This window comes from Accipiter gentilis, chromosome 3 (assembly GCF_929443795.1).
Source record: "Accipiter gentilis chromosome 3, bAccGen1.1, whole genome shotgun sequence".
Lineage (NCBI taxonomy): Eukaryota > Metazoa > Chordata > Aves > Accipitriformes > Accipitridae > Astur > Astur gentilis.
Window position 1 is genome coordinate 6,846,381 of NC_064882.1, and position 144,179 is coordinate 6,990,559.

General features: G+C 38.5%; 4 protein-coding genes across 6 annotated transcripts; 2 read left to right on the forward strand and 2 right to left on the reverse strand.

Annotated features, from left to right (window-relative positions):
• Window positions 1-2,960: 2,960 nt before the first annotated feature.
• PPID (peptidylprolyl isomerase D) lies at window positions 2,961-20,896 on the forward strand. Its single transcript, XM_049833913.1, has 10 exons — window positions 2,961-3,111; window positions 5,042-5,182; window positions 5,638-5,744; window positions 10,178-10,366; window positions 11,151-11,273; window positions 12,903-13,009; window positions 16,932-17,073; window positions 19,928-20,014; window positions 20,096-20,138; window positions 20,668-20,896. The coding sequence occupies exons 1-10, from the start codon at window positions 3,027-3,029 to the stop codon at window positions 20,754-20,756; spliced, it is 1,113 nt and encodes a 370-aa protein (XP_049689870.1). The 5' UTR covers window positions 2,961-3,026; the 3' UTR covers window positions 20,757-20,896.
• A 139-nt stretch (window positions 20,897-21,035) lies between these two features.
• ETFDH (electron transfer flavoprotein dehydrogenase) lies at window positions 21,036-40,604 on the reverse strand. 2 transcript variants are annotated; one of them, XM_049833693.1, is made up of 13 exons: window positions 40,505-40,604; window positions 38,561-38,707; window positions 37,598-37,827; window positions 36,598-36,679; window positions 36,204-36,322; window positions 35,816-35,893; window positions 33,041-33,187; window positions 31,095-31,235; window positions 28,951-29,094; window positions 24,701-24,869; window positions 22,694-22,876; window positions 22,118-22,339; window positions 21,036-21,853 (listed from the first exon to the last, which is right to left on the reverse strand). In XM_049833693.1, the coding sequence occupies exons 1-13, from the start codon at window positions 40,536-40,538 to the stop codon at window positions 21,690-21,692; spliced, it is 1,860 nt and encodes a 619-aa protein (XP_049689650.1). In that variant the 5' UTR covers window positions 40,539-40,604; the 3' UTR covers window positions 21,036-21,689. The 2 variants fall into 2 exon arrangements, with proteins under 2 accessions (XP_049689650.1, XP_049689658.1); XM_049833701.1 differs by lacking the exon at window positions 40,505-40,604 and adding an exon at window positions 38,282-38,463 and having other exon boundaries at window positions 38,561-38,667.
• Window positions 40,605-40,981: 377 nt separating this feature from the next.
• On the forward strand, window positions 40,982-42,566 carry C3H4orf46 (chromosome 3 C4orf46 homolog). Of its 2 annotated transcripts, none has more exons than XM_049834076.1 (2): window positions 40,982-41,172; window positions 41,276-42,566. In XM_049834076.1, exons 1-2 carry the CDS (start codon window positions 40,999-41,001, stop codon window positions 41,429-41,431), a joined length of 330 nt encoding a protein of 109 aa, XP_049690033.1. In that variant the 5' UTR covers window positions 40,982-40,998; the 3' UTR covers window positions 41,432-42,566. The 2 variants fall into 2 exon arrangements, with proteins under 2 accessions (XP_049690033.1, XP_049690023.1); XM_049834066.1 differs by having other exon boundaries at window positions 41,559-42,566.
• Window positions 42,567-44,106: 1,540 nt separating this feature from the next.
• Window positions 44,107-95,277, reverse strand: RXFP1 (relaxin family peptide receptor 1). Its single transcript, XM_049834112.1, has 18 exons — window positions 95,199-95,277; window positions 75,635-75,790; window positions 62,850-62,954; window positions 61,920-62,025; window positions 60,582-60,653; window positions 58,943-59,014; window positions 57,839-57,910; window positions 56,939-57,010; window positions 56,106-56,180; window positions 55,752-55,823; window positions 54,744-54,815; window positions 53,904-53,975; window positions 52,010-52,081; window positions 49,535-49,606; window positions 49,074-49,303; window positions 47,416-47,826; window positions 46,683-46,901; window positions 44,107-44,656 (listed from the first exon to the last, which is right to left on the reverse strand). The coding sequence occupies exons 1-18, from the start codon at window positions 95,245-95,247 to the stop codon at window positions 44,355-44,357; spliced, it is 2,301 nt and encodes a 766-aa protein (XP_049690069.1). The 5' UTR covers window positions 95,248-95,277; the 3' UTR covers window positions 44,107-44,354.
• Window positions 95,278-144,179: the final 48,902 nt, after the last annotated feature.

A 144,179-nucleotide genomic window follows, 5' to 3' on the forward strand; every position in this document is an offset into this window, starting at 1 on the left:
GACCATATTCTGAAGCTACAGTTCAGTCCATTGAAAACCCTACAAACATACGATTACTTCCATACAAACCAAAATGGCTTTTACTGTCCTTAGACAAGGCAGTTCTGCACAGAGCCAAAGTACTCACCTTCTGGTGGAATAACATGTTTAAGCGTCCATTTTCTTCACAGTGTCAAACACAGATTTAGAGGTGAAAAAAAAAGAGCAAGAAAATAAAACAAAAAGCAAAAAATCCTAGTTTGAATGTGTACATATTTGCCCATCTTACACAATCAGCAACAATTATAAATAATCTTTATTTTACAGTTTATTCTTTTGTGAATGGTATTTGACAGATTATGAAATAAATTTGCTTACTGTGTCTTCCATCAGAGTACAAGACTTAGAATGATATATGCATTTCTATGTATTTATCAGTGATAGTTTCTTTAGTCAGGGAGGCAAGAAGAGGTGAAAATGAACATTTTATAACTGGCTGGACATACAAGATCCACATCTCTTTCTTTGAGTTCAATTAGGCTGGCGTGTCATACTCCAGCAAGTATGATGTATTTCGTGGAGGAGAGACCTATACTTGAAGCCAATGGCTTCAAGTTTTTAGCACCCCCAACACATGTTTATCTAATGATAGTACTCAAACTAATTTTACTGGGTAGCCAAAGCTGTATGTGCAGAAAAATAAATACCTGAATTAAAACATTTAACAGACAATTCAGTTATATAGTGCCTATTTTCAATGTACTGCTTTACAAGTATTTACTATGTAAACTATTGGAAATGTCTAGGTGATAGTTTTGGTGATAGGAATATTTTTAAATTACGTGATCACAAAGCTTTAGAGGATCACAAAGGCATTTTTACTGCTTGAAAACAGATTTTAGAGGACTTTATAAAGTAAGCCTGACTTTGAAAGAGATTATCTATCAATTTAGTGTTTAACTTATTAATTCAAACATAAAATCACTCAGTAAATGCTTGACAGAAGTCACGCTATACATGTTTTTTTTTTACAATCTGTCAATGACTATAAATTAATATGGATAGTAACTATGCTACTGCAGTGCTTGGGAGATATTCATTCAGCTCACATATTTTCCAGAATCTCCTACTGACACTGAGAAAGTTTCTTAATTTCTCTCTTGTTCAGCTCACATCTTCAAATTAGCACAGGGATTGCCTCTTTCTTTCTACCTCTAAAGCACCTTGCGCATAGGGACTTCTGAGCAACTACTGTATTATGAATTACTAATCTAGAATCTAGACTATTCCAGCTTGGCTAGGAAAAAAAACCGCAGGGACTGCATAAGTCTGCTCCTGGAAGAATGAATCACTGCTTCTTCCTGAGAGGAAGCTGCCAACAGCTCTTGCGGGGGACACACACCAACAAAACACACTTTGCTCTGATGCCTGCTAAAGAAATCTCTTCTAGACTGTACTCACTTGGCTAGCAACTGCCTCACTGAGATCACTTCTCCTACAGCGCTGTACCTCACCTATGCTAAGTGTAATAATAAAAATATCTCAGCCAGTGACCACAGCCAGATGCCTGGTGACTTACAGATGACTCAAAGCTTTGGTGGCCTTTGACATTGTGGAGCATGCGAAATCCCTGACACAGCTGCATGACCTGGCTCAGAAAGAGAAATGCCTTAGCGTGGTTCCACTGATTCCTCACTAAGCGTTCCCAGATGGTAGCAGATGGCTTTTCCTTCTGTTAAGGGTTCCCAGATGCAATATGCAACAGCACTCGGTGCTGATCACCTTTTCTATCCAACATCTGTACAGAGGCTGTGGGAATGATCACGATGCAGTATACGGACTGCAGTGTTATTAATATCAATGCTACTTTATCTTTTCATTCAATCTGGGAATTACAACTGCCCTCTGACACATCTAATATTGAGAACATACTGAGAGGAAGATGAAAACCAGCTTGATGAAGCTCAAGTCCAAACATACAAAGATGACATGAATTAGAGGAGAAAGCCTTTGGAGGATGCAATTAATCAAAGAATGAATGGAGAGGTTTCTGGGATAGATTAGAGAAGTCCAAGGAATAGAGAGGCTCATTTTAATCAGCCACATTCCCCGAAGGACAGTAAGTTTGCAGGAGTCAGAGCCCAGCACTCTTCTGCCCCTTCTGCTTTTGCCTCAACATGTACCTTGCCTTCAGGATGCCAGCGAGCACAGGACCTGGCCATGTTGACCATTCATCTGCTTGGGAATTCTGCACCTCCAGCAGCCCCAACAAAGTCTGTTGATGGTATTCACATCCCTTGGTCAACACAAGTGGCTGAAAGATTGCTTGCCACGGAGCAGTTATCATGACAGTCATACTTTGGGAAGAGACACATTTTGTTTTCAGACCTTAAGGAGACTGGAGTTATTCAGCGTTTCTAAACATTTATGTGGCGACTGTCACTTTCGACCATTTGCCCATTTTTCCATGGGTCACAGCTTCTCACAAAGCCCGCATTCCTCTCATAAAACATAAACCCAGGCAAAACCAAAACGCCCTCTCCTCACCCGCCTTTCCAGGCCTTCTGCGTGTGTACATACCCTCAAGAAAGACACATTTTTTTCTTTGCAGACTATCTCCAAGTCATTCACGGCTGCTCGGAGGCAGGACGCAGAGGCAGACCCCTCCTGCCGCCATTTGCGGGACCCCGGCTCCGCCGTGCGGCACCCCGCGCCCCGCCACCACGGGCGGCCTGCCCGCCCGGCCGCCTGCGGCCTCGGGGAGCGCTGCCCGGCCACGCCGGGGGCTCCGAGAGACGCCCGCGACACCCCCTCACCCCCCCCGCGCTGCCCGCCGAGGCGCCCGGCCCGGCCCCGCTCCCTCGGCCCCGCCTGGCAGCGACGGCCCCCGCCGCCACGATCCCGCGGGCAGGTTTCTTCCCCTCCTCGCCGCCGCCCGCCGCCCGCCTCCGCCGGTGGGAGGAGCGGGGAGCGGCCCCGACCCCGCGGCGGCCGGAATCGCGGGCGGCCGAGTAGGCGGAGCCGCCGCGGCAGCGGGGAGCCACGATATGTCGCACCCGTCCCCTCTCGCCCGGCCCAGCAAGCCCTGCAACCCCCGCGCCTTCTTCGATGTGGACGTCGGGGGCGAGCGAGGTGGGGAGGGGGCGGGAAGGGGCCCTGGCGGCGGGGAGCGGGGGCGAGACCCGCGCGGGGGGGGGGGGGGGGCCGGGTCCGGGGCCCCCCTGTGCGGAACGCGCCAGGCCCGGGCCGGGCGGCGGGGAGCGGGCGGCAGCGGCACGGCCCAGACCAGGGCCAGGCCGCGGGGCCGAATGTTCTCGACGGGGAGGGACTGTCGCGCTCCGGTGGCGCCGGGCCGGGCGCTGTCCCCGCCCGGGAGGAGGAGAAACGCGGCCCCGCCGCGAACGGGCCTCCTGTGGGGCGGGGGGGAAGGGGGCCTCCCCGCCGGGCCCTGCGCGCTCCCTCCGAGGTTTTCCCGCCAGAAGGAACAGCCCCGAGGCAAACAGCGAGAAAGGCAACGTGGCTGCATCGGCACCGCGTTCCCCGTGGCTTCTCAGCCGAGGGAAACAACCCGCGGGTGTTGCAGGGGAGCAGGTACCTCTGTACCTCTACGCCGGTCGGGACCCCCTGCGACATGTTGCCTTCACAGCCGCGCCCGGCCGAGCACGGCAGAGCCCTACAGTCCCCGTCGCGCCCGTGGCGGCGCGGCGGCCGGCTCCGGCAGGCGGGCTTCCGCGTGCTGCCGGTGTGCCCACCACCTCAGCCGCCATCACAGCGACGGCCGCCATCACAGCGACCCCCGCCTCGGGCTGCCACTGCTGGCTTCAGGCCGTGCCCACCGCCCGCCATGACTTGGGGAGGTGCTGCAGCATGCCAGGCCTTACCCGGCTCCTGCTGCCGCCGCCGCCGCCGCCGCCGCCGGCCTGGGGCGCGCCGGGCAGTGGTGGTCTGCGGAGGTAAAAGCTGAGGCAAACTGGCGGTCCCGGTTGTTCTCTTGGCATCGACGGTGTTGCCAGAGGTCATTCCAATATCTGGGAAAACGGTCAAAATGGAAATTAGGAAACAGCAACGTGGAAGCTGGGGTAGTAGTTGAAAGCGTAGGTTTTCGAAAGTTGCTTGGGTGAAGACAGATGCTGCCTTTTTGTCAAGATACTGCCTCTCATTTATTCATTCTGCTACTCAAAAGAATAAAAGAAGAAAGTCTGTAAGACGATTTGCCTTTTATTGACTTTCAGCTGTCTAATTTGTTTTCATTCCTGTATTAATTAGAACTAATATATTTACATTTAGCTTCCGGGAGAGCGAAGTTATGTTAACTAATTGACTGTGAGGCTGATGAGAAAGCGGGAGCATCAACTGATGGTGGCTGCTAGGAGTGAGAAATAGCTCTTCGAGAAGCCAGTTTGTTAAAAGATGAGGATTTGACACAGAATCCATTTATCGACTATTACAGGATCTGTTAGCTACTCAGGTTTCAGTTCCGTTAGTTAAAACACGTACTTGTTTGGATTTAATGATTGCTTGTAGCATTTGTAACTGTAAATAGCCATTACTCATATGCGTGTTAAGCATTACAGTGTCGTAGTAAAATTGGGGCTTTAACAGAATGAGGTTTAAGGTCAAATAAAAGTCTCCACAAAACAGTCTTTTTTTAGTTGTATCTTTTTTTGAGTGCACAAGCTACATATGTATGTTAAAATAGACATAAAGTAAGTATGCATGTTAAAATACATAATTTGGCTTTAATATATGTGTGTGTGACTTCCCATGCAGATTTTTGGGCAGAAAACGCATTTGACATTTTTGGTAGCTTTTGGCAGAATCTGTATTCCCCCTGAATTATTCTTAATAGTGGAATTCATTGTTGCTAATAACCTTGCTAAAAACTTAATGTAACTCTGCCAGCGATTGCCGTAGAACAACCACAAAATGTAAATTCAATAGTAATCTAAGTAAAAATAATGGAGTCTGAAACATTAATTTCCTTTGCCCTGTAATGCTCCAGACATCACTGTGCCAAGGACGGGACTTAAAAATACGTCTCATTCTCTCTTTGTCATTTCAGTTGGACGCATTGTCTTTGAATTATTTGCTGACGTTGTACCTAAAACTGCTGAAAATTTCCGTGCATTATGTACAGGAGAGAAGGGAACAGGGCCTACCACTGGAAAACCTCTCCATTATAAAGGATGTCCCTTCCACAGAAGTAAGTTCTATGAAATCCTCTGTTTTCCTGTTGGTGTCAGAAGTCCTCCATTATCAGTATTTGAAATAATGTTAAATAATATTTCAGAGCACTTGTTTAAGAAATAACTTGACTGAAAGTAAGTTTTTGTCTTTTTGATCCTCCTAATGACTAGATGTTCTTACCATGCATTGACAGTAGTAAATTATAAATTTACTAGTAAGTTAGTAATAGTAAAACAAGTGTACTATGAGTTGTGAATAGGTTGAACTGGATTTCAGGTAAAGGATTAAATATCAAGTGATGTCCACTTAACTGAAAAGGAGTACTTAGGGGACACTTCATAGATAAAAGGTGGGTTTTGGTTTTATTTAGGTGCAGGTGCTTGTGACAGGGATTGCTCTTCATCTCTGAATTGTTTTTCTTCATGCCTTTCCTGCCTTGATGCTATATTTTATAATTATTTTCTTTTGCAGTTATTAAGCAGTTTATGGTCCAAGGTGGAGATTTCTCAAACCAAAATGGCACAGGTGGAGAAAGTATATATGGTGAAAAATTTGAAGATGAAAACTTCCATTATAAGGTACTGTATTGAAAATAGTAATTGTATTAAGTTTTTGAAGTTTCAGTTATTTTTCTTTTTCTTCAGATTCAGAATTAGTGCTCTTTAGTCCAATGTATTTTTAAGCAGTGGAAAGAATGCAGCAAAAAAGCCCCAAACTAGTTTGTCCTTAAAGTCTTTGTTGAATACAGAACAAATACATGTATGAATACATATAAAATAAGGTCAACCTCATTAAGACAAAGACAACCATAGTTTAGATTTTCTTTTTAATTGCACAATCAGAAATTAATTTGGAGCAATATTTCAGTTCTCATCAAAGTAGAGATATTATTTTAAAAGAGTGGCAGATTTTGTCACTCGGAAGCATATACAGTATGTTAGCATTAAATGGATTTTATGTTTTGTTTTTTTTTTCCATATACTAATAATATTCATAAGACTAGATGTGAGAAATACCTTTCTTAAGAAGTGGGGAATCCATGGTAGATTGCAGAACTACTCCAAAGAAAAATTTAAAAGAAATCATTTTCCCCACTACAGTTACTTTCAATGATATGAGAAGTAAAAGGCTTTTTACGAATGGCTTTTTTTCACCCAGAATGTTGGAAAATGTGCTGTGAACTAAGCAAGTTTTTCAATATGCAAAGGTCTCGATTTGAGGATGTCATTTTAAGAGATGCTGGTTTTGATGGCAGAAATTCCTCCCTCTCCCATTACTTATTCCCACTCCTGTATCACAGCTCACTATTTCATTACTACCAACCATTAGTGCGGTCCCACAAGCAGTTTTGTCAGCCCAGCTCGGGGAAGAGAGGAGGGAGCAGTGCTGAAAGAGTAGGAAATTCTAAAACCATCTTTGTCCTCAAAATCGGCATCTAGTGACACCAGGAAGACTGCAGGTGCATGTGCTTTAACACACAAGTAGTACGGTTTTTGAACAACAGTTTTTTCAGGATGTGTCCTGTGTCTTTTCTTGTTTCTTTTGCAAAGGCATAACCTTCAAAATGTCCATTACCATTCCTCAGGCTTCTCTGTCATCAAAATCAGTTGATTGCCTCCAGGATCTGTCTTTTGACATAAGATTGAGTTCTTCTTTGTGCTTTTGAAGAAGAAATGTTTGCCTTCTGTATTTATAAATCCTTTTCTTAAGCATTTTAGAAGACTGCTTTTGACCGTACTGTGCAGCAGGTCTGTGTACCTTAAACCTGCAACGTATACAGTATTTGAAGATCTCCAAATTTATGTATTACCTGTACACTGTGACTTACATTTTTGGCTAGCAGACTTAGCTATTCTGGAGAAAAGTGGCAACCATTATAATTGTTCTGAGTGCTCATCTGTGTTCTCAGCTGTACATAAAAGACTGTGTGGCTGGAAAAAGCCCCTGTGCTTGAACTATCAGTAATTGCATCTTGAACCTGGGTGGGAGTACTACTTGGAAACAACATAAATAACGTGTTCTGCAAGTACCCCTTACAACAGCCAAGACACCTGCTGCTGTAGGTGTAACAATTCTCAGCATTGGCATGAACTGTTTTCATATCGTGCTATTATGTGATAGCATATGAATGACTCCTCAACAAGACTGACTAAAAAACTTACAGGCGTTGTTGTCCCATGGTTAAGACAAAGCCCTGACTTCAATTGTGCTTGCCACCAAACAATATTTTAGGAAAAGAAAATACGGCAATCCCTCACTAATCAGGCATCAAAGTCCACGGCCAAGGTCGGAGCAATAACTGGAAATGTAGCTCCAGAATTCATCATAGAGTTAATTATAGTTGTGAGAGATGTTCTCTGAAGTCTGACACTTGCTATGGTGATGCCCATAGCACTTCTGCTTAAAGTTACTCTTCTGCATTGGTCCTTGTCACAGGATCTCTAGCTCCCTGAAGAAGGAGACTTGGTGTCATCGTTCCTTTTTTAGCTGTACTGTCAAATGAGATCTGGAGGTAATTATGAATGGAATGCAAATGATCCCCATTTCTGTACTTCTCTGACTGCTCAGCTCTAACAAAAGTTGTCAGTGTGCCAGGGATGAGTTGAAGAACTCACTTGGATCTTATACAGAGTCTGGGAGCTCAGTTCCCATCATCTGTTGGCCAAGTATGTTAGGATTTTAGTGGGAGTTAAAATGCCTCTACTACATAGAAATTCACTGGATCTTGCACTTAATCTAGCAGTCCTGCAAAGTCTCATCAAACCACTGTCTTGGTCAATGATGAGTTGTTTTTTTGACACTTGAAGACACTGGAGCTACCTCTTTGTTCTTGTGTTGTTTGTATGTTTTCTTGTAAATTGCAATAAACTGCAAGACGTCTGTAGTCAGCTTAACCATGTCAGATCAATCCCACTAGGCTTTTTTTGGTGTTACTTCTCCAGCTAATGGCTGTGCTGTTGTGGAACACCGAACTTACTTAGTCCTCAAGCAGTGTTGTTACCGTGGTATAGTTTTGCAAGCCTTGAATCTGTCAGAGAATCTGTTTTCGTCTGGACTTTTTTACTTGCTTTGTAAGCTTACAAAATGACAAGCAGAAACCATCACGGGAAAGACTACCATAATCTGCAGTGTTCAAAACACTCATGGCAAGAAAATGCATGAGTGACAACAGTTTTGTTTATAAATAGGGACTCTCATCATGAGACTAATGTTGAGACTTGGTCCCAAACGAAATGGGGTTGCATGTTAAGTGTGAAGATCAGAGCCGCCAGACTGCTGTATGTAACTTTCCAACTTGTCCTCCAAGTCTTTACAGACAAAAGGTAAACATCCAACTGTAAAGCAACACCAGAGCTTACTGTTACTTGGCTCTTTGTTTACAAACCATTAGCATTAGTTGTAATTGAAAAAAAAAAAAAAAAAAAAGGTAAGATTTACAGGCCTTATTCTGCCTCTTGTGCAGTGAATCAGTGACCAGCCTCAAATGCTCTCGCAAAAGTCTCCTATGGCAGAACCTTTCTGATTAACTTGTTTGCCAGCAACTACGGTACGAAATGTCAGATGTTTCGTTTGGAGGCTGCACTCCTGCAGGCTTGCTACCAGATGCCTTCTCTTGCTGTGGATCACAGGCTTCTGCTCTGTCATTTGCCATCTCTTGATTCCCAGGATGAGTTTCAGGATTAGAAGAGATAAAGCCAAACTTATTCCAGTAGCTCTCTGTTGGCTGGGTGCAACTTTAGCTCTCGGCTCTGCAACCTTTTCCCAGAGTTCCTGAGCCAAATCCTGGTTGAAAGATTCGGACTCATTGTGCTGTATGACCGGATGAACACCTCGGGCAAGGAGTTCTCCCTACTACCATGAAAATCTAAACACTGCGTGGGAAAACCGTTTTCAAAACAACAGGTTCTTCAAAGTGGTAGAAACTATAAGGGACAAATTGGATGCTTAAATACAGCTGTCTCAGACTGTTGTCTCAAAGTAATCAACCTCCCGTCGAGCTGTGAGGTCTGCTTCACAGCAGTTTCTGCTCCCATCTCCTTTGTGCAGTCATGCTTTTTTTTTCCCCCTCCCATCCTCCTTACAGTATCAAGTTGCTTAGGAATACCACAGCTTGCATGCTTCAGACATGTACCAGTGTCTTGGTATAATATTAAATGGAGTTCCTTGCACTTAATAACCAGATCAGCTTGGGGAGAATAATATCTTAATAGCTGTGTCATGCCAGTTTAACGAGAGATTCACAACACATACAAAAAGTACATTTTTGCAGTACAAGTGAAAATGAAATAATCTGCATGGTGGAGCAATATAATTCCTATTTCAAAGAAGGAAAAAGTACTTATGGCAAACAAAATAAACAGTATCTTCTCATGTTGGGCTGTTTAATAAATTTTTATTAGTTTGTGGCCTGGTAGCATGAGCCAAAATAATTAGATGGTTAAAAATCCCAGCAGAATAAAAACTCTCTCTCTAGGAAAGTGAAGGAGTTAAAAAAAACCCACAACCTTTAAATAATAAAGACCACAGTCCCCTAAAAGCCACAGTTTTTCAACATACTTTCTGTGAGTAGCCTTTATAAAATTAACAATACATACCCATCTTGACAGTGTAACATTAAAGTTGGTTTAAGTGGTGTTTAGCTTTGTTTCTTGAGGCCAGTGGTCTTGAATAATCCAGTGAGGAACTTCACATGTATCTCAGGTGATCTGTCTAAACTCAGCAGCTGTGCAGGGGATTGAGTGTACAGAAACAGACATGTTACAGCACCACATCACAGATGTGGCTCTGCTTGCTAGACTGCTAGGTGGCAAGTAAAGATGCAGAGCTGGGCGTTTGCCCTCTTCAGTCATGATAGGTAAAATTAGTTGCCAACTGTATGTAACTAGTTTACCAAGTTGTCATTATGGCTGTCCTTGCTATATGTATTAATAGGCTTACAGAATCTTATGTGTGGTTTTATAACATCTTTTATATGTTGATTGTGATTTTTTTTTTCCCCCCCGCAATGCAGCATGATAAACCAGGGCTACTAAGTATGGCAAATGCAGGACCCGGTACTAATGGCTCTCAGTTCTTTATTACAACGGTGCCTACTTCTCACCTGGATGGGAAACATGTGGTGTTTGGCCAAGTGATCAAAGGAATGGGTGTAGTTAAAATATTGGAAAACGTTGAAGTAAAAGGAGAAAATCCTGTTAAGGTAAACAAAATCCAAAGCACTTAGGGATAATGTTTATTCTTCCTTATATGATGTATATTCATTTCTTCTAAATGTTTGGTGTAATTTTTAGCACTATTAAATGTTAGCCGGTTATTTTTGCTGACAGTGTTAATTTCCATTTTACTGTCCTTGTTAAAAGGCTTTTGTTCCTTTGCTGTAAATTTCCCCTGCACAAACAATTGATTTATTATTCAACACAGCTGTGAGGGTGGAAGCCTTTATCAGGGTGAAGGTGGAAATGCACAGCTGGAAGTGTAGGATGGGTGATGAAATTAAAAGGTGGAATTCTCAACCCTACCTAAGTGATATGTAATTCTTATGAATTTTATGTCAGAAGTTGTACTTCTGGAAGAGCAATCGGTGTGTAGGTCATGTCAGTTTGTGGTTGTTTGAAAAATTAATACCTCTGTAACTTTAAAAGACTTAGCAATTTAAGAAAGAACCATCTTTTCTAATGTAGTAGAACTTCCATGTCTTGTGTTTTGCTGCAGCTCAGCTTGCTGCCAGTTCCTCTTCCAGCCTCTCCATGTAGTGTGGGTATGGTGTTCTTGGAATGCTGCTCCTCTGAACACAACACTTCTGTGATAAAAGCCTTTTGATGAGGATAGGCTAATGATGTGATGGGTTTCTGAAATCAGTGCACCCAGAGAACAGATGAAAAAGCATTTTTACTGAATTTCAAAGAGCACTCAGAAGTTGTGGCTTTTTTTTGGGGGAAATCGTCATAATAAGCAATATTGCTATTTACACTTTATTTTTTCAGTTGTGCGTCATTGCAGAATGTGGAGAGCTAAAGGAAGGAGATGATTGGGGAATTGTTCCCCAGGATGGATCTGGAGATGTTCATCCAGATTTTCCTGAAGATTCAGATATAGACTTGAAAGACGTAAGTTTTTTTCTTTTAAGGTATTTTACAGAATGCAAGACTTGTAGGTAATCTGAGTTATATGGTGTCTGTGATGATGTTCTCTAAGTGTTTTTTCTTAAGAATCGGTCAAGCTCCTGATTAAATGGTGACATTCAATTTTAGGAAAGAGAATGGTGTATGAGGGGATTGCTATCTCTTTTTTAGTGCTAATTGCAGCTGATTTTTTCCCCAGTAACTAAACCCACATACTTAGAGTTATTACACTTTTTTTTCTGTTCTTTGTTTCTTTTTACTTTTGTTTGTGCTGTAGTGACAAACTGCAATTACTAGAACTCCATCCTGCAGATGACTAACTTAATGTTGTACCTACACACTTTATCTGTGCAACTTTTTAAATATCCACCCTTAAAAAATTTTGCCTTACTTATTAGAAATAATAAAGGATTAACCTTTTTAAAAGATTTCTACTACATCAGAGCTAGTTGTTCTCAATTCCCAGTAGCTGTGTGCTTCTCACATTGTTCAAACTGAAGGAAGACCTGTTGTTGAGTTAGAGAGCAGACTGGTGAAAGCAGCTCTTCTGCAGGTTTTTGCTTTATCATGAAAGTGAAATAGACAAACTGTAAATCAAACAGTGATTTGTGAGAAGGTAAAAAAAGGGGGCTGCACATGTAGATTCCAAATACAGAATTAGAAATAGAATAGTAAAAAAACCATTACAGCTAGAAACCAGGAACTCCTTGTATGTGGCTATTGAGAAGCACTTGAACTTGTGAAAATGTTTTTGGATAGCATTTGCTGTGGTTCAGAACCAAAGTTGGCAGGTGCCTGCCTCCTTTAACTTTATAAACTTGTTCATATAAACTAACTACAGAAACCATGGTGACATTGGTCTCATGTTGTGATCAGTTTTTTTCAAGGTCAGTAATTCTAGTAGGGTAGAAGTGTAAACTGATAGTATTACAAATGACAATATATACAATTGACAGAGCTTAAGACATCTGTGGTATAGACAGCAGTAATTATAAACTGTTTATTGCCACTGGAAAAGTAACTTAACACTTGAAATGTATGCCATTCTGGAAATAGAAATGATGGATTTGATAAAGACAGGCAGTTGTTCTTTTTCTCCTTCAACAGATGTTTTAAGTGTTTTGAGAGAAGGAGAATTGTGTTGATACGACTTCTAGTTTGAGAGCGTGCAGAGTTCAGGTGACTAATACCATTTTGAAAAGCAGAAGACAAAATTTTCGCAGGAAATAAGGCAGTCTTGGTTGAATACTTTGATTGTTAACATGACTTCTTTTCTATGAATAACGGCCAACACCTTTATATATAGCTTTGTGTGGGTAGCAGCATTTAGGGGAAGGAGTTGAACTTCTATGTTGTCTCCGGTATTTTCTCACCCTTTTTACTGTAGAAAACCTGTTAGGAATTTCATCTTTCAGACTATTGTGTGACATAAAGTAGAGAATATTACAGGAGTGGTTTGAAGCTAGTATTTGTCTAAAATCAGAATGTTTTTATTCCGAGATTTTATAATCTTTGAAAGAGGATGGACATGGTATCCTACTGTTAAACATCAAGTAATTCAAGACTTCTTTCATAAGTACATTCATACTTTATATTTTCCATCTATTTTATTAGGTTGACAAGATTGTGGCCATAGCAGAAGACATAAAGAATATAGGAAATACTTTCTTCAAATCGCAAAATTGGGCAATGGCAGCTAAAAAGTATAGTAAAAGTTTACGGTAAGGCTATTGTCATTCAATCAGGTAGTTCCTGTAACCCAAATTAATACTGCTATCAAGCAATGATACGTGCATTTAAAAAGTGCCTGTTGCTGTGCTCTTTCTTTTCTTTTTAAAAAAAGAGCCTTCTGAATCTGGAAAACATCAGGTTGATTTTCATCTACTTATTCACGTAGGTCTTCTGCTCATTGCTAGGTAAGAGCTATAGGCAGGAAGTATTGTTTGGATCTGGCTAAATGCTCCTTTTTTAATACTCTTGCTGTGCTGGTGCATAACTGGGAAGAAAAGCACAATAGTATACAGGGTACTTAATGGACAGGAAAAGAGGGAGATAACTTTTTGTCTGATTTCTAAAAACCAGTAGGTTTAGGAAATGGGTAAGTTCAAGAGAGAGTACCCCCAAATGTGACCTTTATTAATTCATTATTATTTTTTCTGAGGCTCCATACCATCATCTTGACTCCATGTATAATTCAGACTTGCCTTCAAAACCATAGCCTTTCTGCTTTTGTTTCCATACTGCTCCTTTCTTCTTTTCATGCTTTTTGCTTTATGTATACGAGCTTCTAAAAACTTTTTTTTTTTAGTTATACTGACCTTTATCCCTACCTTCTTAATGATCACTAGCAGTAACAATAATGAAAGAAAAAAGAATTCAGGCATGTTTAATGCTTCAACTGAGTTTAACTGACTGGGTTTCAAACAAATGATGTCCTTCTGAAGCATAAAAATGAATGCTTTAGTTACAGATATTAACCCAAGATGCAACATCTCGCCTTCCCTCAAAAAGCCCATGATAGACCAACAGAAGCCTCAAAGTAAATTGGATTTCTATGTAAACCTTTTAGAAATCGTACAGAAAAAAGGCTGGAATGAATCTTTAAGGATCTTTGTGTTGTATCTGTCCATTTCCTACTCCATTCCTACGTAAATATCAGGTATAACTATGCTATCCCTTACAGTTGCTCGTTCTTAAGCACACCCAGTGAAGGCTCTTCCAGTTTGAGTAGACAGCTTTTATTTGGTGTTTATTTGTCCCTGTGGATGGAAAGGATAGTAACTTTCCTAGACTAAAGAAATCTGATCTTCCCAGCTCTTCTTTATAGGTCAAACTTTTGTGGACATGTCCTGTTGTTTTATCTTAAAATCTAATACTTTATGTAGGATGGTATGCTTTAGCTGGCACTTCACCAGAACTGATAGGAATAGAATAGCTCTTATTGGGCTATCTCCCATGTGTTGTGTACAACTCACCTAGCAAACCATCTGGCAATGTTGTTTTTTTCTTTTTACCAACAGTAACCATTATAACCTTCTGTTCTTTTTCTTGTCTTAGAATCATAGAATGGTTTGGGTTGGAAGGGACCTTAAAAATCACCTAGTTCCAACCCCCCTGCCATGGGCAGGGTCACCTTCCACCAGACCAGGTTGCTCAAAGCCCCATCCAACCTGGCGTTGAACACTTCCAGGGATGGGGCATCCACAACTTCTCCGGGCAACCTGTTCCTGTACCTCACCACCCTCACAGTAAAAAAAATTCTTCCTAATATCTAATCTAGATCTACCCTCTTTCAGTTTAAAGCCATTTCCCCTTGTTTGATCACTACATTCCCATGTAAAAAGTCCCTCTCCAGCTTTCCTGTAGGCCCCCTTTACATACTGGAAGGCTGCTGTAAGGTCTCCCTGGAGCCTTCTCTTCTCCAGGCTGAACAACCCCAACTCTCTCAGCCTGTCTGCATAGGAGAGGTTCTCCAGACCCCTGATCATCTTCATGGCCCTCCTCTGGACTCACTCCAACAGGTCCGTGTCCTTCTTATTTTGGGGGCCCCAGAGCTGAACACAGTACTCCAGGTGGGGTCTCACAAGAGCAAAGGGGGAGAATCACGTCCCTCAACCTGCTGGTCATGCTTCTTTTGATGCAGCCCAAGATACGGTTGGCTTTCTGGCCTGCAAACACACATTGCCAGGTCATGCTGAGCTTCTCGTCAACAAACACCCCCAAGTCCTTCTTTGCAGGACTGCTCTCAATCCACTCATCGCCCAGCCTGTATTTGTCCTTGGGATTGCCCTGACCCATGTGCAGGACCTTGCACTTGGTCCTGTTGAACTTCATGAGGTTTACACGGGCCCACCTCTCAAGCCTGTCAAGGTCTCTCTGGATGGCATCCCTTCCCTCCAGCATGTCAACCGCACCACACAGCTTGGTGTCATCAGCAAACTTGCTGAGGGTGCACTTGATCCCACTGCCCATGTCGCCAACAAAGATGTTAAACAGCGCCAGTCCCAATACCAGCCCCTGAGAAACACCACTCGTCACTGGTCTCCACCTGGACATCAAGCCATTGACTGCAACTCTTTGAGCGCAACCATCCAGCCAATTCCTTATCCACCAAGTGGTCCATCTGTCAAATCATGTCTCTCCAATTTAGAGACAAGGATGTCGTGCAGGACAGTGTCAAACACTTTGCACAAGTCCAGGTAGATGATGTCAGTTGCTCTTCCCTTATCCACCAACACTAACCCATCGTAGAAGGCCACCAAATTTGTCAGTCCTGATTTGCCCTTAGAGAAGCCATGCTGGCTGCCACCAGTTACCTCCTTATTTTCCATGTGCCCTAGCATAGTTTCCAGGAGGATCCACTCCATGATGTTGCTGGGGACAGAGGTGAGACTGGCCTGTAGTCTTAATGCTGCTTAACCAGTTTTTTTAAGGTATTTTATATATAAGAATTGACACTTTTTTGTCAAAAAATGTATTGCTTCCTGTTGTCTCCCTTGATAATCATCTTACTGATTTCTTTGACTTGGAAGCTCTAATTTTGTTTCCAGAATGGTCTTTCATGTTTTGGTGTGATTTATAAACATTATAGGTGTATTCTATTTGTTTTGAACATAACAGTTTTGTATTATAACTCTCCCTAGCTTTTTACTCTTTTCTCTCCCTTCTGGTTCTCATCTTTTGCATGATGCCCAGCAAGTGGAAGAATCACTGGGACTATGTCTACTTTATTTTTTAAGTATTGCTTATTTCTGTGATCCAAAGTTGTATACAAACCATTCAGCACTCAAAAGATAGGGCATGCAGAAATTGAACTTACATAGGCACTGATCTGCAACGACTGCATTAATCATGGCGTGCTGAAAATGTGAATACATGCAAACACGTGGGTTTTATTTTTTAAATAAAAACCACAGAGGTTCTGTCAAGTAGGCCATTAAAAGAGTTAGAGCTTTTACATCCACAACAGACCTTTGCCACTTGAAATAAAAAACTGACAGTATTAATACATTGTAAATTAAGAAGAATGAGATACAGTTTGCCTATGAAACAGAGATGCAGTAAATGATGTGGCTTAGTTCTGAAGCAGTGTCAGTTTTGAAGTTCAGGAGAAAAGTCGTAAAGGAAGACTGTGCAAAGGAGGTGAAGTTACTAACGCTCATAAACCACTCTCCTTTACAAAGTAAAGTTAGCTTTAGGGTTCAGCCAGAAATGCCTAAATGAATTAAAATATTACTGAGGGAACTGAAGAAGAGATGAAGCTTCCCATGAACGTGGAAGGTGCAGTGGTGGTGTTGACTTTTGCCACTGATGAGCGACATGTTTTTTGAGAATTAACATTGAGATAAATTCTAATGGTTTCACGCCACCTAGAACAGTGTATTTGTCTAAGAAAAAGAATGCTGTTAGTACAGTGGACTAGGAGTTACAGGAGAACATTCACCAGTGAGTTCATCTTTTTGTCAGGGTAGGTCTTAATATATTTAGTTTAATAAATATTTGTAGTAGTGGAATTGAAGCTGCTTTAAAAATACCAGTTTGGATAGGCCAGTTTGCACATATCTGTGGAAGGATAGCCAAGGGTAGAACAAAATGAAAGTTGCAACACTAATACATGTTCTTTGTAAATCTGGTTTTCTGCAGGTATGTAGAAGCTTCTGAAGCAGTGGCAGAGGAGGCCGACAAACCAAAGTTGAAGACTGTTGCTTTGACTTGTGTTTTGAACATTGGCGCTTGTAAACTAAAACTGTCAGATTGGCAGGGAGCCATTGAAAGTTGTTCAGAGGTAAATTTAATGTTTAGTATTTTGATTAACAATTAGCCTATATAGAAAATGGAGACTGAAACTACAAAGCTTTTTCAAAGAGTCTTCTGACAAGCTTATGATTTGAAAGTAAACGAAGTAGAAGGCTGATTGTGAACTTATTACTACCTTTCCAGTATGTGGCTTTTTAAAAAGATTTTGAAATTGAAATGACTCATTGGGAACAAACAGAAGAGGGCTGTTGCTTACTGCCAGAAAAAATGCATGCTGTCATTGTCAGTTTGGTTTGCAGAGCTGATTTTTATATTACAAAGAGTTAAACTGTCTTCAGTGGAAGAGGAGAGTACTTTTCTCTGGAAGGCTAATATGAGCAAAATGTTTTACTTGCTTTTAGATTTGATGGTCTTGTATTCTATTCATTTAAGTGATTTTTCTAACTGAAGCCTTTTTAGGAAGGCTTAGTGGTGAAATGAAACCAGTGAATAGGAAGAAAGGAGGAAAGAATAAATATGGAAATAATGAAAAATAATAGAAGTAAAGAACAAAAAACCAACAGTGACATAGACATACTGACAGAATTTAGTATATTTGAGGAAACTTTAAATAATTTAGTAAAACTCAGAAACAGAGTAAAGAATGGTCTTATTTGTTAGCAGAGGATCCTGAGCAGCATCTCCTAGGGCTTCATGCTGAAAGCAGGAGTCTCAGCTAATCTGTGTGTCTTTAGAGAGCTGGCTTGCTTTCTAACCTGCTGATGGTGTTACCACAGGGAAGATTTTAATAAACCTATATACAGAATGGACAAATGGGATATGAGGAAAGAAAAAAAATAAGATAACTGTGTAATGTGGTATCTGTCATCTAGAAAATGGTAAAAATTTAAACAGCATTTGTGTTACAGATAGAAATTACTAATCATAATACCTGCCATTGTGGGGAGGGAGAAAAAAACACTTCTTTTTTCTTAAGATTACAGAATTGTTAGATAAAGGCAACTGCATAGCTGTAACAGACTTTTGTAAGGTATTTAGCTTAAGACTCATAACAAGTGTTAAACAGTGTATCACTGTTTTAATCAGAACACCAGTTTCCTAAGATTAACTAGTTAGAGTTCAAGGTAATTGTTAACAAGAAACTATACACTTTCATTTTTTATGATTTCCTAAGGCCAAAAGTGATTTAAATTAACAATCCGTAATACATGCATTATTTGGTGTAAATAAGGAATTACACACGCTGAACCTGTTCAAACAACCTTGCTTTAAAATAGCTGTAAGCACAGTGGTCAAGCTAAAAACAAGGAATGCTACCTATATGTACACAGTGCAGACACCTAATTTTCTAATTCTTGACACAGAAGAGGCTCTAGGCTTTATAGCAGACAGAACAGTTGAGCACCCAGAGTAATACTTCCTTTATATTAACATCCAATACTGCAATGATGTAAAAAAAATCTGGATGCATTGTCTAATGTATATAACTTTTAATTAATAATTTAAAGTTAATAAATGAAATAAAGCCACACATCCGTGCAAAGAGATTTCCTCTAATAACTAAGAAACCATATTATTTAAAGTAATTTAAAAAAAGATACTACAGAACTATCTGCAGTAAGAAAAAAGAACATGATCTTCACAAGTGTCCTGGTTTCGGCTGGGATAGAGTTAATTTTCTTCCTAGTAGCTGGTATAGTGCTGTGTTTTGGGTTCAGTATGAGAAGAATGTTGATAACACACTGATATTTTCAGTTGTTGCTAAGTAGTGTTTAGACTAAAAGTCAAGGATTTTTCCGCTTCTACTGCCCAGCCAGCAAGAAGGCTGGAGGGGCACAAGAAGCTGGGAGGGGACACAGCCAGGGCAGCTGACCCAAACTGGCCAAAGGGGTTTTCCATACTTTGTAGTGTCATGCCCAGTATATAAACTGGGGAGGGTTGGCCTGGGGGGGATCGCTGCTCAGGAACTACCTGGGCATCGGTTGGTGAGTGGTGAGCAATTGCATTGTGCATCATTTGTTTTGTATATTCCAACAATTACTTTATCATTATTGTCATTTTATTATTGTCATTATTAGTTTCTTCCTTTCTGTTCTATTAAACTGTTTTTATCTCAACCCACGAGTTTTACCTTTTTCCTTCCGATTCTCTCCCCCATCCCACTGGGCGGTGTGGGGGAAGTGAGTGAGTGGCTGCGTGGTGCTCAGTTGCTGGCTGGGGTTAAACCATGACAACAGGCAAGAAAACAAAACAGCTAGCTAGTCAAATTAACTGAGGTACTTTGAAAAAATAATTTAAGTAACCAAAGAGTGGAACAATCTCTTTGCCCAGCCACTGTATTTCCTATTTTGATATTGTCACATTAGAGCTGGCATATAAACCTTAGTGAAACCATTCAGCTCAAAAAAGGCATAATAACTGGAACTTGGCCAGGTTCCTGAAGCCTGAGATGGATTGCTTGTATGTATCTTTCTAGCCTACAGTAAAAAAAGCTTTACAGGAAATCTGCTTGTTTTCTTTATGATGCCATTTTTTGGTGTGAAGGAAGAAGCTGCGCTGTGAGACTCAGGGTCAGGATAAGTTGAACTGCAGCAACACCTTTGTCTTGACAGCTGTATATATACACACACACAGGTTCAATTTGACCCATTCTATGCTTGTCCTTCACAAAAGACCACTTCTGGTGCAGTAGTATTAAGACTGATTAGCTAGCTATTCAGTGTGCTACATTATAGCATTCGTTTTTACACAGTTAATGTTTTGACAGCTTACCCTCAAACCAACTGGGGAGATTGTCTGCTAGTGTGAACTGTGCCATTTTCAGAGATGGGAGGCTGTGAAGTATATGAAATGTTAATGTGACAATTTTATTAAATTTACAGGCTCTTAAAATAGATCCAGCAAATACTAAAGCTCTCTACAGACGGGCTCAAGGATGGCAGGGAATAAAAGATCTCGATCAGGCATTGGTAATGATCACAATATTTAATTTTCTTTTTTAAATCTAAACATTTTATCGAACATTAATTTATATTTCTCTTTTATTTAAGGCTGATCTTAAAAAGGCTCATGAAATAGCCCCTGAAGACAAAGGTAAAATAAAGCTGTTTCTTTATAAATTCTTTACTTTTTTTAAGAATGTAACAAACCAGGGCAGTATTCAGTAGGAAATTGTACCAACATGATGCCTCAATGCTGACTTCTAACAGCTTAAATGCTCATGTATTGAGCACAGAGCCCACTGAGGGGGAAAACCTGTTTTTATACAGCAGTGATGCTTCTGTTGCTTATGTAGGTCAACAGCACACCTCTTGAAACATCTCCCTATTTCCCAGGGGTTTTATTAACTTTCTTAATTTCCTGGTCTAATTGGATAAGATTTTTAGCTCATAAATTCTGTGTTGGCACCAGTACTATGCTTGTACACCCTCCTCTACCTGGTTCCTTTACCAGGTGAAACAAAGGGGTTTTTGCTGCTAGTATCTGACCTAATAGATTAAATGCAGTTCTATTAAATGAGGTAACATGGGTAAGTTGCAGCAGTGTGACCTGGTCTTGACATATAGGAGACCTAATGTAAAGAGATTACTATAACTGTATCATGTATTTTCTTTTTAAGCAGCTATCCAGACAGAAACACTCAGAATCAAGCAGAAGATAAAAACCCAAAAGGAGAAAGAGAAGGCAGCTTATGCTAAAATGTTTGCTTGATTTTTTTTCTAAACTTCTAAATCTATGCACTAACTCATGCAAAAGGATAAATGGAGCTGCTTCTTTCATTTGCCCTGTACTGCAGTTTTCAGCATTTACATCTCAAAAGCGTAATAATAAAGAAACTGTTCAAAGGTGAAGTGGTTTTCTTTTTTTTTTTTAAGCTGTACTAATTTGTGTTTTGCAACTCAGGTGTGTTTCTAATGTATCAGTAGTGGTTGTGTAAATCAGTAGTTAGTGCTTCCTAAGCAGCTTGGTTTCACACCAGAACAATTTAGGCAGTTTCTATTAGAGTTTTTATTAGAGCAGGCCTGATTTCTTGTAAGGAATAAAAATGCTGGTAGACATACAATGAAGCTGTAATACTTGGACTTTTTTTTTTTTAAACTGCTTTACACATTGTATTGCAGATGGCTCCCTATTATCACCAGGAAAAAAATTTTAACTGTAAATTTGATGTAAAATGTGTAACACTTAAAAGCAGTGACAATTTTCTAAACTGATGTATTTTCCATACTGCAAGGTAGGATTACATACAGTTAAGTCACTCCAGATAGAGATAGAAAAATACTTTTTTTAAGGGTAGGTACTAAATTCTTCCACCATACCCACAATTCTGGATATGGCTGCTGTTATCACTGAACTTCAGCAATAAATCCAAGATCCAAAGTTTCTTTGTCAGTCCTGAGAAGAACTTTCTTCTGCCTGCCACACAACTCCTGTAAAGAAGTCTTATTTAAATAAGGCCAGGGTTTAACCAGAAGGCACTGACTATCCATTTAATGCAACAGTCTTACCTAAAATTCAGAATGGCATTTAGTCTCAAACTCTTTAACAGTCAAGTCAGTAGCTGTACTTTAATTACACTGCAGCATAAAATACTTCAACTTATTTGTTGGTGATCAGAAGTCACTGAATAGATTTCCTGTCAATTTACATGCCATTGTAAGCTGGTCCTCCTCCACCTTCAGGCACTACCCAGTTAATGTTCTGACTTGGATCTTTAATATCGCAGGTTTTGCAGTGGACACAGTTCTGAGCATTTATCTGCAGCCTTGATCCTTCTCCTGTTTCCAGAGGAATATATTCGTAAACTCCTGCAAAAAGCAAAAGAGAGCTATCACTTCACTGAACTGTTTCCCCCTGCATGTGTTCCACTACTTAACCAGCAACCGCAATGAGGGAAGTATATTGCTAGTGTGATTCAGCTGCCTTCTCCCATGTGTACTAATTATTTCACCATGAAAATACTGTTAATATATTTTAAGACCTGCACTTGAAGTAGTAGGCTAGGTGGACTCTTCCTGAAGTACTTAAGTTTTTCACCTTGCAAAAACAGCTCACACATTTTTATTACTTACCTGCTGGACAAAATCTTTGTTCCGGTCCATCGAATACAGCCAGATTTCTGCTCACAGGGATGCTGTCATCTTTGAGTGTTAAATGAGCAGGCTGGTCATGCTCATGGTTGGTACCACTTAAAGCCACAGATGACAGGAGATCAAAACTGATTTTTCCATCAGGCTTTGGGTATTCAATAGGTGTGCAATCTTTGGCTGGCTTGAGCTGAGCAAAATCTGGTCCTAAATATATTTTTAATAAGTAAGTTTCAGTATAGAATTACTGTAATTTGCAGTTACTCAAAAGAATTTAATTAAGCTATTTTAACTTCCCTTGTCATCAGAATGAAGTATTTTGTAAAAGGTAGCCTTTTTTCATGAGACAAAAAACTATGCTAGGTAGAATAGTATTTTAATGTCTTCATTTACATTATATGCTAGGTAATATGGCAACATCTGCTTCAATGCCTTATCACCGATTTCTTTTCTACACTTTTAAGGCCTCACCACTTGACCAGATGTGCTCTAGCTTCAACCAAGAACAGAAAATACTGACATATATATGTAGTATCTTCTTTCCAGAGATACTGAAATTACCTGGATGTTTCAATGTCCACGGTTCCATTCCTCTCAGTATCCAATAAAATATACCTGTGTAAATCATGCCTCCATACACACCAAGTATGCTATGGCAGGATGGTCGGATGTTTCTAACTGCGTACAGTTCTTTCCAGACCCAAGACTTTTTCAGGTTCTCTTCATATTCTTGCACATCAAGTCCTAAGGCAGTACATTACTTGTTAGGTACCTACAGTACATAAAGACTATCCTTGAAATAAAAAAATAATTGCTGAAAAGGCAATTGGTAGCAATGAAGGCAGCAAAATGATCATTTCAGAACAGTAAGCTAGGAATATATACTAGACAACACATTTCAGCCTCTTGAAGAGATCTGTTTTGTTGGCAGTTATCAGCAGATACCTACTGGTCCTTTGTAGCCTCTATTAAATGACCCACAAGCAGCATTAAATTGCCTCAAACCTCAGCTAAATGTAAAGATGAACTGGCCAGGTGACTATAGTGGCACCTGTATGGGAAAACAGCTACTCACTCATAGAATCTTAAGAATTAACCAGGAGACTTTACCTGTGATCCAAGAGCCAGGTTTGTAATTTTAACGTTGTCAAGGTCAAAAGCTTTTTCTTTACAAGTTATGCAACCACAAACATGCCAGTTTCAGTAACTGACTGTGGCCCAATGAATGATGCAAGTGCTAGAGAACATTTTTTGTCCCTTTGTAATCAGCAAGTTAATGAGATATATTAGACTACAAACTTTTGATTTAAACTCTTTGATTGTGTTCTTTACAGATACTAGACACTGCAGACTTGCCACATGACATCTACTGCAGTGTAGTTAAAGCCAAGTAATTATCGCAGGAAAAAAAATGTTTCTTCAAATGAAAATTTTCTGAGACCTTCCCCTTCACCATTCTCCATTACTACTGTATAGGAATAGATTTTCTAAATATTAAGTTTTAAGCCTTGTCTATACATGAAAACATGCTTCAGTCCATATTTTCTGTCTCACATACAGCTCTGAAAAAAACTCATTACCTATGCACAAAGAAAGTGGACTGTAATATACTACTGTCTTGACAAAAGTGGAAACAGTATATAAAACCTGTCCATAATCAAACAAGAGTGGCACACTACCCAATAAGAGTGTTTATTGTTTCAGATGGCTTCTAAGCATTTTAACCTGCTATACTAGTTGAAGTTTTAATTGTTCAACATACTCTCTGTGGCAAGATGTATTCCATGTTTCAGCTGAACAAGAGCTCACTAGGACTGAATCCACCACTACAGAGAAGAGATTTCTAAAATAATCATGTGGCACCAGGCTATAGTGTCCATCTCCAGAATGACTGAAATTCTAATGGGTTCTCTCTGTACAGTCTTTGTTAACAGATTTAAGGGAACAACCAAGGCTTAAATAAATTGCTACAACACGGTCAGGATCAGGTGATTACTTCAATCTGCTTGCATTACACTTAATAGGAAATGCACATCTCAAACTGAGAAGACTATAAAATTAAAGACAGAAAAAGAGGACTGAAGGAAAAAAGTATCCTAAGAATTAACGGTGAAGAGCAAACTTGAAAAATCTCACCCTGTTTTGCTTACATTTAATCTGTTCCTTTAATTTTTTTCTCTCTAATTCTGCGGTCTTTCAGTAACACTTTTTGAATCATAAGGTGCTAATTTTTAACATATTTGTAGGAAGGAAATGCATACTATTCTTGTTTACTTATACAGGAAGCATGAGCTTACTTTTCAGATGCTTGTTAGAGGCATATTTTTGTTCTATCGGTAGGATCAATACTTAAGAACAACTAAGTAAAACTTTATTAATTTCTTTTTTTCTTAAATCATTTGACCATATAAACAGTAAATAAACAACAGATATCTTTTTAAACCACTACACTCATTTCACAATTTATTTGCATTTCCAACTAATTTGTTCAGACACATTTAGTTACTGCTAAGCTCTTGGTGATTCTAATTGAACACAAAGTTACAAATCAAAGTACAGTGATCTTACCTATTGTCTTTGATTGGAGGTTTTCATTGATTAATTGGCTAAAGATGGCTTCTGAAGCCAACATACCACTCTTCATCGCGGTATGTGTCCCTTTGATCTTAGGAACATTCATGAGTCCAGGACTGCAACCAATTAATAATCCACCTGGGAAGGTGAGTTTGGGTATTGACTGAAGAAGAAACAGAAAGAAAGGTGGTTTGTTTGTTTGTTCTTGTTTTTCAAAGTGAAAATAACAGTCTGGAAATGAAACTGGCATGAGGCTTGAGTGTCCTTTAAATTTTTAGACTTGCATGTGCACTATCTAAAAATACACGAAACTTACTCCGCCTAATCAAGGAATTTTGGCATAGTAAGCAAATAAGAATACAGACATTGTACTGGGGCTGAGTATAAAATAACGACAAGGCAACATTTTCCTTATGTCCTCTCTCCAGTTGCTTCATCTGCAACAAGACTGTGGTAATGTCACCCACCGATACTGTTTTCTTCCTTCAAGGTTAAGTGAATTCTTTTATAAAAAAGACATTTGTGTGTTCCTGTTTTACACACAGCAAGTTGTATGCATCTCATCTCAACAGTTTATTACTGGGTGCTTTTTTCCACAAATCTTTTCTATGAAAATGCACAGTGCCCTCCCCACGCCCCCCGCACAGGTCTCACTTATTTCAGAAGCTGCTCAGCAGCCAACAAATATATTTTTGCTGCAAAATCCTTGTCTTGCTCCCATTCTGTAAGAAGCATAATGTCATTGAGTACAGTCAACTCACAAACCTAAGACAGCCAGATGATTTGCAAATATCAGGTCTATAGTATTAATATACTCTGTTCTATGCCCATATTAACTAAGGAATACCTCAACTATTAAGACAGTTATTCTCACCCTCATCCAATGAGATTAAGATTTTAGACAGGGAACAGCTTCAAAATGCGGATCGACTGCAGCACTTTGAGCAGAAAGCTGTGATCAAATCCTAGGTCTGAAACTGCTGAAGGTAAGTTATGAACGTAGCCTTCCTCCAAAAGTCTTTAGTCCTGAGCAGCGCTTGTGACTCTAGCATCCTGCTTTTGTTAAAGCTGCCTGGAAGAATTCATTTTTTAATTAGCCTAAATAATTTGACCCCAAACAAGTAGTTTTATTTCATGAAAACTATCCAAAAAAATGTATCCCTTGGAATTCAAGACAATCTGAAACAAACATTTTGTTTCTTCTGCTTCTTCAATTGTTACCTATTTACTATTCACTCAGAGCTAGTTACTTTTGAATATTCATATAGTAGCCACTAAAAAAAGTTGTACTATGCGGCATTTCCCCTGTGTTTTGGGCAATTTGTTTAATTATAGACTTAGCGATTTGGTTCATAAGAAAGGTAATTTAGGCTGAAAAGACAACTACAACTTTTAACTTAGTTTTCGGTGACCAGAAGTCATAAATTCAGCTACATAACAGTATTTCAAAGGAATTAAGTATGTAGGATGTCCTCTCTTTTCACAAGACCTTTCGCTGAAAACAGTTATTCTGTCATATCTGTTAGGATGCAATGATGCAGTACTGACATCAGCACAGGAAGATTTCTTGACTGGTTCTTTGAATCACATAGAAAAGTGGTGATCAAGTACTTTTCTTCTGCAACAACTGTTTCACTTAATAGGTATACACTGACCAACAGACTGTCAAAGTACGTACGAGACTAATCATGCAACACAAAAGGTTACACATACTCCAGCTTTGTTAGTAATTCTCATTAGTACTAGGGCACTTGGTGCCTGTTTTCACAAGTCAGTTGAAGGAACACATCATGCCAGTACAGCACAAGCCCCCCCTGTCCCAAGATACAGGGTGAAATCCTTTCAACCTTGAGCAGCTGGAGAAGCCACCACCCTCTTGGCAGCAAAGAGACAAAACAAAGCTGGTTTGGAGGAGGGAAGAAGGGCAGATGCCTGTTCCCTGCAGAGTCCTCCCCACCAGTGGACAGGGAACCCCACATTCTCCTCCCCTCAGCTCAGCGTTGAAAATCTGTTAAGTGAGTCTAATCTTTGACACTTGCACAGGTTATCATTATGAAGGATTTTTTTCCCTGATATATAATATATCCCTAATATACCTTGCTCAACAATAGCAACACTTCTTATGTTTTCCACAACACTCTTAAACCTTTTCAAAGTTTTTGATAAAATGGAGACAAAACAGAGGTTGCATGGGAATTTCTGAAGTGCTTGATTTTGCGATTTTAATAAACAGAAGAAATAACAGCTATGTAGATGTAGTCTATTAAAGTCTGTCCCCTCCTTCCACATATCCCCAAAAGCTATAAAATCAGGGAAACATCCAAGAGCGCGCTTTCTCTCACATACCAACTTAGCATCACTATGTTAAAGACTAAAGAATATGGTCATAAGGTTATCTATAACAGACAAAAAAGCTTAGATTTATGGTAATTTTATACACCTATTTGATGCAATACTGTCACCAAAATGAAAACTGGAGCTACAGAACCACTTACATAAGAAAATATTCCTGGACTCCAGTGATGCAAATGAGTCAGGCTGCTTCAGTTATTAATCAAAGCAACACATGCAAAGAAGAGCTAATCTTAAAAATCTTCCTAAGTGAATCATCAATTAAGCTTTTTTTTTACTGAAAGCATGTATTAAGAAAAAGCCATTTAAAAGTGTGACTTCATGATTAGCTACACAATTCTATCTACATAAAATTAAAAAAACCCAACAAAATAAACGATACTTTTGTTAGGAACACTGCAAAGTAAGCAACATGTTGTTTTAAGTCCAGCAAAGAAGTCCAAAGATTAGGCAGAGATGCGCAAGAGCTGTAGTCCTGTCTGTGTAACTTAACAAAAACAATGTCTGTGTCTTAAAAAATATCGTGTTCCTTCAGCCATATGTTTCAAGCAGTATAAGGAGTATGCAACTGAAGTCACAATCTGGCAACTTCATCAAAGCCAGAAATTCAATAATGACTATCTGTGATAGAGAAACCAGTGCACAGGGTGGAAAGAGAAGCCCCTCTTGTATAAAAGTCTAGATTAAAACATCTTGGTATTTTGTATCTTACCTGTGTCAATAACAGACCAATAAGGGTTTCTCAAATAAGCTAGTAACACAGCTGTGTTACAATGTGATATGACACATTTCCAGAGTGGACAAAGTAATCAACCCACAGATTGAATAAACATGCATCATGTGTGTAATCAAGAAGTTGCTTTGTGAACCCAGGAGTCGGTCTCAGGCACGCACACTGGTGTCAAAGCCTAACTCCCCAAGACTGTGACAAGAGTTACACTGCTGCTGAAATTCTACTTGTATTGCAAAAACTGCACAAAGCCACATTGATACTGAAGAGGTTCAAAAACAAAAGACAAAGTAGTCAGAGGACAGAGTGAATGGCCACACACACAGGCTGCTGATCATGAATGCTCAGGCTAGTTTTAAGCTCCAAACTGAAAGAAGCATCTAGAAGACAGATCTGGGAGTCCAGGACACACAGTCATGTCCTGTGTTTCAAGATTCCCACCTTAGAAGCTAACAGGTTGAAAGGACTTTAGCTGTTGAACAAACTCTAGACTATTTCTCCTGAAAGTTGTTCCAGCCCTTTCAACTGACCTTAAATCTTGACGAATACATTTTTTAAATTTTGCCTTTTGGACTCCTTAAGGGAACAAAATGAACAAGATATTCCATCTCCCAAGAAAGCAGAAATTCAAAGTTGTGCCTGAAAGATACCGAAGGTATCTGTACTTGAGGAGGTGAATACTTTTATCTGCCAAGCTACATAGCAATTTCAGCACCATAACTGACTTCAGGGTCAAGCATTCGAACAAAGTTCCCTCTGCTAGGATAAACAAGTAATTTGGAAAATGCACCCCCCCCAACCCCACAAAAACAGATGAGTGGTGCTACCCTCTCTTCCCCAGTATTCCAGGCACAACAAAGAATTACCTGTTGCTTCTTTGCTGCTGAACACATTGGACTGCAATATAAACTCCACTTTATATTTCATTTAAAAAGTAAAGTGACTATGTCAGAAGATTTTTAGTATGACAGAGCCTAAGTCTAGCAAATCTCAGCAGCCAGTACCCAGCAAGATAACAAGGCTTTTCTGTCCAGCAAAACTTTTGGCTTTATTCAGCTTTATTACAGTTCAGTTGTTTCCCAACAGCATGCAACCCAAATCTACAGCACTAAAAACACGGATATAGAGAACTCAAAGTAAAAAAACTCCATGAAAAAGTTACCTGGAAACCACCTTCATTTAATGCTCTGGCACCATAGGCAATCCTTGTTCCACCCTCCAAAGTAGGCCGTACACTAGGATGGTGCTTCCACCTCTGAAACTCCCTAAATGGATTCAAATAGGGATTTTGATAATCTAAACCAACCTTTAAAAAAAAAAAAAAAAAGAAAGAAAAAAGTGCAACATTATGAAAATAATGTACGGAATTTCAACAAAAGTTTGAAAAGAAAACCATTAGATATTACCACATCAACTCTTTAAATCTATTTTATACTAAACCAACCTCAGGATCTTTCTACTTAAAGAAACTACTGCCAAAAATACATTCTATTAACAGTATAATAGAAGCAAATCTGAGAATTTGCTTCTACAAGACTGTTCTCTGCACTACCTGAAGCCTGAAGCATGTAAAATATTTAATTGCATTGTAACCACCTTCCATCTGTCTCAAAATAAAATAGTGAAATTAAGCATGGTTTAATGGGCAGGATAAACAAGAAAACTTGTTTTAAATTTGTGTTTCAAAACCTCTTTGCCCTAGAAAAGCTGGAAGGAGAGGTAAACAATTATTTCTAGATAGTTATGTCCTTGTGCTCACATATTTTAACCAGTTCTTCACATCATTTAGTGGAGTCAATTATCATTTCCAATTATGTGAGGCACTGTAACAAAGCACAGGGGAGCAATGATGAAAGCAGAAAATGGGGGACAAAAGACTGCCAATTGGCTGGATGCCCAGGATTCTTATCTTATGCATTTGAGAATTTGCCCAAAGATATACTCTGCATTTCCTGTCTTTACTATACTCCTACAAGGACTTTTGTTGCTGAATTTTCTCTTTTGAGAAAGGGATTATTTCTGGTTCCTGTAAGCTTTATTTGAGACAAATAATAAAATGTATCATGAGTCTGCAACAAACAGTACCTTGATTTCTCTGGTAGCTCACTGCTTTCAGAGCACTGCTTGCATCTGCTTTCCTTGCTAGATAAAGTTAATGAGCGGTTTTCAAAATAAGTGCAAGATAATCCTTGAATCAGCTCAGACTGACAGTGTAAAGTTCAAAGACAAAAGAGTGCTTGGATGTTCACACAAAAGTTGATTTTCTCCTATGTGAACTGGAGATAACATGAACATTACTGATTACCATTCTCAGTAAGAATCAAAGCTCTCTACCCTTCTAAAAGCAAACAGAATTTGAATGTCTACTGTCTGTACTTATTAATTCCAATACTGGAAACCTGCACAGGACAAGTATGCATGTCTGAGAAAAGCTAACAATTTTTTTTTCAATGTTTCTTGCAAAACAGTTACACAAAAATACAGTTTTCACCCACACATTCTGGAATCCTTCTGAAATTCAGGAGACCAAAGTGTGACCTCAATCCCATGCTGCTGAAAGTTCAGATTGTGTGCCCGACTCTTACAACGTCTGTGTGTAAAGCACATGCACAGGATAATTAATGCACGCTTCATTTAGGACTGTAGGTGCTAGAGCAACATTTCCTACTTGCTACTTGCATCACCGGCTGGTGGAATGACACAAGACTGTGTCTCTAGTGATCTCAATCCTTCCAATAAAGAGGCAGTAAGAAGAAAAAGCTACCTGTCCAATTCAGAAAGAGAGTTGCTAAAGACGGCAAGGCAAATGGGGTGAAGAATAGTAAGAACATACTGAAGAGCTCAGAAATGGAAGGGATGCTGCTTGTGGAACTGCAGAGTGCTTCCACTTTTTATGTTTCTCTCATAAAATGGAGCTGCACCCAAGCCTGACACGCGAATAAGGAAATGGAATTATACAAAGTGTACATGATTTAGACATTTCTTAACTTGCAAAAATTTTGTGAGCAGAGTTTTGATTAATCATCTCGTTTTGGCTTTACCAAAATTTGTTTGGTTTGCAAAAAAAAATTTATTTGTAAGTTTTCAATTTTGTTCTTAATAAAAGACACTGGATTAAAGATAGATTAATATGACAAATTAGCTTTCCCCAATACAGGCTTAAGCACACTTAAGACTGAGAAAGTACTAAATTTGGTCTGTTGCTATTCTTATGTTTTCATTTTCACATTAAAAGTGAGAAGAAATTGCATAAAAATGAAGACCAAACAACAACAAAAAAGCATGAAAAAAACCAACTTCACTTACCACAAATCCAAGAGCAACTAAAGGTTCACCCTCATTTAAGTGATAAAGAAAGGATCCTCCATATGTATGTCTGTCTAAAGGCCAGCCTACAGTATGTTCTACTCTTCCTGGTTTCCATTTCTTTTTATCAATAGTCCATAACTGAAATGAAGATGACAAAAAAATTACTTTATATTGCAAAGTAATGGCCTTTCAATAATATAATAAAAGACAAACACACAATTAAATATAGAAGAAATTAGTTTACTGCTATGACCAATGCATAAATTCATATGGCAAAATACCAGGTAATAAGTATACTTTTTTTTGGATTACCATTTAAGAATTTCCTAATAACTCTCTTTCTTGAAATGTTGAGCATCAGAAAATGTGACTGAGACTCCAGTACTATACACCAAATTTGCATTCAGCCACAAGATCCTCTGTGTCGGTGACTTAAACAGATACTTCTGCTAAGGAATGCAATGTTTATGTTGACTTTTTTCTTTAAAAAAAAAAAATTTTTCATATGAATCACTGCAATTTCCTCACAAGTTTTTCAAGGTCAAGCTTAACAATATGCCTGAGTTGATCTAAATGTGTGTTGTCAAACAGGTAGTCCTCTCTCTGCTCTCTCCTACACAACTCCAGTGCTCATCTGACCCATGGTGAACTCAGAAGCATCTGCTGGTTTCCACTAGCGAATCAATTTTCTGCTCATTTCACAAAAGTCTCTTCACCATGAAGTTATGCGCCAGATGCAGTCTAATGACAGAAGGGCAGTTGAGCACCATTAGATCAGCTCCAGTATGGAGGGTACATCTATATTAATGTTTCAGTTTAGATTAAGCAGCAGATTTTTGAGCGGGACTCCCGATTCCTCTGACTTACTATACTTTGGTGCACATTGTACAGCAGCCATGGATGGCATGAATTGGATTCCTTTCACATGAAACTAAACTGTAAGACAGGCTTCAGAAGCCCATCTAAAGCATTCCAGTCATGAAAGGACACTCAGTCCATGGGACTAGACCAGAGCTAGTCCAAAGTAAAAATAAACCTGAAACGTGCATAGTATGGATATCAGCTTATCAGCACCAACTATTTCACTTTACAGACCCATTCCTATTGGACTGTGCTATTTGCTAAAGCAGACACAAGACTCATCTGGAAGCAAAGGAACTCTACAGCAAAATCCTGCTTTAACGAGAACTTGGGTATTTGAAATTGTAACTAAGACTATGTCATACAGTTACGGAATCGTTATTCTCTACAGAAGTGTAAACTAATTATTGAACAAATATTCTGTAGCTGGAAGCACATGCTTAAAGTAATAAATAAATGTTATAGTCAAACTCTGAACTTGTTCTAAATACAGCTTTTTTTCATGAGTGATATTTCCTGAGTATAAAATATTTTAAAAAGGAAACCTGATGGCTATCCCAATTTTATAAGCCCAGTGAAGGGATTTTGGGGGGTGGGGAAAGCTCATCCAGAAAGTGTTTCAGAGACCGTGAAGCATTATCTGGAACAGTTCTTTTTTCTTTCTCTCCCTCTCTCTCTAATTAATATACAGAAACCCCATAGAAAGCCTTTCCTCCCCTCCTCAGGTACTAATCCCCCCCAAATTAGGCAGCATGAATCCCTCTCTCATTTAGTAAAAGTACTGAGGACACATTTCACAAATGAACCTAATTTGAAATTAAATTAAGAGATTAATGAGTGGATTTGCCAGTACCTCTAGTTATAACACATGTATGAGAAGAAGCAGCTGAAACAAAACAGTCACGACATTCAGGGAACATCTTCTCTTGATCAGCTTCGGAATAGCAAAGATTCTGAAGTCTGAAAGTGTAACTCAAAATCTATCATTCTAATGTCTTACACAAATTAGCTTGAAAGCAAACAAAAACTACCTTACAGCTTCACAGTATTTTCCTTAATTGTTAAAATTATGCAGGTGATACCTCTTTCAGTCCAATGCCATAGCTCTGGGGTTGACATTTCTCCCTCAGATTGTATTTTTTGTACAGCTGTTTGGCTAGATGTCCATGACAACCTTCAGCAAAGACTGTGACTTTAGCGTGGAGTTCCAAGCCTCTTTCAAAGGTAGCCTGCAAAAGTAGAGCATTTCATCAGCAGTTAGATCTGTGCCACACCAAACTCACAGCAAGAAATTGGAGGGCAATAAAGGGATTTTTCACTACTTTGTGGCACTGCCCAGAACCTACAAACCATTGCAAGCTATGGCTCTAGTCCAGGTGTCTTTTCCACCTAACCATGATGCACCCTGGGCAAATCTTGTAAGGGGATTCCAGTAAAGCAGCACTACAGTGAATTGCCATTCATTACTGAAAAAGAGAATCTTTTCCAGCTCAGAGGATACTTATATCACATCTGCTGATTCATACAGTGCAAAGGAACCCTGACAGAACAAAGAATCTTAATCTATAACTTCACACTTTAATTTTTGCTCATGAAGTCACATTACAATAAAACATTGTGTGGGACCCCCCCCCCCCCCCCCCCCCCCCCAAATCGAGAGGTTAGACAAACATCAGATCAGAAAAACCTGCATCACCCCCAAAAGAACCCACTACATCAGAATAAAGTTACTATAATATTACACTAATCTTGCATGTTAAAACATACAATAAACTAACATTAAGTATCACTATAAAAAAAATTTCTCATAAAAAATTCCAACAAGATTGAGAGTAAGTTAAGGGGAACTGGCATACTTGTGTATGAGCATGTCACCTGCATATGTGAGTGCACTGGACAAGAATATTACTAGATTATATCTGCAATGTAAGGATACAAGATTCTTGCAGGGAAAAAACGCAAAAAGCTTGATTTGAGTCAGAAAGTTTAATGTTGAAAAAGATAATGAAAACAGTTTTGGATGAAGATATCCAGCAGTACCCAATAAAAGCATCTCAAGGTAAGCCAGCACAGGTCCAGGAGCAGCTTATTGCTTTGGTTTTTAATTGTCTCTCAGCTGCCATCTGCTTGTAGCTCACTGGCTGGAAACCTCTGAAAAAGGCTAGCAAGTGAAAACGCTCCCTCTAGTTGGGAATTACCTTTAAACAGGAGTTACAAGATTTTGCCAATTTTCTTGTGTATTCTTTGAATTTCTGATTGTCCACCTGAACATGAATTAATCTTACAAAATACTAAGAGAACTACAGTGACTATACTACTTGATCTAAAGATCAAAAATATGTACTGTCCAAATTATATAAAATAAACTACAACTCCACATTGTAGATATCAGAAATTCATGAATTTGAAACGTTTCAGTAATGTGACAAAGTTGTGTTTCACAGTTAACATCCTTCTCCAGCACCTACACAAGAATTAAAGTGCAACTTTTTAACTATATATTTTCACCATTGGCGTTTTTGTTCGATTGGTGCTGACTGCAAGGTGAAACTCTATTCATTAACCACAGTCTATTTGATTAGGCTCTGTATAAACACATTGAAGATATTCTTGCCTTGAAAGTTACACAAACTACATCTATTTACCTGAACCTTTATACACTGGAGGTAATATCAGCTGACCTAACACAGCTAAAACACTTGAATACTCAAAAAGTTGCAGTAGTAGCACACTGATTATGTACATTAGAAGAAGTTAATAGACACATTCTTCCAGACTACATGGAAAAAAATCTGGCTTTTGAGGATGCTTAAAAAAAAATTTTTAAAAAAATCATAGTTCCTTCCCATTTTAAACCAAAACCAAACCAAACTCCCAATAAATCTTCACTACCACGGCAGGCTGTATGCATTACTTAAGCCTCCTACTGGGGAAATGCATACCTGAAAAGAAGAGCGTGTCTACCTCCTACAGGTGACAGACCATCAATATTATCTTGGAAAAATATATTACTTTTCCCTTCCTCCTCCATTGGCTATATTATTTCAAAACAAGAATGAGTCTTTTCTTCTCATTCCCTGCCTTAAATGGGAAAAATAGCTCACAATTTTATGTGAAAGTAAGTAGCTCCCTGAAACATTATGTAACTAGTAAGAAACTTTATAAAAGAAAGTAAATCTTGAGAAAAAGCTTGTACCCTTAATTTCTGTAGCCAAGTAATTCTGTGTGAAAGTTGTTCTGAGGTGCCATATTCTCCCTAGGTATTGCACAGGGAAGCAACACGCTTACCACTGGTTCTGGATTCCACTAAAAAGCAAAGTCCGACACTTAGGGCAGGGAGTCACCTTCTGGATACAGAAGTGTGACCAACCAGCAAAAAGGTATAAAGATTCAGTGTGTACCTTGCCCCAACAAGATAGACAGACTGTCAACAGATCAACTGCAGTTGTAAATATCAAAGAAAGCAGATCAGCCAGAAGCATACTCTTACACACTACTAGTTACCAGCTAGACAACAGCTTTCTATTTCACCTTCACACCTTTCTTCTAGGAGTTACTAGAATTCTTTCCTTTCCTGATTTCACATATGCCAAAACACCCTTACAATATTTCCTTCAAGTCACCCTCAAACAAACCTCCTTTCTGCGAAGGCTTTTTCTACTAATCCCAGAAGTTTACAGTGTTCTGAACCCAAGACTTTCACAGGTAATTCATCCATTTTACATACAGAGAGGGAAGACGGGTACTGAATTTTACACTTTTTCTTAGGCTACAGCAAGACTACTGATGGCAGTAGAAGCAGTTATATCATAATTTCCATAATTAGACCCCTAGTTATGGGGAAGGTAGCTACTTACTTTAGGTGCTCCATCCTTTTGAATGCCTACATCATTAGTTGCTATCCCTTTCACGCTACCATCTTCGTGAAAAAGAACCTTTGGAAATATTTAAACAAACAAACACAAAGACATTTTAATGATCTGTCATTTCAACCCATTCATAAAAGGTTCTAATGCAGAACTTATAAGCACTATGTCTTTCATTGTCAAACTTGAAGATTACGTATTTATTAACATACTGTATGATCCACTTGCACTTTGCTAAACGGGGGCCAGGGAATTTAGACACTGAAACACAGTTTTCACAATACACATCTGTTAAAAAGAATGTCGTGAATGTACAAATAATTGGGAGTGAAGGGAGTTCCAAAAACCCTTTTCATATACACACTGATGTCATTATTACCTCAGCTGCTGCATAGCCTGGATACACCTCAACACCCAAAGCTTCTGCTTGTTCACCTAGCCAACTCACAAAGTGGCCCAGACGTACTATGTAATTTCCATGATTAACCATTGGAAGTCCTAGACAAAAAAAGACACACACAGATGAAACATAGAACAGTAAGCAAAATAACAGAAGTTGTATATATCAGACACCGTATCTTCTTCTACAACTACTATCTTCACGGTAATGTCATGTGTTATCACAGCCATCATCTACATAGACCCTATCACTGTAAGCTGTCATGTTCTACATATGCTTGCTGTACTACACTGAAATCAAAATTGTTTAATTCATGGAAAAGTTGAAAAAGACACAGAGAAAGATGACTCCCTACCACCTCACTAAACTTTACCTGGAAGAATTGGCACCGGAATTCTATATTTCTTTGTTAAAATTCCAAACTTGTCTTCAGTTACAGGAGTATTAAGTGGAGCCTACATAAAAAAAGAAAACAGAAACAGTACTGAGAGTTATGTTTTTCTAGCCAATCCAACCAAACCAACAAATAAACTAAACAAAATAAATCAAACAATCACACTGGCAGTCAAGCAAAGGTTTAATAAAGCACTTCGGTAGGAAGGTATCACAAGAGAGAAAATAAAATACTTTATGAGGCAGTCATCAGGCAAGAATCAACACAACTACTGAGGTAAAAAAATGCAACAGGGCCTTGCAAATCAATTCTATAGTTTGTACACAGGCTTGTACTACATCAATATTCTAGACCTTTCTAAAGAAGACAGCTCAACTTGCATATTTATCCCAGTAAGGCAAAACAACTAGTCTACAGCCCACTTCTTGGAGCTCCCAGGTGACAGCAGGCAGCTGGCTACAAGCCAGATGGCTGTTATGACAGAGATGGCAACTCATTTCTTGCTATCCTCCCTCCTAAAAGCATCTTAGGCCTCTGTTACACCACCATGTCTGCACAAAAATCAGCGGACTATGCGCCATTTCTTGAGACTATGAAGAACTATTGTACAGAAGCAACAAGTCTGACTTTGCTAAGAATCAACCATCTTACTGCTTGTGCACGGGACCTGGATTCTGCACAAATGCAGTAAGTGCAGTGCATCCCAGGACACACCAGACATATTGCGTATATACAGCAAGACTACTATATGAAAGAGCAAAGGCCACAGCACATCTGCGTAGACACAAAACTTCAGCATTGCTGAACTAGAGGAAACAGGCTAAAAAGAAAGTAGGAGTTTGTTTGTTTTGATAGATCAACATATTTTAAAATGGTATGAAGTACCAATGGTACCAAGGTACTAAAGCATACCAGAATGAATCAGATATGGAGTTCATTACAAGCTAGCAATTAATTTTGTTTATATGCTCATACATACCCCCCGCTCCTTCCAGTCCGGAAAAAGTTCTTGTAAGGACCTTGGCTCAAGACAAGCACCAGACAGCGTATGTGCACCAATCTGAGAAGCCTTTTCCACCAGACAAACACGTATTTCTTTGCTATGCTCAGCGGCTAACTGTTTGAGTCGAATAGCTGCAGAAAGACCTGCAGGGCCTGCTCCAACAATGACAACATCAGCTTCCTCTGCAAATCTTTCCATGTTTACCCCTTTAATAGAAAAAAGATAATAACATAAACCAATCTCCAGCCTCTCTCTCACTAAACCTTACTCTGTGATACTGGCTACTGGGTATCCCAGAAGTATTACTTTGCATAAAAGGAACCTAAATATTCAAGATAATCCCCACTTCAGTACTTGGAAGAGTGCAGAAGAACATTAGCAGCTCAATGTAAAATTAGCTCATTTTAAGTTGTAAGAAGATATACCATAAAAACATATACTCAATCTCTATGCACCATAATTAAGTATCACCTTAGAACGTTGAGCTTAAGAGCCCGGTTGGCTAGCTGTATCAAAGACATTCAGTGAAACTCCAGGTAAGGGAGAAAGAAAACAGACCCTTAGTCAGAACACGTGACTTTATTTCACACTAACTAATCATTGTCTTTTCTCACAAACTCTCATGATAAGAACAACTGAAAAAATCCAACAGATACATACCTGACAAAATTAAAAGTTGTTGTGATAGTCACTAAAGCAAAAGCTGCTTATATATTTTCTTTAAATAACTAGGATCAAGTTTAATCTGATCCCATTTTATAGCACTAAAGACACTCACTGTGAGATAGGAACCACAAAATTTCATTTGGAATATTAGTACTCTATTTAAGAGTACAGAATTTCTGCAAAAAGAAAAAAACAGCAACACATTTCAGTGTCTTTAAAACTGAGCAATAATAACAATAAAGAAGCTTTTAAAGAATGCATTTTTTCGCTTACCTTCCCATCGTTTGTCTTTGTCCCGAGGATGAATTGTATAATGTGTAGTTATCTGGGGTACAGAGGCAGTAGATACACATCTTGTGATATGCAGTGATGGAAGGCACTCTCTCTTTATCAACTTTAGAGCTTGAAAGCACTGACGTGCTGCAAAAATAAGAAACAAATCTGTCAAGTCAGTCATTCCCCAAATTTTTCAACTTTTCAGAGACACAAGTGGCACAACAAATGTGACAGCTCCACCACCCCAAAGGCTAGCTGGTGACGTGAATATGAGAACCATAAACACAGACTTTTAAGTTTTCAAGTTAGGAATGGGCTGTATAATTTTATATCAGGGAAAAAAAAAAAAAAAGAGTAAAGAGCTTCCCCTTTAAGCATTCTTCACATAATACCATTCAATACACTGGCCATTTCTGACAGCTGATGTAGGAGGAAAATGTGTACACAGGTGAAATACATTTTAAGTTCCTACTATTTCATTTTAAACTTCAAAAGATTTATTTCAGACTTCGTTAAAAGTGAGCAAGTAAGTTCATCTCTTTTGACATCTCAACACACGTTGAGACACACAGTCTGGGCTACTGATACTAGACAGTTCGTCTGAAGTAAATGACACGGCCTACAATAAAAGCTCAGACTTAAACCCACGTATACTTTAGCCAAAGCTAGGAACAGTAGATATAGTTAATCTTTACCTTTTCTGCAGATATATTAAATGTTGCAAGAACAAATTAGAATTTCTTTTTAAGCAAATAGACCAAATGTAAGTTTAAAGCGATCAAAATAGGACTCTGTTCAGAAGGGCTATTACACGTTGCATTCTTGTCTAGTCTTCCTCTCTCACAAAAAATATTGCGAAGATGTGGACGATTTGTACTCAGAAAACTAGTATGGTTAGCACCAAAAGTAGTTATAGTTAAAGAGTCTGTGAACTAACGCACCTCGACGGGTATTTTTCCCTCCTTTAAGGATTCCCTTTCTCTAACGTCAGGGGTGAAGGAGAACGTTGTGTTTGAAGTGGAGTATTTCTGCAAAACTACCTAAGTGAAGTCACCAACGTCCTACAACTGAAATGTTTTGTTAAGTGTGGCAGTTGGCAAGGCCAGCGCAAACATCCTCCATTACAAGAACTCTGCACAGCGACATGGTCCTGTACTCTGTACGCAAGGTAGCATTACCTACGTTGGTTTCTTAACAGCAATTTTGTACTTCACCAGCATAACATAAAAGCGATTATCATACCACCTCGTGACTCTTAATTACCCTTTGCCTGCAACCGGGCAGGATCCGAGAACACGCAACGTATTTTTCAAGCATGGTAACAACCGCACCTACGCGCATATACATCAAAACACGACACCTTAGCTTACTTTTCGAGATATTTTTATTTGAGCAGAACTGACGGCGCTAGCGCCGCTCAGAGCTTACGGGCTTGGCGACCGGGTGGGAACGAAACGCTCGCACGAAGCAAGCGAGCCCCAAGCAGAGACTCCGCTCTTCCCTTAACTGCTGCCGGGACGCTGCCTCTGCGAGTTACTTCGTCAGTTTCAAGCGGGTCACAGCTGCTCCCGCTCCCAGACCAACGAAGCGACACTGCGGCCGCGCCACGGCACACGCAAGCCGCGAAGGACGCCGGCAACACTCGGCGCTCCCGCCCCGCACCTCCAGACCGACAGAGGGGCCGCCGGGCCAGGGGGGAGGCCCGGCCGCGCCACCGCCGACCCCAACGGCCCCTCAACGCCCCCCGCCCGCAGGATCCTCCGCCGGCCCCGCTCCCGGCCCCGCGGACCGCCCGGGCGCGCCCCAGCCGCGACCTTTGCTCTCCTTCCGCGCCGCGCCAGCCGCCGGCCCCAGCCCGCCGAGCGGCGGCGGCGGCGGCGGCCGCCCCAGCCCCGTCCCCTCGGGACGGTCAGCCGCCCCCGGAGCGAGCCGGCGCGTTACCTCGGCTGGAGGACGGGCAGCGAGAGAGCAGCATGGCGGCGGCCCGCGACCCCCCTCGGCGCCCTCCCGCCGGCCCTCGGCCACCCCGCGCCTGCGCAAAGTCGGCCGCCGGCGGGAGGGCGCCGGTCCGGTCCGGTCCCGCCCCGCCCCGCCGGCAGGACTACAGCTCCCAGAGCTCCCGGCGGCACGACCCGGCCCAGCTTCCCTCGCGGGGCAACGGCTCCGGCCGGTAGGGATGGACCCCTCCGCCTAACTTCAGAACGGGGGACGCCCGGAGGTAAGCGGGGCGGAGGGCTGAGCGCCCTGCCGGGCGCGGCGGCGGCCCCGGCTGCTGCCGTGAGGCACCGCGGCAGGAAAGACTACGGCTCCCGGCGTGCAGCGCGACGCCCGCGGCCCCGCCCCTCCGCTCCTCACCGGTGCGTGCCGGGATGCCGGGGGCGGAGCTCAGGCGGGATGGGCGGGGCGGCGGGCGGCGTCGCTGAGGGGAGCGGGACATGGCCGAGGCGGGGCCGCTGCCGCCCGCGGCGGTGCCCGAGGCACCGCCCGAGGGTTCGCCCGGCGCCGGGCCCCGGAGGATCCGCGGCGGGAGCCAGGGGTCGCGGCCGCCGGAGCTGCCGCCCGGCGACCCGCGGGAGCTGCTGGAGGAGGTGGAGATGCAGATCGGCGACGTGAGTGCCGGCGCGGCGGGCGGGGGGCGCCTCACGGAGGGCGCCGGGGGCGGGGGGCGCGGACGGGCGTCGGCGAGCCCCAACCTCTCTGCCGTCCCTCCAGGCCGCCTTCTCGCTGGCAAAGATCCTGGAGGCGACGTCGGCCGTGTCGGCCCAGGTGGAGGAGCTCGCCACCAAGTGCTCGGAGAACGCCCGGTTCCTCAGAACATGGCGGGACCTGCTGAGGGAGGGCTACGAGTCCCTGAAGCCCAGCGGCTGACCCTGCCCCCGCGGCGGCTCCGCGGGTCTCGCTGAGCTGCCCGCTTTGTGGCGGACTGGAATGCGGGGTGTTTTTTTAAACGACCTTCTTGGGGGAGTTCACGTGGATTTTTGTTTCCCCTCAGCAGCTCCCCGTGAGCCCGGAGTTCTTTCAGAAATGCCTGATGGTGACTCGTATGGATGTTGTATGTAAGTCACCGAGTAAAATAACTTTGTTTAGGGAATCAGTTCTGACTTTTAGACTCTTCCGTTGCAGTTCAAGCGATCTCATACGTGAAATACTGCCCCCCCACACCCACCCCAGCTTTCTTTTTTCTGGTAACGTGGTGGATGCAACGTTGGTATGTGTGGTAGGTATATCCGGAACTCATTCCTGGTGAGGAAGTGGTGTCCTGCGAGGAGATAGTGTCAGCCCTCCTTTTTAAGAGCCCTCACCAGTGGAAACCCTGCCAACTGCAGAGAAACTCGCTGAACTAACTTCAGTTTTTCTCTATGCACGCTTTTTCTTGGTGTCGGGGATGGGATAATATGGCAAGTTGTGGCTTATTTACAAGCTTTAGGTAAGGCCCGTATCCCAAACCTTACGATTTTTGTAGTATTGCAATACATTTCTGTAAAGCTGCAGATTTTTTTGCAAGATGTTTGATTACTGCACACCATTTTAGACTATCTTTTGTTGTAATAAAGTGCCTTATGATGGATTGTATATCTCTGCATGGTAGAAGTTTAACAGCATTGTTGACTGATAGAATGGATTACTTCAAACTGTAGGTAAAAGCTTCCATCAGTTGGAAAAGAATCTGTGAAATGTATTCTCCCATCCCTCGGGAAGTGCGTTAAGAGCTTTTTTTAGTATTTGGTCCTATTTTATATCTTTGCCTTAAGCAGTTACTAGTTAGTTAGTCTCGAGCTTACAGTTAATAGAACCTTTTGGTCTGGAATATCGCTAACCTGTAGCTGTACTGAAACTCCTGTACCTTTACCAGAGCAATGTGAAAAAAGTAATGCTGAAATGCAGTGGGAGACTGCAGGAGAACATGGTTGTACCATGATTTATTAGTCAGCCTTATTTTTACTGGTAGAAGACTTTTTAAAAGACAAAACTGTAATTTTCTTACCAAAACAATAAAGGTGTTGCAAAAAAAATCTGAAATAATGAATATTCTTACTCTTGTTACTCATAGAAACAAACACAACATTGAATGTATCCACAATCAACTTATGTGAAAAACAGAAGTAATGGTAAGGACAGACATCCTTGTGTATCTCATCCGAAGTAGTTACAGTCATTGAAAAGGCTTGGGCTCCCAGAGGACACAAATTCTATTCAATTGAGTTCTAATTGCTCCAGTTAAAGGCAATCCACGTGGCAGGATTTCACTTAGCTGTTTTTAACCCCACGACCCAAAATATAGCTAAGCAACTTGGAAAAGAAGTCATTCTGTTCAGCAGATAATCTTTTATTTCAATAAAACATACAGTAGTGGAAACAAGATGTTTAACAATCTTCAATTTCAAGATAAACCAAAGTTCTGTAAACAGTTGAAGTGTGAATTACACTTTTTTTGATTCTCCTTCTTATGCTGTTAAGAAGTTAAGTGCAAACATTGGAATTATCTTTTAATTTAATTTTAAGAAGCTTCAAATCACCAATGCAAAAGAAGTATTTCTTCTACCTTGGTGGGCCTCTAGACCGTCAGACTGTGAGTATGGTACTGAAAGAACTAGGAAAGTCATAGTAATTCATAACAGAGAAGATTCTCTTCAGTAAGTATATGCAAAGGAACTGCCTCTAGAGGATTGTTTCAGATGGGATAATTTATTTTTTTTTAATCTTTGTAACACTGGGAAGTAAAATAATGCCCCCCAAAGTGCTGAATGGCTGTGCTCCTTAAATTATTTTAATCGCAATGCATCCAGTCAAATGCACAAGGTGATTGGAACGTAGATGTCAGGGCACCTAGTAAGTCTTCTATTTGGCCGTCTCCCATTATTCTGTGTGCAGAGATAGACATCTCAAGACTGAAATTTGCTGAAGTCTGCAAGCTGTGGAGAGCTACTTATGGGCAGCCCGTTAACAAACAGTGAGGAAAAAAGCAGCATCAAGATGTTGGCGTCCTCAGTCCAGTCTTTTTGGGGAAGGATGCTCTTCCGAAGGGGTGGAACTTCCATCAGCTGTGGCTGGGGATCACTCAGTTGAAGAAAAACTTTTTTTTTTTTCAGTTCCCCACAGTTCTGGTTCTGCCTGAACTAGAATGATCACTACAATTTCAGGGTTGTCTTCACATGAGTGAAATAGTTGGTAAATTTTTAAAAGGAACAACATTTTCACTTGCTTGGCTTTGGCAAATACAATAAACTGGTCTAATTATGAAATTTAAATATTTTTCTTAGGTCTGTTGCTCCCTAAAGCTTTTAAGAGCTGCTGCTGCCTAAATAGAGACAATCAGAAATTTTAAGGAGAAAAAAAAAAATTCTTAATGAGGAAACCAATCAACCCTCAACAAAAAATCAGCTATTGAAATAGGGAATTTAAAAAAAAACAAACACCACTACCACTATCACCCCCCCCCCCCTCCAAAGACAGATTATTTTGAAACATTCTGCTTTCAGGGTGAGATGTTTGAAATTACAATTAATTCTTGTTTCACACTCCTGGCTTCCAGAATTAAAAAAACAAACGACTGACTTCTCATTCTGATCTAGGATGAGTTGTCAAAGTGTCAGGTTCCATTGTGAGATGGTGAAATTATTGTTGTGTCAGTTCTGCCTGCAAACAGACACACTGCTCCCTCTTCTTCCTGCTTTTGTTCGCGTGAGCCCAGGTGTCACACCTCCCCCGTTTTTCCTCATTGCTGTAAAGCAGTAAGCCCACAGATGTGAAGCTAACAGTGCAGATGTCACTGTGAAGTTTCAAAATGCATTTACATGTATGAATTTAGTCTTGTTGACTGTGTAGTCACCGAAGCATCAGAGGAGTCTGTACAAAGTACAGGCTTCGTTGCCTTTGGCGTGATTTCATGCATGGGCCACATCTCTACCCAAATGAATGATGGACCATATGTTTTCTGACTGCCTTTACCTCTTTTGGATCTTCTTTGTCTGTAATTATACCAAACCTGATGAATCATTTCTTTGAAAGGTCGTGTAGTCAAAGTGTAGAGAAGAGGATTCAAAGCACTATTTATTGGCAGTATAAAAATCACCACCCAAGAAGTTATAGTACCTTAGGGAGGGAAAAAGAAAGGAAGCTGTAACATGCATTCCAGCGTTTGTACCCATTAATTAATGCAAGCGCTCAATGCCTATGCAGCACAGCTTCCTGGTGAGAGGGGTAGTCACGTGCTCCTAGGCTGAGTTCATGTCACAACAGGTAACTTCACTTTTTCTTTTCACTGTTACATTTGCACGGCCCTCTTGCCTCCCTCAGTTTCCAGGACTGCCTGCAAAACCTGACATTTTTTACTTTTCCAGTAGTTCCATTTATCCCTCTTTTTAACTTTTTGGTACTGTAACTCCCTATTTGCCCTGGCACGCTTCTTGTTCTGGCTGAGCCCCATTTTCTTGCCCCAAAACTTTTTGTCTTTGCTTTGCTCCCTATCTCTTCCTGTGATCTCTGTTGCCTACCCTGTTCCCATGACTAGTGACATCCAATCCTAATGATGTCCCTGATGTCCTGTCCTCCCACAAAGCAATATCTTCCAGTCCCTCTGTCCCCTCAGAGGCTGGTTTTCTCCTCTCCACCAGGACTTCTCCATTCTTGTATACATCCTCCTTATTTCCTTCTTGCCCTGTTGGTAAGATTTTCCATGTTCACACTGTCTGCCTTTCTGAAGGTTTCCTGTTCTCCTCTCTGTATCATGGTCTGTGTGCATTTTTCCAGGACCCCCTTCTCATCCTTACTGTTTGGGAGGTAAATCAGCTCATTACCTGAAGGGCAGGCGGAGAAGGGACAGGATTAAAGTGCTGAAAGATGTTAGTGGGTGCCCTCTGTTGCATTGTTTGATTTATAAAAGAATTATAGAACTGTTCCAAGCAGTACAAAAAGCTTAATTCACTCTCCCCACCCCCCAGCTTTACGACTTTGTTGCAATATCAATACATTCCTATTGATGCCCATAACATTGTCTACAGTTTTGGAAACAAGCAGAACCTTAGTTCAGAAGCTGTCACAGCGTATCCTCCAAGAAAAAGAAATGCTATCAAATGGCATTTAAAACTTCTGTAAACTTAGACAACTATCTGTTACGTCTTTAATTTTATGAAATGAGTACTGTTTAATCTGGTTTATCTAATGCAGAACATTCATTTGCTGAACCCAAGATCTACTTTTCACAGTATTTTCTTTAAAATTTCTTAGGTAGTTTGATAACTTGACGAAGAAGCATTTTAGAAGATTTAAAATAACTGAAAATATTTGACATAATCAACGTAACTCCCAGACATTTGAAATGTAAGTCAAAACTTTGAAAAGGTGTCTCCCAACACTCCTGGTCAGCACATAAGATAAAATCCTCTGAGCTAAAATGTTTCCTTACCAATGTAGTATTGCGATATGTATCTGTACGTTGAGTCTGAACCTGCTGTTGCTGACGGTACTGTTCGTGTTCACATGTTCTTTCTAACAAGGTTTACAAGCCCTACATAAAGAGGCTATTTTTCAGGCATTTACTGGTATTGCAAAAAGAAGGAAAAAAATAAGGTGCAATTTTTAATCTTTTAGGTTACGCTATTTTTACATGGGAATATATTCGTAGCATAAAGAAGATAAGCAGAGCTTTATATAACTTAATGTTTTGAACTATAAGTACCAGTTTGTAGAAGAAAGTTATTGCAGGATAACAATTATATTGTTAAATCAAGATAGGAAACACTGTATTGTCCTGAGCCACATTTAGGCAACAGAACCAGCAAAAGCCATAAGATGACAAAAGCCAATGCAATTCAGCCTTGGTTTTCAAATATATTTTGTATGTTTTTTAGATATTCTATGGAGACAGACTTGAACAATTTGAATTTTGGGCTTCTTTTGGCTGACTCAAAGGTGACTAATCTTTGATGATTATAGTAATATCGTTCAATTCAGTAGTAAAACTACATACTTCATTATAGTGTGTGTGCATATATAGAGTTATATAACATAGGGTTCATTATAGTAATATAGTTCACTATATTAAATTCTTCTTCTGAAGTAGAAAAAACACTGTTTATACAGACACAGTTGAAACAGCCTCACAAAAGAAAGGACATACCTGGTATTTCTACTTGAAGTAAAGAAAGGAGTTTCAAAATAAAAATGGGTATCCAACATAGTGCATCAGTAAATACAATGAAGAAAAAACGTTTAGCAAGGATCATCTCTTTTTTAATATGATTCCGGATTTCAGTAGCCATAATAGCTGTTTGGTGAACACTGTAGAACATACTCCCGTAGGAAAACACAATGATGATAAAAGCTGCCAAGTTTACACCTGTTTAGGAAGTTAAAATGAGTTATAATTTAACAGCATAATGGTAATTCCAACATCACCTACTTGCAGGCTGGGTAGTAAAGTGTTTCATCTAAACTGTTTGTCCCATAGAATTAAGTGGCCAGAAAATCTGAGTCTGTCTTCACCTGAACACTGAATTTTGGCCTCTGCTCAGGTATTTATTTCATTCATTGACACCTGACAAATGGCTGCCTTCTGATCCAAACTATGTAGTTCTCCTCCGGTCTTACCATTGCTCTACTTTCTGACAAAGTCTGTTCACTCAGGAACTTATTGGTCATTAGTTTCTTTCTGCTTTTTCAGCCCTTCATGCATTTTAAGCTATGTAAGTATCTATCTAATACAGTAAAATATTCAGGCTGGAAAAAGTCTTTAAGTGCTTACTGGAGCATCTAAATACAAGGTGTGAACATCATAGCAAAGCTATCTTATTTGTTTGAAAATTAAGTTCATTTGCAGCTCCAATCATATATAAAGAAGAAACGTAACTTACCTAAAAAAATGGCAACAGAATAAATCTGACTTCCCGAACTTTCTGATTGTTCTGAGTGAAGAGGAAAACAGACGCCGTTGGTGCCATAGTAGTTCCTGAAAAATTCCTTATTGCTCAGTGGAATAAAAGCAACAGCAAATCCAATTATCCAGATAAGAACCAAAATGGAAATTGTCCTGCATTTTCTGGGCTTCAAACACCTAAAAGGATAAACTATGCAGATGTATTTTTCCAAAGTCAGGTAAGTCAACAGTAAGACTGACACCTCTGTAGACAGAATAGCCAGCGATCCCACCAATTGACAATGAATACTGTCCATCCACAACTGAGCGTGCTTGTTGTATTCTCCGCGGTATTTAAGATCGAACGCTCCAATCACAAATAAATATATTCCCATCAGACAGTCAGCACCTGTGGGCACAGCACTTAACATCATTATTTACACATCTGAATTTCCCATTCTCTCTGTGTATGTCTATTGGAAAATAGACATACACACATATATATGAGTACATATTTATAAGTTAGCTAATATATAGATATAAAATCAATATTATAGTTGGAATGCTATTGTGACTTACAATTAAGGTGGTATAATTCAGTTCTATTCCTCCTTTTTTTTTTTTAATTTTCATTTGGGCCGATAGTCTATGTTTCATACTTGTTTCCAACCTGACATTTTGAAGTTCAGGTAAAATTGGTTTGTATGTAGAAAAAGATACGGTTTCATTTACAGAAATATTCTTGCAATCCTTTTTTCATTAGGTCTTATTCCTTTTGGTATTGACATTTGGCTTAAGATAATTTGCATTGAGTAGAGCATCTCTGCTGGATTCAAAGTTTAGTTTTGATTTGTCCACCTTATGCTAGTTCAAAACTGATGTGCATAGTCTTCTAAGACTAGTAAGGGAACAGGAGCTGTCGAGAGAGCTGAAGGGTTCTCGGGTATTTTGGTTAGAAGTTTTGCATAGTATTCAGATCGTTCCTATAGAAACAACAAAGTTTCAAAATCACTGACATGCTGTATTTAGAAATGTTGTAATCATTTTATACACTGTTGACAATTATCTTTCAAAATGGAACTAATTGTATTTGTGAAATAGACTCTCCTGTATTGAGACAAGGTACTCATGATTGTAGTGACTGTACTACCAAATAGTTCATCCATAAACTCATCTTGGTCTTAGGACTATAATAAAAACCTCTAATTCTTAATATTGGGGGGCTAGGAGGGATTGATTTTCTATATTTGCATAAGTAACTTTTTGCTCGTGCAAAAAAAGAATAACTATCTTGAACACAACGTTTACACATGCAAATTGCTGTTTACTCAAAAATGCATGGTAAAATCTAGGTTTATGGGCCTTTGAAAATTTTGGAATTTTATTTCTTCTTGCTGAAGAAAGTGAGAATTTAACACAGTACCTGCAACATTAAAATCAAACATGAAACCTTTGGAATTCATCAGCGCCGAAGGCAGCATTTAATGAGACCTCGTGGTGCATAAGATACAGCATTTTGTATTGTCATTCACAACAGCATGAAAATTCAGTTAATCCAGTGCTGGAAATATATCACTATATTGTAATAACAAATATCATACATGCTATGAGCAGACAAACCCAATATTCTTTTACTTTTACACATGGAGTACTCACAGCAGAGAGACATTATTGAGATGGCGTGCAGCTTATTCTCCGATCTGATGTAAGGCCTCATGCAGATAACAAAAATATTTCCAAAGCAGGTGATGGCAGATACAACCCAGACAAACACTCTTTGTATTATGCTAGCCAGAAGATTCTCAAGGGATGAAATCCCATCAGTATTGGGCTTACAGCTGCGCACATGAGGGGCATATCCACAGTACTGGAATTTCTTAAAATATCTGGTTATAAGAAAGAAAAACAGATAGGAGATGGTTCTAGTTTGGTTACCAGAATATCAAAACTCTCTAGTAACCACTGAGAAAACATATTCTGAAAGAAGAAAAGTTAATTAAAAACTGTCAAAATTTGACAACTGCCCACATGCTGCTTTTCATACACTTTCAGTTATCCAGTATTCTGTAAATTCTAAAATTCAGACCAAAGAAAGCAAGCTGGAATAATCTACTTACATGTGGGAAAGGTTTCTCAAGGGTCTGAACATTCTTCTCTGGATGTTTGCAATTTCAATGCCCTCCAAGCTGCTGTAAACAATATACTCAGTAAAAGGCCATAGAAACTCAGTAGTAAAAGAACAAATTTTATGAGCATTTACTTGTGCTTCTGTGATTATAGGAAATTAGAGATGAACTTTAATTGCATCTAATCTGTCATCCCTTTGAAACTTCAACAGAAAGTCTGCGTAAAAGCTTAAGTGGAATAAAATAAATTGCAGTTAATTCTAATAAACTTGCTGTTCTTCCAAAATCATGAAGAAGGCTCTTATAGTGCTCTCAGCAGTGCAATCTCCAATTATTATGTTGCCCTTCCAAAGTATTGTTCTACTGATGTTCTTTCATCATCTCTGGTAAAATAACAACGTGTTCCAATAGTAATATTTTTACATGTCTCTTCTGTCTTTTATCCCAGGGAGTGCTTTAGTAGACAAAAAACCCACTGCAGGAATTCAGTCTTCATTGTGTCAAGAGCAGCAGAAGCTGGGACACAGATCATGCAAGGAAAAATGCTCGCGTTCTTGTAAGACATAGATGGGATTTTTTTACTTTTTTTTTTTTTTTTTAATATATTGAAAATGGCATTAATATTTCCATGCAGTGCTAGATCAGTAAAGTGTAACTGTGTAAGCTGTTCTTTCAGAACTTCAGTTTCTGTATTCTAGTCCATGCCATCCACTGGTTAGATGTGCAACCGGTCAGAGGTCTTTAGTTCCCTTTGTGGGGAGCCTTATTTGAATTCACAGTTCAATGCTTTGAATGCAATACTCATGTGAGTTCTGAACACATTTAGGCAAAAGTGGAGAAAAGTACCAGTCTTACTGGTTAGTTGCTGTGGGCTGGTGGGCAGTTTTGCTAGGAGACAAGAGAAAAGCCCCCAATATGGAAGTGTGTTAGTTTTGTTTAAGCACTGCAATGAATCTTAGGGTGTGGTTTCCGCAGCTATTCTTACTAATTCAAACTAGCAAAGAGGCAACTGGTGTTCTACAAACTGCTGAGATATACAGTTACCAGTAAATCTATCTCAAGATTTAACAACTTAAAACCATGGAAGGTCATGGTCACTGAATTGCATGACTTCTTTGGTGTTAAATAATGGATAAAGTACATGCTGTAGCCTGACTTTTAGGGAGATAATTAATAATTCTTTTCTGTGCTCAGCAGCTTTTTTTCATGAAAATTTTACGGATTTAGTACTTTCAGGTTGTTAGCCATTTACCAAATTTAGTTTAATTTGGCCACTGGATTCCAAATCACTGCGAGGAAGCTGGACTGATCAACAAAGGCCTGTGCACTGCTGGCTATAGCTCAGGAGTCAAATCATGAACTCCTATTATGCTCCCATCCAAGGAGACATCTCTTTTTGGATCTCCACAACCTGTTGCGACAGGACAAGAGGTAATGGTTTTAAACTAAAAGAGGGTAGATTTAGACTAGATAGAAGGAAGAAATTTTTTACGATGAGGGTGGTAAAACACTGGAACAGTTTGCCCAGAGAGGTGGTAGATGCCTCACCCCTGGAAACATTCCGGGTCAGGCTGGATGGGGCTCTGAGCAACCTGATCTAGTTGAAGATGTCCCTGCTCATTGCAGGGGGGTGGACTAAATGACCTTTAAAGGTCCCTTCCAACCTAAACTATTCTATGATTCTATGATTTTGAAATGATGACTGACAAGAACCAATGCTAGTGCAGACATGCTATTATTGCAGACATGCAGTGGCCTGTGAAGATGTGCTTAAATCTACTGCAGGATAATTTCAAATTTGCAAGATTGTCACTGTACTAGTGACTAGTGACAACTAGTGCAAGATTGCACACTTTTAGGAAGAGATCTGCTGGCAGAATTCAAGCTAGAGCTGCTGTGTTATTGCACCCACAAAGACTCCCCCCTAAACTCTTAAAAAAATTTGTAAAAGTCCCACTTCTGACATGGCAGCTGAATTGTACTTGGTTTATATTGTTCTTTTCATGTTGTTAGCAATAGATTCTATAAGAATGGAAATATGTACCCAAACTTATACCAAATTCATTTATAAGTCCTGTCTTTACATAATGGTACCTGCCCATGGTGCTAATAGCCCCACTGGACCTTTCATGACCCTTAAGCATGTGAACAAATTGTGCAAAGTGAAATGAGGGTTGCATTAATCTTGTTCTGTAATAGCAGAAAAGACAATATCCTTCTCTAAGCTGAATTTTTGGTCTCTTTTTGCTGGAAAAATTTCCATTATGAAACTGGTATTTTCAGGAAGGAAAATTTGGGTATTGCTAGTAATTATTTTCCAGGCTCAAATTGTTGAGGATCATCAGCATAACTATGAACTATTTCAAGGGCAATTTCTTACAAAACGTATTCTGGATCATGTCCTTCTGAAGGAGACATGCATAATCAGAAATAAAATGTAACTAAAATATAAAACTTGATACTTACAGGGATTTGAGTTTAATTAGAAAATCAAACTGGTCTATTTGTATTTTCTTGATGGGGTTGTAAGAAAGGTTCCTGTAAATACAACATAGGCATAAGTAACTCTGTACATCTTCCTTACAGCTTGTTCTAAAAATAAAGTCAAACTACATAACCCATTTGCTTTTCCAGTCCTTTAGGAAGGACTTGTACAAGTGGCAGTTCCAACTGCAGATAGTAACATTCATTTAGTGTTATTCAGCTTGCTAAGCCAGCAGAAAGAGCAGATGCTTCACAGGCATGCTATTGCCACGTACACAACTTCCTCCCCCAACCTGATGCTTAAATTTTTTGACTGTAGAAATATTTAGTTATTAAACTTTTCAGACTTGTCCTTCCAGTAAAAGAACCTAGCTGAACTGCATGCATTTAGAAATAAATTGCAATCGATTTTGCTAGTTGCTAAAATCTATTTTTTCGTTTCATTTGTGTGAGTTCAAGAGACAGAGGCAGTGGAATGTAGAAATAGACATTAGCATTAGATGCTATCGCTCTGTGCAAGAGTGTTTCTAGGTACATCCCCTTTTTTTTCTCCCTATAACTTTTCCTTATGTTTTCTTTTTGATATTGTAACTAAAATGTGCAAATTGAATTAATGCAGCTGACACACTGGGTTGCCCCAGTGTATTGTGATGGATCCCAAGGATGCTGGAAAAGCACAAAAATAAGTTATTCCACATACTACCTCCTCTCCTCCAGAAAGGTCTTCAATTTTGTGACTAGTGCCTCTTTCAGATTATGCGACAAAGATTGGGACTTTCCAGCAGCAGCGTTTGAGAATTTGCCTATATACACATCATGGGAAAAAGACAGACTGTCTGTCTGGTTTTATGCCTTATGGTTTTGTGGAACTCTTTCACAGGAAAAAAGCAGTTGCAAACAAGGAATCTGTATGATGCTCTTACATGTTTATGATCTAGTTTTAGAGCCAAATCCTTATATCACATTAAACATTCCCATCAAATTATTATATATATAATATTATAGCTAGCATAGTTCATTTTGTATATACTAACAAGATCTAGAAAAAGGTAGAATTTGAACTTGCTCTCTTTTGGGACAGAAAAATACACATATTTTATAAAACTCTTTTGGGCAAAATGTTATATAGAATTATTTTGGGGATAAGTATTTTTTAGTGTGCTGGGTTTGGCTGGGATAGAGTTAATTTTCTTCACAGTAGCTGGTATGGGGCTGTGTTTTGGATTTGTGCTGAAAACAGTGTTGATAATGCTGAGATGTTTTAGCTATTGCTGAGCAGTGCTTACACAGAGCCGAGGCCTTTTCTGCTTCTCCCCCCACCCCACCAGCGAGGAGGCTGGGGGGGCACAAGAAGTTGGGAGGGGACACAGCTGGGACAGCTGACCCCAACTGACCCAAGGGATGTCCCAGACCATATGACGTCATGCTCAGCAGATAAAACTGAGGGAAGAAGGAGGAAGGCGAGGACATTCGTAGTGATGGCATTTGTCTTCCCAAGTAAGGGTTACGCGTGATGGATCCCTGCTTTCCTGGAGATGGCTGAACACCTGCCTGCCCATGGGAAGTGGTGAATGAATTCCTTGTTTTGCCTTGCTTGTGTGCGTGGCTTTTGCTTTACCTATTAAACTGTCTTTATCTCAGCCCACGAGTTTCCTCACTTTTACTTTTCTGATTCTCTCCCCCATCCCACTGTGAGGGAGGTGGGTGAGCAGCTGCGTGGGGCTTAGTTGCTGGATGGGGTTGAACCACAACATTTAGACAGAGCTTAAATGACACATACAAACAAAGGTGCTCTTTTCTTTCCCAGTATTCATGGCTGAAAGCATCATATCAAATGAGTAATGTACAGTTATATATAATAATCAAGAATCCTTACAGTTGTGAAAGCTCCTTTAGATCCTTAAATATGTATGGAGGAAGTGATTCAATCTTGTTGCTAGCCAAATCTCTGCAGAAACAGCCACAGGTAGGATACAGTCAGTTCTTACAAGGCTCAGTAATTTTACCAAACAGTTTTGCAATTTCAAGACACGAAGTTTTATTCTGTTTGCAAAATAGGATATTATTTATTATATAGGTTATCAGAAGCTTGGAGTATAAAAGAATGGTGTTAAAACAAAGTGGGAAGCTAGATCCATCATATCTCTCTTTGCCTAGTTAGTTCAAATATGCCATTAGATACATAATTTGTTATTATTTTACTGACATCAAAAAGAAAGTAAAATACCCTTAACTTTGGTTGTAGGAGCTTGGAGAGAAATTAAACACATTGTTTTGTGATGGGAATTCTTTCACATGGGCTAACCAGCACATCTTTCCTTTTGTTCTTCTCTCTGCCTTGCTCCTTATTTTCACTAAACATAAATCTCAATAGCTAGACAGAGGGGTAAAGATCTCAGTCTAACTGAAACTGACAAACTGGTCTAAAAGACAATGAAGGCACACACACACCTAGGCTGTAGTGATTTAAGATTAAATAATATTATTCTGTTCAGGGAACATAACAACCTTGTGAGCAAAACCCACGATATTATTGATACAGAGTATGTATTTTATTGACTATTTCTTCCCTGTTAAATATATAGAAAAAAACCTGAAGATGGGTGCTCTTTCCAGAGCATGTTATATGAAATACAGTTTATGATAAATGACATTTGCAATATAAACTATAAAACTTTGTGACGACTTGTACAAGTAAGAGAAAAAATCTACTCACAATTCATCTAACATCTGGAGAGAAGAAAAGCTGTTTTCATTTAAAGAGCTGATTTGATTTCGTCTCATCACCCTGAAAAAATAAACAAACTTATGTTGCTGCTTCTTGACACCTATTTGGGTTTGGACAAAAGTTTTTATAAACTTCAAAAATTTGGTCTTCTCTGCATCTTCAATTATTTGCCCAATTCTGTTAACATGCTAATCGGATCTAGAAGCTTACCATTTTACCATTTGATAAATAACTTTTGTTGCCTATACATACATGTATTTGTACATATATATACACACAGCCCCCCACTCACCCCCCATCGGAGGCTAGTATAAAGTGACTGAGGACAGGAGGAAGATTAAGTGGGCTAGAAGGCTTGTGACCTAACCGCATCTCAGACACAGGCACATGGCGGTGCAACTTTTCCTTCACCCGTATTTCATCTGCCACTGAGCTTGCTCCTTAAATGAACAACCTGGATTTTAAAAGCAAAGAGAGAGCCAAGAATGTGGGTACTGCACAAGTGTTAAAAATTGAAAGTGACAGCTACCATGGATCCTACTAATCTATCAAAAAGTGGAAGGGATTTTCTGAAGATGGTTACATCGTGACTGAAGTAACTTTGAGGGAAAATTCTAAAATTAGTAAGCCAGCCAACCCATCAGCCAAACTCTTTAAAATGAAGAAAGAAGCTATATATTTTGTATGTTTGCTACTTCCCATTATGAGTTTCTGCCTCTTTTTCCAAGAAAAAAGTTAGAATGAAAATTTTTAAATCTTAATATCAGTCAAAATTGCTTCAGTGAAGTTTAGTTGCATATATCAATGCTGAACTTTGCTATAAATGTAAACAATGGTTATTCTGTATAGTGCTCATTTAAAACCAAGCATTTTAATCTCCTTGAGATCTAAATAACCATGATACTCAGGAAACTTTTATATTAGCTGTAATGAATCACTTGACTGCTCAGCACAAGCATCTCTCACTCGGACCAGCTAGCATATCCTATTACTTACAGTACAGTTAGAGTGTTGCAGGAGATGAAAGTGACATTTCTTACATGATGGATATGGTTGCCTTCAAGGTCTCTGGGATATAAAAACAAAACATCAATCACTGAAAATAAATTCAGGCAGTTGTTCTAAGGTAATTAAAGAAAAATACTACCAGAACTTCATGACTGCACAGAAGAGAGTCGGAACCAGACATGTAATATTTCTGCATTCTTAATTGATGACTTCAGGTCATCAACCCTGCAGTGACCCAGCAGGCACTCTGTAAGATCCAGCACCCCATTAGAAAAAGTGGCGTGGAAGTGCCACACAAAGACAACCAAATAATATTTTTCTAGTGAAATAAGGTAGACTTACAGCCAGTTTAGTCTTGGCATATATTGGCACAGAGGTTTATCAGGCAAATGAGCAAGAGAATTATTCATCATCTCTCTGAAAAAAAGAAATAGTATAGCTGGCTATATTTGCAAAAAATTACATTATAGAGAAAAATCATGTCTCTTACTTTTGTACTTTTGAAAAAAAGGCAGTCAAAGCTTGATTCATTTCTCATAGTCTTGAAGGTAGTATTATTTTCTTAAACTTCTGCATATTTTCCCTGCGGCATTCTGCGGAGCAGTATTCTATCTTTAACTTGTTAATTACCAGGTAAAGGAAAGATGTTCGCTTCACTACTATTTAAATAAAACCTAGCAAGTTAATACAAATATGTTGACTATTCACTCATAACACGTAACTTCTATGGATGATGGAGGAAGGGGGATATGAAGGGAGGTTTCCCTTCAGGATGCAGGGGAAGAGGGTCCCTCATCTTTGGGGCTGGAGAGAGCAGCGGCAGGTTATAGACAGGGTCTCAGGGTGGGAGGCAGGGCTGTGCCAGGGGGCAGGAGCTATGGGACCCCCGCCTCCTGCACTGCAGCTCTGGAGAGCAACTGGAATCCATTGCTGCAGCTGCCACATCCTTGCCCTCTCAGTGACATTGTCTTTTTACCATTTTTTTCACCCATCTCCCTACACTTTTCCAGATACTGCATGTCTGCTGCTGCGAAAATCCTCCTACTCCAGCACATTTTGCCTGGGAGTAAGAAAAAGCTACAGGTGTACTGCCAGCACTCTGTGATTTTTATATATACCTGCCCTTTCTGTTCTGTTCTTTTAAATAACACTTTTGGTTCTTATTCCATACTTACAGGAGAATAAGTGATTTGAGTCCATAAAATGTTAATGGGGAGATCCGATTTATCCTATTATTTTCAATTATCCTATAAATTACAGCAAAGCATGTATCAGATTGATAATTGACTGCAGTCTTAAATTGAACAGATGATAAAAAGTAACAGAGTTTTAAGTGGATAGCTCCAAATGTACATTCAAACTACTTTAAAAAATAACGTATTACTCCTTAGCAGGTCAGGGTATTCACTGAATTAATTTCCTTTAAGAAGTATTTAATTTAAAAAAAAAATAATCTTAGAGAAAGTAATTACTTTCAATTAGAAAAAAGTGTTTTCCTGTGAGTTTTTAAAATTATTTGATCAAGACACTTTGAATGGATTCTCTGTGAAAACAGAGCAGCACTACGTTACAGTGTTCCATGGTGATCCAACAGTTCCAAACACACAGAAAAATGTTAGGCATGTTATTATTTGCTTATTTTTAATAAATTTACTGAGTCAAAATAGTATTTCATTTTCATCTGTCTGAAAAGCAGTAATAAACCAATATGTCAGATTGACAGTCATTTTGTCTGGGACATTTCAAGCACTATTTACAGAGAAAGACTTGCCCCCCAAATTATCTTTCTACTGTATCTGAGTTATTTCATGTAATAATTTGTAACAAGCAATTACCAATAAATATTAGTTAGTATTGTAAAAGTCATCAGTCATTGGAGCCATTTAGGCCCAAGAACTAATTTCTGCTCTCACCAAAGTCAATTGGATTTTTACCTTGCACAGTGTAACAGGAGTTCCTTAGTTATCTAGTATAAAGTACTGCTATGCACAAAAATGAAAGCAATCCAAATATTTCTTTGTCTTGCTTTAATTATTCCTTGAGAAGATGAACATACAAATAAGAAAACAACATACAGCCATTCAAGTCTGTGGAGATCTTCAAAGACACCAGGCTTCAAACTGGTTATCTTGTTGTTACTCAGGTATCTAAACCAAGACCAACCAAAGATAAATGAATGGAATGATTAATTAGCATCAGATGCATGAAAATTAGTTTTAAGATTTTTCTTTTCCCCTTAATTTATCAGAATACTGGTAAAATTTTTCATAATTATTATTTTTGATTATGGTAATTTTCATGCCCTTCTTTGAGACTCCCTCTAAAGAGGACTTTCAGACCAATTATGTAGAACATTTTGTCTTATCTATAAAAAACCACAGCAAAATAAATATTTTCACTGTGTCATATTTTAGGCCCTTCCCAGTTTCCTTCTGTGGAGTGATTTGTTCCATGAATGTTCCCAGGATCCTGTTCAATCTTTGCTAAGGATGTTAGTCATAAATGTAGATACTAGAATCATGGAAAAAGAAAGGCTGAGAAATGAAGGGGAAGGGGTACTATAAATGGTCTGGGAAGGTAATAACAGCAGCTGTAATAACAGATAATCGACCACACTCATGGGACGGAAAAATAGGAGGTACAACATTTTAAATTTTTCCTTTTAAAAACACTGCAGAAACAAAAAACTGAACTGAACAATGCAATTTATGTGATGTCTCTCACTGAGCACTTCCCTTAAAAAAAGCTGCTGCAGAATAAAGAAAAAAGTGTTCTTTTCATTACCCGATACTGGTTACTTTGGTTTTGCTCCTGTAAACCAAAATACAACATTAAAGTTTTCTTCCATCACAAGGTCTCGCTTTTGGTTTACTCATTTTTCATTCTCTCTGACTTTCTGCAGGGTAACTACCATACTGTCTCATTCTTCCATTCTGAGGTTCTGAGGAACAGGAGTGAAGTATGGAGCCCACTTGTATTTTCAAAGCATTGTCCGGTGCGATAAACCTGCACAGATACCTCTTAATCTATCTTTGCTTTCTCAATCCAATCGTTGAATTAAGGTTTTGGACCATTCTGCAACTTCCTAACACTGAATCAAATAAGGGAGAAACATCCATAGCAACTCTCAGAGCTCTTCCCACTGCTTTTTACTTCAATATTCAAAAAGCAATACTTACAGTTTTGTCAAGTTGTATAAACCTTTGAAAGCACGTTCAGATACAGATCTGATTTTATTATTCTGAAGATACCTTAGAAGATAAAAAAGCAACAATTCATTCTCTAAGCACCCAAAGTCAAAGCAAACATAAATAACCAATTAAAATTTATCAACTAAACTGAATGCATGTGTGATACTTGAAAAGAAGCTATCCTACTTGTTACACCTTAAATTTGATGATAACCATTTCACAGCTATAGCTGCAAAGACTTTAAAGGTGTTTTAAAAGACCCTCCCCCCCCCCCCCCCCCCCCCCCCCGAATTACAAAATTCCTTCAAAGGGATGCTTGGTTTGCCTGAGATGAACAATGAAGTGTGTTTTTGCAACCTCCTGTTTTAGGTCCTAACTTTACAGTTTAGCCAGAACCCTGCTACAAGCAAAATTTTGCATGGCAAATGTAAACTTAAAATGTGTTTTTGAATTTTCTGTTTATAGTGTCAGAGAATTTTCAAAATGCTGCATTTTTAAGATAATATAATAAAAACATAAAACGAATCTTACTAATCTTCTACAAGCTAAATAATACTAGTTTCTTCCTCCTCTTTATCTACTTTGATGAAATAATGAGTTATAAAATATTATTAAAGGCAAATATTAAATCCTTTCCAAATATTTTTAAAACATTATAGTGTTATTGTCTGAGTAATATTTAAATATAAATCCTTTTAATTAAATTACAGTTAATAAAACATCCAGATGTATTTCTGTTAAAAAAGCAATAAGAAATCTGACATTGGCTTTTACAAAACGGGTTTGAGTCAAACGCTGCTTAGGAGCTTTCTGAAAATGTACCTTTCGATCAGAAAGGTGTGAAATTAATATTAGAAACAAATGTTTTGTACAGATAGATATGGGTTTATTTCTTTTAATGAAAACTTTTAAGACTTTAAGGTCATAATGGTATTTAACTTTGTGAACACAAGATGGTGCTGCAGTACAGCACAGTTTCCATAAAAGTTACACTCCAGTAAGTTTTCTAGGTGACATAGGAACCCTGCTCTAGACTTTTGCATTTAAATCTTAATTTCACTAATTCTATATAAAGCAAACTTGTTAAAGACTATGATTTTTGAACAACATGTATATTACACGTCATAAAACATAACACAGTATTGTGTTGCCATAACAATTTGACTAGTTGGGGCATTATCAAATTGGTACCAGAAATAATTGAGTAAAACCAAGTGCCATGTGAGTGAGCTTCCCATGACAAAGGGAATTTTAAGTTTCCAAACTTTTTTTTTTGTAGAATAAATGGATTAAGTTACTTCAATTTCTTTTGGCATATTATTCTTCATTATAAATGTAACTTCAGACATGATGAAAATTTAGCATATTTCTTGTATAAAATAGTCAATATAAAAAATTAAATATGCAGAAATTACAGTTTTGCAAAAAGAGAGATGTGAAATCAAGCTATTTGAGCCAAACAGGTTACACAATTAGATGAGGTACTGAAGGGTAGGACAAAACAGAATTTTGAGTATAAACTGAGGGTTGTCACTCAGATGTTAAGCTCTGTGTGTGTGTATGTGAGAGGAAGAGCGTGCATATTTAAGGCACTAAATAGGTATTTTAATTTGAAGCACCGCCTTACAGATTTTTAAGGTCTTGGTATTTCTCGAAAATGTCAGCAGAAAGTTTCCTTAGCAGATTCCTCTGAAGAGACCTGTAGGAATGAATGCACACAGTAAAAGTACTCTCCCAGCTTCCTACAGTGCTGCCACTTTTTGTTATTCAATAAGAGCAGCTTTCACACTGTTAAATAATAAAAGCAACATGAAACCACCTGAATATGCCTCCACTGTTTGTCTGAATATTCATATCTATTTAAGCAGTCAGCTAAATACTTTATCATCAAAAAATATTCTTCCATGTCCCCAGAGCAACTGACAAAATAGTTAAATCTAAGAGTTAAAAAGATTTGAGTATAAACTAAACCACAGATTTATTTCAAACCTCAAATGCATATAGAACCCATTTCCCAGTGCATGTGTCCCTATGTCCCCATCTCCACTGGGCACTGACTCAAGTGTCCTGTCAAGAACAAAAACCGTTCAGGGCATGGTTGGATTAGAAGCGACTGTAGCCTGAAAGCCAGCTGAACTGACTCACTGCTTTTTCTAAAGCTAGAACTGTGCCATTATTTTTGAAGTCTTTGTTGACCCTGAGCCAACAGCCAGTTTAAAAATATATTTGACATTCCACATCAAACTTTGTTTAGAAGTATTGCAATACTTGGACACAGACCCAACAAGGAGAACCTCTGCCACACGTAAGCACAAACTGGTACTGAACTCTACAGGGAAGTTCCTCAGGCAAGGACATGTAATACTGCCCTCTGCTCACCACAAGGAAAATGGCCTCTCAGTGATGCACAAACTAAAAGCAATATTAACCATTCCCTGATCTCTTCAAAAAGTTTGGTTTACACATACGTATCTGTATGATCACCCAGCCCAGACTAAATCCTTTTAAATAACGGCACATTCAGAGACATCAAATAAGAACTAAAAAGATTTGTTCAAGCAGGTAGTTCCACCGAGTTCAAGGCTATTGACTCTGTTGGCAGGAATATAGACTAGTAATATTGGCAGGATCATAGAATAATAAAAAGTCCTAAGCATTTTTTCTTAAAAGGAAACACTTCTTTTGAACATTTCCTTAGATTTCCTGAAACAGTTGCTAGCTCAGGTCACTGTTACAAAAATGAAAGGATCACTTCACACAGAGTTTCTAGTTCCTTTTCTCTCCTTCTATGCAGGGAAAATCTGTACTTAAAACATTAAAGGACTAGACAACAGAGAGACACTATGCTTTCACAAGCATCAGCTGAGCCAACTGGTCATAATTATAAGGCTGTAGTTGTGAAAAGGTTGCAGGATTGATAGTCAAACCTGAACAGAGCAAGAGACCACTTTTCTGCTCTACTTACATTATAGTTATGTTTGAAGAGACTGATGGGACAGCATGCATTTTGGCAGCATCACAGAAGATCTCCAGCCCTTGGCAGGTACACTCTCCTGGCACAGCACCAGCCACTGCGTGAGAACAAGAACATGGTTGTGGCAAAAGGTGGGATGGGTGGTGTGATGGAATGTGGAGAAAAGAAAAATGGTGTAAAAGAACAGTGAGCACAAAGACAGACATACCAGGCTGTGTTAAATTAAGGCACATGTTTTTACACAATTGATTTAGACATGGGAAGAACCTAACAATAAATATAAAGGGACACAAACAATTATGTTACATCCTGACCTCTGTGAAAGAGTTTGTAAAAGCTCTTGAGTTTTAGGCTTGATATACAGGAATCTGGCATGGGTTTTTTGTGGCTCTTTTTTAGATTATTCAGTCCTAGAATGAGCACAATTCTGTGCAGGTGAAAATGGGATGAAAATGGGTCAGGAAGTCTTTGCTCCCTTTCACCTCATCTCTGTGCTTTAAGTTAATGCTCATAGTAGACAGCAGAGTCAGAAAATCTGTACAAAGGGACAAATGCCCACAGAAGTGGAGGTGGTTTGCAAGAATCATTTGATGTACGAAGAAGTGAATTTGGAGGAACGTTGCCTTCATTTCACTCTGAAAGATGTGTGTTTCATTGTCTTTCCAGCAGTATTAATATATTTAGATAAACATTAGTATTGCCCTCCTAATTGGCATATGTTTCACACTCCTTTTATAGAAAATGAATCATTCCTAATGGAACTGAAATTAGCTTCAATGCATTTGTTGTCTGCAACATGAATTCTGTTTTACTATAAATGAAACTGCACTATATTTCTCTTTCAGATAAGCATAATTGCTGTGTATTTCTTTCTAGGAATAGTCAGTAATAATCACACAAATAATATCTGTAATTACTTACAGCACTCAGGTGTCTTTGTCTGAAATGCATACAGAGATTTCAGTTTATTGTATTTGTCCTTTGTATAATGTTTATCAAATTGCAGAGACCATCCATTGTTGTCTTCTAATAAAAAAAAAAACACCACCACAAATAGAAGACACATTAGACAGAAGCTGAAGGTAGAAATACTTTCACTAAATTTAGTTGCATCAAGATTTATCTAAATAACATATTTTTTCCAGAACATTTCATAGACCATTAGATGACCTTATCTTTATACAGGTGCCTAATCACATGTATGTACAGAGATTATGAGCGGCACAGTAAGAATAGCTTTTTATACCTTCAACAACAAAATTTCTTGTGACAGTTGCACTGAGAAAGTATAATCTTTCACTTCAGAATTTTTTGTTTGCATAGGAGTCTAAAAACAAGAGACAACCATATTTTTCCACCTCCTTAAATGTGCGGGTTTGTCACTTTACCCAGGAAAGCTCAAATGATTACTACTACTCCACCTACTTCTTTCAGAGGACTGTCTCACACTATTGCAGCCTATAATTTCTTTCCTGAAAATCTAGATGAAGGCCAAATGAACACTGCTTTTCAAGAGAATAGGTGACATGGCGTAACATAATTAAGTCAGTAAGTTGAAGTTAAGCTTAACATGCACCTTCTTCAACAAAGCATTATTCCTTATTATGAGTTTGGTCACATTGCATAGATGTACTGGAACAGAGTGGTTTATGGCCATAAAGGTGAAAAAATGAAGAGCACCTTTAAGTTCGTTCCCACAAATGTTTTTTTCCAGATACAGTGGTGCTGGAAGTAACTACAGACCTGTTTCTTGGAACGTATCTGTCATATCTGACAGCTGTAAATTAACTGATCAGGTAACCACTTCCAAAACAGGGCAGCAATACACACCACCAAAAAAAAAAAAAAAAAAAAAAAAAAAAAGAAAAAACCCAAAACAAACCCCCTTGCCTTTAAAAGCTGTGATCCAATTTTAGTTTTATTAATTTGAGCCTGACCTCTCTTTAGCTTTGACAATACCCACACCCTTGTAGTTTAAAGCATCTCAATTAACAAATATGCACCAGTAGCAGAAATGCTTCTTAAGATGGCACTTGCTAGCTGGTAAGTCAAAGCATCAGTGATAACTGAAAGCATCACTTTGTAAGGATACTTACTTTCAAACAACATTTATATGAGAACACTCAGCATGGCTCTGCTTTCCTAGTCATTACAGTCTTAGTTTCACTTTTATGATATGCTAGCAACAGTTTTTTCCCTGCAATTTCATATGGTAATTGTTTAGTTATAAATACATTTCCTCAAGGACATTTCTCTATAAATCTTTATGTTCAAGTAAGCATTACTACTATATTTGTTGGTTTCAAAATAGGCAGGGAGAAATAAAATATATTCACGTCTTTGCAACTTTTCCCATTCTGAAATGTCTCATTTTTCATGTCACATTACAAAGAATTCAGTTGTTTTCTTAGCTAGGTAGGGAAACTACCTTGAAAGCATCTCCTGAAGCCTGCCTACGGAGTGTCAGCAGATGGAGCTGTTCTGAGAGATGCCTGCCTCTTCACTGCCTAAACTGAAAAGATATATACATGCTGATTAACAGATATTATGAAAGATTAAGTAACTTCACACAAACTATCTTTTATCTAGTTGCTGTTTGTTATGCATAAATTGGAAACCTGAAAGATTCAAAGCAACCCATAAAGTCTGTCTTCAGGAATTGCTCCATTAAGAGAAAAATCAGACTTGAAAAGCACCTTCTTCACTCAAAAAATAATGTGAATTAATTTATGCCCTGCAAGAATGCCAGCTTCCCACCCAGAGAAGGCATTTGAGCACACTTTATTAAATTCCTCAAGAGTACCTGGTATGCTCTGATCCATTAGCAGTTTGCCAGTTTAGATCATTAAGCTGATATTCAGAAGCAACCTAATGCATTTTGAACAAATGAAAGGTGTTGGCAAACCTGCAGAAATACTGCTCCTGCCTGTTTTAAATACTCAGCAGAAGTTCAGTTTTACGACTAGTTGCAACATGGAATCTGTTATTGATGAAGCGATGCGAACAGATCTTTTACCACATGGTGAGTGCCTCATAAACCTACTGCCCTGTAGTTAGGACTGTAATGAGGTTTCCCCATCACTATTTCAGAATATTCTAACTGGAGCACATCCATTGACTTTCATTTGCAAGATGACCCAGCAATTGGGACCTGAATAAACTAGTGGGAATACAGCATATGCAGAGGAGGTGAGCTTTAAGACTAAAGGAATATTTCATTGAGGATTTCTAAACAGAAATTTGTAAAGATGTATTAAAAAATAGATTATTCTTGGAGTATAATCATACCATATAAATATTTTGCAGTCAGGAATAAAGTCTCAAAATATTTTGGGGCTTTCTAATTCATAATTGTATTCATAGAAAGCTTTGGACAACTAACCACTTATCTGCAGATTCTGAATATATACTTAACAGCCATAAATTCTAATCCTCCTGTAAGGCAATGAACATATAAAGTAAAATTTTTCTGCACTTCCCTGTTTCTGACACTGAAGAGTGGATAGATGAGATTTTATTCTGCCTTTTAGTATTTTTAGAATGCTTTGCAATGTGACAAAGCATGTACAAGAGGTGACCATTACTGCAATTCGCATCTGCAGAAATAAAAGGATGAGCAGCACCTCCTACACTAATGGGAACGAGGGAGCAGTTCACTACAAAGGGGAAGTTCACCAGTGTTTTCAAGGAAGTTGAGAGGCAGCTGTGTATTTTTGGGTGGCCATAAAAGAGAAGGGGGGGAAAAAGCAGAGAGAAGAGAGAAGATGGATTATTTTCTACTGGAAGCATTCCAGTTGTCTGGAAATGAAATGCTTTTCTTATGGCATTGATTTTCCTGCCTTCTACTTAGAAATACAGGGGCATATCTGAATATAACAAAACAACTTATTCAAAGTTTTCTGACCTTCAGAAATGTTTGCTTTGGGCCAAGCTTTGTGCCCAAGCCTGGGACAGTCTTTATTTTATACAAACTGTTTTGCCAAACCCCAGAAGAATGTATTGTGCAAATAACTATATTTAGAACAGGAGTTCGGTGAAACACTCAATGCCAGAACTGTAAATCACTTTGTGATCGTTTAGAGTTTATGTGATAGGTTTGTGACCTGTTTACTTCTGTTGAGACGAGGTTCTACAAACACTTTAAGAAATGACTGGTAATAGTACTGGTCTTGAAATCCCAAATCTATCATTTGGGGGAGCACAGCTCAGATGAGAAACTGCTTTTTCCTGAGCCAGTTCTAAAACAGATTATGTTGGCTGCACTTCTGTAAAAAACGAGATCTGAGAAAACAAGGCATCAGCAAATCTTTTCCTACATGGGATAAATGAAATAAGTAATTGTAAACTGGACTTATCTGACTGCAGATTAATACACTGTTCCTTGCTAAAAGTTGTCAATTACCATTTCTGATGGGAAAGGAATGAGAAAGAGTATGTTAATCCTGACAAACTACAGATTTGAATAATCCTTTCAGTGTCAGATCCAAGAAAATATCAGCTTTGCTCAATTAAAGACACATCTCTTATTTAGTATAAAGCTTATGAACAGGATGTTATCTATATGACTTTCCCCTTCTCTCGGCCATGTCTTCATGGGTTATTATGCAGCGAAATGCTATCAGTTACATGCATAAGCACTCTAAAGAGACACTGTGTCACCCTTTCATTTTGCCTTTGCTGTTGGTGAGCATAACCCATGGACATATTTCTTTCTGCCAGTTGTTCAAATATACTTTCTCTTGCTGTAAGAAATTATTTCAGGCTTTTCACAAAAATATCTTTTAGTACAACAAGGAAAACCTGAGTCCTCCAGACAAGAAGCAATTCCTTTTAAAATGTTTACAGATGAAGGAATATAATTGTCCTTTTCCACAGTATTGGGGCATACTGATATAGTCATTAGACTTACAGTAAGACCAAAACCACACTGAGAATTTACAAAACAGTGTTGCAGTGCTTGCAGCATTCAACTCTGGGAGTGAATTTCACAGCCCCAGTTTAGATACAAAGTGGAAAAAAATGAAGAACCTAAAACTGGACATCTACCAGTCAAGGCAAAGGCAATCTACCCCACACCAAACTGTGTGTCACTGCACATTGACTGTGTCCTCTACCTGCTGATTAACTGAAAGATAGCTTGCCTACTTATATGTGACAATACAATCACAGAAAACCAAACAGGAATTAAATCAATTCAAATAAGTTTTATACTTCTCTGGACGAACTCGATTACATGCTTACACAAGTTTCTTCTTGATTTTAAAACAACTTAATTAATCCAGTGTAACTTTTAAGAAAATAGGCAGGCTCAAATTTCCAAAAGATAAATATCTTCTCAATATTGTACCTTTATTCCTGTGAAACACTTGCATAGGGGAGTTTTCTAGTTTAGATAACAATACTTTTAATCTATATAGATTAATCCGAATTCCTATTCTTTTTGCTCAAAGTATTTACAATTTTTTAAATAAATGTGACAGAATAAATTAAAATAAGCTAATAGAATGAATACATCTATAAAACCTTGTGGTACTTGAAAGTTCCCTTAGCAGTAAACCACTACAGTGGAGACCAAAAGAGACATAAGTCCAGTGAAATGTAGAAGTTACTCTTAGTTATCAACAATATTTAAAGATCTCAAAACCAAAATTGATTAAAAGCCTCTAGCACTTCATCAAAGCTATTCCATTTGCTGATATTTGCATATCAGTGTAAACCTGATTATTTCAGTGCCATATACTGTGGATGAACGGCAATGACAGTGAGAATAAAATTCGGCCATATACGAAAAACTTCCATGTGAAGCTTGAAAATCTGATCTTTTGCCAAGTATTTGCTACATTTTAAGCATGCTGCTGACTTCCAAGTGTTTTCTTTTTGCTTCATAAACAGAATTTACTATCTAGGGCTCAAAACTGAATGGTGTCTCATACATTTAAATCTTCCATTTTAAGTATGATGGAAAAAAATGCCATGCCAGGAAAAGATGAGACTGACTATAACATTATTCATTATTAGTATTAATTTGAAATATAAAGTCATCAAGCTCTCCTGCAATGTGCTGAGGCAAAAATGGGAAACTCAGACCCCCTGAAATTTCTCACCCCTTATAAGCAATCTTGTAATATTAAATCATACATCTTTTGTATAGATGCTTTGAAACCTCCCATAGAAATTTAGATTTCTGCTATGGAAATCTAAAAGATGATTTAATGAATCTACAGAACTGTAATAATTCTCTGTAAGTTTATAGACCTTCAGAGAAACACATATGAAAACAGCACGACATCTATATAGATTGTTATTATTTTCATCCTGTTGAATTTTATAGGCTCTTTTAAAAAAGAGGTAGTATGCTATAACTTATTAAATAAGGCAAGAGGGTCACCCAATGACTGCATGGCACACAGTAACAAATGAAGCCTGTGCTTTTAAAGGTAAATAGGTGCAAGACTTCAAACAGCCGCTCCCTGCTCCAGTTCTTTTGGAAACCTTTGTCTGTGATTTCCAGCCTATGAGCTAGACAGAGCTGAACGAACATCTATAAGTGAACTTCACAACTGGGGAGCTGAATGCTGCCTTTTGTTCAGAGACCTCTTAGGCCTGGGAGAAACACAATGGTAAATACATTTAGCCAATGAAGAACTCCTCCAGAGAGTCAGAAACATCTTAAATTAAATCTGCACGCCTGTTCTTGCTTCACTGGACTGGAAAAATGTGGCTATGACACTGTGATTAAAAAACAAATGCAGACACACTTCAACCATTGCAAAACTGCCAAAAAACCAGTTTTGCAGAACTATCAGCAAAGTTGTCCAGAAGCCAAATTTCTAAACACTGAGGAAACTTGTGCTCTCAAAATAGCTCAGGCTACTTTGTTCCATTAACTACTCTACATAATTAAGGACCCTGCTTGTGAAAAAAAGATAAAATTAAACACGCTAGCATGGTGTTCCTTCCATTCCCCTTTTATTATTGCTAGTAAGTAGAGTGGTAGTCAAATATGTAACAGTAGTCGCTGGTTTTTTAATGCCCCATTCATGGTGAAACAATCTGATCTACAGAGGTGCAAGGGATTAGGCCCAAGCATGTGATTTTCATTTTGAAATTAATAAGAATTCTGGTGTTTGCATTTTTAAGAATTCTTATGATAAAATACTTTTTATTCTAAATATGACTTATGCCTGTGTTATTTGCACATAATCATTTTCTCTAGAGTTTTACTAGTAATAAATGAAGAACCTATACCAACATCCAGTTCTGAGATGGAGCATAAGAGCTATTCAGTAGTGTGAAACAACAGTAACCCTAATTTTAAACAAAGCATAAACCATATCTACTCAATTGCCAATTAAGTTTAAGAAAAGAAGAATTAAGGCATGTATTTATGAGAGTTAGGTATCACAGACTGCATGGGAAGATACTGTATTTTATATCTGCTGTTTCTGTGACAGTTTGCAGGAGATCACAACCTAGATTTCTTCATCTCACCTAGAGAAAAAAAGAATAAAAAAATCACTGCTAGCACAGTGATTCCAAACAGTGTTATCAAGTACTATTTAGGAAGGCTATCACACAAGTCACAAACACTGTTTTTTTGAAACATCTGAGCTTTTCATTAGTTTCCTAATTTAGGTAAGTTATGACTCTTTGCTCACTGAAGACAGTGGGAGCCTTTCCATTGATTTTAGGGGAGTCGGTCCAGGTCAGCTCTCACCAGGCTCAGCTTTGCTTCATAAGACCTGTTGTGGTCAAAAGCCCAGGTGCTCTGACTGAAGATGGTACATCAGTGTTATTGTTTGCATTTTAAACTAGAACAGAACATCATAAATCCAATAACTACATAGATTTTGATTGCATGTTTGGGTACTATCAAACCCTAGCGGAAATTAGGAAAAACTTTTAAATGTGAAAGAACTATTTATAAAGAAATGAGTGCACCTGTATTTTACAGCCAAGGGATTTTCAGAACCTGTAACTACAGGATGCTGACACAAAGTGCTAAATATATTAGAGACAAAGCAGCAGGCTTTAATCTTAGACTTCAAGACGTATCATAAAGTATGCTTTCAATTGGCCAGGTAGGATGTCCAGAGTTTCCCCTGAAAGGAGAAAAGCTCAGTACCTTTTAAGACCGTTTATATTTCTGTATTTCTCTATTTACGACTGTACCAAACTAATTTCAAAAGCTGATGGGTAGTTTTGGAACAAGAAACTTGAGGTAAGTTACACTGCAATTTACTGGGAGGCTTCTCCCCAAGAACTGGCATCATATTAGCATCACAGCTAATTTACAGTTATGATGAACAAATCATGCTGACTATCCAGCAGAATGGCTGGAATATTAGGGTCAATTGCAAAAAAGATCTTAGAAGATCACACAGGAAAAGCAAGTATTCAGTCTTTCAGTGATTTAAAATTTAACTGTATTGAGCATTTTTGCAGAACTTTGTAATTAGCATGAAATGACTACAAAATTATAACTGACCTAGTGATGTATCTAGAAGAGATAATTACACAAAAGTTGTTAGACTAATAACATTACACTTTTATCATTGTGTGTAATAGTAGGAAAATTTTATTCAGAGAAAGCTGACCCTTATCTAGGACAAAAGTTTGCTCATTCAGCCCTCTAAGTAGATGGCATATCAGAGAGCTTTAAAAAAAGAAAAGATAAAGTGCTTATGTGTAAGTTTTAAAATTTAAATACTTAATTAGGGAACAGATTAAGGATTTTTTTTCCTCTAAAGCTACTCAGAGTTGGTATTTTGAAAAAAAATTTGTTCATCTGAACAAACATGCACGTTAAAACATATGTGGACTCAGTGTAAATCTACATTCAAAATACTGTTCTGTTATTTTTGTTTTGCATTAATCAACTCTTAGGTTTACCTCCTATTGGTAGTTTTAATTTTGTTTGGTTTATCATTAATCATCACTATCAAAGCTGAGATTCCACAGGCTTCTTTCCCTGAATATGTACTTGGGAATATGTACTTGGCACTTTTACTGTGCCATTGGGCTTCAAAGGGCTTTGCCTAGAGATTGTTTAGAATACATTAACAGTAACATTGCAGCAGTAATGTCTTTGATATGAGGAATACTCTTTACTTGTTTTAGGAACAATTCCCACGTCAACACTGCCATAGCATTAGGTGAGCAGAGTTTGTGATTATGCCTAGTATTTATCCTTCCTGCTCTCATTTAAAAAAAGCAATGAAGTAAACAAATGTTCTAACCTCCCATCTGTAAACATCAGGTAGCTGCAGAATCAAATCTTACAGCTGTAAATAAACAGGAAAAGCTCTTCCCTGGAAAATTAGGCTGAAGCCATTACATTTGAAATCAAACATAGTCTCAGCAGGATAAAAGACTCAAGTGTGCCTTGCTTTGTGAACTTGAGCTTTAATCAAGCTTGGGCACAGAAGGATGCTGGAATTACTATATTTTTTTTTTCCACACATTTTGAGTTTTGCTAACAGATACAAAAATAATTCCAAGTGAAATGTGATAGAGGCTAAACTGTTTAACAACATACTGGGTCTTTTTAAGAACTTGGTGCTTCAGAAAGATGAGCACGGGGCAGAACAGCAGAGAAAAATTTACTGCCATACTCAAGCCTAGAAAAGGAAAGTCCTCAAGACTATAAGCTTTTATGAGAAATTATGAAACTTTAAATAAACCATTTTTATTGAAAAATATCATATTGATGACAAATTTGCATAAAACACTCACTTCTATTTAATGGACTATGTTTTCAAGTTAAAAAAGTAAGATTGCATTTTCCATGCACATTTAAGGTTATCTAGTGATAGTTCAAAAGAGTCTCCCATCACTTTGGGCATGATAAATTGCTAGCCTCCTCCTCTTATTGCAGTTTACTACATTGCCTCAAGTTCTTCTCATCAGGATATCACACACAGTATTTTATTGGTTTTGGAAACGCAACTAGGTGACAAAGGCATGTGAGCTTCCAAAGAGGAGTGGGTTCACTCCACTGTAACATATCAGCTACAGTTCACCCCTTTCCAGAAGTGGAAGAACTGCTGAAGTTGAGCTGACCAGCAGGATGTCCACACCCTGAGGTTAAGCAGTAACACAGCAGTCTTGAGACCTAGAATCTGTTCCCAACTCTGCCTATGATGCTAATTTCAGGACATTTCACTTCTCTGGACCTTAGTTTTATGTTTACTGTTTGGACATGGAGAGCATGGTAGAAGTGAAAGAGGAAGCAGATTTGAAGAAGGCACCATGAAGCCAATCTTTACGTGCCTGGGTTGGGTGTGAACGGCAATTACAGCACATCTGAAAACACATCTTTCAGTGAGGATTCAGTTTAGTTTGAAATATTTGCAATCATGTTTTGCTGTTACTGGGCGTGCATGAAACACGACTAATATTGCAAATCATCTCAAAGATTACAACAGTAAATATTTCTATGGGAATGAAGTGGGGAACAAGAGAACTTTCCTCATTAAAAGAGGAAATGGACAGAATTGCTACAAGATAGTTGGAGTGACTAGTTTCAGTATTTTCAGAGGCTCCTGTCATGTTGGCCTCTTTTGCACAGAAGCCTTTTACTTTCTGTTTCAAGGGCATTTAAAAGGACTTTTACAAAGTAACTCTCTTCGAAGATCTATGGGTGCTTTTTATGCTAGTTGCTTCTCTGCTTGTTTCCTTCACTGATGTTTCTTAAAAGTGCTATTTCAGTAATTGCAGTTGCTGTTAATATTCACCACACTTACGGGCTTGTATTGAACAGCTACACTTTGGATTTTCTTATGTTTAGAGTACCTGGGTTTTTTGTTGTTGGGGGTTTTTTTTTGTGGTGTTTTTTTTTGGTTTGGTTTTTTTTTTTTTTTTTTTTTTCAAATAGTAGTATTATGGTTGTCAAAAGAAGAGTTTTTTCCTTTTCTTCTTCATCAGTATTGTCCTTTCCACCACAGAAAGAACTATTGTCCATGACAGATTTTTGCTTCGTGTTTCCTTATGTTGTAATACTGGTTTGTACATAAGATATACGCAAGTCTTCACTATAACATTTTCTGTAGGCTTAAGATAGTGTTTTATCATTACTGAAGAAATCATTAGTAAAGCAGCTGCTTTACCTAGCTTTGTTTGAGATATATGCATTAAAAAAAAAAAAAAAGTATTTCTGAATTCCTTTGAGGGTCTGCCATGATTTTTTTCTCTCCCCACACTTGTTGGGTTGAAAGTTGTAGACTAGCCATCTCAAAGCTCTTATTTAAATTTATGCAAGATGAAAGTGTGCAAGAATTTAGAAGTTGCAGAAGCTACTTAATTAGAGTACCTTGTGGACCAGATTAAAATTTCCAATGGTACTGCATGAAACAATTACTACACTGGAATAATTTCATTTTTATTTCTTTTCTGTAACCAGGAGCAATGACTTCAACTGAAAACTAGTTGTAAATTTAAAAAAAAAATGGGTAGAAGGAACCAGATATAATTGCTTGCATAAGGCAGGCATACTGAAGTGATCCTGGGAAACTGCAGAAAAAAAAAAAAGCTGGATAGTTTCTTCATCTTGGGAGCTAATCAATGAGGCTTCCTTTCTTGGATTTTAAGCGAGATGAATGGTCACAAAACAGAGCTATCCCACAAAGATCTCCACACTTACTACAGTGTAGGGGCATTGCAGAAAATCTCATCAGGATACTCCATATTCTCAGGCAAGGAATTGACTCTTTCTTTACTTGAACAACAAAGTTGGACTGCAATGCCACTTTTTGAGAACATTACTGATGAGTATGAACTTAATGCATTATACAAGGCATGCATTTCTAAATGAGAACATGAGGGCAAGATATGAGAAAGACACTAATAGCACAATTTTCCCAGTAAGTCTATACAATGACTCTTCATCTTTTGTAATTTAGGCTTTCAGAAATTAACGCTAACTCATTCTTGAATTACTATACCCAGAAGAGGATTTTACATCGCAGTTGAATTGTCTTGCAAACTATACTGTCTTGTAAATCCCATTACGAAACTGTGTATATCCTAATTGCCATTTGATCAAGTGGTACACTTTTAGCAAGTCCTTGTAAGATAGACTTTCTGGCACTATACAGAAATGAAACACAGATAAACCAACTGTTTACAGTGCTTGGACTTCTTAAACATAAGAGGGCATCACCATCAGCAATCTCTGCCACTGCAGGGCAGGATAATTACAGAAGAAGAGAACAGGAGCCAATTTTGTTCAGGATTTTGATTACATTGCAATGGAAAGTATGTTTATTGCATCAGCAAATTACATAAAACTAGAAAAAGCTGCAGGTCCTTTAGATGGGACTAGAATTAAAAGTGACTTTCATATGGAGTAAGACCCTGAAATTTGATAGGTATAAGAATAAAATACTACCCATTGGTACAAAAATCAGCTTCACAGATATACAAGAACAACTATTTTCAAAACCTCACTGACTTTGCTGAGAAGGCTTGTGAAAAATACCATATTTTGTTTGAAATTTCTTTTAGAAAATTTCTTTCGGTATACATAGCTTGGAAGTTGGAATTTTCACTTAATATTTTAATTTCCACCACCACCACCCCCAACATAGAACTCTGAATGGCAGCATGTCTGGCTGGGACAGGCAAACAGTTCACCTGCTTGGCTCTGGGGAGCTGGAAGCATCATGTGAGTCAGGGCAGCAAGCATCTGGCTGCCCTCCATGGCTACAGGCAAGCTACCAAGAAATAGGAAGTCTAGTTTCCCCATCTGCCACAGATCAGCAGCTCTGGAGAGTAACTCTGAAACTATCCAGGCTGTTAGTAAGCTGACAATACCAGTAAATAAAATGTGCTAGGGCCAATTTTCTCTCCCTGTGGTCATAGCTCACAACCAAATGCCTAAGTTCTCTTCTCACTAAATACAGGGAGGCCTTTGCCAGACTATCTCAGGTCTGTGCCATCCTCTGAGCTGTGTCCAGGCACTGCATGAGAGATACTGCTCAGCACAGAATAAAGCTGTGCTGGGGACATGCTCACAAATAAGCAGCGTGGACAGGTAAGTGCCAGTGCAAAGCCCATGCTCTGGCCCTACTCAGTTTGCAGCAGGGGTAAAGCCTAAAAACCAACTCAAGTTCACAGCTACCATCCAGCAGGGTCAGGAGTGACAAGGATCACAATAGCAGGCAGCAGTGACCCGACTACATGTATTCCCGGAGATACTGACGTTTCCAAACCCCAAAGCCTGGTAGCAGTGCAGCTTGCACAGCACACTCACACAGTCACGTTTTTTCTCCCAAATTAGGACATAAATGATTTCTGAAAAACCCGGAAAATTCTTCTAAATTATGTTTCCCAGCCAGTTTTAAAAGTCACATTAAGCATTACATAAGCTCTGTTAGTGCATACATCTACCTCTCCTCAGCACAGATCTTTGCTAGATCGCGTCCATCCGTTTGTACACATCAAAATGACATATACAAACAAGTTCAAAGCAGGGATAAAATTGGATAAACTGATACCATACACAAACAAAAATGTGGTCCATCCTTCTTTCCTAGCAAATGGCTTGTTGGGTGGCTTTATTAGCTAAACCAAACACCTGCTGTATCCTCTGCAAAACATTTAACTTTCCTATTCCTAACACTCTGCAGCTCTTTATTTAGTGTGAGCACTGCATGGGCTTCAGTGACTGCAGGTGCTAGACACAAAGAAAACTCTCAACCACGTACCACAGTTGTCTTCGTCGGCCCGATTCCCGCAGTCATCCTCACCATTACAGTGAAGTTGTTGGGGCAAACACTTTGTGATATTGCCACATGGGAAATAGCCCAGGGGGCACCTGACCCCGACTCCAGAAACATGATCTTCAAAAGAGTCATGGATGACTAAACAGAAAGAGAAAGAATATGCTTACTTTAAGATGTGCTCTTAATGTTTAAAGATCTTTGAGATTATGCTTTTATAAATACTCATTTGAATGTGAATATCAAGCGATAAATACATATTAGTTCATTGGACATGCAATTACAATAGTATATTAAGTACTTAACTAGGCAAAAACATTTATATCATCAGCTAATTAAAATTTGCCTTGGTATAAAGCAACCAGTTAATTCCTCCCCACGCATTCTAGTAGTAAGGTGAAAATGCTAATCATACAAGACAAATGACCTAAGGTCACTATTTAAAAGGATTGTTTCACTTTGCACTAGAAATTATTATAGCAATATACTAGATTAGCTATGCAGATATGGATTATATTAATTTGTGATGAAATTTTAGACCCAGATAGATAAGTCCTTTTATACAAAGTCAGAATTATATATTTTTAAATGTATCCTAATTTCAAAGCAATTACTAGATGACACTGATCAAGGATCAAAGAACAAGGAAAGTAACATCAAATCTGTGATGCAGTTTTGCTGAAGAATGAGCAAGATGCCACAAAGGTGCCATTTTGAATCCTTTGGGAGAGTTGTCAGCCCGGTCCAAAAAATTTGGAGATATTGTTCAGAATCTATCAGTCTGAAGTTTAGATACACAGATGCTCTTCTGCTAAGCCCATGCTTTATAGGAAGTAATTTCACAGAATACAGGGACTTCATACAAGTAGTGCTGAGGGAAAAGGTAGGGGGATGCTGATGAGGGACAGCCAGGGCAGCTAGAGGACCCTACCTGTCCTCTGTTCCTCAGTTTTCTGTACTACAGCAGCTCCAATTACCCACATTTGCAGATGTATGATGCCTCATCAGCCCCTCCAGTGCACCTGAGGGACAAATTCTGCCACCACCACTTATAGAATCATAGAATTATTTAGGTTGGAAAAGACCATTAAGATCAAGTCCGACCATCATCCATGGCCACTAAACCATGTCCTGAAGTGCCTTGTCTACGTGCTTTTTGAATACCTCCAGGAATGGTGACTCAACCACTTCCCTGGGCAGCCTGTTCCAATGCCTGACAATCCTCTCAGTAAAGAAATTTCTCCTAATATCCAACCTAAACTTCCCTGGCCACAACTTGAGGCCATTTCCTCTCGTCCTACCTCCAGCCACCTGACAGAAGAGACCAGCACCCACCTCTCTACAACCCCCCTTCAGGTAGTTGTAGAGAGCGATAAGGTCTCCCCTCAGCCTCCTTTTCTCCAGGCTAAACAACAGTTCCCAGCCCCCTCAGCTACTCCTCATAAGACTTGTGCTCCAGGCCCCTCACCAGCTTGGTTGCCCTTCTCTGGACACGCTCCAGCACCTCAGTGACTTCCCTGTAGTGAGGGCCCCAAACCTGAACACAGGACTCGAGGTGTGGCCTCACCAGTGCCCAGTACAGGGGAACGATCACCTCCCTGCTCCTGCTGGCCACACTATTTCTGATACAGGCCAGGATGCCATTGGCCTTCTTGGCCACCTGGGCACACTGCTGGCTCATTGAATTCAGCCGGCTGTCGACCAGCACCCCCAGGTCTTTCTCTGCTGGGCAGCTTTCCAGCCACTCTTCCCCAAGCCTGTAGCGCTGCATGGGGTTGTTGTGACCCAAGTGCAGGATCTGGCACTTGGCCTTGTTGAACATCATACAGTTGGCCTCAGCCCATTGATCCAGCCTGTCCAGATCCCTCTGTAGAGCCTCCCTACCCTGAAACCGATCGACCCTCCCTCCCAACTTGGTGTCATCTGCAAACTTGCTGAGGGTGCACTCAATCCCCTCATCCAGATCATTAATAAAGATATTAAACAGAACGGGGCCCAATAATGAGCCCTGAGGAACACCACTTGTGACCCACCGCCAACTGGATTTCACCCCATTCACCACAACCCTCTGGGCTTGGCTATCCAGCCACTTTTTTACCCAGCAAAAAGTACACTTGTCTAAGCCATGAGACGCCAGCTTCTCAAGGAGTATGCCATGAGAGACAGTGTCAAAGGCCTTGCTGAAGCCCAGGTAGACAACATCCACAGCCTTTCCCTCATCCATTAGGTGGGTCACTTTTTCCAGTGTAAGTGCAACTGACCTACTGCTTTTGTAATGGGTTGCAGGGTGCCCACGCAGATTTCTTGTCATACAAGATCACCTTCTTCCCAGGAGCATACTAGTGAGAGACGTTTAAATTACTCTAGAATGAAATTTGTTCAGATTCCAATATTTTGGAAATGGAGAAAAGCATCATCAGCACAGAATGTTACCTAACGCTCTTCGTGCTCCCAAAGCTTCAGTAAGCTTACCTAGTGAAGTACCATTCTGCAAGGGCCTGCTAATTTAATTTTTGAAGTACTTTCAAAAAGGAGTATCAATTCCTCATTATAGTTAGAATTTGACTTAGTGGGTGCTGCCACAAAAAAAAGATAAAAATTCTAATATAAATTACATTTTAAGTTTCATTGCTGTCTTAGAGCACTTGAAATACTATATACAAACTTCATTAACTGTGATGTGATTCTTGCTCAGATAGTAAATTGCCACTTCTGAAACATCATCTATTTTTTCCAGGCTATTTTCATAAGACAAAGTATAAAACTTTTACACAACTTGCTCAGATTAACAAAGAATATGCTATTACACAACATGTGATTTTTGTCCTAATTTTTCTCCTGGGCTAAGGGAAATTGTATCAAGTACTTCAGATTCATAAGAAATCTCTTCTGGAAGAACTTTCACATGTTAAACCTTTGACAATGTTTACAGCCGTGGAAAATTGAAATGTAGGAGCAGTATCTGGAGGAAATTGTGATAAATATTCTGTTATTCCCATATGTACAGAATTATCTTTGCCGTCAGAGCATCCTGCATAGAAAGTCATATATTCCAGCTAACAATCACCGCATGATTTTGAAAAGTTGATTTGCTTTTATCCACAACTGTATAACCTATGCAATTGCTTGAAGAGACTTTTGCCTTAGTTCCTTATCCCTTTTATGTATAGGTACCAAAAATAAGGCTGTATTCTAATCCTAGGGTGAATTCACACTTGCATATAGTTCATAATCCTCTCTGATGTTCTGTGCTTGTATTCAGAACATTACGTTTAACCTGTTCCACCCAAAAAGGAGAAAAAAAATCTTATGCAAGCATAGTGTTAAGCAAACAGAATATGTGTAGTATTTTGTGTCTAAAGTCTCTTGCTGCAAAAAGACAGAAGTCACAGACAAATGAGGCTCCCTTCAGTGCAGTTATCTGTCACAATCTGAGGAACTACTGAAACACCTGGTAAAAGACAACAATATGGAAAAATTAAACATAAATAAAAAAACCCCAACCACCAAACAATGCCTTACATTTTGTCAAGCCTTTTACTATATACTCTAAAGATATATTCAGACTGAGCTGAACTTTGTGCTTAAAGGGGCAGATCTCCATGCAGTTTAAATTTAAAATGATGGCATTTATCTTCTCACAGTACAATTCAATGGATTTTTATAGCATTTTCCAGAAAGTATAATTAATTACTCAAATAATATTAATCACTGAATTAATTAATGAATTTACTGTCACAGTTTAGAAATCATTCTTTGTGAGAGAGTACATAATCCCTCACTATGTTTAATGTTTTGAATTATCTGTAAATTTATAGCCTTGATGATATCTATTCTGAATTTCTGCATTACTCATTTTGTGCTATGTCAGATTACCCTGGCATGTAAATATCTGCCTGGGAAAGAAGATAAAAAAGCATCAACCCTTAACAACTTCATCCTAGTTGAATCATTGAAAGCACTGGTCTTTGTCCAGTGACTTGTTAACATCCCTTTGTTTATGCAAAAAAAAAAGACAGAAGTTTGGACCCTGCAGATTGTGGGAGATTTATGAATGGAAAACCCTCCAACTCTGTAAGAAAATATTTGGCAAAGCTGACAAAAGTAGACAGGAAATAAGACAGTAAAATCCATTGTAAAATGCTAGATACTATTCCGACAATTCCCTTGTGGATTAAGGAAATTAAAATGGTGTCTTTTATGTGAGGAGAATGGATAAAGATAGCACTGCAACAACAACAACAAAAAACTACGCTTCTTATTTTGCAAACACAAACTTTACTGACGCTGGAGTTTATCATGCCAAGATAATGATCTGTCATGCTATCTTTGTGATGCAGTATTAAGGGTGTTGACTTTTCTACCTGTTATTTATTTCCACTATGCAAAAATTGAACCACTCTTCTAGTATCTTGTTTTATTGTACTTTTTTTTTTTTTAGCAGCTAAACCTCCTGATAGAATAACTCAAAAGTATTGATTAATGATTATTTCATCATGTCACGTTACTGGCTATTTCATGTTGGTGTTATATCAAGAAAAATAAAAAATGTTATTTTGTAGTCCTTTTATTAAACCAGGTCTCTTTTCCATATGAGTAGCAAGCTTCAAAGGTACCTCTATTGTTTTATAGGTTCTCATTCACAGCTCATCCAAGATAGAACATCTCAACTTTGCCTCTTACTGCCAAACTAGCATTGTAAAAGCATGAGACCCCCTATAACACAAAAGAATTATCATCAGCAAACCATATAAAGAATCAACTTGAACCCTAACAGGACTTGATTAATATTAATTATTTCTGTTTTATAATGACTAAGTTTGGGCCAATATTGTTATCTTACACAGTCAAGAGAAAAAACCCTCATGTCCTTCAGAGATATAGCAAATATTGACTGACAGATAAAGGAAGACTAAAAATTTTTAAACTACGTATAAAGAATTTAGCTACAAAGGTAGAAACTAGAGAAAAGGTGGATCTCAGGGACAGAATTGTTTAGGTCTCAGTTATGAAGATAAAAAGTATACATCTGTGACAGACTTGATTATGTCAGAAGGTTTGCTTTTACAGATACTTCAAGTAGAAAAAAATCTCTTTGTGTACCTCATACAGAAAATGATTGCCTGTGTTCCAGTGATGGAGATAATTTCACATATTTCAGCTATACTGTACCAGCAATTTTTTTTTCTCATAATAATCAGTGTAAATATTAAAATATTTGCAATGTTTCTAGAATAAATAGAAAAGAAATAGGTGAACTGGTATCAGTACAAATGGCAAAAACACCAACAAGCATCTTTCTGACAAGATGTTTGCTGTCTCAATACAGAATAACGTTCTACCTGGTAGTGCATGTTCATGATTCTGCAAATTAAATATTTCTGACTACCATGTACAAAGGGTCCCCCTTCATCCCCCTCCTTCTCCCAATTCTCAAACTTTCAAAAAGAAAACAAGAATTCATGTTATATACCTTTTAAGCTTGTCCAGACCTGCTGCTTCGAGGCACTTACTGCTAAGGCAGACATCTGTGTTCTTTCCTCTAGCTTGAAGAAAGCTGATAACTGTTTTCCTGCTAGTCTTTAAAACAGAAGACTAATTTACCACTGCTTTCCTTTTTTAAAAGAATAAGCAAGACTTGGGTTGTCACCTAGCATAAGATGGTAAGGCTCCTTCCTCTGTTGCATGGATGCAGAATCACTGGGGAAAGAACATGACAACTCCTCATTAAGCTCTCATGAAATGAAATCAAAAGAGGGAACGCATTTAGGAAAGCCAAGAACAAGATATTCCTGGGAGAACATGGCTTTCCTTCCAACTAAATTGATTCATGAAGCTTACTGCTTTTGTGCATTCTTTGAAAAATGGCACAAAATTTTGAAAACAGAGGACAAAACAAATAATGTGCACTAGAAAAACATGAACTTAACACAGTTACTTATAGCTTCCATAAAACAAGTGAATATTACTAATGGGAACAACACTGGACTGATTAGACTGAGTCATAAGCAATTAAACTAATCAAAGCATCATTACTCATTGCTTGGTACTTGCTATTCACAACAGTCTCAACTGTATCGCATATAGTTGCAAATAAGGGCATATTGTAATATCAGGAAAATATTTTTGTATTTTCAAAAATTTGAATCGCAATGGACACATTCTCATGAGTCCAAAATGACTGTCAAATTCCATCAGCCAAATAAACTAACAAGTTTTTCTTCACTTTAAGTTATCAGTTTAAAAGTACTGGGGCAGAGGAAATCCAACTGTTTTTAAAAAGGAGTCCTCAGATGACAAGGACTGAGAAATGATCATGGTACTGAAGAATCCACCCTGTACTTACTATGACAGAAAGTTTTTCAGAGTTCAATGCAAATTTATCAAATGGTGGGACTTTTCCAACCATCCCATAACTTACTTTAGTTGCTGTACTTCTAGACACAGTGGGAAATGGGCTAGAGCAAGAGAAGACTGAAAATATTCATTTGTAACGCTTTTTTTGAAACAATGTTTTCTTCAGCTAAACCAGAAAGAGTCAACAAAGAAAACATTAAAGTTGAAATTGATTTTGTCCATCATCTTTGTGCTAGCCTGAATACTTTAAGATGACAATTGATTAAAAAAAATTCCTCTTCTGTGGAAAGGTATTTGAAGGGCATGTGAACTGGCTTTGAGAAACCTTTAGTGTAATACAGAGGAGACCTCTAGGCCTGTAACCTTTATTTTCGAAGATAAATTATCAGAACAAGGCTGTAAAACAAGTTTGTAACTATGAATTACTTTAACTTAAAAGATGTTTAATTAATGATTGACAAAGAATAGTAGTGACAAGTGGTTGATCAACTCTGATCAGAAGCATTTGAATCACCAAATGGCAGAAAAAAAATTACATCTTAAAAAGATCTTATTTTTTAAAAAATAATTTGTTGTCTGAATTTGTCCATTACAATAATATCTAGAAGTGAATGATACTTAGTTCAGTCTTACATTGATTTTCCCAGTTTTGTTCTGAATTATTCAGCTTCTTCCCACTAAACAAAGGAATTTTGGAGCAATTTATGATGGAGACTAGGATGAAAATAGTCCAGTGTATTTCAGGATAGAAATACAAAGTTAACTTTTGCATGCTTTTATTTAACTTATTACAGTTTTATCAGTGCGAATGATTTTTTTTCAGCATGTAATTTTATAAAAAAGACTTTCTTAAACTTGATACTTCTTTCAGGAAAAGCTTTCTAGCGATTTCTGTGAAAATGTAATGGGAATCCCATGCTTTTAAAATGATTTTTATTAACATTTCAAAATTGTCCATAAATGATACATTGAAAATAGATTCCTGTTTCATACAGGAATAAAAACAGTTTACGCACTTGAACTTTAATGCTGTTAATATACGCATTTGTTGTAACCCCTTGGGCAAAACTTATAGACCTTGCTCTAGCAGCAATAGATACTTTAGCATTAATCCTTGAGGCAAATCATTAGGGGCTTAAAAGATTTAAACATCTGTACAGGATTCCCACGGGAGTATAATTAGGCTGTTATCACTACACTGTTTTTTCTGTAATTTGCTCCTCTTTTCTTTTGCTAATTGTTCAGCCCTGATGTCTATAGCATTTTCTAAATACCTGTGTAGCATATGCATTGTGTTTGTAATTTTCATTTTTATTGGGTGCAAGTGACACAGTGACATTTATTCAGAATGCCAAATGGTTGCAACAATTTCATTTCTAAAACACTAGCAATTTTTTATATTTTAGTTGTTGCTCTTGCAACTAGAATTACATTTTCAGTTTTACTGCATTACATTTATCTTTAGCAGACCATATTAGTTGTCATTCTAGCAAAATGTAGTACTTGAACTACACACATAAGTTTACGACCGACTATATAAAATGTTTGCTTTCATTAAACACAATAGAGTGCAAAGATTTTTAGCACAAAACATGCATGTATTATGACTGCATATATTACATGCCAATCTGGTCGTTATCTTGGATTTTAATTTCCTATAGTACCTTTATGTGTTGCTGTGGGTTTCACAATGCTTTTATTTCAGAAGCATTTTCCTAAGCATAAAATTTGTACTGTCTTTTTGAAAATATAGACTCCAATCTTATAAAAATATTACAGAAGTTAGTTACCAGTTATGCCACAGATAATTCAGTCTAATTAATCCAGCTATAGTGCTGGAAGATCCTATTTGTATAACTGCCAGATAAAGCTACTCCAAGGCCAGAAACTGCTATTAGAGAATTCAGACTGGCCATGCGGCACCTTGCCAGAGGATTTGGCTCTTACACCTTTTATTAATTTGTCTTTTTGTTCTGTTTACACAGAACTTAGAATAAAAAGATTCTGATGCACAGAGAAAGCTGAAAGAGATAATATTATTTGAAAAAGCCCCAATATGTAGTATAATGAATTTTATCCAGAAACTCAAATTTTGTAGGGCATTCCCAGAAGATGAGGGTTCAGCACAAAGACACAAATTAATGAGCAGAGTCAAACCTTTCCATCATTCTCCTTCTCCTTTTCTTCATCTTTCCAAATACACAGAATTTAAATGATATCTGACTATTATTTCTGTTTAGAAATCAGTTCTAGCTCCGTATTCTGACATGACTTGCAACAGAAGATACCTCAAGGTAGGTTTTCCTTTGCCCTAGTGTTGTTTTGCATTGGTGTAACTACTTTGATTTCACCGATTTCTTTTGCACAGTGGTGCAATACCAAGTCTAAAGCTGGACATGTGAAACACTAGGGTTTTGTTCAGGTGTCAGTAGACATAAAACAAAAATGAAGGCACCAATGTAAAGTGTGTTAAATACACCATGATAGTCAGTACAATCCCACCTGAAAGGCCCAGAAAGGCAATGGATAGCCGCCAAAATCAAGGAAAACTCCCCTCCCAGGAGCTGATTCTTCCTCATAACCACTGAGGAGTGTGCTTGGGCTGGTTCTTTGAGCCCCAAAGATAAAAGAAATCTGTCTCAAATAATATTTTTTTTGTCCTTTGAAAGACATGCAGAAAAAAAAAAATAAAATCTCTGAAGCGTCATACCAGGAATGGCATTTTTGATGTTTTGTAATAACAGGGAAAAAAGTTTCTTATATAGCAGTATTTGCTATGTATCTTACATTTAGTTTCCTATCTCATAACATGCTTATTAGTAAGCTAATGAAGACTTTTTTTTTTTTTTAAATATGAGCCATCAAATAATTTAAAATATACTTTAGCCAAGAGGATCAAGGACAGCTGGTTATCAATAAATTAATGTCCCTCAAGCAACTATCCTTCACTTCACCTGGATACCCATCATTCTGAATTTAAATACATAATGATAGTAATTAGAGATTACTGCAAAGAAGTTCACTTTAGACTTGTTGCTTTGCACAAGTTAACCCAGTCAGCCATATATGTAAAGTAAGCATGAATGAAACACTGATTAGTGAAAACTAAATTATTTACATTAACAAACAACAGACATTTGTAATATGTCTCTTAAGTTTCTATAAAGAAAAGGCAGATTTAAGTGACTTTCATGACACAATATCATATACAGGAGGGGAGTTTGTGTACAAGTGCATTCATGCATGGAAGTGAAAAGAAATCCAGGCAATGAGACAGAAAGTACTTGTAGCAAAGCCCTAAGAGAAAGCTGCAATTAAAAAGGGTATGAGATTAGAAAGGCAACGAACAGGGAAATTACTTGCCAATATTCTAATTGTATGATGTTCTGAGAATACATTATTTGTAAATGAGCAGAATAGCAAAGAATTATGTGACTATCATTAACTTCTCATAACAGAAAACAATCGAAAAGGTCATAAACTTTGCCTAATTTTCTTAGGTCAAAAAGGGCAAAACTGACTTCCTTCCACCCCCAGCCAAAAAAAAAAAAAAAAAAAAAAAAAAAAAAAAAAAAAAGCATGACTTAGCTGTAACTTCTTTCATACCAATTTTGGTATGGTTTTTGGGTTTTTTTTTCCCCTCCTATCACAAGAAAAGACTGGTAGAATGAACATTGTGCAACGTTGATGATAGAAAAATAGATTTGAGAACAGCCAGCCCGACCACAGGCTGAGGAAAAGAACCCGAAGGGGGGGGGGAGTGGGAGATTTTATTTTCTCTTTCTCCATCTTCTTTTGCTCTTTAGTGTCTTATTTTGCTACTGAGTCACTTGAACTATCAAGCTTCACATCAGCCACAATTTCCGAAGCCACAGTATTTTTCCTCTTCTTCCAAGTAACACAATCTTAAATAAATCTTTGTAAAATACTCTCAGGTAAGCTTTTTCTAAGACTCCAGAAAGAGAAATGGAAGAAAGTGTTTTCGGAGCCCTGCACGAAATACTTGAAATATGAAACATAATCTGGTTTTTTTCATTCATTGTGCCTTTAATAAAGGCTAAAAGGATTTTAATGATAGTTCTTACAATGGAACTAAGCCAGCATAACTTAAAATGAAGCTCTGAAGCATACTTAAGAATAATTTTGTAACAATAAAAATATGTTATTTCTTGGTGAGACTGAGAGAGGATTATCTGATACATTTTATTTATTCACATACTTTCGTTACTAAGAACCATTTATAACTATTAAGAATTTAAATTTAATATAGAACTACAAGTTCAGATTTGGGAGGTTGCTGTGCCCTATAAATCTATGAGATTCCACCCTCCTGAAGTATTATAAAAATGGAATCCTTTGTTGTTCGGCTTTGAAGCAAAATAATTTGAAAGTATTTTAAGGAATTTGTCCTCTAAGAGTTCACGTGACTATTTTCTGAAAAATCAGTTGGCAGACACTGTGCTTAAATAAATGCATTACTATTGGATTCTCACTCATGAATACTTGGTTCAATTTAAAAAATCACAAATTTTCCAATCTATACTATATTTTATTATGAATAAACAAAATTCACCACTATAAATTGTGACAATCCAGTTAAACTGCCATAAAACAGAAATTATCTCAAGCTAATAGGATTTCTGACTTTCTTAAAGTGAATAATGTTAGCTGGTTGAACCATGAGCTGAGACATCTGGCTCATTTCTTCTTTTGCAGGTTATATAAAAATGCACATGCGGATTAAGATTTATAGATTTTAAGATTATAACTTCTAGATTTTATACAATTATTAATGTACATAAAGAAATGTTGCATTAGCAGCACATAGGTGTAAGTTATCTGGATATTAATTTTTCCCAAGTAAGTTAGAAAAGATAACGAGAAACTACATTCGGAAGTTTGTCTCCATTTTAGATGCAGTTTGGCTAAACAATACATTCACATGGATTACTGACGGATTTTGCCTCCACATAGTCTATAGCTCCTCCTTCTCTTCCTTTCAACCCCACTTCAGCTAAATTAACGCATGTTGATGTCCATTCCTGACACTGAGCGTTTTCTTGTTTCTAACACAAGTGAAAGCATGCTCTGCAAAACAGCTTAAATTAGCATAGTGCTATCACAGTTCCTCTCTAGCATGGCACACGAGGCAGGACACAGGGCTGGGAGGAGGAAACGTTTGCTCCAACAGTGATCTGTTGCATCACCCTGGTCCTGTGGCACCTTCCCATCAGGTCCCCGTTCAGCCCACATCTGACTTGCTGACTCAGACAACGGGCTTTTGGGGGCAAGGCATGCAGAAGAGTGCCTAGAAAAATACAGCCCCGGTCTCAGCGGGGATCGTAAGAGACCGTTGTGATAGAGCTATCACAACAGTGGAAAGGGGACTGAGAAGAGAGAGTATTGGAGCACAGCTTTTGCCGAGGCATTAAAAGCTACATAGCTAAATGCTTTGACAGACATCTTGAATCACACACAACAGGATGCGAAAGGACATGAATGATGTAAAGTCAATGTGTCTGTCTACTTTTATTGTCTATCATATTAAAGACAGTACCTTTATTTTTTTAACTGTAGGATCCTTACTTAATTTGACCTACATGATTACCTATAGTCCACCCAGTGAAGATGTATTAAATATTCTTAGCTCCTAACGTTTCCCTACATAAAATATACAGGATGTTGCTGGATATGTCAAGAGAGTAAATCTTAAAACTTCACATCTAAAATGGAGAAATTTTGCTATGATACCTTATTTCAATGAAGAATTAATTCCTAGAAAGAGTTTTTTATGTTACCAAACATCACAATCCGGCTGTATTTTTTTATATATATATATAGATTGAATTTTTTATAGATTGATATCAGAATAATATATTTGTAACTTACAAGATCATATACCAGTACTTAAACCAGTTGGATGTTAGATGCTCCAAAGCTGCATATCCATAAATACAAGAACTGTTTCTCTGGGCAAAACACCCAATCCGGTTAAAGATGATGTGAAAACAGTGAATATGTAAATGAAAGATTTAAAAAAGAAAAAAATTAAAATAAAAACAAATAGTGATAAAACCTAAAAACGTATAGGTAGGCATGCTAGAGAAATAATCAATACTTATTTAAAAATAACTTTTTTCTAAAACATATTAAGAAAAAAGAAAAACCTCATGTGATACATAAGTCTTAGGAGTGTAGAAAAGCCCAACTATTCAATACCTATTTCTGATACATGTTTGGAAAGAAGAAAGTGGTTGTATTCTTTCTGCATGATGCTGAAAATCTGTACTGAAGATAAAGCAGCATTTCTAAATGAAAATATTTTCAAACCAGCCACAGGAAGAATTTGAAAGGAATTAGTTGTGAAACACTTTGAAACTAAAGTTATTATACAACAGGTTCTGAAATACAGAGAAAATACCAAAACAACTAGAGGCTTGCAGTGTTAATTGAATACTAGAAAAGAATGAAAGTTTCTGAAAACTGGTGTCTACAGTTCCTACATAATACAACATAACAGTAAATTCCTGTGCTTTAACCTGGAATTGAAGACCAGAAAATGACATCAGGGAGTGTATTTTCATGGTGGATGGGCCTCCTTGAATAACTGTCTAAAAATGCAGATCATCTTTATCAACTATATTACTATTAACTTCTCCAGACTAATCAAGGCATTTGACCCGCAATCACATGGTTTTTAAATTCATTAATGTAGTCCTTTTTTTTCCATACAGCCCAAATTTTGGCTTTAACTATGTTGTGGCCAGAACTTAAGTTTCATGAAAAGATGATGTTGTTAGTAGCTGATTCCAAAGAAGAGGTTGTCTATTGCTCTCTTACCTATTTTTAGACCTCTTTTTTTAATTGCAACTGGAAAACAAAAGTAAAACAGAAAAAAAAAATTCTAAGTAAAAAAATACCACTACCATCATCACCTTTCCAAGCACTGTGCCTTTTTCCCCATGTTAGCACAGCACTGACAATCAGGTCTGTGATGGGAAAAAGACTCCTCTCCCAGGTCAAGTCAGTGCTTTTATTTTCTCTGCAGAACACAGGAGAAAGGCAACGTTCACCTGCTTTGACAGACATATGTACATCTTCAAGTCTCAGTCACCGTACAGCCTCTGCCATTCTTAGTGCTGTAGTGGCACTTGCTCTTCTCTGGAGGAAACAACTACTTTTTAAAAATTTTGACCAAATAAAGCCTCAGGATTGCTACAGAGTACGTGGGTGGAACACAATGGCCTGCGGTATACAGGACTGGGTGATTTAACAACCTCTCTGGATAAACTCTGCTAAGTGATCTCATGTGCACAAGTCCTGCAGGATCACTGTAGCTGCTGCTGGGCTCTTCCTCCCCACTGCCCAGCCACTCTCTTCTCCTGACATCAGGTATACAGGGCCAACTTGCCCTCCCAGGGCTGGCTCTCCCCAGCAGGTGACAGCTGATCGCTCCAGAGACTCATTCAAATCCATATTTTCCCATCAGTCGTTCTTCCTGGTATCTGTATCTTGCCCTGTCATGTAAGTCAACTGCATGCTGGATCCCTCATGAGCATTGAAGGCAACACAGCAGGTAGTGAGCATAACACTGTGCATTACTACTTTGCATACACAAAGTCACTTCCTTATGTGCGACATCAGTTATTAGCAGCATATATTCAAATTCTGTCACAGATCTTTAAATTCCATACATTTCTGCAAACACAGCTCCATATGATACTACAGGCATTTTATCTACACTTTGGTTAGTCTTCTAATGGATTACTAACACACTGCTGCTTAGTCTACAGTCTAACCACTTACAGTATTAACCTTCCTCATTAGTTTAGTCATACAGCTACAATAATTAAACTTCCCATATTTAAGTCCTCACAGATTGCTTAGATTACAGTTTAGAATATGGTATTATTGTTCAGATGGAGAGCTGAGACATTAACATATGTATGGCAAGCGTTTCTGCTAATTTTAGGTTCCTGCTTTCAGAATCAGTTTCACAGATTACTTAAAGCACAGCTTTTACAGATTTCAGTGGCAGCTGTGAAATGAACACTGCCACATCAGGATGATCAAGTAAAAAACCTGGAAAACCTGCCATATAATTATTATCCACTTACAAAGCATTTAGAGCATCACTGTCTGGGGCAAGAAAGGGGAACAGAAATCAGTTTGCCAGAGCAGAGGTCAGTTGCCTTCATCACACGGCCGTCATTTTGTAATCTCCAGCCTCATTCACTTTTTATCTTCTACAGCAAATGAATAAAGGGTCACACAGGCAGTGTAATTCACTATAACTTTGTGATTCATTCTTCAAATGCAGTACATAAACCACAAGTTTCTGTGGAGTTATAGCATGAGGAAAACTTAGTATGTGCACATAGGACTAATTAAGATTGCATCCTTTATCTCTATTCCTAAGCACTGAGTTCGCAAAATTAGTAACATTCTTTGACATAGGTAACATCCTGGGATATTAAAAGAGGAAATTGGTTTTCCTCTGACATTTCATAACATGACACCATGCTGCATCACTAGTTCAGATCCTTTAGCCTGCCAGACCTTCCGTGTTTGAGAGGCTAGAGTGATCCGATAGCATATTACCAGCCTCTGAGCAGAGGTGTTATGCAGGAGACATTTTGCTAGAAGACAGTGAGCAACAGGACAATCTTGAGCTTCCTTCTGGCTTTGTAGCACAGTGCTCACCCCACCAAGCACAGCTCCCTTTTCTGCTCAGTCCCATCTTTTCCTCACCCTGGCTGCTTACCTTACTTTCATCCTTTCTTGCCTACTCACTACCTACTTCCCATCCTCTCCTCCTCTTCTGCCTGCACAGGGTCCCAGTTCTGGTCTCACTACCCTCTGAGTTTATTGTTCAGACACTCCACTCTTGGAGCTCCTTGTCCTTCTCCTTCAGTTAATTCACTGTTCCCTGCTGGCTCCCTCTTTCACATCCCTTTCCTCAGTCTCTACCCTCCTAGACCAACAGCCTTTCTGATTTCCATTTTCCCTTTCTAAGTTGCATTAGCCTTTTCCCTCACCTTTCTGCTCTCTTACCTCACCTTCCTCTCCCTTTAGCCCCTGCTTTTACTTTCCTCATTCAGTCCTTCCCAATACATTTGCACCTTCTTTGTCTTTCAGACACAACCAATATGACTTCCTGATCCTCTCAGCTTCCTACACCTCCCTGCCTTGAACCAGTCATTTCAAAGTCTGATTTGATGGCTTCAAAGCACAGGGCACATGGCACCACCAGGAAACCCTCACCGAGATCACTGGTGACAGTTCCTCTGATGAGTTGCACACTGGTCTCTAGCATCCAGGAAATGCATTAGAGAAGGTTAATTTTTATGCTACTGCAACTAGGCTTGAACAGGCTCATTAACTCTAGTAGGATGGCCTGTCAGAGGACTATCTCTCAGACAGTGATTTTGTAGAGGAATACTGTAGAAGTCCTTATTCATTTAAGAAAAGGTATTGCTTAATACAAGATTCCCAGAACTGTTCAACATAGGCAAAGTACCAATTCCTCACTTTCAGAAAAATGGAAATTATTTTGGTAAAGTTTTGCTTGTCTTCTTGCTTAAGGTAAAAAAATCCACATTGCACATAAAATTTCAGAGCAAATGGTTCAAGTCTGGTAGAGTTGCTATAAACAGTCAAGACAGGTTTGCAAGCTGGGTAGCCCCTAGTGCTATTAATGAAGAGGTGAAAGCATCCTTGCCCATGCAGCAGTTGCAGGCAGACCAGCCTGTGCAGATGACAATCATCTAACTTTCAGAGCTTCAGTATTATATAGACTTTTCACTACCCTCTAACTGACATTAGAGGAAATTTTCCTCAGGAAATCTAGTCTTCATCCCCGATTTTCTATAAGTATATTAATTTTTGTTGTACACATAGACATAAAAGATGCACATTATTCTTCTAGCCACAGGGAAGCCAGATTAATGCCCAAGATAAATGAAAGAAAAGAAATACCCCCAAAATTATTATTACACAATGATGATTTGAGCTTGTGCAAAGGCTGAAGTAATTTCACTTTCCTATTTACAAATCTGGAATGAATCTTAAAATCTGTTACGAACTATGTAAACAAGACCACTATTCTGCACAACCATGTCCCAAATGATTCGGGATGGTCTCTTTCCCACATTTGACAGAAAGCATTTGGTATAAGAGATCTTGGCCTTGAAAACTGCTGTCACATACATGCAGCACCAGAAGGGCTAACAAGTTTCAGATGGCTTTAAGAAAGTTTTCCTTGGCATTTTGAAGTGAGGGTGAAGGAAGGAAAAAAAACATATATATGAGGGGAAGGACAGAAAGAGGAAGGGGAACTGTAGGCACAAGCAGAAATAGGATTGGGAAACTTCAGGTAGGGGCACAGAGCATACAGGGTTAAAATAGGAACAGCCGCAATTGTTTTCCACAAGGAGCCTGCCAAATGCCTTTTGGAATTCACTTTGAATAGTTTTAGATACTAATGTTCTTCTGTTTTTCTTAATGATTGATAAATGAATTGTTTGAGAGTCTGTCACTTAGCCAAAATCCAGGAGGACAAAGTAGTTTTTTGTCCCCAGAAAGCTAATCAAAGTGACTCTAAAGACACAAATGTGCACTATTGTTGCAGCGATTACTGTTGATTATTTTACTGAGAGAAGATGTGGCAGCAGCCAGTGCAATGCCAGTCACATGTCTAAGTGGCCTGCTAGCTTTGCAAGGGGGGCGAGCCACCAGGCAGATGTTTATCCTGGCTACCCATTCAATACTGCCAGTTCCACAACTGGAGCCTGAAATGTACTTTTCTGCATGTTACAATTGATGCTGTCACGCTGGCAAAACCCATGGCATAGATGCTGCTTTGTTTTCAAAGAAACCCTCTACCTGGTATAGTATAGTCCACATGGGAAAGTGGTCAGGAAGGTGCCGAGAGTTGCTGGTTCATAAAAAGCTTGATTATTTGGATTAGTTTGATTATTTGGATTTTGGAAGGAAAGGTTTTCATATAAAAAGACTTAATGAAGAATCTGAAGGAAGAGAGTAAAATAAAAGAGCTATTGGAGTTATTTGTGTGCAACTTTAGCTATTGAATAGAAAACTAAACAGGCGTAGATTGAATTAATATAGATGGGTCAGGCAAGGCAAGTTTTTGTACAATAGATATTTCTCATTCTACTTTTTAAAGAATTAGGAGCATCTATGAGGTGTAGAAATTAAAAAAACCCACCAAACAAAACCCACCACCAACAACACACGCTCCCAACAAAACTCTACAGCTGAGCTTCTAGCAGTCTATAAACAGCAAATCCAATTTCTAAGCACAGCTATACTTATTTCAGGAGTGTTTCTTTTAATATCAGCTAGCCTAAAGACTTGAGCAAAGCTTAAATCTATTGTGCAGATGAAATCAGCCAACTTGTAGATGCGGTTACAATTCAGATTGCTGGCTGAAAACTCTGAAAGGCAGTGAAGCTATGAACTGTGCACTGAGACAGGTTTGGAGAAGTGGCACTAAACTGATTTTGGGACAAAACAGAGCACTAACAGGTGGCAGAGACTCCAGGCATGCATGTGCTTTAGTCTATGAGTGCACTTCTTCTCTCTTTGACAAATCTAGATGAGCCATTTGGTTTTCTTATAAATGTTATAACATGCTATATATGATGAGCCAATAAACACCTAAAAAGGTAATGGCCATCATACCTATAATACTAGAAGGTCTGTAATCATTCACTGTCCTCATCTGCTATCCTATTTTGCAATATGCTTCAATATATTTCAATAAGTTTTATAAATTCCACAGGTGAGATTAATTTAATCCAGCAGAAGTTATACCAACAATGATTTGCGCATCTTGTATGAATGTTTCAACATTTTACTGTTTTGGTATAGAAAACAGTAATGTGAAAGGCTTAATTTGTTGAAATCCTTTAGATTTTATTCTGCATACCTTGAAGTACTACCTTTAAATACTGGATTATTGCTCGTGGATAATGCTGGTACATATGAAGCCAGACTTTGCTCACAGGCTTGATAAAAATCTCATTATCATAGCCTGCTTAATTCCAAATACATTAATATCACTGTTTTTTCATGCTTGCAGCTCACATATTATGTATTCCTCCAAAACATAATAGAACTGCTTAGAGCTTTTCCGCAGATTTAACTAAGCTTTGCAATGGTAAAAATAACTGTAAGAGGAGCTCTATTTCCCAAACTCCTAATGTGGGCGATATCCCTTACAAATCTTATGTTAAGCAGCATAGTATGTATATGTAACCCCAAAAAGGTTTAATTTAAAAGTGGGAGAGAAAGCAAGCTATTGTCAATACAGAAGAAGGTGGCAGAATTCAACCTTATGCTCCTATTAGTTTAACAAAACAGTTGATATTGCAAAGGCTAGCTATTTAATCTGCAAAATTAATAAGATATTATTTTAGTATTGACATTGTGCAACAAACCACAATTTTAAATATAAAAATTACAGCTAAAGAAAATTATAATCATGAGGAAAATCCAACATATAGATCAATATCAGCAGCTTCACAGGGACAGCTTTACCAAAGTCAAAAGCAGCACTTATAAACAGGTTACTTGAATGAAATGAAAAAAAAACATTACTAAAGTAAGCAGAAGGTCAGGTGTAACTCCCACCACACTGAAGGGATTTGCATCTGACAGAAAACTTAAATTTAATTCAGTGTCCATCTTGCATGCTATACTGCCTATCATGCTGTATTCAAAGGGTAAAAATTCCTGCTACCTTCACAACCTACTTTTCAAGAGCTACCAATTCTAGTAGTGCTTGCACACTACTACTACAAACTACTGAACTGGGTCTAAAATGTGGATTTCACAGCATCTGAAATGAGTCACTTCTATATGTACCCTCATTAAATATTTACAGCAAGCATTCATGCAATATTTAAACTGTTTCTTATTTTTAAATTTCAGCTCATAACTATTAATAGAAACTCTCAAAGCATTAAAATAATAAAAATATCTGATCCTTACATGTAGCTAGTAACCTTGAGACACTGCATTACACTTCAATTCTATCAAAGAATAATTGCCATGAAGAACTGTAAAATAACACTGAGATATCATAGTTTTAAAAAAATCCACTACTGAAGTTTATCAGCTATCTGCTTTGCAATGTTCAAAACAAGAAAAAAAAGTCAGGTACACTTACCCTTGGTACCAATAAGCAAGAACATATAGAAGCAGCAGTCGGATGTCATATCTGTCCTTCAGCAATTCAATGAATAAAGTCAATGAACGTTGTCCCTTAAATTGCACACCAGCCAGCGCGCTGCTCGTAACAGTCTGCTTCTGACAACCTTCAGCAGTGCATGAAGCAAGCTCCCTTCTCTCCCCTGCCTTCCTCCCTTACTCTCCTTTGTGCTAGGTCTCCCTCACTCCCCCGTCTCTGGCACACACACAAAAGTTTCCAGGATCACACTGGCTCCTCAGGCTCTCCCTTTCAGGATGGGGTCTGCTCTGCGGCAGGCAAAGGCTGGGCTGTGTGCATGGACACGAGTCTGCCCTAAGGAAAGCGCTGCTGCTGCACAAAACACAATCAGAACCAGAGAATTGTCATCAATAGTCCAATTTTTTTTTTCTTTAAATTTTTTTTTTCTTAAGTCACAATACTGTAAGAGGCCTGAAAAGTAGAGTTTTATTTAGGTAAATCTGTTTGAAACCAAACATTTGCTATAGTTTAGATAAAACCTCGTGGTTTCTCAAGTAAGGGGAAGTGAAATTTATAAACACAGTCCCTTTGTAGCAATCCAGTCACTCACTGAAATACAGAAACAAACACAACGTAATTTATTTCCAATAACAGCATGTCACTAATTTTTACACATCAACCACTCTTGATGACTAATGCTAAAAAAACCCACCGGTCTGAAAGAGCAAAGAGGGATGTTCGGAAACATATACTATATGGGAATAAGATTTTTCACAGATTTTCTCCTTATTTAAATACTTTGAGACATTCCTATCTGGCCCTTGACTTTACTGTTACCAGTAGATCATGGTGTACTCCATCATATATACAGTCACACAATTAAAAATCTTTTACGATGTGAAGGCTAACACTCCTCAGCACAGCAAGATATATTTCAAAATGAGTCAGTCAGTTGAGATGAACTCAAGACAAGGAGCTAAATTTTAGCTGCCCTCAAAGAGATTCAGATTTTTTAATATTTTCTTTTTAAAAGAAGCTTGATAGATTCAACAGCTTGCCAGGATGACAAGGGTCAGGGGACACTGGTAACGTGTCAGCAGCTACATCAGGTACCTAAGGAAGAAAGCCTCTCAGACTAAGGAAACATGAGTATGCATAGACACATACATGAAACTGTGTATTTAGAGAATAGGAAAAATCTCTATCATAAGTCAAAGGCAAAGTCCACATTGTTGCTATGGTAAAGTTGTCTATAAAATAGATATTATGAACTGCCAGTCTCTTGATTTCTAGTATAAAAGAATACAAAATATAGAAGGGATTAAAACAAAAGGTTCTTGTCTATGGAAGCCCCAAGAAGTATGTTGGCATCTACTATACCTACACCAGTACTAGGCAGTGTAAAGGCAAAAATTGATTAAATGGATTAGGGACCTACAAAAAATTTCTTTATAAAGTGGGGACTAGTTTTGGAGCATATCAAGTAAAACCACACTTACCTCAAACAACTATTCCAGATTTAAGCTAACACCTAGATATTCTAGAGCTAATGCCTGAGTTCAAAAGGGCTTCCAAGGTGGGAAAGTAAGAGGAAGAAACTGAACCAAGAATGTGAAGAATAGAGAAATACACTTTCAAGGAAAATTAAAATAAAAGCTCTACCTCTTTACTGCAGGATGAGATACGACTGACATTCTAGAGAAAGGGTTTTTTTTTTCCTAGTAGTTTCCTCTGTGGCTTTCTGCTTCTGATTTAGTCACCTCTATTTGAGATGCATAAGAACCATATATGGTTTTGGAATAGACTGTTTTTACTTGATAATACATAAATTGAGCAAGCTGTTTCTTCAAAAAGCCGTCTGATCCACTACGAAAGGTCAAGATTTTCTACTTCAGAGTAAACAGGGAAAATCCCAAAATAAGGTACATACCACCCACATACATTTTCTGAAGCTCTGCCTCAATGGGTGTTGTCACTTTCCAGCCGTCCTCCTTTTCAAGGACCTCTAATAAGGATACTCATTAAAGTTTATTTTGGTTCAAACACTTGTGCTATGGAAAATCCACTGAGATCTTCCCCCTTCTAAACTTCTTATACTTTCATAATAATACATAAAGAAGCAGCAGCACTTTCCAGTTCATTCTGTCAGTGTAATTATATTTAAACCAAGAAGCTAGAGTTACAAACATGCACATTGCTGAATTCTGGAATGCAGAGCAGAAAAAGGAGAGGCAAGCTCATTACTAGAGCAAAACATTAAATAGGACATTACCAGCTTTTGCAAAACAGTTTTTGGCTTACCTTACTGAAAGCATTCTTACTTCTTTGAAGAAACACTTCTGTGCATTAGAAAGGCAATAAGTAGTTCCCTCCTGCCTAAAACATAAAAAGCTACAACATTATGGTGTTTTAGAATTCTGTTTTCAAGAAAACAATAGGCTTTATATGCTAATGCTTTACAAAGCAAAGACATAACACATCAGAATTACATCTTTGCTTCAAAAAACTTTGAGAAGACATTTGCCTTCATTAGGATGGTCAGTATTTGCTTGTTTTTCTACATACAGCAATTGTACACTTGAAATTCCAAAAACATCACAGAAAACTGTAGTAGGGGTTATCATGCAGATGTTTACTTCTTAGTTCCAAGAAATAAGCAGGTTAAACTAAATTCACTGAAATAAAAAAGGTGCCATTTGACTTCTTTACTGGTTACTGACAAATGCTTGCAGTTTGACTTTCCGTCTTCACAGTTATCTGGTACTGGTCTAAAGCACATCCAAAATTGCAGAGTTTTAAAACTGTAGGAACCTACTTGTCAGATCTGTGGGGGACCCCCCCTCCCCGCCCTGACATTCAGTGAACATTGTGCCACCCACACCATAAACTAACACAAGACATTAGTGAACTGCTTCACTAAATCAAAATAATTATGGTTATTATGTTATCAAGAAGAGTTACCTCATGTTTCTAGTGTTAGAAATTAAACTGAGTATACAGGGCTTAGAATTAAATAATGGTAATTATGAAGCACTTTCAGATAAGTGTTGATAGTGAAGTTCTAGCACCCTGTAGTCTTTTTTCTATAGTTCACATTAGGTGTAACATAGAAGAAAATTCATAGAAGTAAACAAATCATAGTTGTATGCATCACCATTACAAATAAAAATACACTAAGCTGTAAATCATTGCTACTGTAAAAATAAGTTAGAATGACTTTTTAGCTTGAAGAAAAAGGTTTACTTACCCACAGGCTGCAGCTACTCCCTCAGAGGTTAACAAACATTTCACCTCAAACTCTGACTCTAGCATGCTCAGTGTTACAGCTGATAAGCTTCAAGCAGATTCAGTACAGGTGGGAGCAAAGGTATCTCTAAGTTTTAGTCTATATGGAGCAAATAGATGCATACAAACTCTACCTGTTACCATGCTGCTTCAAGTACTGAGTAGTATGGGTCTCACAGATATTTCTGCTTTTTCCTAATGTGGGAATTCTTCTTGGTTTAATTAAGAATAGTTTCAAGGATGCTTTATGTCATGTATCAAATCAAAGACCCACAAGACAATAGGTATTTCAATGGTGATTTTATAACTAAGTTGCTCATTAAGCAAATTAGATTTTCAGCTGAAAATAATAAGTAGGTTGTCAGCTGTTTTGCTGCCCTAGTGAAACACAAGAAATGCAGAATGAAGCACTGAAAGTAAAACTGGGCCCATGTTGCCATCCGCAGTCATGAAGACTATATAGTTCATACTTAGAAATGATACCCCAAGAAGTGAACCTCTTTCTTTCTCAGCCATTGATGGCCAAACTTTAGGTTTTGAATTATAGCAATGTGAATAATTAGTGTACAGATAAGGCTTCAGAACATAGCATTTAAAATATAAATCCTCCATTATATATGTCACTCCTACAATCCAAAAGATTTAACTGTGCAAATGATCGTAATTGGCTTAATTATATTTAATCTACATTGCTTTCAAAGCTCCATCATTATGCTTTGCAGACAGTACAAGTGAGAATAAGACATTTATATTTTACAGGACAACTGTTGCCTTTGGAGGGTATATTCCTTATTTAACACCTACATCCAGGTTCCCTGAGTTCAGAGCAAAGCAAACTAAAGGACCTCTTAGGAAAAGCACAAGACTATCTAAGCAGCCTATGCACAGAAAGATAAGGAAAGACCTCATCTAAGCAGCTCTCTCCAAACAGTAAACTATACTGCAGTACCATTCTGTATCTATCTATCTCATACACTTGCAACTCAACCAGTATTGTAGGAGCGTGTTATCTTTTCCTAAAAATTACTCTTCCCCATTGCACAACTGCAGAGATTTAATAGGTTTTACCTCCCAAAACATGAAGAGCCAGTGATGCTTGGCCTAACAGGACAGCCTAACTGCACGGGCATCTTTGCTGTAGGGCCTGCTGACTTCTCACTTCCCTCTCCAGACCCTCTTTATCAGCACAGCTGCAGCTGAACTGGGATTACTGGCATTTGCATCTGGAGAAAAGGGAGAGACTTTCCTCTGCTGGGAAAACTACCTGAGCTAGATGTTCCCTCCTAAAGGGCTTTATTACAGGGACAATACAGACATTTTTTTTGCAGTACATATGTATATCCATCAAGCATCTCAAAACAGAAATCAATTCTGCCAACCTTATTTTAAGCTAAAGCAATTGTACAAAATTTGGCTGTAGTGCCAGCTCCCAGCTGTAGAGCAATCCTAAATCCCCCACTAGGTCGGTGGCTGTAGCTACAGAGGGGAACACAGACAATGAATTTCACTTTTCCACAGGAAAAAGGCAGACAGAAGAGGAAGGATTCAGGGATGAATGTTTGTCCCTTATAGGTCTTTTGTTGTTTGTGAATGGGACACTAGATTGGCTGTAGACAATGGCATACAAGCAGCAGTATCTAGCTAGCTCTGAGCTCATTGAAATGCTTTCCTTTCCTCTGCAGAAGGTACTCTCTGCTTCTGGGTGGTTTGGTGACCCTGTCCAGCTGTCCTTCTATAGCTGGTGTGGAGGAAGGCACTCAGTCAGAGCAAACTTAATCGCTGCCTCCCTCATTTTCCCCAGTTCTCTCCAGATGTCTGTTCCAGCTGGGTGTTTTGACTAAATCAGATAAAAACTCACCAGCTTGCCTGACTCAAAGCTGCTGCTGGAATGTAGAAAGTACATTTCTTTCAAAATAACCAAAGATATAAGCTTTGCCAATTATATCTTTTCCTAATCAGCCATTTTCAGTCTTTTGATTGACCAAAGATTGTAACAGTATTTCTATGATTCTGTATGATTACAGGCATGAAGTTAATGGCTTTGTTAAGTTACTGTACCATTTGGGAATGTCATAGGAATTGTATATGACATCCTGCTTTTTCAGTGTAACTCTTTTTCCATGTTATCTCTGTCATATTTGGGGGATTGCAATTTTTGTTTTACAGAACCTAAGCTTCTAGAAGAAAAGGCAAACTTCCCAAATATGAATAGCTGAATATACAATATCAGAAGATGTGAAGGTCATAAAATGTTCACTAGCAATATATTTACATATTTTAACATGAGATGGTACCAAACATATCATCATTGACAATTAAGTCATACTTTCATAGAATGAACTCTAAAAAGGTGCTGTTTATAAAGTTTTGAGGAGGCAAGTCATTTTGATAACTCAGCTATGAGAACCTTAGTGTCAGGGAATTATCAAGCCAACTTTAAAGTCAGAGAGAAATAGATATGTGGTACCAGAATGGTCATACAGTTCAGCTGTCTATCATCTGGATTGAGAAATTATCCTCAATGCACTCCAAGAGCCTCCTGGACTGCTTACAGCTTGCTTACTCATCCATGCCTTTACACTTGAACCCGCAACGTTCCCTGCAAGGTAGAAACTGAATTGAGGATATTTCCTTAACTAAGATTCAAGAAAAGGAACAGCCAATTAGACATGTAGGATAAATACATGCTAAAGTGAAAAAAAAAAAAAGAAGACAAACAAAACCCCCAGAACCTCGTAAGAAGTGAGAAGGAAGTGGAGGAGAGTTATAGTATGAGGAAGCAGAGCTTATTAAAGGGAAAATATATAATATGAGAAGACACTATCAAAAGTAGGAACCACTGAAATGAAGAATGCATTTCAGGGATTATTTGTAGGGCTATCCATACTCGCAGTTTGCCACTGCACTGTTGTGGAGAAAATAAACTCTGTAAAATGAACCCGCCTTTTGTGAAGTAGGTATGATTTCCAATCCAGTGGCTTTTATATAATGCCTTAATTTACAATTCTAATTTTGTATTTCTGCAACAGCCTACAGAAAATAGAACAGAAAGAGCAGAAGGGAGCTGTGAAATTCAGAAATCCCAAGGTCATCGCTATATAATTACAAGTGACCGGTAAAATAACATTCTCCTAATGTTAGTAAATATCCAGGACCTAAATTCACTGGGACTTTGAGTTCATTGTTTGGGGTGCTATTTAGATTTGTTCTTTTACATAGATACACATTTGATGCAATCAGCAAAGAAAATATAGCATTTATCTGTATCTAATACTGCAGCTTTTGAGAAGTGTAAAATGAAAATTGCTTGACAGAGCTAGCAAAGATGTTGGTTTGGGAAACAGCTGATAGCCTGTGGTGAAGAAGCTTATATTAACAGATTTTTTTTTTATTTAGGTGAGCTTTTCTTCCTTTCCTCCAACTAAATTGTGCATGAAAAAAAATCAATATTTCTATGAGCAGCTTGAGCCAAAACGAGGAATTGATTTCAATATTAATCATAGAGTTCTAAAGCACTGGGAGTGATACAAGTGCAGAAAACATCTTCAAAGTAACCATGCAGAAATGCATGGTTAAGCCATAGGAAGTTATGACCTCCAGCTTTTTTCTTGTTTGTTTTCTGATTTTATTTTGAAATATAGCTGAAACTGCTAGGTATGCCAGTGATAGTTTTACAAAATCAACATTTCAAGCAAAAATATTTGGTATTTTCCCCACGTGTTTGGCTGAATAACACTATAAAAATATTTTTTCCCCTTGATGATATTTTTTTCTAATTATCTTGAATGTTCTAATACCATTAAGAATATAAAATATAGTCTTAATGGATAATAAGATAAATTTAAATAATGCATTTAGCCTGTTTTTGTATTTTATCCCAGTATAGTTTCCATGCTAATTCTAGAAAATATCCTTGTGGTAGGAATAATAAGACAAAAATTCTAGGCAAGTGCTTGAACCGCTAGCATTGTAGTGGCATGCTGTATCTTGTGTTCTCTTTCTGGCTCAGTCTGGGATTATTTTTTGTTCAGGAATGTAGCTTCATAAAAGAAACAGTTCATTCTCTTCCCCTTGATCCCTTGTGCACTCCTCTAAGATAGGAGAGGATTGAATGAAATCTTCCACATCCTGCTCAAAAGCTTTAAATGTTGGGCTATGACATGAAAGGAGGCAATACGATCAGTACTGGTTGGTGCTGACAAACACTTACGTTAAAGGAAACAGCAGGGGCCATCATTATGCTTTGTATGGAGGCTGACTCTATTTTGGTGTATAGGTGTGCTCTGAAATTAAGTCTTCAGAGGGCTCAGGCAGGTGAATACCTAGTTTCTGGATCCTGTTGAAGTAAAGTGAAATAAAACTGGCAGGTGCTTTAACGTGAAGATAACAAACTGTCTCCAGTGGCCTGGAAGAAGCAATTTAGCAATGGATTTTACTTGTATAGATGCTATGTGATTTCAACAATCTGATGCCCTTTTTAGCTTTAGCTCTTATTGCTTGCTTTAAAGATGTAGTTATGTTTCTACAGGTTTTGATCTCACACATTTTAATGTACGTTTTTTGATTACCTACAATTCTGCCCATCGGCTTTTATCTTCAGGCCTCTGAGGAAATACAGATTAACAGTTATTATTCCTTTTTTGACTTTGTAATTGCCTAAAATGTTAAAACAAATAAATAGGAACTGATGGGTAGAATTCTAAGAAGCAACAATTATTGTATTTCTGATCTATGCATGCTTTATCCAGGCATCATTTACATGCCTTGATAGTAGTGTTGTCTTCCTGTAGATCTGTATTTCTCTATCAATATATAAAACCTTTAGATTTTTTTATTATAAAAGATGAATCAATAACTGTGTGCTGAAATAGTTTTAGCATAAATTGAATTCCAATAATATAGAGTATAAATCCCAAACCCTAAGCAGAAGGCATTCCGTGTAAGGACTATCCACATTCAGCACAGCTAGAGGTACACTGGCACCCTTCCAGAATAAGGTGGGAAATTTTAAAAAAGTATTTGTAACCTGTGATCTAAAAATATGGTGGGGATCTATACAAACATATACCTTGTTTTAAAATCAGATAGCTAGATTTTAATAATGCTGCAACTGACCACCGTTACACTTTGTTTGAAGTGTAAAACTAGCCAAGCTTTTGGGATGTCTTCCCAAGGCCACAGTACAACAATACTTATCCTGGCTAATGCAAAGCTGGCCTAAGTTACTCTATGCAACTTATAGCAGCACCTTTGGCTGTCATGTAGGCTACTGTCTGCATTTTATCAACTCTGTTAACACATTTTGTCACAGCTGATGCTACATCCCTGTAATCACTGAAGAACTACAGTGCCCCAATTTTTGCCACTGCAACCTTTTGGACTTTGCAGCCATGTGAAACGTAGGGAGATGAAGGCAGGTAAAAATGGCAGCCCCTGAGGCAGGGACCCTCCTGACGTAGCCATTAGGAAATGCTGAGGAGAATGAAGTGCCTTATGGACCATCCTGCCCTGGGACTGGAGCAAGCAGCGCTTGCTACCCCGAATCGCTCTTGAAATAGTTTTTCCTCACATCAGATTCTATGTTTCCTGATGAAACACCACTAGACAAAAAGCACATATGATTTTACACCTTTCTCTAAGCAATCACTAATTAGGGTATTGCCCTAAGGCACAATAGAGTAAAACTCAAATCCCGCTGTCATGCAAATCCTGCAGTACTAGAGGAGTTGAGACCAACATCTCTATGTCAGGGAGAAGGAGGTACTTCTTTACATCAGGAAGCAGTTGGGAAGGTGCCATTAGGCCTGGGACTGACCCTGACATGGGGATGCCAGGATCCCCAGACTTCCCTTCCGGTGAAATCCAGCCATCCCTCAGGGGAGCTATCTGTGACCTTTAGCAGCTTCTTACAGTGTAATCTCTCACAGCCAGCAGTTTCTCACCTTGTGTTCAGCAGTTTTGTGTGTCCTGGTCCATTAGCATGGCCTGGTCAGGGGCCTGGGCATTTGCTTTCAGCCCTAACGCTTTACCCAGCAGGCACTCATCTTGCTGTGGCACCTGATAGTGTCAGCAGTTCAAAGGGGATTAGGTAAAGTCAAGGGCAACAAGGCCATGAGTGGTCTCCAGAAGGTCTAGGCAGGGCTGTATGCCCCAACACAGCTCGTCCAACAGTCTCTGTTTTCTGTGTGTATGTTTTGGGTTTGTGTGGTGGAGTTTGGGTAGCAGGGGAGGTGCTGCAGGGTGTCTCCTGTGAGAAGCTGGTAGAAGCTTCCCCAGCTCCCAGTGGGACCCACCTCTGGCCCAGGCCGAGCCCATCAGTGACGGTGGTAGCGCCTCTGGGAGAACAGATTTAGGAAGGGGAACCTGCAGTGAGTGGGGGGATTGGAACGTGAGAGGAACCCCTCTGCAGACACCGAGGTCAGTGAGGAAGGAGGGGAGGAGGAGCGCCGGAGGAGGGGATGCCCCTGCAGCCCTGGTGAGACGGCAGGCTGTGTCCCCCCCTGCAGCCCATGGAGGGGAGCGGGGGAGCAGAGGCCCACCTGCAGCCTGGGGAGGGAGAAGCCCACGCCGGAGCAGGGGGAAGCCCCCCAAGATGGCCGGGACTCCATGGGAAAGGCCACACTGGAGCAGTCTGTGTCTGAAGATCCGTGGCCAGCGGAAAAAACCCATGCCAGGGAATTTGGTGAAGGACTGAAGCCAGTGGGAGGGACCCCAGGCTGGAGCAGGGGAAGAGTGAGGAGTCCTCCCCCTGAGGAGGAAGGAGCAGCAGAGACAAGGTGTGATGCACTGACCCCAACCCCCATTCCCCGTCCCCCTGCACCGCTGGGGAGGAGGAGGTAGAGAGAAACGGGAGTGGGGTTGAGCCAGGAAGGAGGGACAGGTGGGATGAAGGTGTTTTAAGATTTGGTTTTACTTCCCATTATCCTTGTTTTGATGGGATTGGTAGTAAATTAAATTGGTTTTATTTTTTCTACAAGTTGAGTCTGGTTTTTGCCTGTGACCGTAAGTGGTGAGTGATCCCTCCCTGTCCTTGTCTTGACTATCAAGCTTTTCTTTATATTTTCTCCTCATCCTACCCAGGCTGGAGTGGGAGGAGTGAGCGAGCAGCTTTGTGGTGCTTTGTTACCAGCTGGGCTTAAACCATGACAGGATAGTACATACTGTGCCTAGGTACCAGGTCAGCGGTTAACTTGTTGAAATAAGCAGCACAATAAGTTTGCACTGACTTTACTAATTTTCCTTTTACCTGCATCAGCAAACTGCAAATCAGTTTCTTATTAGTAACTGCTGATCCAGATGAACGTTTTTGTTTAAATATGGTTATTATGGCATGTTTAAGAAGCATGGGCAAAGCTCCTGAATATCAACAGTTTCATCTTCCATGGCTAAGAAGGCTTCAGAACAGGTTTCATACAGTCCTCTAATTACATATACACCTACTCCAAGAACAGCCATAATTCAGAACAACATAGAAACAACAAAGAGGAGAGGATAACACTTTCTCACTTCTCAAAGGACAGATTTCTGAGGGAAGAGTTTTAAGTAGTTCTTCTTGTGTGATGATTAATTTATTCCTACCTGACCTTTAGTATAAAATCCTTCCATTATTCTACTTCCTTTTAGAACAGAAGAGGTTCGAAAACAAGCAAGAAATGATTAAATGGTGAAGTTAATATTGAAAATAATATGAAATATATAATATTTTTCAAGTTCTGAACAAAAGTTCATTATTTTTTCCCTATATTTTAGCCTGCATTTAGTTTAATCCTTTGGTGTCCTTTTCCAGTGGTCATAATGACTGATTAAAAAAATTCTTGCATGGACTGTGCAGCACAAAAAAATGTAAAAGTAGTAAGAATTTGGATGATGCCTTAATGAATTTCTTCTCTCCATCTTGAGCACCTGACTAGTAGGAGTTAATGATTCTATTTTCCAGCACAGATAGAACAATCCTTTTCTGAGATACCTGCAAGTGTTGAACTGATAATCTAATCTAGTATCTGATTCTAGGAATGCAAGTAGCACTTGGAAATGGCCCTCTATAAACTACGAATTGTTATAGCATTGTCTTTGCTGCTTATAATAATACCTCTATCTTGAAGCTGGGGATGTGACTTGACTTAAGTTCACTCATCCTGCAGCCTCATGAAGCTTATTACTTTGAAAGAAAACAGCCTAAGACACCGTGTTATTGTGGTAGAAATGCACTGGTATTGGATACCAGTCAGTCCCATGTTACTGTCTGGCTCACACTTGTCATTTATTTTCATCTTTAATTTTGGAAATACTTCCCTATCCCCTAAGTATATAACTTTACAAATACTTTCCTGTTACTGAAGCATCTTAAAGGCAAATACACTTGGATTGGGAAATTAGAGTATTTTTATCAATATTACCCTTGGAAAATGGAAACTAAGTATTATAGCATCACACTTCTTATACATGACTGAGGGACTAGGTTATCAAACATTGAATACATTTTTGAAAGTTCTTCTTGGTAACTGTTGAAAATTCTGGGAAATTGTGCTTGTGGGGTTTTGTGTGTGTGGATAAGGCAGTAATCAGGGTAGAGAAATTCAGTAGATTTTTAGCAGTTATTCTCAAGTTTTCAAAATCTGCTCATATGAATGGAAGGTTCAAGATATTATATGAGGTATTTGCTCTTTCCATTTCCGTGGGATCCCTTTCATTGTCAAGTGCTACAGGTGAAATCTATTCTAGGACATCTCATCATCAAGCAAGGTTATAAGTCTGAGTAATTTTTACTAAAAGAACTCAAGACGCAAGTTTTTTCTCAGAGGTGTTCTTCGTGGATGGATCATGAAAAGTCATTAAGTGGGACAGGCTTTTCATCAAAATTTTTTAAAATAAATTTTTGTTTTTCTTTAAATGAATTTAGTTGTTTCTTTTGGCATAAGATACCCATTTAGCTCAGTTCACATGGTTTTAGCCATGTGTACCACTGCATGCACTTTAAAATGTTGCAACTCCGCTACACTGACACATAGTTTTTCCTTCGGAGCAAATTTTCCTCTCCTGTTTATTTCCTCATGAGGCAAAATAAAAAATATCACAGAACACTTTGACAAAGAAGCTGCCACCTTTAGGCAGTCATTGTTCCCTGCATGCTTATTACACGTACTCAATCGTTATTACTTCTTTGTAGCATCCATGTGTAATTTAACAAAAACAATAATGGTCTGAAACTTTTGACATGTTTGGAGAAAATACAGCTGCAGGGAAGCTGTGGCTTGAAAAGCTGGTGCAGTACAAAATAAAAATAGCAGGCTTCAAAAAGCAGACTTCATAAATCAGAGATTTCGTAGGTAAATTCTTCTGAGATACTGATAAAAAAAAAAAGCTGAAGAAACCTGGCAGCTCCTTAGAGATGCAGTATTTAGAATAAAAGTGTAAATGATACTATTCTGGGGGGGGGGGAGAAAGGCAGAGTAATAAAAGATCAGCTGGGTTTAATCAGTAACTTTTTGTTGCTCTCTAATACAAGAAGGGACTGTACTGGAAATGGAAATGAAATCAGATTGCTGAAGATGATTACAAAGGTACAGATCAGGCATGCTGGCCAAAATCAGATAACCAAAAAGTCAAAACGAGATGCAACTAGCAAGGGACATCAAGAACACAAGAAATTGTTGGACACATAATTTAAAAAGAAAGGACAGGGTTGGGACTGTGTTTACTGATAAATGTATTGTGAAGGCTATTTAGTGTGATTCCATTTTAGAGTGTTTAAGGCTCTTTATCTAGACATTTTCACTCAAAAGTTCAAGGTGATCAGATGGCCAACATAAGAGCAGCAAAAAGGGGCAAGAAGGTAAAGAACATTTTGTGGTATATGTAAATAACTCAAATATCTTCCTACTGTTCTGGCCCAATGATCTTCGCCCTAAAGTGCCTTGAATGTCTGGCTAAGTCAATTAGAGAGGTTAATGGTTATCTCTGCAAACAGGCAAGTGCATGAATACTTGACCTGCTTTCCTGATGGTTTGTATAAATTAAAATTTGTGGAAGAGGGAGTTAAAAACTAAGAAAACATGCTGAGAACATACTAAAAAATAATAGAAGAGCTTTAGTGAGTCATTCTCTGTAAGTTATTGTAATAGAGATCAAAAGGTAACTTGATTATGGTATATAACTGCAGAGTTACTTTTGCTGGGTACTAATGGGCTATTTAATATAACAGAGAAAGATGTAGTATGAAGCAGCAGTTAAGAGCTGAAAGCCAGACAAGCGCAAACAAGAAATAATGCATGGCTTTCTAATAATGAGGATAATAAATCAGTGGAATAAATGACCACATGAAGCAATATATAAACCATGCTTTAGTCAACACACATATAACTTGGGCTCATGTGGGGGAAATTTATGTAGAATTATGTGTGCTATATTCCTTCTTCCCTACAGCTATTGCTTGTGGACTCAAAATCTGTGAAATTCTTCTCATTTATCCACATGGCCAAAACCAGCATAAGTACCCTTTTTCATTTGGGACCATGATGCCATGCAGGAGCCCTAGATTACATCTCAGAATAGAGAATATACATTTATTACTTATTACCCGATCCTGGTTTGGCTACTTTCCAGCTAAGACATGTATTTTATTTGAATTATAATGGGTTTATAAAAGCCTGAAATGTCATTTGTCAAGTACAAATACATAGTTGTGGCTTGACAGATACTATAATATAGAATCATATTAATCCACAGATGCTCTATAGATGCCACTGAGAATTTGGAAAAACTCTGCTCCTTTATTTCAAAGAATGAAAACATAATAATGCTACCCCAAAGAACTCCATGTTTTTTAGTGTGGACTTTTAAAGTCCTTTTCAGCAGAAGTCCAACCCAGTATATGAAACTGCAAGTAAAACTACAAGCTAAAGTTTAGTACAGTCCACATAACAGCTTAGTGGGTATTGTTACTCAATAGTTCAAAGGAGTTGTCAATTAAAAGTGTGAACAAGAGATGAAGAAAAGATAGGGGCATCTTCAGGTGTGAATGTGTAATTTATTTGGAGCCAGCAGGCAAGGCTGGTGTAAAAATAGAACAACTTTAATCAAGTCAGTAGCACTATTGGAAGTTTGCTTTGAAGCAGAATTTACCATAAGAGCTCTGACAATCCCTATTAACCAGACCACTGAGGTAGCAAGAAGTCTTTTTTCCCTTGTATATACCTCAAAGATTTAAAGATAAAGGTTGTACTATGACACCATGATGAAGGGGTTACTGAGCACTAGTAGAGGCAGACAGAGCTTGTGACTTCAAGGGAGTGGTTCCTTCCCTTAGAAACAGTCAACACACCCTGTTGTTGTTTTTTTGTTTTGTTTTGTTTTGTTTTCCAGAAAAGCTTCTAAGTATTGCAGCTTTTCCAAAGATGAACTAGTAGCAATGTTCAGACCAGTCGGGTTTTGTCTTTCCTCTTCAGCAGAGGTTCTTGAGAATGAGGCCAAAGGAAGTCCAAGCAATCAAGTGGTATTTACTTAATCGGTTTTATGTCTGTTTTTTTCTCTCTTCCCACTTTGACAGGTGCTTTTTGCAGACTATTTAGTTGCTTAGTAAGTTGGCAAGGCAATTTTTACTTGAACACTACACTAATAATGGTCAACAGGTTTAAAAAAACCTTTATACGGATAGAAGAACTAATTTATTTGTCTTCAGTGTTGCACATAACCCTTTACAAATGCTTAATTGCATGTAAGGGATATTGCAGACTCCCATTCTCTCATTCTCTTAGTGCACTACTCTTATCTCTGTTCAAAATCATTAGTATTTCCTTGGGACACAGATAGATCAAGCGCAACGTAAAGAAGAAACAAGTAATGCTTTTCTGTCAGCCTCCACATTTCCATTTTTTTTCCAGGTTTCACTTTTGTGTATAGTTTAAAAAACAAGCAAATTTCAGAGGTTATAAATGCGCTTTTCGTACATCCATATATTGGGAAATGGAAAAGCTGAATAGAATTCTGTCAGTAGCAACCTCTCTTTCCATTTATTTGAAAGAAAGCAGAAAGCTACAGTTTTGACAAAACACTGCATTAAACTAATAAGCAGTTTCAAACAATCAATGCAAGCTAATTAAATGTGACTCCACGTTTCTAGACTAACAAGCAGAGAGTTACATTTAAATTGAAATTTTATTCAGCAAAACCATAAGCCCCTCTTCAACATGGTCTATAAAATTAACCAGGTACAATATGCCCCATACAGATTAGCAGTTCCTTCTCTGTAGGGACACAAGAAGTACAATCAGCAGGCACTTTAAAGCTCTGAAGTGTATTAGTACAACGTGCTTTGCCATATTTCAAAATTGGCAAAATGGCACATGACATAGTAGCTGATCATTGAGAATCTCCCCATGTGGCATGGATGATGATTGTGTGCTGTATCTCTTATTTCCTTTGCCACCTGTTTTGCTATATTGGACGCTGGTTTCCTAGGCTCACTTATGATGATAACATGGACACTGCGGAAGATGCAGCATGCCACAGGCATACAGAAAACATTTGCCAGTACTCATATACTAGGTTTCCTCAGAATTCTACTGTTGTGTGCTGTTCAGTGGTTTTCATAAGAGTGCAGTGAACTTTCCACGGCATCTGCCTGAAGCTCCTCTTGCAGTCACTATGTTTGTTGGTCGCATTAGAGGGGCACCTAGTCAGTTAATGTATGCCATCTTAAACAGATCCAGGTCTTCCCCCTCACAGTAGGAGTCTAAAAACAATTGCAGGCAGTGCAACAGCCCTGGCCATAGTTCTAAGACTGCTGAACCTCATGCAGTTTCCTAACTGAGTATATGTTGTGGGCAACAGATGGTAAGTATTTCTGATTTGCAAGATGATAGGACAGCCATTAGGCTTATCCTGCTAAAGAAAAGCCAGTTTATACATGGAGTTAAAGTAGAAATCACTACATTCAGCATTCCCTCATATGTTTCATGTTGGCATCCTTACTGTCTACCCTGTTGGTAAATTCTCCAACTAACAGTCATAAAAAGCTGGGCTGCTCTCCTAAGACACTTCTCAAGAGATCTCAGGCTCTGACCCGGCACACCAATAAAGTAAAAAACTCCTCACACACAATGCCTATGAAGCTCATATGTGGCTCTACCATAGTGTCTTTGACTAAGGCCATCAGGCTAAACTCAGTTGCCCTGTAATTATTCAGACAGCAATACCTAGAAGGCCTCCTAACACTACTGCAAAGACTAGAGGTGAAATTGAGTCATATAATCCTGACCAGGCTCCAAGTCTGGATTTTTCTGAAGTAAAGGTATTGTATCAATTTGGATGTTTCATTCAGAGAATTTCATTTGGCCATAAGTACAGCTGAGCCAAAAAATGTGGGTAGCAGACTTCCTAGCATCCCTGGTTACTCACATATAAAAACAGAGGACTATTTCTTTGTGCTGACTTGTATCAATAGCTCATTCTCTCAAAAAAATAATGCAAATTAATGAAACTGAGAAAGGTAATTCACAAACTCCAGCTTTAGGCACATAATCTAGATGTCTGTAATAGGAACCTCATGTTCCTCTGTATCCAGTGGAATTTGCAAGGATTATTCAAAGTTTCTTGATTTCTTTTGGAAAGCACAACTGACTGTAGCGAGCTATGATAGGGTACTTAAGAGTTAGCTTCTATATATGCACTCCCAGAAACTCTAAAATGCTGGAGACTGCTGAAGAGTGTAAAGTAAAATTTAACTATGTTTACATTTTTACTCATATTCACCAAATACTGTTGCTACCATCACACTTTAAGTCTGCCCAACTGCTTTCAATTTGGCTCGAGTTAATCTATTTGATGAAAACAACCATCTCAGCATTCCTATGATATTTCTTCTTTTTTTATTCTCTCCACCTATGGCCTCCTTTCTTACATGCCAGATGTATTTTCCTGAAGAAAGAATTCCTGCTTAGCAAGTATGATACATTACAGTCTGCTTGTGTTGGCAACTACACAAGCTGTTTCCCAGAACTACATTTAATTCAAGCATATTTCTTGAAAAAAATCAACAGAGTTATCTTTAAAGTTCTTTTCTAGATATACATTTGGTAGTATAACTTATTCAAGCTTTGCTTTTAAAATATTTGGGTGTATGTGATTATTTTAATAGCAAGTAATAAAAGAATGTAAGAATAACAATGCTTTGGTTTATGTTTTCTTTTTAAGAACAATTGGCTGCTGGGGCATATAACTTCACCTGCTTCCAACTGCATCTTTTTCTAACTGCAGCTGTGTGCTTTCATCCCCTCAGTAAGAAAGTCTGCAGTCAGTACCTTAAAAAAAAAAAGCGTAATAAATAATATTCAAGTTTATATAGTTCACTTAAGTCTCTGAACTTTGATAAAAGCAGAATATAATTTTTATTCATTCACTTGTTTGTATTTCAAATATTACTTTGATTCTTGTTTAGACTCAGAGAGAAAGTAGCAGTAAAGAGTAAGAGAAACACATGCTTGGTTACCCTGAAATCTGCAGCTTTACATGATATATGGGATCGTATGCAATCATATTTTCATGTTATGTAGGCACTTTTCTCATTGCGTTTCTAGATGTTAGTCATGGTAGCTATGCTACAAGTCAAAAATGATGGTTAAAATAGCACAGATGTAATATAACTCACAGAGGAAAAATGCTATCTTCAGAGTGCCTCTGAATATAAAAGTTAGTTCAATATAATAGAAATAATATATCTGAATATAAAATGTTAGTTCAATGTCAAGATACCACCTGCCAGTGAATGTATTATGCTATTGTAGTTACACTAGTCCTAGGGGATGTCAAGATGGATTTTTAAAGAGTGATCACATCATGTTCTTATTTATTTCTTACACAGGCTTACATGCATAAAGACTTATTGGAGGCTTCATGGCTGATTACACGCACAGACTCTAATGGTGAAAATTGTTTTTTCTTTTGGGGGGGGGAGGGGAGTGGGGAACAAACCACAAAGGAAAAAGAAAAGAGAAAGGGAAAACTGCCCAGTGGCTACCTGGGAAGAGAAGTAGCAAAGTCTCCCAGACAGATGTCCCCCTTTGGGTGTCCTCTGCAGTGCAATACATGTCCCTGCATGACACTTTTCTCACAATAACTGCACAGTCTCTGCCGGGACCCGCTCAAATGCCACTCTGAGCAGGTGCAGGTGTTTTATGCTAGTTTGCTGTTCAGTTCCTTGCTGGGTTCCCCTGCGTAAATTAAGAGCAGGAAAAAGCAGGAGAAAGGAGGAGCGACTCTCACACCTGTGGCAATCTTTTCCCATGAGAACCTGCCACAGCAATAGTATTAGAGTTTGCTTGATACGATATTGGGGTCTGCAGGTGAAAAATGCCATGAGCTGCTGTGGCTTAGCTGAGGAATTTTTTAGCTTAAAGAGCTCCAGTGAGTTCTCTGGAGATTCTGGAGATTTGACTTTATCTTTCTTTCTTTTTTTTGTAGAACACACAATTTAAGTACATGGGATAGATGAATGAAGAAGATAACATCTTATGCAATACTTCTCCTGTAAGGAAAATTAAGCAATTATGACTTTGATCCTGCAATCAGATTTTGCAGCATGAAATTCTAGCTAGCTCATATATGGGCAATAACACAAAACTGGAAAACAGATTTGTTTTGGACTCTTCTTTAAAAAGTCCAGCACTCTCCTGGGCAGACATTTTCCAAAGCCAGTTCATTCTAAGACTGGAGAAAACCCATCAATAATAATCACTATGTTGTCTCTCTTCAGGTATGCTGGACAGTCAGCACTGATAGAGATGGGCAATCAGTGTTTATTGATCCATTCATCATTTTTCCAGACTTAATGGACTAAGACTTAAATAGCTAAATATACTCTGGTTCTGGCAGAGATGTGAAATAAACTTTGATTTTGTTTTGCTGCCTTTCTAGAACTATAACCCTCCAATATTATTAGGACTTGATGAATTCCCCTTTAGTTTAATTTTCTTTTAAATTGTCATAATAATAATTATCCTAAGGAAGCAATAAAATACTCCTTGGTACAGGAACTTTGGAGATCAGTTTTATGAACTCAGGAAACATTGCTTTTTATTGTATTATTGCAACAGAAAGATAGCAAGTATGCTGTCACAGTGTACAAGACTTTGAAAATAGTGCTCCTCATGGAGTTTATTTCTCTAATTCTATTACCATCCCAAGAAAGAGATGGTGCTGTTGTTGGGTTTTTCCTTTTATTGTTACTTATATCTGTCTTTTCTACAGAATCTTCTTAATTAATATACTCTTTTCTTGCCTTCACATATTGTATAGAATTTCTTATTGATCTAAAATCAACTCACCATGATTTTGTTTTGAGGGCTGCGATTCAAACCCTTACATGTGATCCAGCTTCTGGGTATAGCAGTAGTAGCTTCAGCTGGACTATGTGACTACTCTGTTCACCCTAAAGAAAGTGAGAGGGGACAAAAAAGGGCACTTTAAGACTGTTACAGGATTTTAGCATTTGACTGCTTAAAAAAAATCTTCATGTACTTGTGCTGTTTTTAGTAGGGAATGACAGAATATTTAGTTGTTTCATAAATACAGAATACCATGTGTCTAAGCATGTTATTACAATAAAACCAGCAACAAAATTGTTTATGAAAAACTATACTAAACCTAAAATAAAATCTTAACTGATAGCAGTAAAAAAATTCAGCATCTCCTTCTAAACACTAATCACTTTAAAAATGTTGGCAAATTAATTTTCACAGGATAGCTGATAAAAATATCTACCTCACACTGATTAAAAAATATTCTTAGGAAAGTATCCTTTTAATGCAATTTATCTTCCAAATGAATGTAAAACATTCCTCTTATTTTTTTTTTAAAACTTTACTTAAATTTCACAGATAATCTTCATTTTCAATTCCTAAAATTTTCAATACTTGTGGTAAGGCAGAATGGCTATTAAAACCTCTCTCTCTTTTTTTTATTATAGTTTTGAGTAATAGCCCATGTTATTAAACTAACTTAGCATTTCTTTAGTCTGGGCAGTGAGGTTACTGTCTAGAAAGAGGACACCTACACTAAGAGTTGTTTACATATTATTAGTATTACAGAGATCTAAAATAAAGACAGTATTCTTCTGCTTAGTTAAAAGTGTATGTTAAATAACAGCAACATATCCTCGCCTTGACTTGCAAGTAAAGAAATTATCTCAGACCATAGAGGAAGCATGAAACAAAGGATGCGAAATCCCAAATCCATGTAGGACTTCAATGCAAAGTTAAGCATTAAAAAGCAAGGCCTTTTTAAACCACTTTTGCACACTTTTGTGCACATTGACATGTAAAGCAAAGCCATTGGGGAAAAATAATTATATTGGCAACTCACAGACAGGGAAAGGACTGAAGGAAACCATTTTCTGACCAGTATTTCCTTCATTGTGGCCCTGGAGCTCCTTGCAATAAGGTTTCTGTTGTATTGTCTGGAAAATTGCTGCTTTAAGTCTTCGACAGTGTCCGTTCGTATGATTTATTGGCTATCTCCCAGTTTAGATCTTTAATAACTGTTTAATGAACAATGTATGATGTCAGAATGTACTTTAAACAGAGTAACTTTTGGTCATAGAGATGAATTAAAATGAAAGGTTATGAACCAGGAATATTGAGCATCTGATAACTGAATTCTTTGTCTTTGTCTGAATATTGTTAAATCCAAAGTAATTATGTTAATTTTTATTAACTTTGTTAAATTTTCTTTGACTGATATCTGAATAATGATTGTTGCTTTGAAAAGTGTTTGATTTTGCCTCTAGTAGATAGCTACTGTTATCACCTAACATTTTAGGTAGTAATGTAAGTACATCCTCAAGAAGTCTTTGTTCCTGTAACGTTACTCAGCTACAATAGGTTGAATGGGGAGTACTAACCTGGATCCTTAATAAAATTGTGTTTGTTGCTCTCATGATGGCAAGTAGCAGCTCCTTCAGATAGACTTAAGAAAGTCTCTCCCACTCTAGTCCCTAAAACCTTCCATGACCTGCACAGACAGAAGACAGGAGGTAACATGCATTTTGCAGAACAGCCACTGGGATCAGTGAACAAAAATATCAACCTCAGAGCCTTGTGCTTATGGTTGATGGCCATACCAACTGTCTTTCTACCATCTGCTTAGGGAAATAGAAATTCAAGCTTTGTTTCAGAATCCTGTTCAAAGATACTCAAAGATTTACATTTTTATATAGTGTAGAAGATAAATGCTCTTGGGTATATGAAGCAACCTAATAATGCAATATAGTTTCTTTGTAAGTGATTAGAATAAAAGTAGCATATATTTTCAAAAGGAGTATTTTGTCACACACACCTATACAATGGGACAGATAGATGTTTGTGATAGGTCCAGTGGTAGCTATCAAACCCACATTTGTTAAGTTGTTTTATTTATCTGAGGTACTGCTGTTTCCCCCCCATACTTTACTGGTGAATAGCAATGTGTTGTGGTTTAAGTCCAGCTGGCAACTAAGCACCACGTGGCTGCTCACTCACTCCTCCCTGGGATGGGGAGCAGAATCGGAAGAAAAAGGTAAAAACGTGTAGGTTGAGATAAGGACAGTTTAATAGGACAACACAAGGAGAGAAGAAACAATAAAAACAATAATACTAATAAAAGAATATATAGAGTGAGTGATGCACAATGCAGTTGCTCACCACCTGGAACCTGATGCTCAGCCTGTTCCTGAGCTGCAATTCCTCCTCCTCCCCTTCCCCCCCCAAGTTAAATACTGAGCATGACATCATATGGTATCGAATATCCCCTTGGCTAGCTCGGGTCAGCTGTCCTGACTGTGGCCCCTGCCAGCTTCTTGCAAAAATTAACCCTATCCCTGCCAAACTCAGGACATAATGATGACTACCTTTTCCAGAAGATAGCATCTTGGCCTATTGAAAGAATGGTCACAATTATCCCAGATTAGTTATTTGTATGGCAACAATACGTATGTTCTTACTAGACAGTTCAATTCATTTTGTTTGCAGTCAACATAGCTTAGTAATGTGTGAAACACTGGTAGTGAGAAAGAGCTAATAATCCAGTACCTAAACATGGCTTCAAAAGGAAAGAAGGAAAGACTGATTTCCTATATCCCAACTCAGGCATGGGCAAGTTTGCATAAAGACATTATATGATCAAAGCTTGTTATCATAACAGATGAACAAGAAGAATTCTGGTTTGAATCTGTGAATTACTCAACTATAAGTTAGCCCTATGCTTGGTTTCACCAGATTTCAAAATGTCTTTTATTTATGTAATAATTTCACTTACATAAAGGCAACGGAGATGAAGGTCATTGATTTACACAGGAATTTTAATTTCAGATATTCCCTTTAACGACTTCACTGAAGTAGCATATGAAAAATATACAGATCCCACAGTGCTACAGAATGTGTTAATATCATTAAAAGAAAAGAGAACAAAAATAAATAGTTCAATGATTTGAGCAGTCAGACTTGCAAAACTTCTTGAATGGTTTGTTTGGTTTTTTTTCTTTCCATCATAACCTTTCCACTAAACCATTCACAGATTTTCAATCCACAAAGCTTTTGTTATAATTAACATGAAGTTTGGCCAGCAACAGTAAAGCTCCTTCCACTTTCTCATCCAAGAAATTCTGTTTAATGTCTCTGTACTTTTTCTGGCTAAGTCAAGGGACTGAAATCAGACAAGACAAAAAACCCCTGTCCTTTCCATTTTCCCCTGAATTTCTAGCTACCTGCTACAAGTTTCTTGCACTCATGAGCCTTGTTTAACGTTGCTCATAAGTCTTCTCTTTTTTTTTTCCTTCTGGGGACACACCATCATTTTCAGTGCATATTATCATCTCTTGATTAGTGCAAACTTCCCTTAAAACAACGAAATCCCTTCCTCAATTAGTAACAGCATACTTAATAAGATTAGCTTACACAGACACCTTTTCTTACCTTTGCAACTTGTTCCATCTTTCTCTTTCCATAGTATTTCCTCTGTCGATAACAGACTTGTTTTCTGTTTTCCTTGTCACCTACACAAATGCAGTAACATCTTGCCAGTCTTTAGCAGAATAGGACTCATCTTTGTTTTCAGCGATGTCTCCCCCTACCACACCAGCCATGTAGCAAGTATTTTTCAGGCAAGGACCTTTTTCTATCTACACTAAGCTTTAATATCTTTAAATTTTCCAACCTTATTTCCCATTCTCCTTTGCTCTTACATCCAGAGGAAAAACCAAAAAGTTTTTTTGCCAATTTCTTGTATATCACACAAGCATCTGCAGTGCTCTAAAGCTGGTACCATGTGGTTTGTGATCCTGGGACTGAGAAAGGCAAAAATCTTTCACCTTGTAACCAACAAAGGGTTTGCTTATGCACTTACATGACAAAAAGCCTCAGTTATGGTAATTGATTATAATGATGGTCAGATGTCTGTATGAATCTGTGAAGCGAACAAAGAAATCTTAGTGTGAGATTCACGCTGTCTCTGTCAGGTGTGCTGATAATTATTTTAATGTCATTTAGCACTTGTATTGGTTTCATTTTTTAACAGAATAGAGATAGTGGTTGTAGGTGATGAAGACTTCTGATGTATGCAGATAGTTCTGATTTATGCTCTATTTTGGTGTAAAAGTGAACAGAGTACCAAGGACCTCAGCCAAAAATATTCAGGCACATTAAAGGCATCTGAATGAACTTAACTGACTCCAGAGAAAAGGTATAATCATATTTTGAAGAATTATGTTATAATCTCACTGGTTGCTATATTATGGTTGGGACAAAACATTTTTCCCTCCTGGTATTCACTTTCAGCTTCTGAATCTAGCCTGCCTGCACTTAACATTATGTCTCTGCTAACAAAGATGGAGAGTTGCAACAAACATTTATCTGAAAATATTTTTGCATAGTGTATATTCTAATTTTTATTTGGTTCCTTAGCTCCTGAATTCTTCAAATATTATAGAACTGTTCAGATGCTTCTAGTTAGGTGTATACTCCAATATACAAGGCTGTGCATAATACTATGATTTCAGGTCATAAAACAATGTTATGAAAACACACCTATTCTATCATTTGTCTACATACCAAATGGTAGTATTATATTCTTTATTTGCATATATTTCCTTATATAATTCAATAACTTTTACTCTAAGAATTAGATACTAAGTGACTGATGTCATTTTTATTCATCAACTTCCCCAAAGTGGGTTTCAGGTCACATATTGGCTCTATGCAAGGTGGGCTTTGAAGATAACTATTTAATTTTCTCTTCCTTTTCTCTTGACCCCATTGAAAAGATGTGAAAGCTTAGCATTAAAAATTGTGTACCTCAGCAGCATTTTAGCACAATGATTTGAAATATGGGGTGACACCAGTGCAGTAAGAATAAATGGATTTAGAATCTATACTTTTTGTCCCCCCTCCAAACATGGAATTTTAAAAGTGGGATATGCATGTAAAAATCAATATTCACTCCAAAATTCATTCTAGTTCGCAAGGTAAAATAAGATGTACCCTCTAACAAACTGTCTTGCTGTGTGTTGGATGTCTAAGGGTACAGAACAATTAGCAAAGGGTCCAGAATAGCACTGAACTATTCTTAGAAGATATTGACCTTCTGCAGCACCTACTGAACATTCTCAGGAGTGGAAACTAACAAGGCGTTATGAAAGTGTGGCCTCGGTAAACAAATCCTTCTGCTGCGTGTATTTGCTGTGCAACTGCTAACCTTAAAAAGGATGGGTAGAAGGGAGGGAGAAAGCAAAAAGAGCGGGCATAGCTGCCATTTGACCAGCTTGCAATTTATAATGTCAGCAACTAAGCTTTAAACAGAGCATTGGCACTGACATGCTAGATATGACTTGTCTCCTATTCCCTTTTTAATATTACCTGTCAGAATCTAACAGTCAAAAGTTAGTAACTGGTTAACAAAATGTTTTATAGATAAGGAAGACTTGTGCATGTCTTGCATGCACAAGACATCTAGTGAGCAATGTTTAATTAAACTATTGATTATAATTCTATGCTTTGAATAAAACATTTGTTTTTCACGAGTGACTAATTTTCCCTTTATTCAGCTGTCTCACTCCCAAACACCAGATCACAGACTGTTCTTACCTCTATTGTAGTTCTCAGTGTATTTATAGAAATAGTATGCTTTACTATTGAAACCTGTTGTTTCTTCCCAACTCCCCTCTTTTCTTTATTCTACTCCCTTAAATTTTAATCCATTTTTCTCCTTCTTGTGACCTTCCTCCAGATTTTTACCAGTGCCTACATCTCCTCTGCTGTCTCCATTCCCATGCTGTCTTACTTTCATGCCCCTGCCTTTCTTGTTGTTTTTTTTCCCCTAGTTTTCTTTTACCCTCTGTGGAGGGGCTTGTATGTCATAGAGAAAACAAAGCTGCCAGAGCCCTCACCCAGGGCACACAGCTTGCACACAAGGCAAGCTCTCGGGCTCTGAACAGTCTGTCTGTGATGGGTTAACCCTGGCTGAACACCAGGTGTCCACCAAAGCCGTTCTATCACTCCCCCATCCTCAGCTGGACAGGGGAGAGAAAATATAACAAAAGGCTTGCGAGTCGAGATAAGGACAGGAGAGATCATTCACTATTACCGTCACGGGCAAAACAGACTCAGTTTGGGAAAATTAATTCAATTTATTACAAATCAACCAAAGCAAGGTAATGAGAAATAAAATGAAATCTCAGAACACCTTTCCACCACCCCTCCCTTCTTCCCGGGCACAACTACACTCCCGGATTTCACCACCAAGCCCCCCCAGCGGCACAGGGGGACAGGGATGGGGTTTATGGTCATCACACGTTATTTTCTGCCGCTTCACCTCCTCAGGACGAGGGCTGATCACACTCTTCCCCTGCTCCAGCGTGGGGTCCCACCCACGGGAGACAGTCCTCCACGAACTCCTCCAACGTGGGCCATTCCCACGGGCTGCAGTTCTTCACGAACTGCTCCAGCATGGGTCCATTCCACGGTGTGCAGTCCTTCAGGAGCACACTGCTCCAGCGCGGGTCCCCCACGGGGTCACAAGTCCTGCCAGAAAACCTGCTCCGTGGGCTCCTCTCCCCACAGATCCGCAGGTCCTGCCAGGAACCTGCTCCAGCGCGGGGTTCCCACGGGGTCACAGCCTCCTTCGGGAACCCACCTGCTCTGGCGTGGGGTCCTCCACGGGCTACAGGTGGAGATCTGCTCCATTGTGGACCTCCCTGGACTGCAGGGGGACAGCCTGCCTCACCAGGGTCTTCCCCACGGGCTGCAGGGGAATCTCTGCTCCGGCGCCTGGAGCATCTCCTCCCCCTCCTTCTTCACTGACCTTGGTGTCCGCAGGCTTGTTTCTCTTACATGTTCTCACTCCTCACTCCGGCGGCTGTTTTTTTCTCCGTCCCAACTTTTTTTTCCTTCTTAAAAATGTTATCCCAGAGGCATTACCACTATTGCTGATTGGCTCGGCCTTGGCCGGCGGCGGGTCCGTCTTAGAGCCGGCTGGTATGGGCTCGCTCTCTCTCGAACACAGGGGAAGCTTCCAGCAGCTTCTTACAGAAGCCACCCCTGTAACCACCCCCCCCCCCCCCCCCCCCCCCCCCCCCCCCCGCTACGAAAACCTTGCCAGACAAAACCAATACACTGTTTCAGAAAGCTGCAGGCCCTGCTGTTTGCCCCTCTTCTGGGACCTGTGCCCCTAGAATTGGTTTGAGGGGTGCACTCTCCTCACACCCACCAGGGCTGAATGTATGTTTCCTCCTGTGCACAAGGTCCAAGTTTTGCTGCTTCCATTTTGGCCTCATAGTTATTTATACCTTGGAATTTTTTCCTCCTAATACTACTTGCCTTTTCAAATTAATGTTTGAGGTGTGTTGCCATCTCCCCAGAATGCCTGTTTCTTCTCATGCATAATTAATCTCTGTTGTCTTCTTCTCCAGTAATGCTTCTATCTTTGTCACTCCACCTGTTCTTACCAAGGTAAATCACCATACCCTTCCTGTGAAGTGAAAAAACAAGTCCTATTGCTCTTCAACTGTTTGCTGTGCTTATGACTTACATTGAAAAATTTTCTATTAGTCTCTTCTTCCCACCAGTTTTTCTTTCAACATGACACTGTGTTATATCTTTGTTGGTGTTAGATCAATCCTACCTTTGAAAGCTTTTGCTAAAATCCTCCCTTGTTGGGAGGATAGCAAAACGGTTTCACCTATTTTGTCTAAACCTGGAATTCCCTAAATGATTATCTGCACCTTATATCTATTTACTTCTTGCTGCCTGCTTAGTCCTTTTAGTTATTAGTCCTCTATCTCCCTAGATTCTAGATTTCATATCTTTATTCACAGCACTTCATGCTTTGAATAATTCTCCAATATCTGTTAAGCTCTTCTTCCTTCTTACAAGCTCTACTCTACATTTTCTGCCCCAAATATCCCAGTGGCCCTGCATTCAGCAACGATGCCATGCCCTCTTTTCACTGCCATGGTTTGGGTGTCTGCTAAGATCTCCAGCGAGGAGGTGTTGAACAACTTGCTAAGTGACAGTAATTCCTGTCTTACAAATGCCAGTTACAAAAGACATGCAGAAAATACTGATGATTTACTCATGTTTATCCGCTTGGCCAGTAATTAGTCAGTGAAAAAGAAAATGTCTATTTGAGGGAGTAAAAATTTTTGGATAATTTTGTTTTAGAGACAATGTGTTTTGTTACACAGTGTTACATCTGGTACAGAAACCAAAATAACTTTGTATCCCTAGAGTTATGTGAGGTGACTAGTGGATTTATAGGTGGATAAAAGCTGCATGTTAAAATATAACATGATTTTAAGATGAAGACAATAATAAACAAAATTAAGAATATCTGGAAGTTCCTAAAAGCAACTTTAGTTTAGAGTTTTAAAAGAAAATCAACTGCAAATTTAACACTGAAAAAATTAGTAGTTGCTATTTCCTCTGCTGTCTGAAAATCCCAAGTTTTATGCTGCTTTTATGAAAGGCTTTTCTGGCAGAAAACAGCATCACATAATCTCACTAGATTTTTATTTTTATTTTTTAAATACTAGTGCTAACTTATTTTGTACCAAGGCTTTGTAGGAAAAAAAGTCACAGCAGAGAGCCACTCCCATCAGCTTCAGAGCACTGCTGTCTTTTCTATCGAGAGTTTCAGCATTTCGGAACACATAAACAAGTTACTTTGACCAATTTGTTCATAGAACCACAAAAGGAACCTGTGGCCAATTTCAGGCATGCTATAAACTACAGCTACTGAAGTTATGCTGAATTTGGATGAAATGAAGGTCATTCTATCCAAAACCAATACAATGAAGTTCTTTGGTCAGTAGCTTTAAATGAAGAATAATTTGGATTTGGGTAAATAAAAACATATTTTTTTTCCTAACTTTTAACTGTGTGCTTTAGAGAATTTAAAAAATATGTTTAACCTGGTGAACTCAATGATATCATTGCAGCTGATTTTAGTCTGTGTACACTTTGACCATATAAAAGCAAAAGAGGAACACAGTTTCTCTACTAATAATGAAATGTGCAGCCTTGAAAAAAAGAAACAGTTTTTCTTCAGAGGGATTATTTCTAGTATAGCAGGAAAATATTAATAATCTTATAGATGGTGCTGTTCAGAGTTCCTCTTGTGCTGAGTGCCATTTCAAGTTATTCAGATTCAGCTACACAGAGAAACTATGAGAATGCTCAGGAGAATGGAAAACCTACCTTAGCAGAAAAAGGCAAAAGGAACCTATTTATTAGCCTTATAAACAGAAGGCAGAAAGTAGCTGGGGTTACTTGCTAAAAACACTTGGTGAAGGTGCAGGAGGTGCAAGTCCTCACGAAAGAGTGAAAAAGACCTCTTTAAGCTAACAGACCACACTAGGATGCAAATACATGGTTAACAACTGGTATGAAAGAGTTTAAATAGAAATACCACAGTGTTGTTCTTTGGAAGGTACCAAACCATCACCACAAGGAGTTTCTAGAACAGCTTTCCAAATAAGTATAAATATGAGAACCAACGTAGTTTTAAGATGAAAACTGGTGAGTATGGTATAGATTTTATGATACAGTTATCTGCACCATCAGGAATCTTGGTCAGATAACCAAAAAGCTTCCTTTCAGATCGGTGGTCCTGAATGTGAGAAATCTATAGCAGACTGTGAATATTAAAAAAAAATTAGATATTTTTTTCAGGTCTTTCCTTCTCAGTTTTCTTTTGATCTGTAGAATTATAGCAGTATTTCAAAAGAAAATGAATAAAAAAGACCCTATAGAAGACATAAGGCTTGAGGCTTAGGGGGACATGGAGATTTGGGCAGTCTATCTTTTGGACGTTACTGCTTAACAGCATTTCTTTTGGATGGTTTATATAGCATGACAATATATAATGGAGTAGTTAATAGAGGGAAATGGTATGCATATTCAAATAGCATTATAAAAAGGAATGCAGGAGCAGTAGCTAGTTGGCAATAGCCACATTCAAGCAGTAAGAACTACAGGCTATTTTTTATTATTGTCAGAAGGAATACAATAGCACAGTATTTAAAATAGTATTAAAAAAACCAGTAAAGATTTTTTTAAAGGTGTCTTCAACTACAGAACATGGTTCTTTATTTGAGGATACTCCTACTGACTTTCATGAGGTTTTGAGATCATGAACAGAGACTGACTGAAGTTAATTTGCTTCTGGCATTCCCTACTTATGTATTAAAAAAAATTTCCCCAAGAGCCTTCTCATGAAATTTCACCAAAATCTGAAAGTAAAGGGGAGGCTGCCCTCATGACTCATTGCCTGAACCAGCTGTGTTGCTACAGACACTGTTGAAATAGGTGTCTGCTAATAATTCTGTTCATGTGAACAGTCTGGGAGCTCTTCTATTCAGACTAGAAAAATACTATTCTGACTGGAAGACAAGAGATACCATTTTGCCTCTGACTACAAAATGAAAAGGAGTTGAATATTTACAGCAGAACAAAAGACAAAGTCTTGGCAACAGCAGAAGTAAGCTATTAGTTCCTTATTACATCAAAGTCCTTCAAAGGCACTTGTGATAAATGAATGTATTTATTATTCTCAGGTTTTCTATAACATGTACCTCAGGTGCATATGACCTCATTTTTTAAGTAGCACTTAGTTGCAAGGAAAGATTCTTCATATCACTGCAATGCAGATGCATTTGTAGGATTACCAGGGTATTGCAGGTCTAGTCTTGCAAGGAATTCTGATCAAATCAGGTCAGCTAGCATCTTTGTGAATGCCCAAAATAAAGCTAATTTGAAAAGTTAAGGTGAGTGTGGCAGAGGGATCTCTTTTATAGACTTTTTATGTGGAACCTGATTATTCAGATATAATCATGACCATAAATAATGTATTGCATAGAATTCCAAGAAAGATTTTCCAAACATGCTTTCCTGGATGAATATATGAGAATAAAGAATATGTTTTATTTTCTCTTTTTGAAGTCCAGTATTCACCTCTATGTTGCAAAAGTACCCCGAGATGTAAAGAAAAACAAAACAAGTCCCTCCAGACCCACTCAACTATGCTGCTAACACTGTTATGAGTGTTGTGTTAAAGTTGACTTATTTGGGTACTGACTTTAGATAAATAGATATTGAAATTACTTTCTGTTAATAGAGGTGCCACAATATTTCATGATAATAACCCAGAGCTGAATCTATTTTCCTTGTGCATATCTAAGCCTGTTTAAGAATGTAAATTTATATACTAACAGAATATTTGAAAGGGGTTTTTATCCAGGCCATATGAACCTCTGCTGTGCCTTTGCTTTCATGGTTTTGGAACTAGAGAGATTAGCACTTTTATATCTACCCATTAAAAGGCTGTAGACATAATTTTAATATCTTTTCTCATTTTCTTTTGCAGGGACTTAGAACTGCTGCTTGACTCCTCTAAGATAATTGACTGTAAAATCAAGTTAAACATGGAATAAAATCAAATTACACTGTTTTTTTTCCTCATGATAACAGAATACTATTTTAAAAAAAATGACTGAAAAGTTAACGCGCAGGAGTTGTCAGTTAAAAAGAATACCTGTGTGCAGTTTATCAATTCTGGTTGAGGATATTAAACTGTTCGATTATCGAATACATTATTTATTAATGCATATCAAGTCCACCATTTGTTGTCATATCTCTTTCAGAGCAGGGAAAGAGAAGGTCACCAAAGCTCTGGCATTTGTCAGAAGGATATATGTGAACAACAGAATGGCTGGGATTAGGGAAGCCTGTCCAGCCTACTCTGACTTCAGAAAACAATGATATTTCCTTGGAAACAGGACAAAGAGGACACCTGCCAATTCAGGATTTCAAGGCTTATTATTTCAAAGCTCTCAAGTTTTGAGATACTTGGAAAGGTGTTAGTCTCAAGTGCTTAGGGAGGGAATGAAAGAGTGAGGCATAATCTTCAGAACAGAAGTCTGTAAAAACAGGCAAGAGACTGAGACACAGCTGCAGAAAGAGAAGGGAGTCTGTGGGCCCACAGATGGGGGAACAGACTCCTCATGACTGACCTGTCTCAAATGATCAGAACTGATAAGGGAAATTATGCCGGCAATATATACAGATTTTGTATTTCTTTAGGGTTTTTTCCTAGTAAGGAGTGATTATTTTTGGAATCACTCAAAAGATAATCATATAACTTTCAGAAATAAATAAAAATATTAAATTATCCTCAAAGCCTATCAAAGAATCCTTTTTTTGCTTTGATCTTGACATGTCCATGTATAACTGATTTACAAATCCTGAATGCTCATAAGGTGGTACCAGTGGGAAATGCTGTACTCATGATACTGTCAGCAGTGATTCTTAGGATGTACAGCAGCAGTGCTAAAAAAACCCATAGTTTTGTGAAGCAATAATGTCCAGGAATAGAAGGAAATCTACATTCAGGATACATGTCTAAATAAAGAAAAAGTCCTGGTGAGGGAGCTCAGCTTGGACTGTCTAGCCATGCTATTACTTTTTTTCTTTTTTTAAATGATCACCACCTTGATGCAATGGTAGTTGTAAAAGAAAACCAGAGACAATTATAATTTTAGGATAAAAAACTTGGGACATTCTCTTTCTCAGCTGTTTTTAGTAATTTACTAGGGTTCTCCTCCACTCAACTTTTCAGTATTCTGCCTTATAATTATTTGCTAGATATATGATCATAGAATGTCTTGAGTTGGAAGGGACCCATAAGGATCATCGAGTCCAACTCTCTGCTCCTTGCAGGAGTACCTAAACTAAACCATATAACTAAGAATGTTGTCCAGATGCTCCTTGAACTCTCACAAACTTGGTGTTGTGACCACTTCCCTGGGAGCCTGTTCTAGTGACTGACCACCCTCTCAGTGAAGAACCTTTTCCTAATGGCCAATTTGAACTTCCCCTGATGCAGCTTCATACCATTTCCTTGTGTCCTACTGGAACCAGAGAGAGGAGATCAGCACCTTGAGGGCACATCACAGACTGAACACCAGTTCAGTTTTACAGTTTTAATACCTTTTGTTCCTTCTGCCACTGAGAGTCCAAGTTTTCAGAAATCACAGATTATTAAAAAAAAAAAGAAAAAAGAAAAAAAAAATAGTAGCAAACTGATTTTAAAATGTGGCCTGATTTTTTTTGTTTCACTTCCAGTTTCTGTAGTCTCAAATCATCCTCACTTTACATTTCATACGTTTCACTCAACACTTACAAGATTCATGATAAAAATCAAGAGACTCAACAAAAGTAGAAGATTAGATGTCCCTTAGTTGAAAATACTTGCATTTGGAGAATGCTGAGCTAGAAAACCTTTTATGGACCATGAAAGATTTGAGCTTAGGCAATCTTTCTTTTAGGACAGATTGGAACTGAAAAGAGGGGAAAACATCATATTCTTGTGATATACATGTAAAAGGCAAATGGATTTCAGTCCCAAAGAAAATAAGAATGAAGCAGGATGATGGCTTTATTTCCCTTATGCCAACCCACAGAGCAAGCCAACTGCACTCAGAGAAACAGGTTGGCCTCATCTAAAGAACAGAGCAACTTGTGCAACCTCATAAGCACAAGGAAGCTTGAGTATATTTTTCTTGAGATGATCTCTGCACAACACATGATGTTTAAGATGCAGATTTTTTTTTTCTCTCCAGACATTGCTTCAGAACTCTTTCTTCACAATGTGGAAGCAGTTGGCTAGCATAAAAAAAATAATAAAAAAAAATCCACCACAATTGTATCCAGATTTGTGATCTTCAAATTAATCTGAGGTCTATGTAAAGAATTCTTTACAACCTTTATTGTATGACAAGAGAAAACAGATACTGACAAGATGAGTGTAGTGGGCATTTCCAGGCAGTGTGCAGCAGCATACTATTTTGTTAGGGAGAGCACATGGCATGTGAAACACAGAATGCATTTCTCTTAAGATATAGAATTGCTTTGTACGATTTCCAGTTGAGTAGAACTGGAAAACCAAGTCTGGAGAAAGTAATATAGATTACATCCCACCGAGAAAACAGAAGCCTAGATAAGCATTGGCCAAAAAAACCCCAACAATTAGAAGGGAGAGGAAATGAAGACAAACACGATAAATCCAAAAGTGTTGTGTATGTTGTTGTAGAAGGAAGAGAAGTTGAAGAGACAGATCTGAACAAAAAAATCATCCAAGACTAGTTGTTCTACAATATCGGTTCCATTACTTTTAATTTGCCAGTCACTAGATGATCTGCAGCAACAAATGAAAATAACATGATGCTCCCACCTAAGATGGATCTCCAGTAAATCTTCACCTTTAGCTAGGACTAGTATTACTCTTTGGGTATTATTCTGGGGATGTCACATTTGAAATAGAAAAGACACCTCAGGCAAATGGCTAAAATACATAGATTAATCTGTGTGTATGAAGAGGTTGTTAAGGCCAGTTAGCAAGTCCATAACAAACCAGTGAGCCATAGAATCATAGAATCATTTAGGTTGGAAAAGACCTTTAAGATCATCAAGTCCAACCAGCATCCATGCCCACTAGACCATGTCCTGAAGTGCCTTGTCTACGCGCTTTTTGAATACCTCCAGGCATGGTGACTCAACCACTTCCCTGGGCAGCCTGTTCAAATGCCTAACAATCCTCTCAGTAAAGAATTTTTTCCTAATATCCAACCTAAACCTCCCTGGCCACAACTTGAGGCCATGTCCTCTCGTCCTATCACCAGCCACCTGACAGAAGAGACCAGCACCCACCTCTCTACAACCCCCCTTCAGGTAGTTGTAGAGAGCGATAAGGTCTCCCCTCAGCCTTCTTTTCTCCAGGCTAAACAACCCCAGTTCCCTCAGCTGCTCCTCATAAGACTTGTGCTCCAGGCCCCTCACCAGCTTGGTTGCCCTTCTCTGGACACGCTCCAGCACCTCAATGTCTTTCCTGTAGTGAGGGGCCCAAACCTGAACACAGGACTCGAGGTGCGGCCTCACCAGTGCCCAGTACAGGGGAACAACCACCTCCCTGCTCCTGCTGGCCACACTATTTCTGATACAGGCCAGGATGCCATTGGCCTTCTTGGCCACCTGGGCACACTGCTGGCTCATATTCAGCCGGCTGTTGACCAGCACCCCCAAGTCTTCCAGCCACTCTTCCCCAAGCCTGTAGTGCTGCATGGGGTTGTTGTGACCCAAGTGCAGGACCTGGCACTTGGCCTTGTGGAACACCATACAATTGGCCTCAGCCCATGGATCCAGCCTGTCCAGATCCCTGGTAGAGCCTCCCTACCCTCAAACCGATCGACCCTCCCTCCCAACTTGATGTCATCTGCAAACTTGCTGAGGGTGCACTCAGTCCCCTCATCCAGATCATTAATAAAGATATTAAACAGGACTGGCCCCAATACTGAGCCCTGGGGAACACCACTTGTGACTCACTGCCAACTGGATTTCACCCCATTCACCACAACCCTCTGGGCTCGTCCATCCAGCTAGTTTTTCACTCAGCAAAGAGTACACTTGTCTAAGCCATGAGACGCCAGCTTCTCAAGGAGTATGCCGTGAGAGACAGTGTCAAAAGCCTTGCTGAAGTCAAGGCAGACAACATCCACAGCCTTTCCCTAATCCACTAGGCAGGTCACCTGGTCACAGAAGGAGATCAGGTTGGTCAAGCAGGACCTGCCTTTCATAAACCCATGCTGACTGGGCCTGATCCCCTGTTTGTCCTGGACTTGCCATGTGAGTGCTCTCAAGACGAACTGTTCCATAATCTTCCCTGGTACTGAGGTCAGGCTGACAGGCCCGTAGTTCCCTGGATCCTCCCTCCAACCATTTGGCACTGTGCCTAGTGAGCAGGATGGCTTCACTGCATTGGAGGAGCTGACCCTCCTTGTTGCTGTAGAAATTGCCCCATCACTTTTAATAATGACATATGTTTGCCTGACTTTGATTTTTTAACATACTCGTCAGTATAGTCTCTAGATGTTTGCTGGTTTTATTAGTTTTACTGTAAAGAACACTGCCCTCCTGTACAGCTAGGGATCAAGCTGTCCTCTTGAGCCATACCATTTGTTGAGTAGTTGCTTCAGAAGATTTTCATCTTCATACAATATACAGATTTGGTTGTTTACCCAATGGCATGTCAAAACATGCTGGGCAGTGTGTGATTTGCTAGGAATAGCAAATCGTTTTGGAGATGCTCTTTCCAGTGAACTCTTTCATATACTTGCATAATTGCTAAAATAAACCAAAATAGTATCATATTTCCTCCATTTCAAGAATGAGAGGGAGCTATACAAATGGAATTATGCAGCATGTTGGTTTTGGATAAACTATGCTGATACGCATAATAATAACACTGTATTATTTAACAATGTGTAATAATCTGTAGCAACATTGTTGCCACCAATTAATCACAATAAAAGAGCTACTTATTTTCCAGTCGAAGGAAATTCCTTGGTTTATTTCATGACACAGGATAGGCAATGAATACACAAACTACATGTTCAGTCTTAAACACGTGAACTATGTAATAAGTAGAGGTGCAGTAAAATCCTGAATATCATTCACAGAAGCGGGACATTAATGCCAGATATATACCCACAGCCCTTCTCTCTGGGGGAAGAAAAGAGTAGGTGTGGGACAACAAGATCAAATCCCTGTCAAAGGTAACAGAAAACTGTCACCATTAACCACAACATAGTTCAAACTAGACCTTATCATTCACAGCATAAAGCAGGTTAAAACCACATATTCATTTTTCCAGGAAACTGTCCTCTGTGCTAAAACCCCATAAAATGGTTTTGAAACAAAGCAGATGAAGCACTTTCATGGTTTAAGATTCTTGAAAATGTAGTGGTGTTGCTCTGAGAAGATGTTTGACAAAGTACAAGAAAACTCGCTGCCCTCTTAATCTGTTAAAGAATGGAAAGTTTTCAAGCTGGGACATTAAATGCAAGAATTCTGATGAGGTGACTTTAGCTATTAAATCACCAATCACACAAAATTGATACAGATAACTTTAAATTGCCTGGACTTACTTCATTATCTGATTCAGTATATTGAGTGTGAAACTTAGAATTAAGTAGCTTGAGAAAAAATTACTCCTTGATGACTGCCGATTAGCAAACAAGGTGAACTACTAACTATTGCTTGTTAGTTTCACTGAGGGAGGAATACAATTCCAGAAAGAGGGAAATCTCATTAAACTTTCACTTAAAGCAGAAATGAAAGAGAATTTTAAAGTATTTGAGCTTTTCTTTTTTCCTTTTCAAAAAAGCTGGATTAGGTAAAAAAATTGTTACGTTTTTATCTGAAGGATTTTGAGCAGCTGAGAATGAGCTGAGAATGACTTTGAATTAATCAAATAACTGTAGTTTTGTAATTCAATGAAATTAAGCATGTTCCTCTTTGGTCAAACATAAGTCTGAACTTTTTGATTTCAGTCACAATCATCCCAGAAAGATAGAATACATAAAACCGCAACATTTTTCCTTCAGCCAGGATCTCAAAAATTACAGCTGATTTGGAACAAATTCCTGTAGAAAAATAATAAGGATTTTACATAAATGGGAGACTTACAGCTGGTCACCCTAACCCCATTCACCATTGCAGTGAGTATTGTTTGTGTTGACTATAGAGGGACCAGAACAAAACAGCCTTCAATGCACAGCAGATGAACTCAGTAAGGTCTCTTCAATTATTAATGCCCCCAAAGTAGTAGGAATCTGATCAGATAAGAGGTCTCAGTAAAGGACTGTACAATTGCTTGTTATGTCTCTAGCCAGAAAACAAGTGAACTGTCTAAGATAAATTCCTGGTAAAGTGATTCCTACACAGAGAACAAGAAAGCATTCTTTGTTGCAACCTCTCTGCCGCAAGCATGTCCTTATGCGTTATCATTAATTACAGACTTTATTGGCAAATCTAGAAGAAAACAGGAGATATTTAATATTGAAATGCTACTAGGTTTGTATAAAGAGTAAGTTATCCACAACAATCTGTTCTTCTTCCATGAATTCTTCATTACTTGAAGTATCATATATCCTAACTCTTAAAAAAACCCACCCAAATGAACAACAAAAAACCAGCTTCTAAGACAAAGCTTAAATTAATATTGACACCCACCCACCCCCCACACCCATGGTTAACTGTTACCAGAATATATGCCTATTTCTGTATCTTTTATGTCTTAATGGAGTCTCATACCTCTTCCTTCATGCCATGGAAGGGTGCCAAATAAAAAGATCCATCTCAAACTCATCATGATCAACGCAACTGTAGGTATGCCCTATTTGTGGCAAGACTTTACAAGAATGTCATGGAGAATTGTATAAGCAAGTAGAAAGATTCGGACAAATTTGCTGTATATGTCTCATCCTAAAGGAAAGCAAATGTGATTTGCCCTTAGATGTCCCATGGCAGCAAGAGTGATTCATATGTCTACCATTATTTAGTACTTGAATAACAAAAGAGATGCACATTGAGAGAGCAAACAGGCAAGGGTTTTGTAGTAGCTTTAAAGACGGTGATCAACATGGACTGGTACCTCAGATAGTCCAGAAATAAAAGGTGGAAGCTAACAGAGATTAAAAGCTACACTTCAGAAGGAGACAGAAGCACAGATGAAGTGGGGAAGATAACTGACTAAGAACCGTAGGGCAGAAAATAATTTTGGTGTTATTGTGAACCAAAAAATCCAGAGCAGATAAATTGTTGCAAAAAAGGCAAATCTCGACATGACACTCTGGGTTATATTAATAAGCATATGAGAAAGGGGTTATTCTTTTACTCGTGTTGATACTGGTGGGATCTCAGTGGGCCAAGATGACATCCAGTCTGAAATGTGTTCTTAAAGAAAAGGACAAATAGAGAGTCCAGAAGAAAAAAAGTCAGAATTATGAGAGGTTTATAAAGTAAGAAGACAGTTTATTTTCTTTGGAAAAAAAGAAGACAGATTCTTGGAAAAGAAGTATTTAGATGAGAGAAGAAGTAATTGTTGTTAGCTCTTCAGAAATGACAAGCAGAGAAGGTCAAAATGTTGGAGGGCTGTTAGTGTTCTCAGATCACAAACAGCAGCGTGGGTAGAGAAGAATCACCAGCTGTTATCCTAAAATGTAAGCATCAGAAAATATGGTTGATGTCTACTCCACAGAGACACTCAACATGAACAGACTTCAACAGTTTTGGGTTTTTTTGTTTGAGTTTTTCTGTTTTGTTTTGTTTTTTTTTTTTTTTTTTTTTACTTCTACAGCAATTGGAGCTGCAGGAAACACGAGTCTGTCAGGCACAGGGATCTTCAAACACCTCCCATGTGATCTGCATCCACTGCTGTCAGAGAGGAAGAGCTGGCATCAGACAGTTGCCTGCACAGCTCACAGGCAGGTCCAACAGCTGCCAGAATTCAGCCAACACAACTTCTGAGCTCCACTTTCATTCTTTTCTGGCATACAGAGACATTAGCACTGCTGTAATATGCTCTTAAGCTCCCAGACTGCAAGTAACTAACTTCATACCATATCTACCTAGAAGGCATTTGCAGAACTCCAAGCTGCACCTTCAACTGTGGTGCCAGGAAAAAATCTGAATCCGAAGACCTTCTGGCAGGGGTGGGGGGAGTGGCTGGAGGGGAGAAAGAGGCAAAGGATTATCCATTGATAAACTTATCTCCTGCTATTTGCCTCAATTTCTATCCATTTACTATCTCTTGTGAGGACTAAGAATTTGCATCCATGAATTCCTTATAGCTCACAATTCTTTTTTGCTCCACAGAGAAAAACTCCCACAAAGCAACTTAGAAGAGCTAAGTCAGGACACAGGCCCAGCCATGACAGTTTGTCTTATAAAAGACCAAACATAATTCAGTATAATTTTTGTAAATCGAGAGTTGTTAATTATGAATTTAGATCAGTATAACCATCCCCTTTACACCCAGTTTTTGTTATTTAGATGCTGGTTTTCCATTTCAAGAGTTACACGAATGCTGTCGCCTATCAAGGCTATCCTGAATAAAAACACCAATACAAAAACCTGGGTTTTGTGCCTGTTGGAAATCTAGATCTTACTTGAAGCAGGCAGTCAAAACATTCAGTTTACAAGCAGCAGCTCTGACATGAAAACTAGGCACTTCTACTGTAAATTCTCTGTGACAATTTTCTAATAGGATTATAAATAGAAGTAGATGACAGAAATACAAACAGCCACTAAACAGGCTAAGTCTAGAACATCATCAAATTTATCATATACCAATAATTAAAGGGTAGATTTATCAATGGTCAAAATATAAAGAATCCTTAAGGAGTTTTTTTACCCTGAGGATGAGAAAATACCATTTTACATTATGCTTGTCCTTCCAAAGATCTCTTTCCCCATCACAAAGTACCATGGACTAGTTACAGTAGCCATTCTGCAGCAACATGTCTTTGGCACATTATATGGCAGAGTTCAACAGGGCCCACAAGATCTTGAAGACGAATTGGGAAGTTTGTTGCTTCTAGTGCCGGTTACAGGGAAAATGTAGATGTTGATAGCCTGAGTTAGAATTTGGCTGTGACACTATGGATTAAGACTAGAATCAAACATGTTTTGATTCTTTGTAGAGTTATTATCAAGGAAAAATATTTGCAGCACATTTTGACTTCTTAGAAAACAAGACCAAATAACTATTTACATTCAGTTTCAGTTCTGTTCCCCACCAGGCATCCCCCAAGATGTGTTATTTTGACTGGACTTAAATTTTTTAAAGTATGTTAAACATCAAAAAGCTATTTTGCATAGCCATGTTGTCCCTTCACATATGTCTCCTGTGCCTCAATAATCTTTATAGAGTCACTCCATCACTTCAGACACTGTAAGAGGTTCATCATTTCTGTGGTCATAGCACAGCTCTGGACAAACCTCAAACCAGAAAGTGACCTTTGTTCAAATTTCTGGCTTTGCTTCAAGTCACTTAGCTACCTTCCCTCGCAGACTGACCACCCCCCTGCCCCCCCAACGCCCTGGGCAGCTTCTTTCTGTGATTACAGTTTAGCAGAAGCTCTACTGTCCTTGTTGTGTCACAGCCTTAGAAAAACAAAGTACCTGAACTATTACCTGTTTTTCCCCTACTCAGCTTCTAGAGAGCTGCTCTGTTCCCTCCTCAACTTCTCTCAGATCTGACACCTTGTTCAAATTAATGAGTCTGGTTTAGGTCTGCTAATCTTTTGCTGTCCACTTCTTAGTTCACACACCGCACCAAAAGTTCACTTATGTTGTTGTCCTGGTTTCAGCTGGGATAGAGCTAACTGTCTTCCTAGTAGCTGGTACAGTGCTGTGTTTTGAGTTCACTATGCGAAGAATGTTGATAACACACTGATGTTTTCAGTTGTTGCTCAGTAGTGTTTAGACTAAAGTCAAGGATTTTTCAGCTTCTCATGGCCAGCCAGGGCACAAGAAGTTGGCACAGGACACAACCAAGGCACCTGACCCAAACTGGCCAACGGTGTATTCCATACCATGGGACGTCCCATCTAGTATAGGAACTGGGAAGTGGGGGCGGGGAATCGCTGCTCGGGGACCGGCTGGGTGTTGGTTGGCGGGTGGTGAGCAATTGCCCTGCACATCATTTGTACATTCCAATCCTTTTATTACTGCTGTTGTCATTTTATTAGTGTTATTGTTATCATTATTAGTTTCTTCTTTTCTGTTCTATTAAACCGTTCTTATCTCAACCCAGGAGTTTTACTTCTTTTTCCCAATTTTCTCCCCCATCCCGCTGGATGGGGGGGAGTGAGTGAGCGGCTGCGTGGTGCTTAGTTGCTGGCTGGGGTTAAACCACTACAGTTGTAAACAAAAAATTAAAAATATTAACCTGAAACTCCATCTGTCTTTCTAAGCAATAATTTTTAAAGCAATGTTAGTGCAAACAGAGAAGGGCTATTATGACAACTAGTAGAAGGGATACACAGTCTGTTCATATAATAGGTCAGAAAAGAAGCTGGGATAATTTAGTGTAGAAAAAATGAAGGCCAAAGGGGAACAAACTTAATCACTCTAGATATATCTACTGGATTAAACACTAAAGAAGGGAAAGAGCTATAAAACAGTACTGGTTTAAGAATAAATGAGCATATATATGATGGTCATATGCAAGTTTGGAACAGATACAAGGAGAAAGTTTCTAACCATGATGGAAGAAAAAGGTTGTGGAACCCTCTATCTGTTAGAAATGGCAGAGATGAGAAAACTGATTATAGTCAAGATGTACTTGTTACATGTCTGGAAGTGATAATATGACATTGTTGCATGTGACAAGAGGGCAGTGGAAAATGCCAGTCTAAACTTATGAAGCTGCTTTATTACTAACAGTGCTTGAAAGAGAAATGAAGTCTGTTGTGAAATCTATCCTACATACCATATCTGAAAAGTACCTGATGCTCTAAAAAAATGAGCATGTGGTACGTAGCTGCCCATCTTAACTATTACTTATCTGTAATTGTAAAAGAGACAATGAACAAACATGTAGCCAGTTTGGGTTTAGAAAAGGAAAATGTGGTATCTAACCATAAGACCAGCTTATTATGTTCACCTAAATATGCAGCTTGGTCTTTGGCATCCTGAATCCAATTTCTTTCACCAGTCATAAACCTCCACAGCACATTTGAGTTTTTCCACTAAAAATAGTGTCCTCTGGCCCAAAGAAATGAATAATTTCTTTGTATTTGTATGTGGAGATTTGTAACATCATTCTCACAACAATAAAATCTAGAAATGTTATGCATATCTCCAAAGCAAGGAGCAGCATTTTTTGGTTTTAAAATGAAGACTATTTGGATGTGCTTCATAAGATGGTCTTAAAATTCAGGGGCATGGCTTTTTCAATGAGGCCTAAACTGGTTTTTGTCATTGAAGTAATCCTCGGGACTCTATTCATACTACTTCCAAAAATCTCTTAGTCTTCATTGTAGAACCCTTGCCTCCCAGAACATCAAATTTCTTTACCAACTCATTTGAAATCAGTTCCCTAGAATCCTGTCCATTGTACTTGCCCACAGGAGAATGAAAGGAGTCATCCTCTGTGATGAGGATAAGTCATAAGTCATGAGGATAAGTCATAAGTCATCCTCTTACAGTTTCTTACCTGTACAAAACCTAAGTTGTCGGATAAACTTCCACAGCCAGAATAGGTATAAGGATATTCATAGCGATATGTCATTAAAACTGGTGGTAAGAGGAGAGGACACCAGCCAAGATTCCAGATAAGGAGGGTGCAAGAAGGCATTTTAAGGAGGGTGCAAGAAGGCGTTTTTTATATATATGTAAGAATATAATGAAGAAACCACCATGTTACAGGGGCTAGCTTAGGTTAATAAAGAAAAACTGACAATACTATAGTTTGTCCCTTTTCTGTCCTGTGGATAAAGTGCACAGAAGACTATCATCTCCAGGTCTGTCAATTTGATACATTTTAAATGCATTTAATTTTAAACAGAAATAAATTACTAAGTAGTGTCAGTATCTGATCTGGAAGAACATACTCCTTAGGAGGATGAATAACATCTGATGAAAACATCAGCCAAAAAGCTGCAGAACATCAAAGCTTAAAATGGTTTTAATAAGTTTAGTAAAAGAAACAGTTACATGGTATTGAGGGAAAATAACTTTTGGTTAGCATAGATAATTTCCTTGGGAGCCAGGATTGGCTTTGGTTCTGTTGTTATGTTATACAGAATGTATGCATTTTAATTAAATGTTGCTCTGATACATCTAAAATGTAGGACAGATCATTTACTGTATCAACAGGACATACTGCCCTAGGATGTACAATCTTTCACAAAATTAACCAAATTGGGCTGAACTGTGAAAAATTCAGGTTATTTAAGAAATAAATCTGGTTTCCATCACAAAATGTACTATATGAAAAAAACCTCTATCTGTTTATATGGCTTCACTGTCAGCCACGCAGTGGCCTACAGCCAAAAGCCCATTCTCTTTCTGCCTGTTTTGGGATTGGCTTGGATTGCAGGAACACTAACCGGTCTCTAGGAATCAAGTGAATGAAGGCAGACTACAACGTGTAGTAGGAACATGCCTTACAAAGCAGATTAGAGTATGTAATCAGACAGAACATGATTTAGAAGGTCTTTCATTAAATTTGTATTTTCCACTAAGGCAGTGTCTTCCAATCATTTAATTGTAGATTAGGAAATGATAAAAATTAGCATGAGAACACAGAGGTCAAATTTGCACTTCTGCAAACCAGCTTCTCCAAACTTTTGTGCTTTTGGGGCATGGGAGTCATGAAGTGCAGCACAAAACAAATTAGCAGAAAGAAACTAATTAAAAACCAAACTTTTTTTTTTAAATAAAAAAATATATCCAGACTTTTCAATACCAACAGCAAGTGCATATTGCAAATCAAAAGGCTCTAACACTAAGCATTTTTTTGCTACAGAAACCTGAAAGTCAGCTTTCTGAAATAATCATCCAGAGTTTTAGCATACTGTTGCATTCTCGGGCCCTATATCCAAAATGTGTGACATACTTACTGATTTTCTGTCTCAAGCACTAGGAAAAGCTTAAGCAACTACATTAATCTACTGAAAGGAGAAATTTGAGACTAGATATCAGGAATTTTATTATAAACCTTGAAAAATTCTTCATTTGGTCCCTGTCCCTACGTTATAGGTGAAATATTACATCTTGAATGTCTCCAGCTGATAAACTCACCATGTCCAGATGCAAATGCACCCTAGGGATTTCTGGGCAAGTTTTGAAAATCACTCTTTTTAATGTCTTGGGAAAGACCCAGACAAGGCTGCGATGGAGAGAAAAGATATTTTTTGAAAACAGGTTTCTACCTGTAACAATCCAATTACTTTTCCTAGTCCAGTGTGATGAGTAGGAATGGGGTGGTATAATAACCTTTGAATGTACTCTACCATTAACCTACTGAGTATCCTCTCATGCAGAACTTGCTCTTGTGGCTTGGCAACTCTGAAAAGAATTTAGCTGGTGCTTGCCTGTTGCTGGGCACACACAGGAGCCTGCTTTCTGATAGCAGAGGAGCTCACTGTTGTACTGTAGCGGCTCACTAAAAAGCTGAATGTTGGTCATAGTCTTTCACCACTTCTGAATTGACTTTTTTTTCTTTGCATCCAGTGACAATTCTCCTCATGCAAAAGGTAATATATTATTTAAACTAATATGCTTACTTGTCTTCAGAAAGACACAATACCCAGCAATTTGAAAAACACAGAAGTATTTGCTTTGTTATTTTGCTTTATCCCTAGGCGTTTGACATTTTTAGCTCTTTTTATTTAGCCATTCTTCATATCCTTATTTTCTTGCAAATGACTAACCTTTCAGAGCTCTAGAGAATAAATTGTTTGCTTCTGCTTAGAAAAGAGGGAATAAATAAAAAATAACCTAAAGAAAAATATATTGCTCATTGCTTTATTCTTTTTTTTTCCCTTTATTTCTCAAGAGATGACTATTTGCAATATTCTCAAACTTTTAGGCTAATTTTTTCAAACTGTTCTGCCATAGTTGTTCAAAATAGCGCATCTGTTTTTGTATCTACAGCCTTCATCACATGCCAGCAACAGTGATGTGCTGCAGTGTTAGCTGTTTTGATCTAAGACCAAGACATTTCCTGCAGATTGCCCCTTCCCCACACCCCAAAATCTCTCCATGGAAGTGTTCAATAGTTTTTGATTTGTGGAGTGCTAACTACTGAAGCTGTAAATCATTTACAGTAAATTTAAGGCTGCCATCAAGCAGTTACCTGTCACAGATGCCTTTGAAATGGTCCATAGACCAAAAAGCATTTCTCCACAACACATATTCCAGACCACAAACTATTTTTCTTTTTCTCCCAAGATTAATTATTTATCTATATACTGGCAGGTGGAAAACAGAAGATTGTTTATTCTGTTTGTTGGGTTTTCCCACAGTTTAGAAGACTCCTAAGGAAGCAGGCAGTGCTAAGCCATAGTCTTCCAGTTCTGGCTGGTGGAGACCCTTTGATGTGACTGTATCACTGAATTGTAGTGTCCTCTGCTTCAAAATGGCTTGCTGAAGCTAGTCATTGAATGAACTGAACTGGGATGGGGTCAGAGCAGCCTTGAGCCAGCCCTCAGATCAAAGAAAGGAAAAAAAAAAAATTGCTATTTCTCTCCTGTGTGAATCTGACTGGTGGTCAGTTATTTGTCTACCAAAAATGAAAATTCACTTGCAAACAGTAAAATTATATAGTCCCAGAAAAAACAAACATCATGCTAGTTTCTAGCTATTGCAAGGCCTCCTTCAGAAGATTTACATTTTACTGTTGTGTTTGCAAAAATTAATTTATCCTCTCCAGCCAAACCTTTGAGACTAATAACGCTGCATAATTTTTTGTTGACATTCACAGAATTTGGGAATCAAGGTGAGCTGGACTGATCCAGCACTCTTGCAAATAATGGAAGTTATGCTGATTTATACTAAGAACCTGGATGACTATACTTATTTTATTCCTTTTAGTGCATTTTATAACATATATGTTCTTGAATTTCCTTACATTTTACATTCACAGTTTAAACTGTCTACTTCTAATTACTGCTGACACATTTAGAGTTGTGATTATAATTGCAAATTTTACTGTTTAAATGTAAAAACTATGGAAACCAACCATGTTTCTCCATTACCAAGAGTGGGAGAAAAGACATCAGGAATTTACTTTATAGTACAAAAAAGGCAACCCTAAATTATTAAAAAGAAACCCACAAAACACCTCCAAAACCACCAACCAAACGGAGGAGATTTATAAGACAACATCAGCACTGCTTTTTGCAGCAGATTAATTCTGCACTAGCTCCAGGTTTATTTTAAACAAGGGGATATTTTATGCTGAATTATTTTAATTAATTTGCATATTTATCACTTTAAAGTTTGTTGGGTTATGTATTTTGAAACTATACTCAGCTTCATTTATGTAAGCACTCAGATTTCTATCTCAGTAATGCCAGAAGAAGTTACAAACAAATACAAAGAAAGCATGCAGGTAAAAACCATACATTCCAGGAAAAGTATATGCCAACCAAGGCTTCCAGAAAATGAAAGAAATAAAAGCTTCATGCAAAGCACTGAAGAAATCAAGGTGGTGGGAGAATGAGAGATACAATTTCAGGAGTTTCACAGAAGGAATTATCCCCTCTGGGAAGGAAAGGTGTATCAAACATTATAAATTTCTGTTCCAATGGAAGGGTAATTTCTTTGATCTGCCTCTTCAACATACTCACACTATAGTAGAGCAGGACTAATCGAAGAGGAGGAGGCTAACATGGTTTCAGTATTCTATGGTCCCTCCTTTCCACACCCCTGCCCTTTAACCACTAGATGACACTTTCTTCTACATTGCCACTCACCAGGAGGAAAGATGTGTTTGCCCAACTGTTGCATGACTAAATGAAGGACGTCGCCCCCCTCCCCCCCCCCAAAAAAAGAGGGACAGAAAGATGGTAAAGGAAAACCTTGTGTTCCCCCCAAAAAGCCCAAACAACAACAACAAACCCCACCAAGTCAAATACCCAACCAGAACTCCGAAGCACAAAACACTAAATTGCATGTTGTTCTTACCCTCAGAGGAGGAGATGTGTAAGTAGTCACGTGGTAGATGTTAAGGAAATTTTAAATGCACTTCAGGGAGACACTGAAATGCTAAAATGACCCACTCAGCAGAGGAACCTATGCGGACTGGAATACACCCTAAGACATACACAAGCTTGGGTTTCGTTTTCACTTTTATCCTCTGCTACGGTGGTGCCAATATTCTCTTCTGTGTGATAACAAACAGTGGCATCCATGTTCTCTTGAAGCAGAAGCAGCTAACTCAAATGTGTCAGAATAAAGACTAAAAATAATACATTTGTTGTTAATTAACCCTCAACATACTTTTGCTAAGTAAACATGGGTTGGTTTTTTTTTTTAACTTTCATGTTTTCATGTCTTCAGTATTTTCTCAGAAAATTCCTAACAAACAGCATTCTCTAGTCCTGAGAACAGAAAAGTAATCAATAATCTAGCTCTGTAGCAAAAATGAGACTTGTGTTACGTTGCTCGTCTCTTAAAACAGACGTCTTTGGTGGTATCACACCAAGGATGAAGAAAAGACCGAAGCATTTAATAGTCTTCAAGAGTCTAACACATTTTTATCCTACTTTATTGGTGGGTTTTTTGGCAACAAGGAAGATATCTTTTCTGTGGGAATGATCTTGTAAAATGCTTATACTCTTATGGCATCACTTGTAATTCAGAAGTGGTGCAAACAGCACTGGATCTGGTCCAGCATTAGGTAAGACAGAGGACTCAGCAGCTTAGCTTAGATGTGGATATGCTTTATTTATCTGGCAAGTTCAATTATATTTCTTGAAACCAAGAACATATTTTCTTGTCTTACATTAATGGTTAGATATCAATTAAAGACTGTCTTCTCCTTGAAAAATGGTTTCATTTAGCATATAGTTATGATAAAATGTGAAACTATGCCTTGGCCCAGTACCTGTATGACCTGAATGATCCTTCTTTGGATCTTTAGCCTAGTACTAAACTGCCGATTAAGAATTTATTTCCTTATTATATATGCTATTTTAAGATTTGCATCTTTCTTATTTCCTTTATGGAAGGCCAGAACTTGCATACTAGCAATGTTTTCCTAGCAACTCATCTAAAGGTTGTGTAATTGAACTATGAAGTGCTTCTCAAAGGTGTTCCACAATGTAGTGGAAAGCTTATAGGTAAAGGTAAGCAAAGGCAGATATGAAAAAGAACTGACAAAATTTGCTCAGTTATCTGCTGCAGTGTTCATACTGTATGGATCATTAAACTAATTAGCAGAAATTTAACTGGAGTTCTGGAATGCTATTTTATTGCATGGCCTTTTGGATTTTCCCCCTTCTTTTCAATAGTAATTGAGGATCTGGAAATCTGAAAAAAGCCTTGAAAAGTTTGAAAGAAACATGTGCTAATTTTACCTGAGAGAGGTGAAGAATAAATTCACACAGCTCAGGGGGTTGTACAAGTCCTGAACTAGAATAAATTAGATCACAATTGTGATCAAGGTCAGTGTCAACAACAGTACTGGGCAAAGTCTGACTCAGTTTTTCACATTATATTAGTTAGCTATGCATCTTTATTGGCCACTGAAATATTTTGAGTTAAAGGTGGGTTTTGACTAAGTTGAAATCTGTCAAAATGACCCAATTCTTCCACTACTGAAAGCATG

Coding starts and splice junctions, on each gene's coding strand:
- PPID (XM_049833913.1), top strand. CDS start 3,027: ATGTCGCACCCGTCCCCTCTCGCCCGGCCCAGCAAGCCCTGCAACCCC. Junction 3,112..5,041: donor GGACGTCGGGGGCGAGCGAG/GTGGGGAGGGGG, acceptor TTGTCATTTCAG/TTGGACGCATTGTCTTTGAA. Junction 5,745..10,177: donor ATGAAAACTTCCATTATAAG/GTACTGTATTGA, acceptor CCCGCAATGCAG/CATGATAAACCAGGGCTACT.
- ETFDH (XM_049833693.1), bottom strand. CDS start 40,538: ATGCTGCTCTCTCGCTGCCCGTCCTCCAGCCGAG. Junction 36,680..37,597: donor CGGACTGGAAGGAGCGGGGG/GTATGTATGAGC, acceptor TTTTTTATGTAG/GCTCCACTTAATACTCCTGT. Junction 24,870..28,950: donor TAAATGAAGGTGGTTTCCAG/GTAACTTTTTCA, acceptor TTTCTTCTTCAG/TCAATACCCAAACTCACCTT.
- C3H4orf46 (XM_049834066.1), top strand. CDS start 40,999: ATGGCCGAGGCGGGGCCGCTGCCGCCCGCGGCGGTGCCCGAGGCACCG. Junction 41,173..41,558: donor TGGAGATGCAGATCGGCGAC/GTGAGTGCCGGC, acceptor TCCCCTCAGCAG/CTCCCCGTGAGCCCGGAGTT.
- RXFP1 (XM_049834112.1), bottom strand. CDS start 95,247: ATGACATCCGACTGCTGCTTCTATATGTTCTTGCTTATTGGTACCAAG. Junction 62,955..75,634: donor GGCCGACGAAGACAACTGTG/GTACGTGGTTGA, acceptor TTTTTTTATTAG/AAGACAACAATGGATGGTCT. Junction 60,654..61,919: donor TCTTCAAACATAACTATAAT/GTAAGTAGAGCA, acceptor TCATTCCTACAG/GTCTCTTCAGAGGAATCTGC.